We start from the raw sequence: 144,179 nt of genomic DNA, 5'->3' as shown, positions 1-144,179 counted from the left end.
ATCCCTCAAATTTGCATTCAGGCCCGTGGTGCTAATTGCCGCAACAAATCGATAGGTGAACCTAAAACTTAATCACCGCACGTTTAACAAAAAAACCCTGTCAATATGGAATTCGGCGATGGGCAATTGAGCGGTCTTTAAATGTAGAGAAGTGGGTGGGAGATGGGTGACTTGTGTAGCAAGCCGAAGGTGACACAGTGCAGACAGGCTGCTGGACTCTGGGTCTGCCATACAGACTTTGAGAAGATCTGCAAAGAGGAGTGGGACAAAATCCCTCCTGAGATGTGTGCAAACCTGGTGGCCAACTACAAGAAACGTCTGACCTCTGTGATTGCCAACAAGGGTTTTGCCACCAAGTACTAAGTCATGTTTTGCAGAGGGGTCAAATACGTATTTCCCTCATTAAAATGCAAATCAATTTATAACATTTTTGACATGCGTTTTTCTTGATTTTGTTGTTGTTAGTCTGTCTCTCACTGTTCAAATAAACCTACCATTAAAATTATAGACTGATCATTTCTTTCTCAGTGGGCAAACGTACAAAATCAGCAGAGGATCAAATACTTTTTTCCCTCACTGTACATTCACGATGCGAGCCCCACATCATCCAGATAGATACCTAGGTCACGTGTCCCCGCGCTGTCCGACAAGTTCGACGTGGGGACGTAGCCATCGAGTGTGCAGGCAGTGCAACTGCACCATGGAGCGAGAACTCAACAGGCCGAGGCTGAGTGTTGTTGGCGAGGGTGACCCAGAGGGGAATTCGACAGGGGGCCCCCATTACACTCCTTGAAGCCGGTGGCATATTGCATTTTTTTTCCCGTTAGGCAGTCCGTCATAACGAGTGGGACCGGTGGTGCCATCGACTGGGACTGAAGGTGGTGTTGGCCCTTAGGGGGGCGCTAATCGGACGTTAATGGGATTTGTGATAGTGGCAGCCATTGAAATGCTGCGCCTGTCACAATTCGACTTCATGGCAGGCCACTTTTTGTTGTTGTGCTGTTTATTTATGCGTTCGGTTCAGGAGGCAAACGAAAGACAATTTGTTATGCCCCCACGTGTAACCATTGTTCGTAACCGCACGCACCCTGCGTGTAAATAATTACACCCAATGTTCTGATTCAGACATCGCTGGGCGTTCTTAACACTCGCCACTCACGTTAGCCGTGCCTGGAGTGGAGAGGGGAGGGAAGGTGGGGGTGATCTCAACGCACACACGCCACGTGGCACAAAGCACACACGCCACGTGGCACAACGGAACGCACACCACGTGGCACAACGCACACACGCCACGTGGCACAACGCACACACGCCACGTGGCACAACGAACACACGCCACGTGGCACAACGCACACACGCCACGTGGCACAACGCAACGCACACCACGCGGGAGAGAGCTCTCGCTCGACTCGACGAGAGCCGCTTTTTTGGGGGGATGCTCCTGCGGGCTCACGGCTCACGGCCTCCGCGAGGCTCCGACTAGTAGGCCTCGGCAAGGTAAGGTAAAAGTGTAAAAAACAACGAGCCTACCTTTACCCTACCTTTTACCTTACCACAATACAATCACTCTAACCCAACCTTTTACCCTTTAGCAGGTAAGGTAAAAGGTAAAAAGCAACGAGCCTACCTTTTACCCTACCCTTTACCCTTTACCTTTACCCTTTTACCCTGTAAAAAAGGGTACAATTACCTTACCTTGCCGAGGCCTAGCTCCGTGCCCGGCGTGGGAGGAGGCCACCGGACCGCACTCCCGGGACGACCTTGGGATTGAGTCCCGACAGAACAGCCCCCGTGACGTCACCACGCCACGACAAATGGAGCGCACTCCGCCCGGGGGGGGGGGGGGGGGGTTCGCGCAATTGCCTTGGCGGACCCTTCGTCAGCGATGTGGCATTGCGACGGTGGAGGGCTTCCCCAAATGCGCTGGCTCTGTGTGCGGCGCGTACGGGTTTTTTTTTACGCTTTGTATTAACTCACTCTGTCTGTTGTTGTTGCCGTCGTTGTATCCTTAAATCTTGTAACTCAATTTTAACCCACTTCCCAATGTGGTATCGACTGAAAACTTGGTATACTTATGTAATACTGATGACAATGCTATATTCTATCATAAAAAATTAAAAAAATCTATATTTTTAAACATTATTTGTTCTATGTTATGTTTCGGCTTGGCTCTAATTGTCCACGGTCAACTGACGTTGGCTGTAAATCGCCCACGATCCCTTACGTTATGGCAAGCTTCGGGGCCACTTCCTGGAGTCGTGGAGTTCTTCCATTACTCGTACATTTAATAAAAGCGTGCTTTGTAATAAGTTTTTTACAATATTACTTATTTTGTTTAACTGGTGGAGCGGCGCACCGTGCTCCTACCCGGCGCCTTGGGTTTAAAATCCCGGTCGGGGCTGGCATCAGCAGCCAGGGTCATCAGAACCGGTTCCCGGACCACCCCTGCGTTGACTCCAGTGCCCTGTGTGATGTACGAGCACTAGAGAGACAAAGGCATTGTAACACAGCCCTCTCCTTTGTATAGGTGCTGCTTGATAGCACTTGCCTCAACAGTGTTAGTAGCTTATACAGGTGGTCTTTCTCGCTTGTACATTGAGGATGGGTGGTGCCGTGTTTAGCGCTTTGTGCTCTGAAGCTGGTGACCTGAAATTGAATCTCGGCTACGGCTGACATCAGTGGCAAGTAACGTCGAAACCGGTCCCAGATCACCCCTGTGTCACCTCAACCGTAAATTATGACCTGGTGCAGTGTGTGTGTGTATCTCCATATACAATATATAAAGGTAAAGTTGTGATTATGTGTGTCTGTTCAAAATGCTCAGCGTACTTCCCGACATGCAACAAACTTGAAATTTGCCATGTGAGTTCTTTCCACACTGTACACCATGCAAAAAAATGTAAAATACACTTTTGTGATTTTTTTGCGGGGGGGAGCTCAATAATGCATTTATCTTTTGCACGGCAAGTGAGCTGTGACGTCAAATCTGTCACGTGACCCGCGCACGTGGAAGCGTAACGCATTGTAGTGTAGCGGTTAGCTCGCTGCGCTACGAACCCGGCGACCCGAGTTCGATTCCCGCTCACGGCCACCACCAGTGACGATTATTTGAACCGCTCCTGGGCCTCCCCTAGGTCGACTCAGCCTCAAACGAGTAACTGGTGTGCTGCGTGAACATCACCACTGGGGAGACAAAGGCGGCCGGGCGTGGTGCTGGCTAGACCACCCGACCAGACACCCTGCCTAGAGGCTTCACGAATTGCTCGCTAGCGGCGCTTTTAAAATCTGGATTGGAAACTCATTTTCTTTGGAAATGTTTATTTGTGTTTCGCTTGCTGTCCTCCCCCCACACCTCCGAATTTGCACGGTTGGCTACGTACGGTGTGAAAGAAGTCGAACGTGTATAAGACAGCATACGTACATCAGCACATACAACGCACATACTTGCCCCGACAGTCTGTTACATCATCAACAACAACAAAGGAGCCTGTACTGGGGGGTGTCTGTCTGTGTGCATTATTAAGACTTATAGAGAGGGATGGGGGGGGGGGATTAGCGGGCACGCCGAGGCGGCCTGGGATGTCCCGAGCTGCATCCGCGCCTCCGCCGCCGCGATAATTGACGGCCGCAGGAGAAGCGAGGAGCGAGGCGATCGATGGCGGCAGCCGTGAGAGACGGCGAGACTCTCCACTCTCGCGGCATGAACCAAACAACAAAAAAAACACGCACAACATCGCTTTCGGGCATCTCCGTTACATAACGAGGGGCAATTACCGGCTCACACGCGCTAGCTCGCTGCAACCCACACGTGGCAAGCTTTGGTCGGGTTTTTGTTGTGCCTTTGCCTTCGAGCGAAGTCGGTCACCGCGTCCAGATGCGCTTCCGCGGCCGTCTGGAACGTTCTTCCTTTCCCAAGTTGGGAAGCATTTACTGGAGTTACGCACTTTTAAATTTAGTTTGGAAATTAATCCCTTGAGAACTGCTTTTTGTGTTTGGTTTATTGTCCTTCCCCCGCACCTCCGATGAGCACGATAGGCAATGTACGATGCGAAAGAAGTTCAACATATTTCATGCACGTGTCGAAGGCTCGTTGCTGACAGGATGTTATGGAACAGACCCAGAGGTATCATGGGTCGGTTGACTGATTGAGATGACTGGCAGATGCACCACCTGTGCTCCGCTAATGCAAACACGTGCACACACACACACGCGCGCGCACACAAACACACGTGCTCTCAAACACACAGAAGACATCCAGACAAATTAATAATCGAACACAACCGCAATCTCTCTCGCTCCCTCACCAGGGTCGGTCACAACACATCAAGAGGTGAGAACGTGTTGATGGAAAGCTCGCAACACGTTCAGTTACTGATGAAGCAGCAGCAGCCTGGATCCACACCTTGAAAGCATGGCCAGATGTGATTGTATCAGATGTTGTGTGCATGTATCAGAAGTGTATCCTTGCTTTATGTAAGCACGTGTTGCTGTAAATTAGACCTGTGCTTTCATAACCAACAACTGAACACATTAACGCTGTGTGTGTCATTAAAAGGAATAGTATGTAGAGCATAACAGGGGACGTTTCGGGCAACGGACCTTCTTCGCGAGGTGCGTTTCTAATCAGCTGCTTCTGCGTTATTTCCAAGACGATTATTATAGCCGTGAGGCCTGCTAATGATTCACCCTCACAACAGTTGAATGAATTGTCAAGAGCTAGGCTCGAGACTAAACCCAAGAATCAATGACTAATTTTCGTCTCATATTGACCATCTCGTTTGTATTATTCCTTATTTGTTTGTTTATATAATCTACACAGCTTTGTCTCATTAGCCCAGCGGTTCGTAACCTTTACTGCAGCCTTGCACCCCTTTCGTTCGCAACCGTAAACAACAATATATACTGTTAATAAATATGTTTGATGAAACAAAGTAGTTGTAGTCTTGGTTCTTTCGGTAAAGTCACGTAGAAGGGAAAAATATACAAACACAGAGACAATTTCAAACGAGAAGATGGATTCTGGCTTAGCAATCATGGGAAGGATTTGATAAATAATTTCGGGTCTTAATTGATTGTGTTCACGCTTACGGTGACTTTCAGACCGCATTCCATTATCTGCCCCCCCCCCCTCCTCTTTTCCGAAAATAGATGGACTCGTCCATCTGGCCAACTGCCAAGTCGCTGTCCGTGGTGCTGACGTTAAGAAAAAAACGCCACCTTTTTCAAATTTTCTTGCCGTGGATTTCACACCTGATGATGATTGCTTGTGTTGCAATCGAAACGTCGTGAGAATTGTATTGTTTTATTATTTTTATAATGTTATTGTTTCCCTTCTACGTAACTTTACCGAAAGAACCAAGAATATGAATCCCTGCAGTCACGAAAGCTTTAAATCAAAAAGTAGTTGTACTTACTGGCCCGTGCTTAATTTGTGTGGCCGCGTCTCGCAACCCCAGAAAGGGCATCTCGCACACACAGGGGGTACAGCGTGCACCCCGCGAGGCTTGAGCTGATTTAGATAGAGATATGTAATATATGCCCATGATCCTTCTGAGGGTGGAGTAGTTGGCGCAGTTATATTCACACACAAAGTGCTTGCCAAAAATGAGCCACCATACCTCGCTGAGCTCGTCAAGGAGCATAAATAATCGTCACATGGCCTCCGGTCATCCTCGCAACAGCGGCTTTTGGCTGATAGCCATCGAACAAAGACGGTTACCACATCGCTCACTTTCAGATTCGCTGCTTCGGCGGCCGTCTGGAACGCTCTTCTTTCCGATATTAGGAAGCCACTGGAGCTATGCACTTTTTAAATCATCATCTAGATGGAAAACTAATTTCTTTAGAATTGATTTTTGTTCTTAGTTTGTTGTCCTTCCCCCTCACCTCCGATTAGCACGGTTGGCTACGTATGGCGCGAAAGAAGTTCACAATTAATTTGATTCCCATCCACGGCTAACGTCAGTGCTGAGCGATATCTGAACCGGTCGCGGGTTCAGATACCCCCCCCCCCGTGCACACAGCACTCCCTATCACAAGAAGGCCCAGGAGATGCAGAGAGCGCTGGAGATGATGGAGGTGCAAGCCCTGGACGAGTGGGAGCCCCCGTCGCGAGCGTCCCATCCCCGCCTCGACGGAGATCACGATTGAGCCGGGCCGCTCGCTTTGCCAGCCGCTACGACGGAGGGCAAGCCTCGGCCTGCCACGGCAAGTCACGGCCAGCCACGGCAAGTCACGGCCAGCCCCGGCTCTCTTAAGCCAGGCAGGCGCACAGCATGAAAAAAAAATAATGAAGGGAGAAATTCACCTCTCTGTGGACGGCTCTCCGATGTGCTTTTCAGTTTATCAATCCACACTGGTCAGCGGGGTGACGTATGATCAAACAATCCCAAAGATCCTAGATTTGAAGTTTTCGTGACTGCAAGGATTCATACTCTTTGGTTTTTTCGGTAAAGTCACGTAGGTAAAAACATAAATGAATGAAATAAAATAGAATGAAAACAACTAAAATAAAATATAATCACGACGTGGAAGGTTAACGTCTCGATAAGCTTATCGAGACGTTAACCTTCCTCAAGAGATTATCATCCCTCGTCACAGCCATCTCTGAGTCACACTGAAGCGACTGTGTGTTCGCTACATTGTCCCCACCTGAAGAAGGGCGCTTGTGTCGCTCCCGAAACGTCGTGATTTAATTATAATTTAGTTGTTTTCATTATATTTTATTTCGTTTATTTATTTTCTTTACCGAAAAAACCAAAGAGTATGAATCCCAATGATCGACGCGGCATGGTGAGGCCTTCATCCAGCGGTGGATTAACAAAAGGTGCCCTTGAGGAATTGTGGGTGGCGTGGCAGATGGCTGCGATGATCCAGTGTGTGTATGGATCAACGCCAGGCTTCCTCACGTTAACGAACGCGTAAAGTCAAGCGTTCCTCAGTGGAATAGCCCAAACATCACAATGCCGGACCCCCCCCCCACTTAAAATAAGTGACGAGCCTCAATGGGGCTTTCCTGGACCAATACATTAACATCGTTATCGCGATAAATAAAGCATACGCGTACAACCATTTAAAACTTATAATGAATGACTTGACATTTTTTCCTTCATAGTTATTGAGGAATTGATTAATTGCCTGATTAATGGTCCAATTATGAATGCATGGTGTCATTAAACACAGCAGCGGAAAATATATGTGGCGCAGTATGCTGAACCCTATATAATACAGTGAATAAAATCTAATCTCGAGACGTTAATTAATAACATCCTGCGGGCTTGTGATAAAACCATCAAGTGGGCGCGCTGCTAATTGCCGTGGACGGGAGAGAGATTGTTCAAGTGCACAGGTCATCATGGGGGTGAACTCATCATAAACGAGCTCGATCGAATTAGCCGCAGTAAAAACGTCGCCGTGCCCTTTGCGAAACGCAACCGTCGCTGAGACCACACACTGGCAGAGGTCGCAATCGGGTACCCGATACCCGTACCCTACCCGATACCCGGCTACCCGTTTGCGACCCTGGTGCGGCCGGCTACGGGTAGGCCGTGAGTCACTGGTGAGTAACCGTTTGTCACTCATTTCGGGTAGGGTACGGGTACCCATTTGCGACCCTGGTGCGGCCAGGTACGGGTACGGGTAAGGAATCAAAACCCGTTAGCGACCTCTGCACACTGGAGTACAGGCCCCACGGCCCAAGACACAAGTGGGCCAGCAGCTAACAGCGCCGTTGAAGGTGACACAGATCGAGTCCGAGTGATCGTCTGCTCAAATGATAATTGATAGCCCTGTGTTCACTAGGGGAGTGCGGAGCGGCGGTTGCAGTGGTTAGCGCCAGAGGTCGCAAACGGGTTTTGATTCCTTACCCGTACCCGGTCGCACCAGGGTAGCAAATGGGTACCCGTACCCGGCCGGGTACGGGTACCCGTTCCCTACCCGTACCCTACCCGAAATGAGTGACAAACGGTTACTCACCAGTGACTCACGGCCTACCCGTACCCGGCCGCATCAGGGTCGCAAATGGCTACCCGTACCCGGTCGGGTACGGGTAGCCGGGTATCGGGTAGGGTACGGGTATCGGGTACCCGGTTGCGACCTCTGGTTAGCGCGCTGCGCTAAGAACCCGGCGACCCGAGTTCGATTTCCGCTCACGTCCATAGCAGGGACGATTATCTGCACCAGTCCTGGGCCTCACCTAGGTTGACTCTGCCTCAAATGACGTTGTGGTTACGATCGCAAACATCACTACTCGGGAGAAAATGAGGAGGCCAGGCGTGGTGCTGGCCACCCTCCCACCTTGTGTGCTTTGCCAAACTTCATCGGTGCTACTCGCTAACAGCATTGCCCCACCAGTCTGTTGGAGGCGACACGGGGATTCCTTGACGTTGTCTTTTCCTGCCTTTATCTACCAGCGCTGATCAGCTTGGTGAAGTATGGCAAAAATGAAAACCCACGACCTGCACAGCATGGCGAGGCACTCGTCCGCGATCGGTAGAGTGACAAAGACAAAGATCCCCCAGGTTAGCCTTCAGAGTGTTGGGGGCAAGTGCTGAAGGCCGGCACGGCACACGAGGGGGTGGGTGGCCAACACCTCGCCCGCGCCGCTTTTGTCTCCCTCGTGGCGATGTTTACACGCCGCACCAGGCAGTGGCGTCACGAGGGTTGGTGTCACCCGGTGCTGTAACTCGTATTGTCACCCCCATGGACCTCCTCCAGTACCAGACCATAAAGAATCCTTAGTCATGTTTTTGTACTAATGTTACTCGTGACTTTCGCCAACTCACTTTCAATTGATAATTTCGCAAGATCAGAAGGCCTTGACTGTCCCATGGTAGATCACAAATAGTTATTTATAAGTTTCAGCTTTAAAAAGCTCCTCTCACATGAAGCCACAGCCACATAGATCGTCAGAAATAATTTTAGGCTTAGTGAAAGGGTTGGGAGAGATTATACGAAGTCCCATTCAACTATGAATGCCAAAACATCTAATGTTGCCCGATCTTTGGCTTCATCCAGATCAATCACTTTCAGGTCACTTCTCAGCCTTGGCATTTCTAATAAAAGCTCACTCTCGGATACCTCATCATAGAAAGTGGTCAATTTTGGAATGGACACCTTGAACCCTTCTTCAGTGGCAGATATGAGACTCTTCGCTTGAACAGCCTCAAACACGGCTGCTACTTCCTTGATGGCTCTTGATCTGATCTGGAGTTCAGAATGAAAGCGATCAATGCACTCAAGCATCGCCCTCTTATTTTCTTCTTGCAGAGTGAGTCCAGCATCGCTTGCCTGCTCCCCTGCCATCCTCTTCTTGAACCTGGCTCTTCTCTCTACTGCAATTCCACATTCGTCTGATTTTAAAAGCGCCTGTTCAATTGCATGCTCCACTAGGTGACTGTGCTCCTTGTTCAGAAAAAAAGTCTTAGCGCCTCAAGCTTTGTCACCACCTTGTCGAGCGTTAAACCCTTAGTCTGCAGGTACTTCTGTGTAAGATTAACTTCCTGAAAATTAACCGGAAGTACAGGTAGCACAGAAAAGTGAAATCACAGACAGCAGGCAAAAGACATTGTCCTGCTCCTCTTGTGTCCAAATGTTCACGTGAATCACAAAGAGCTTCAATCGCCGCCACAAACTTATCGAACTTTTCTTTAACTGGCTTAACTGCAGCATGATGAGCACTCCAGCGTGTTGTTGATAGCCTTTTCCCTGACACTCCAGTAGGGTCAAACACAATCCTGCGGAGGGAGCTGGTAGGAACGTTGGGTTGATCGGTCAATGGCCAGGGTCAACGGTGGCGTGGTGTATTCCGCAAATATGGCCGACTATGAGGGCGGGCACAAGCCGGTGTGAGTAGGTTAAACGTTGAGTTTTATAAGGGAACCACGGGATGACCAGCGCCTCCCCACCCAGCCCCACCCCTCCCACCCCCCACCCAGCCCCACCCTCCCCACCCAGCCCCTCCCCAACCTTCCCTCCCCACTCAGCCCCTCTCCACCCAGCCCGACCCCTCCCAGTTTTGAATGCACGACGGAGGGACGGACACAATAATCCCCTGTGGGCTGGTGTAACCAGGTGGTTCCTACCAGTATTAACACATCCCATCAATGGGTGGAAGCAGCAAAAAAAGAAAACAGAGTCCAAAGAATTCCAAAAAATGTCACACGCGATGCATTTTCAGCAAAAGAGTGCCGACCGCACAAGTTAAGCAAATGGTCCAAACATCCATTTAAAATCGCTTTCTTATTCTTTCCCTTCAGAATGGCTTGTGGACCTCCATGGATTCCAGCTATAGTTGCAGCGTTATCGTAACCTTGAGCGCGGCACATCATTATGCCAAGTCCATCAATTTCCAGATTTTTAAGAATGTCAGAAGTGAGGTCAGCAGCTTTTTTCCCCATTAAATACTTCTTTCACTTCAACTTTCCTATTGTTGATTTTTACATATCTGATCACTTCGGACATCTGTTCAGTATGTGATGTCAGGTGTGCTGTCGAACATGGTCCCAAAGTACTTCGCAGACTTTATGTCCATGACAAGCTTACTCTTAGGTTTTTTCGGTAAAGTCACGTAGGTAAAAAATAAAAATAAATAATAAAAATAATAGAAATAATAATAGAAATAAAATATTTTTATTATTTCTTATTAAAACAATATAATTAATAATAGAAATAAAATATTAAAATTTTTATTATTTCTATAATTTTTATTATTTCTTTGTATTTTTTACCTACGTGACTTTACCAAAAAAACCTAAGAGTATGAATCCTTGAAGTCACGAAAGCTTCAAATCTAGAATAATGACAAGCTTCTCCTTCAAATGATTTGCCAGGATACTTATAAACGTATTCTGAATTTTTGGTGCAAGATAAGAGACTGACACTTTAAGTTTACATGTGCTCCGCTTGAATCTCATGAGGTGTTCTTTCAGCACTGGATCGTATTTTGAAAGCATCTCAACCATCTCAAGAAAGTTCCCTTCATTCAATGAAGATGCATCTTCCTTGTGTTCACGGAATTCCAGATTCTTCTTGGAAAGAAACAATGTGATATCAAGCAATCTGCGCAAAATGTCCCTCCACATTTTTTTTGCCATTTCCATCAAAGCAACAGTTTTTGCGTCAATGGTTTTGTGCAGCCTCAGTCCTGCTGCCAATGTTTCACACTTTTCAAGGCAACGTAGGTGCTCTTCGCATTTCTCATGGTTATGCATTTTCGGGGTATCAGTTTCCACCACTTGTGAAACCCAGTCACAAATTTGGATGTCGTATCTGGAGCACTAACGGCAAACACTCGGCATCAAAAACAGTATACATTCTCGCTGACGAGTGATTAAACCATCCATGAGCGCAGAATTTTCTCACCATTTGGCATCAAATTTTTCGATTTAAAGCTTTCGTGACTGCAGGGATTCATCTTCTTGGTTCTTTCGGTAAAGTCACGTAGAAGGGAAATAATAAAATAATAAAAATATAACATAATAAAATACAATTCTCACGACGTTTCGGCCACAACGCAAGCAGCCGTCCTCAGGTGAAGAACATGTCTGTCGGAAAGACAGCATCACCTTTTAAAACAACTCTTTTGAAAGCTGGTGCACATCTCCCTTTGCTTTTGCATCTTGCCTTGCCGCAACACTGCAAGGCCCCTCTTTGTTCTGCTGATTTAAACCCAAAAATTATCTGGAACTGGTATCTCCCAGAAAGAAACATCACATAAAATTAGCAAATATTTCTCCTTAACGTTACTCGTCTCATTTACAGTATCATGGCTAGAGTCACTTTCAGCACTCTCTTCTGCTTCAAATTCTTCCATTTCCACTCCTTGCTCTTCTGCAGAATGCATGCCAGCATTAGGAGAATGAGCTTCATCAATTGTAGACTGATGAGCAGTGTCTTTTGAGGAACCCTGGACATCATCCGGTCTTTTGACATATTAAAGCATGGATCCAGCAAGTATTTTTAATGATTTAATTATTGCCTCTTTTGCTATCCTTTGCTGGCATCCACTTGGCCTCTCTGATGTATGCACTACTCCATGTGGCATGATGGAATATCCCTGCTCAATAAAAAAAATACGAATAGCAATATTTGAAAGAAAAAAAAGAGAAAATGTAAAATGTAAATCTATTGGATATGTTAGTTCTATCAAATGTTAACTTTAATATGACTATTTTTAAAACCATAATTAAAACTTAAACCCTGAAAATTTCATTAAAATCTGTTATATATATTTGCAAGAGATTTAAAAGAAAAAAAAGAGATTACGTTTAAAAAAAGAACTCAATTTAATATTTAAGTTATATTTCTAAACATTTCCCACCACTTAATGTTTTAAACTGTCAATTTCTCTATTTAGTTATCAAAGAGTAATATAATCAATAATTGTTATACATGTAAGTTTATTATCAATTTTAATCATATAATAATATGTGATAAATATAGTTGTAAATTGCTTACATTTAATATTTATTAGATTACATGAATACTAACAACATTTATTGTAAAATCTTTCTACATTGAATTACAACATTATTAATTACAACATTATTAGTAACCGAGCAGAAGCCTTTTTTCATTTTCCTCCTTCTTTTCCTTTAATTATTACTTCATTCTAAAAAAAGTTATTGATATAGGTTCACAAATACTAATTGCCACAATATTGTAGCTAAAACACCAGAAAATTTGACAAAATCAGCGACGATAAAAACACGAGCAGCGGCGAACACAACAGCGCGTGCTTGTGGCGCGTGCAGACGAGACCACGTGACTCACAGCGTCACTGTAGTTGGGTAACAATGGCGGCTCTGACCGGAGCACATTAGAAGGTTCAAACATTTAATTAGCATATAATTTTTGCCTTGTAGGTATATTGATACAGTCCACGTAAGCTGGGCTTACGAACATTTTTGTTGTTGTTATAACTAACTAGAGAGATATTTTTTCTTTCAAAAAAATAATACATTTCTGTTGAAACACTGCACAACATTTTTTTCATAGAAAATCATTTCGGTGTCACCCCCTCTGATGGTGTCACCCAGTGCGGTCCGCACCCCCCCCCCCCCCTAGTGACACCACTGGCACCAGGCACTTATTTTTGGCTGAGTCGACTTAGGGGAGGCCCAGGACCAGTTCTGATAATCGCCACTGGTGTTGGCCATGAGAGGGAATCGATCTCGGGTCGCCGGGTTCGTAGCGCAGAATGACAAAAGGCTCAACATATGCATATAGTCACCGACTTACGAACACACACACAAGTAGGAACATCCACACGTAAGAACAAACTACAAGACCTTAATTTTTAACCATCCTACTTACGATCGTGATCTCGTTCTTGCGAACCGAATAACGGAACCGTTTGATTCGGGACAAGTACAGATGTATAACATTCATTCTTATGAGTTTAACAACGCTTCCGTTTTCTTTATTGAACCGTGCCATATTTTATAACACTGACCGTATGCGCATTTAAATACAGTGCATGGTTGTGTTCCGACCTACGAACCGTTTGACTTACGAACGGGAATGGAATCCGTTCGTAAGTCAGGGACTGCCCATATATGTGTTTAAAAAGCTTGATTAGAATATAAATGCCAATCCGATTAGACAATGTTCTTTGGAGCTGTGCTCATGCACCCACACCTGCCTGTGTGTCTTGTCTCTCTCTCTCTCTTTGCGAGTCACATCCCTTCACAAAGATATCAGCAACCATGGCCTTCCTTACATTTAAATGTATCCATGATCTTCTTGGTTATTTCGGTAAAGTCACGTAGAATGGAAAATAATAAAATAATAAACATAAAACATAATAAAATAATTCTCACGACGTTTCGGCCACAACGCAAGCAGCCGTCCTCACGTTTCGGCCACAACGCAAGCAGCTGTCCTCAGGTGCATATGCAAATTATTTTGTCAAGGCGCCCTTCCACCCTCCATCCCAGCTTAAATAGTCGCTCCAAGCCTGGAGTGTGTCATTCAGACTCTGTCTACTCGACAGACCTGCTCTCCACCAGAGGACGGCTGCTTGCGTTGTGGCCGATACGTCGTGAGAATTATTTTTTTTATGTTTGATTTTTTTAATCATTATTTTATTATTTCCATTCTACGTGACTTTACCGAAAGAACCAAGAAGATGAATCCCTGCAGTCACGAAAGCTTTAAATCGAAATTTATCCATGATATTGAGCTCAGCAACTTTGCATGAGATACTCCCATTGCTTATGCACTGAATTCGCTTTCTTTCTCGACTCATTCTTGTATTCCATAATAGAGTTTTTTGGGTTAGATCGCGTAAATATATAAATGTGTCGTTAAAACCCGCCACCACCCAACACAACCAACTAGTAAGGGTTGTCACGTAAACAGAACATGCCAAATCTGGCTGTCACCTGATGAAGCTAGTTGTAATTACTGGCGAAACGTCGTACTCAGATTGTAAATGTCGTGGCTTGGCTCTCCAACACACCGGTGTGCTGTACTAGTATACTACACTATACACTACACTTATACACTGCACTACACTATACACTACACTATACACTAGTGCTGTACTAGTGACGAATTGGCACGTTATGTTTACGTGACAACCCTTACTAGTTGGCTGTCGGATGGTGGCGGGTTTTAACGACACATTTATATATTTACGCGATCTAACCCAAAGACCTCTATTATGGATGACATTGCTCGCGAAAGCCTGCTACGTGTTAAACTCATTCTACTTATATTCGCAGTCAAAATACATTAATATTCCGCCTCTAGTTATCTCATTACATATCCTAAAAATGTAACTTTGCCCTTCTCTAATTCATCTCGTAAACATGCGTGTTGTGTACCCCACTGCTCTCGTAATACATTTGTTCCTCATCTAGTCTGTCATTAATTAATTATTCAACGACTTATTATGCATTAATTATTGCCTTAGCCCAGCAGCTGAACAACACGATAAAAGCAGCCTACGTAAATACCTTGGACGCCACGGTGCAGAGGAGATGTCATCTACCTCGCCTGGCACGCAGGAGGGCGTGGGTTCGATCCCGGACCCTGACGATGCTTGTTGTATCTTTGGAGTCCCCGTGATCTCTCTCTCCCCGTGGTGGCCACGCGGATTTTTCTCCGGGTTCTCTGGTTTTGCCCAAATCCTCATTTAGAAACAACATGCGTTTAGATTATTCAGCTGCTGCTATACATTCCCGCACGATGATACCTGCCACTGCGATGAGCTATCATGTGTGGGCAGATCGCCTCTTAAAACGAGCTAATAGCATAGTGTGCCTTACCTGGTCAACTTTTGTTCAAGATGTGTTCCAAACTTTTTGAAAAAATCTGTAAAAAAAATTGGTATCCCCCAAAAATCAGTCGTTTCGGATTCATCCAGAATTATGACATCACGCGGATCGACGTCAGACGTGACGTCATCACACGTGCCTTTCACCCGCTGAGAGCGGTTGCACCTGGCATGAGGTGACGTCACTTTTGTTCGTACGAAGACACGATTAATTATTACGTCACGGAAATCATCCGACAGTCCCGAACAACAAGATACTAAATTTCGATTTAAAGCTTTCGTGACCGCAGGGATTCATCTTCTTGGTTCTTTCGGTAAAGTCACGTAGAATGGAAATAATAAAATAATAAAAATAAAACATAATAAAATAATTCTCACGACGTTTCGGCCACAACGCAAGCAGCCGTCCTCAGGTGAAGACCAGGACGGCTGCTTGCGTTGTGGCCGAAACGTCGTGAGAATTATTTAATTATGTTTTATTTTTATTATTTTATTATTTCCATTCTACGTGACTTTACCGAAAGAACCAAGAAGAAGATACTAAATTATTGTCATTGAAAAAGTGACATCCGAAGTGTTATCATCCGCAACTCATCCCTCATAACCACCGCTAAAAACTTGAGTGCAAACCTATGAGGCAGGCATTGACTAGAGACTTACATTTTAACGAACTAGAATTTGGGACGCCCACAGCCGCCTTATTCGAGCTCCTGCGGAGCGCTTCTCGGTACTTTGCGCTTCGCCCATCGCCCCCACTGATGCCCCCCCCACCACCCTTCATGTGTACAGATACTACTGACTCTATTGTACTGACTCCATTGTATGTAGGGTGTAGGTATATATATACAGGTAGTCTCTGAATTACGATGGTCTTACGATATTCCGATCTTACGATGGCGATATCGATATGACAAAATTGTAAAATATTTTACATTTCGCGCGGCAAGCAAACGCAGCAGCGTACGAGGTACGATGCTGTACGTTGGGACGCTGCCGGGATGTACTGTGCGCATCTCCCGCCTTGTGTGGTGATGTCTCTCACTCTCACCAGCGGTCGGCGGAGTTTAAGTGGTCACGGTGTTAGCGCGTGTTGTTTTTTTCTGTGTTTTTGTGTTTCAGAATCTTGGTGAGTACAGTACAATATGACACGTTACGATACGTTCAATGCATGTATGATACGTAGCTTTAGCGATTTCATTTTAGGGTTACCACGATACGATACATACGTTCAATACATGTTAAAACATTTTTTTTTTTTTATAGCAGATAGGATTGTTTCCTGAAAAAAACTTTCTATGAAATTGAAGTTCATATAGGTAGGCTAAGAATTTACCTTATTTTTTACTTTAAATTTTACTGTGCAATACAGTATTGTAATTTATAAATACATACAGTATATAGTTTATACAGCACGGTACTGTAAATCGCTCTGTTTTGCTAAATTATCACCATTCTTTAAGACTCCTGGGTAGGCTAGGCCATCTTCGACTTACGATTTTTCAACTTACGATGGGGTCGTCATAACGCATCTCCATCGTAAGTCGGGGACTACCTGTATACCTGTTGGATCAGCTTTTTTCGCCCACATCTGAGTTGGAGGGGGGGGTCCACTTTCTAGAACTTTTTGATTCAGGCACAACCACAATCAACATCAAACACAACACAATAGCGCTGTGGCCTCAAAAGGAAAGAAAAGTAGAATAAATGAAGCGTGTATAATCGGCAACTCGGCGACGTTTGGCAATGGCCCTCTGAGGTGTGCCATGCAGAAGGCTAATTACCTGAATTGTCCACATTAAATATTCCGGTTTCTCTACTTCTCCTTGCTAAATCCGCAGTGTTATTGGCAGACGCGTTGAGTTTTGTTGCTGTACTCTAACAGCACCAAACCAATTCCCTTCCACGGATCGTAGCGTCTGTGCCACGCCGTCTGTGAGCCCTGCTGAACAGGCTCCGGACACAGGTCTCTGTGCAGCCCCCCTCCGCCGCTGTGGCCGCCGTGACAGCCCCAGACTGCGGCTATGACATTGTACAAGCAACGTCGCCTATCGTTGACGTCTCACTACTGAGGGAGTTCAGCGGAGGGCGATGAGAAGAACCCACACGTGGGCCACCGAGAAGGCTTATCGCGTGGGCTCGGCAGATTACGTACACTCGCTGAATGAACGGAAATTACTTTCAACTACTGTGCAAACAATAAAACTTAGTCTGACGGTAAGAACTGCAAAGACAACGGCAAGGATGAGGGAAGAAAATGCCCAAATGCATTTATCAACGAGAATCTTCGGTGGAAAAAAATATATATATTTGATTGCAAAGGAAACGAAAATTGCCGGTTGGAATTGAGCAGGGCACATTTCATAATGCGCCGTGAGGATGACACACATCATTGTACACACCTGATCCTCATCTCGTTGTTGGGAGTTGCTAAAGAGAAAGGGGTACTGGTGGGGTAGGTGGATTGACACAAGTTAAGATCACCGATTGGAGCTGGCAAATTCCAAGCAAATCTGTTAAGCAACCTTTAACTGGCGTGTAACTCCTTGAACTCCCTCGAGGGGAGTTCACATGATTCGCAGTCGATAGAGCAGGAAGGCTACCAGAGTTCGTGATGTACTTGATTTTGCCATGTTTATGTGGAATTGTCAACATTGGTTTAAGGCCTCGGGATGGTGATAAACACTGGCCAAAGATTACTTGAAAACGTAGACAATTTGAATTTGACTTTTAAAAATAATCATGTTGGCAGACATTATCTGCGAAAGAATTATGGCAGAAAGCCACTGGCATATTGTGTTTTGTCTGACGATATGAAAACATTGCAAGAGATTTAATTTCCTCCACCTTTGATAGTCTCCCTTGGGGAAGAGGAAAAAAAAACTGTTTAAGTGAAGAATACAAAAAATGTGAAGAAAGCTGGAGAAAAAATTGCAATAAAACTCCCGTGTGATCTCGCCGGGCTCATCTCTAGCACAGCTCAGGGCGACGAAGCGTGCGCGTTATTTAAAATGAAAGGCCGGCGACCCTACACACTTCCATCAGAAAATCCGGCGAGATGCGATGATGCGTCGGGGGAATAAGGAGGCGAGGCCCTAACGCAGCGGGCGCTGGAGCGTTGCAGCATTGGGGCGGAGAAATGTGAGGCAGAGCCGCGATCTCAATCTCGAACGGCCCTCGGCCCAAGATGAGGCCAAAAGTTGGTCAAATTACACGCCGCGGAAACTGTTAACCGACGAGTAACGGCACGGTACTCGTCGTACGCGTGCACGTCTGATTACACTTCACCACGATGGCCAGGGCGGATTGATGAACGGAGATGGCCCGGGATCGGTTCAGATATCGCTCGCCACTGATGTTAGCCGCGCACGGGAATCAAACTCGTTGCTCAGAGCGCAGTGCGTTAATTAACGTATGTTTGTTGAACTTCTTTCGCACGATACATAGCCAACCGTGCTAATTCGAGGTGCGGGGGCAGGTAGAAGGACAAACTAAACACAACAAAGTCACGTAGAAGGGAAACAATAAAATAATAAAAATATAAAACGATACAATTCTCACGACGTTTCGATTGTAACACAAGCAATCATCATCAGTATTATATTCTTGGTTCTTTCGGTAAAGTCACGTAGAAGGGAAACAATATAAAATAATACAAATATAAAACAAAGCTTTAAATCAAAAATCATCATCAGGTTTGAAAACCATAGCAAGAAAATTAGAAAAAGTGGCGTTTTTTTCTTAACGTCAGCACCACGGACAGCGACTTGGCAGTTGTTCAGATGGACGAGTCCATCTGAACTGTCACTTTTTTCAAAATTTCTTGCTGTGGTTTTCACACCTGATGATGATTGCTTGTGTTGCAATCGAGACGTCGTGATAATGTTATTGTTTTATATTTGTATTATTGTATTGTTTCCATTCGACGTGACTTCACCGAAAGAACCAATAATATGAATCCCTGCAGTCACGAAAGCTTTAAATCAAAATGTAAACACAACAACATAAAAGCATGCCGACGTTGGGCCAACGTTGGCACGTGACTGGAACTGTTGGGTCAGGGTCGGCCTAACGTCGGTTCAACGTTCCACGTTTACTGGGTACGCACGACGCTGTTGGCCAGGACGCCCTTGCACAAGGGGGGTAAAGGAATCTCCACGGGGGGCTCCCACTGCGAGGAGAACTCTCTTAGCTGTTGCGACGCGGAGATCTGTCGCCGATTGAATCATCCGCAAAATTCACTCCCCTCGTGGGGGCGCTGCGTGGCTAGGAGATGTGAACTACCTCGCCTGGTGTACAGGAGGTCGTGGGTTCGATCCTGACCCTGAAGAAGCCTGGATATTTGGAGTTTGCATGTCTCTCCCAATGGTTGCGTACATTCTTTTCTGGGTCCTCCGTGTTTTCCTCCAGATTCAGAATCAACGTCAGGCGTTTTAGAGTATTTGGCTGTTATACATTTCTACGTGATAAGCCACTTCGTTGTGCTATCATTTGTGGCCAGGTCGCTTCTGAAAAAGCGCTATATAGCTCAATAGGCCTTACCTGATAAAATAAAATAAAAGTTTAGTTAGTTTAACACGTAGGCTTTCGCGACCAATATTACTCATAATAAAGGGGTTTGGGTCAGATCGCGTTATTTATAAATGTGTCGCAACCCTCCACCACCAGACACGGCCAATCAGTAAAAAATGTGTCACGTTGACAAAAGACAAAATAGTTCACTACTTTAGCCCACCGGTGTGTTGAAGAGTGAATCCACAACATCTAAAATGTTTTGAGTACGACGTTTCGCTGGTAATTACATCCAGCATCATCGGGAAATTTGCCAGAATATTATAAAAGTTTAGTTAGTTTCGTTGAGTTCAATAAACATTGTAGATAATCGCGGATTTGTTGGAAGAACATTGCCGCTGATAATATAACTTTTACTGGAACTCACGGGTCATGCAAATAATAGGACTTTGTGGGTTTCAGGGTATTGTACAAGAGGAGTTTTGCAGTTATACAAAGGGCACCGACAAATCAGATTCTTTGCTGCGTACGGTGCAAAAGAAGTCGAACGTAATGTAGATGTAGATAAGTGACTTTCGCGTTGTTGACGTAATACAGATAAGTGACTTTCGCGTGTCACGTGCGCAGCTCGGATGCAATCATCTCTAATCCCGGTCCCATCCAACCTCTGGCAGCTGACGTGAGTTTAATGTAGAGGGCCGTGGATGCAGTGCCGGATGAAGCTAGTGCAGGGCCTGTAGCATATGTTATAAAGGGGCCCTAAATAAAACAAAGAAAAACGCTATTTTTTACTCGCATAGTAAATTATTTGTATTTTTTCATTTGCTATACACCTAACACGACAATTCGCGAACCTCAAACACCCAATCGTTAATAAAAGTTTAAGGCAGCGTGGTACTATAGTTATAGAGCAAGTGCAGAATCACTGGACCGGAATTTATAGCTTGAAAGCATTTAGCGCGGGTCCCTTGAAAGTGCGGGGCCCATAGCATATGCAGCTTCTTGTGCTACTAGCATAATCCAATAATGCGTGGACTCAAAGCGCCACCTTGCCCCCAACCTCACCCACCCCAGAGGCGATGATACCCCCGGGCGATTTTGGGTCAATCTTCAGCGGCAACCGTCACTGGGAACGCGTTGACCGCGAGACCTGAGCCTCACGAGCGTGATCCACCAACCCTGACCCCACGTCGCCGGACCACCACGCGTGAACCGCTGCGCTCCGCTTGTAGGCGCGCTCACCTCGCACAGGAAGCCATCGCTGAAGCAAAAAACAACAACAACAAAAACACACGGCACGGACCACGACGCGAGTCACGTGGCCAAGGCGCTTGCAGCAACGCCGCTCACCTGGCCCCACCCCTCTCACTCACCTGGCCCTCTCACTCACCTGGCCCTACCCCTCTCACTCACCTGGCCCTCTCACTCACCTGGCCCTACCCCTCTCACTCACCTGGCCCTCTCACTCACCTGGCCCCGCCCCTCTCACTCACCTGGCCCCGCCCCTCTCGCTCACCTGGCCCCACCCCTCTCACTCACCTGGCCCCGCCCCTCTCACTCACCTGGCCCCACCCCTCTCACTCACCTGGCCCCGCCCCTCTCGCTCACCTGGCCTCATCAATTGAGTGGGCTTTACCTGGCAAGATAAACATATGATAATTGTTTTTTTACCCTTCTATCTGGCAACCCATGTGAGACTAGGGCACTAGGCTCTAAGGAAAGCTGTCTCGGGTGTGGACCAATCAACTTCAAGGACAGTGCATACATTATCAGAGTTATGTTTTTTGTTTGCATTATGACTGCAGGTATTGTGGTCTATGCAAACATGACTCCTTGTAAAAAAGGTGTCAGTTTTGTTGCCAGATAGAAGGGTAAAAAACCAATTATCATATTTTTTACTGGCAAATGAGGTTCCAATAGAAGATAAACATAGTTTCAATTTCATTTGTACATTTTTTTAAAAGTGAGTTGTTTACATTCCCTATAATTTGCACTCCTGTTGTGTTTTTGCATTGTTTGTTGTTGTAACGTTCCGACCTGCCCCGAACTGGACATCTGTGAAAAAAGAGCTTAATAGCTCATCGGATTCATCCAGTATAAATACAAGATTCTGATTCTGACCTGGCCCCGCCCCCTCGCACACACCTGGCTCCGCCCACTCTCACCTGGCCCCGCTACCTCCACTCACACCAGGCACCTTCATAAAAAAAGAAGGCAAAATAAAAACCCACATGTGTTTGTGTCGCTGGAATAAACGGCATCCGCTCAGATATGTCCTCACGCGCCTATACGCAGTTCAGGTTAGTTTGTTGCCCTTCCCCTGCACCGCAGATTAGGCAGGGTTGGCTTAGGTACGGTGTGGAAGAAGTTCAACATAGACACAGTTCAACAGACACGTACATACGTAAAACGTCCTTCTGTAATGCGCCCACTACGTAACAACGGTCTCGCAGTGTCGAGTCGTCTCGTGAAAGTCATGTGTATATATTTAGATATTTAGGTGACCTCGTAGAGCAGAGGTCAGAGCGCAGGGCACCGCTGAGATCCTGGCTTTCAATCTGGGACTCAGCCGCCCCAACCAACCGTGCAAGTGCAGTCAGGTGATCACGGCTCTCAGCCGCGTCACCAATGCCTGCACACACAAACACACGATGTTAATAGGTTTTTGTTTATTACTTAGATTGGCTAAAGTCCAGCTCTGATTAGAGTGTGTGGGTTAGGGCGTGTTATCTAAAGGGTACAGACACCACTTCATTGCAGGGTTTTTCAGAAGTTCTGGAAAAAAAGGCCAAAACTAATATTTTCCAAATGATGGGCAACCTATAAATGAAAAGTCATGTTGGAAATGGATTTCACAAAGCAGGACAAGATGGTTAAAATGGTTTAAAAAGTTGTTTTGCTTGAGAAAAAACTAAGGTCATATTTTTTTTATCCAAACTGTTATTCATGCACAAATTTATATTCATGAGCAACATCTGCTGCCAGAAAGTCAGTGACACGCGGAACAGTGGCACGACAACATCTGGCAGACGTTATTAATATCACTGGCCTTTTGCCTGTCCAAGGACGGGTGTATTTCAGTAAATCTAAAACTTGCAAGCGAAATTATAGATTTGAAGCTTTCGTGACTGCAAGGATTCATATTCTTAGGTTTTTTTTCCGGTAAAGTCACGTAGGTAAAATAAATTAATAAAGTAAAATTAAATGTATTATTTGATTTTTATTTAATTTTACTCTTATTAATTTTAATTTAAATTTTTTTACCTACGTGACTTTACCGAAAAAAACCTACGAATATGAATTGCAAGCGAAAATCAGACCACGACGTGATATTCATCGCATCCATTCGTGTGCAATTTGTAATGCCGCGGTGACACAGACATATTTCTTGACTTAAAGCTTTCGTGACTGCAGGAATTCATATTCTTTGGGTCTTTCGGTAAAGTCACGTTCTAATTAATTAAAATAAATATGGTTACAGAGATCGCGTGATGTGAGGGGTTCTGCCTTTGTAGTGTGGGTTTTAAGTTGACCCTGAGGAGGGGGGAGGAGGCGCCTCGCCTCCGCCCCCATGTGGAGTGACGTCACCAGCTAATTAATATTAATGGTGGGGGGTGTCGATTTGGAGGACGTCACCTGTTCATGATTATTAGTGAGGGGGGCTGTTCGATGTGGAGTGACGTCACCTGCTCATGATTATTAATGATGGGGGGGGGGGGTTCTCAATGCGGAGTGACGTCACCCGTTCATGATTATTAATGCCGGGAGCTGGTCGACTCGGCGTGACGTCACGCGCGGGACACATAGACATCATTGGCTCATAGTCGTCAATTTTACCGTCATTTGCGGCATTGCGTCACATTTAGATCCTGCACGCAGAAATTAGCAGACACTGCAGAACGGCACGAAGTGGCGGTGACCGTCGACGCGGCACTTGTGCCAGGCTAGGTGCACTTGGAGGCTGTCACGTGAGGTGGTGCAAGGCTCGCTGCCAGGGGGTAAGGGGGCAGATTCGAGTGTTAGATGGGTCGACAGACTGTGGTGACTGCATGCACGCGCACACTAATAGACACAATGATGCACAGACAAGCAGCATAAGCCACCTTAGGTGTTTCACTTTTAGCTCCTGATGCACACTGAGGCAGCTAACTTTTGATTAAATACATTATTTGCCGTTGCTGCTGCTGCTGCTGCTTTGGCAGTGGTACACAGGCACAAGTAACAACAACAACAACATTAATTCAAACACTCATCAACAAGGACATGCAAGTTGATCATCGATTATCCAGTTGCTTTTAAAATTATCCAGCTGCGGTCCCGGGCCGATCCGGCGAAATCAGCAAAACCGCTACAAAGGCTGTAACCAGTCCGACGATCGGCAGCACGTGCGTAAGGAAAAATAAAAAGTAGTCATGCTTGATTTGAGTGTCTAATATAAAATACGGTACATTATACACTACCTACAACAACGTAAACGCTGAAAATACTGCACGTGTATACATTACCCCATACAGAACCTTCGAGATTGGAATGGTACGTACGGTACAGTAAATTCAGTAACTTTTTTAAAGCAGGATATTTAATTTTGTCTCTTTGTATGTTGATTTATGCCACTTTTACATAGTAAGCACATTTAAAACACAAAAAGGCAAAAACAACACCTAAAAAAACGTAACCTAATTCAAGAATGTGCAAAAATAAGATATTTTTAATCATGATGATGACGTAGTGATTATCCGACGTTTTTTTTTAAATCCGGCAACCCCCCTCCCCCGCAAAGCTACCGGATAATCGATGATCGACTACAATGCAATCATAATCATCGATTCAGGTGATATTTTGAAATGTACCTATTTTCAATGAGAAAACGTGTGCATTCGTGTCATTCCTTCACATGAAGTCCTGGTCACAAAAGTAAAGTTTGCGGGGAATCATAGAACATTTTCTATACTTTTAGGCATGAGCAATTAAAAAATGACACTTACTACCCGGGGACAAATGTCGTGTTACGTAGTTGTTCTTATTACGCTTATTGTGCCCAGGAAAGCATCACCGTGTTTCATGACTTAAAAAAAGTTTTTATTCAGACGCAAACATTTAGCAAAGTCGAATCAGATAAAACGTTTATACTGGTAGGAACCCACTGGTTCCACCAGCCCACAGGGGATTATTGTGTCCGTCCGTCGTGCAGGGAGGGGCTGGGTGGGGAGGGAGGGAGGGGCAGGGTGGGGAGGGAGGGGCTGGGTGGGGAGGAGCTGGGTGGGGAGGGTGGGGCTGGGTGGGGAGGGGAGGGTGGAGAGGGGCTGGGTGGGGAGGGTGGGGAGGGGCTGGGTGGGGGGTGGGAGGGGTGGGGCTGGGTGGGGAGGGGCTAGTTACCCCGTTGTGCCCTGATAAAACTCAACGTTTAACCTACTCACGCCGGCTTGTGCCCGCCCTCACAGTCGGCCATATTTGCAGAATACACCACGCCGCCGTTGACCCTGGCCATTGACCGAGCAACCCAACGTTCCTACCAGTACCCTCCGCAGGAATGTGTTCCGGTGATAATGATGATAATAAGGCATTTCATGGTCGTGGCGCGGTGGTTAGCAGTGGTTTGTACACAACTCACTGTGAACCCACTTACCCGAGTTGGATGACCGGTCGCCATCCAGCTGTGGATTCATTAAGGGTTGTGAATCATCGTTAAACGTAAAACTTATTTAATTCGGGAAGGTTGAACCGAGTTTCAAGTCTACGGGGGGGAAGGGAAGGTCTGGCATATTCGGCCAATTCCTTTGAACATTGCTTTAATGAGAAATGTGTAATAATACCGATCATATTTCAATATTAACACTGCCACTAACAGTGAACATTTTGACGATGAATGCATCTGACCTTTCCTTTTACCACTTGCTCCTGAGACCCTAAACCGTGTGCATAGTCCATCCCTTCTCCAGAAGCGCTCCCCTCTCATCTCACTCTACTCCCCTCTCATCTCACTCTTCTCCCCTCCACGCCTCTCCCCTCTCATCTCACTCTTCTCCCCTCTCATCTCACTCTACTCCCCTCTCATCTCACTCTACTCACCTCTCATCTCACTCTACTCCCCTCCACGCCTCTCCCCTCTCATCTCACTCTACTCACCTCCACGCCTCACCCTTCTCATCTCACTCTACTCACCTCTCATCTCACTATACTCCCCTCCACGCCTTTCCCCTCTCATATCACTCTACTCCCCTCCACGCCTCTCCCCTCTCATCTCACTCTACTCCCCTCCACGCCTCACCCTTCTCATCTCACTCTACTCACCTCTCATCTCACTCTACTCCCCTCCACGCCTCTCCCCTCTCATCTCACTCTACTCCCCTCCACGCCTCTCCCCTCTCATCTCACTCTACTCCCCTCCACACCTCTCCCCTCTCATCTCACTCTACTCCCCTCCACGCCTCTCCCCTCTCATCTCACTCTACTCCCACGCCTCACCCTTCTCATCTCACTCTACTCACCTCTCATCTCACTATACTCCCCTCCACGCCTTTCCCCTCTCATATTACTCTACTCCCCTCCACGCCTCTCCCCTCTCATCTCACTCTACTCCCCTCCACGCCTCTCCCCTCTCATCTCACTCTACTCCCCTCCACGCCTCACCCTTCTCATCTCACTCTACTCACCTCTCATCTCACTCTACTCTCCTCCACGCCTCTCCCCTCTCATCTCACTCTACTCCCCTCCACGCCTCTCCCCTCTCATCTCACTCTACTCCCCTCCACGCCTCACCCTTCTCATCTCACTCTACTCACCTCTCATCTCACTCTACTCCCCTCCACGCCTCTCCCCTCTCATCTCACTCTACTCCCCTCTCATCTCACTCTACTCCCCTCCACGCCTCTCCCCTCTCATCTCACTCTACTCCCCTCTCATCTCACTCTACTCCCCTCCACGCCTCTCCCCTCTCATCTCACTCTACTCCCCTCCACGCCTCTCCCCCCTCTCATCCCGCGAAACTTCAGTTCAGTTCATGTATTAGCAGAGGTGGGACAAAGTCATTGTTATGCAAGTCCAAGTCGAGTCGCAAGTCATCAAATTCATGACTCGAGTCTGACTCGAGTCCAAGTCACATGACTCGAGTCCACATCTCATAGGTGGGACAAAGTCATTGTTATGCAAGTCCAAGTCGAGTCGCAAGTCATCAAATTCATGACTCGAGTCTGACTCGAGTCCAAGTCACATGACTCGAGTCCACACCTCTGTGTATTAGGTATCGCCCTGTGAGCCATTCGGCTCTTGAATCGCGTGCAACCGCAACAAACAAAAACATGAATAAGAAAACATCTTAAAGTGATTACGCGCAACAGAAAAATCCAGGGAAAAAACAGCAAACTCACGGCCACCGAACGAGATGAGCACCACAGGGCCCTTAACGAAGCGTCACTCGCTGTTGCCACGGTCGCACAGGAGGCCGGAGTCGGTGGCACGTGAGCGGGTCACCCACCTGGATAAAACCGGCTTGAAACTAAAGCCCCTCCCCACTCCCCCCAGGTCCCCGTGTGTTTGTTGAGTGTAAGAGCCCGAGGAGTGAAAGTTTTCGATGCGTCCGTGCGCGCGCGCGCGTGCATACAGAAGAGAATGAAATGGGACACTTTTTGTTGTTGTTGCCAGTATCAACGTATGAAAAAATAAGAATGTTTTTACCAGAGTGTGTTTTTTGTTTGCATTCTGACCACAAGTATCGTGGTTAATGCAGACGTGATTCCTCGTAAAAAGGTTTCAGTTTTGTTGCCAGGAAAAAGGGGAACAAATATCTATTCTTATATTTTGGTACTGGCAAAGGAGGTCGCATGATTTAGATGCTCACCCCGAGCCCTCATTACTCTGATCGTGCATTGTCTTTGCGCTGTTCGCCTTTTGGCGTCCTCTGGTCTGACACTGGTGAGACTAGGCCCTAAAGAAGGCTGTCTCTGGTGTAGGCCAATCAGTTTCAAAGACAATGCACAAATATTACAGTGTAACAAAAACATATTTTTTTTGTTCCTGGGTAGTAAGTGTTATTTCCTAATTGCTAATGCCTCAAAAGTATAGAAAATGGCTATTATTCCCCACAAAATCTCGCTGAGGCTCTTGATTATTTGTTACGGATATTTGGTCAATACTTTGAATGCGTTGTATTAAAACAAAACAAAAATTCGCGTGAGTGTAAATCAGAGTGCCCGGAGAAAACCCACGCATGCAAGGAGGGTGACACGCAAACAGGTTCCCGAACTCTCTGGCTGGACTGCGGTCCTCTGGATTCCCTCTCTGTGTCTCTGTGTCTCTCGGTGTCTCTCTCTGTGTCTCCCTGTGTGTCTCCCTGTGTTTCTCTGTGTCTCCCTATGTCTCCCTGTGTGTCTCCCTGTGTTTCTCTGTGTCTCCCTGTGTTTCTCTGTGTCTCCCTGTGTGTCTCTGTGTCTCTCGGTGTCTCTCTCTGTGTGTCTCTCTCTGTGTGTCTCCCTGTGTGTCTCCATGTGTGTCTCCCTGTGTGTCTCCATGTGTGTCTCCCTGTGTGTCTCCCTGTGTCTCCCTGTGTCTCTCCCTGTGTCTCTCCCTGTGTCTTCCTGTGTCTCTCCCTGTCTCTCCCTGTGTTTCTCTGTGTCTCCCTGTGTCTCCCTGTGTCTCTCTGTGTCTCTCTGTGTCTCCCTGTGTCTCTCTCTCTGTGTCTTCCTGTGTCTTCCTGTGTCTCTCCCTGTGTCTCTCCGTGTTTCTCTGTGTCTCCCTGTGTCTCCCTGTGTCTCTCTGTGTCTCTCCCTGTGTCTTCCTGTGTCTTCCTGTGTCTCCCTGTGTTTCTCTGTGTCTCCCTGTGTCTCTCCCTGTGTCTTCCTGTGTCTTCCTGTGTCTCTCTGTGTCTCACTGTGTCTCTCTGTGTCTCCCTGTGTCTCTCCCTGTGTCTTCCTGTGTCTCCCTGTGTCTATCTGTGTCTCCCTGTGTCTCCCTGTGTCTTCCTGTGTCTTCCTGTGTCTCCCTGTGTCTCTCCCTGTGTCTTCCTGTGTCTTCCTGTCTCTCCCTGTGTCTCTCCCTGTGTTTCTCTGTATTCCTCTGTGTGTCTCCCTGTGTCTCTCTGTGTCTCTCTGTGTCTCTCTGTGTCTCTCTGTGTCTCTGCACGATCCACCAACCCTTGCCTTCAAAGCGCTCGATCGTAGGCGTGCACCAACCCACGCCCAGAAGGTTCAGAATCATAATATTTATTTATCGTGGAGCAATCCGATGAGCTATGACGCTCTTTTTTCACAGATTTCCAGTAGGGGCGGATAAGAACATCACAACAACAAACAGTACAACAACACGATAGTAATTTTTATTTAAAGCTTTCGTGACTGCAGGGATTCATATCCTTGGTTCTTTCGGTAAAGTCACGTAGAAGGGAAATAATAAAATAATGAAAACTTTAAACAATACAATTCTCACGACGTTTCGACTGCAACACAAGCAATCGTCATCAGGCGTGACATACACAGCAAGAAAATAAAAAAACGTCGTGAGAATTGTATGGTTTTAAATATTTATTATTTTATTATTTCCCTTCTACGTGACTTTACCGAAAAAAACAAGAATATGAACACGATAGTTGTAGTGCAAAATACAAGAAAGGTAAACAATTCACCCAGACACAAACAAATACAAACTAAACCATCCCCATCCTACCTGGCAAAGCCCACCGAGGTATTCACTTATTTTTCAAAATCGACCTGGCCACAAATGATAGCTCAACAAAGTGGCTCATCATTTGGGTACTTAATGCAGCAAAATAGTCTAAACACATGTTTCTACGTGTGGAAGGAAAACCCGGAGAAAACATATCCACGCGACCACGGGGAGAGAGACACGCAAACTCCAAATATATAACAGGCGTCAGGGTCGGGATCGAACTCCGGCCTGCATACCAGGCGAGGAAGACAATAGCATCACGCCACCGTGATGTTATTGTATACGAGTCCAAATTGCATCATCAATTCCTAAGCTTCGGAAAGGCAGCAAAACAACAGCAAAAACAGTCCCAGACCACACCAAGACAACAACAAAACACGGAATGGCAGTCCACGTGGCACGACTCCGATGTCGCGTCCTCGGCATGTCGCGCTCCACGCAATAGCCCGCTCCAGCCTGCTCCTGCGCATTCACGATCGGTGCGCCCCAAGGGCTGGTGGAAGGGGATATGATATCCGCAACTAGCATGTCGTCTACAGCCGATTTAACATGCTCCTTTTCGGCGGGACTTAACTGAAATGGATTTTGGCGGATTGGCGCACTGTCACCCGTGTCAATATGGTGTTTCAGCAATTTAGTACAGCCAATATCGTATTTATTTAGACTAAAAACGTCTGAAAATTCGCGAAGGAGGACTCGAAGCCTCTCACGCTGTGGACCGGACACGTCCACCGATCCCGCGCAAAGCGCATCGAGCCACCCCTCATCACGATCCGAATGTGGTAGCGAGGGCGAACCGGCGCTCACCTGAGCAACAACCGGTTCCTCCCGAGGCACCGGCGTCGCGTGCGCGAGCACGGTCCCCTGAGGAACCACGGCCGTTCGCGACCCCACATTGAGGACTGCGATGAAGGGGTCCTCGTCCCCTTTGACCAGGGTCTGGCCCGCTACCAAGTCGGGTCCGTTGACCCCGGCCCTCGATGGTCCCAACAGAACCCCCCGATCCCCGACGCCCTCCCCAAACGGTCGGCGCAGCCTAAGAGGTACGAGCATTTGAGCTCCCGGCGGTACGCGTACCGTCCTCGCGACCAGCGCCGGTACCGTCGCAAACGCCGTATGGACAGTGGTAGCGGGGGATGACAAAAAGGCCATACGTCACCCCGACGGAAGTTCAATGCATCCTTGGTCGATTAGTATACGAATGGGCATTTTGGCCAAGAAATCCGTCCCCAACAGGCACGGAACCGCCAGCGAGGAGGAGACCAATATCGGGCCGGATAATTTAATGTCCCCAATACAAATTTGCGCGCGGATCTGTCCGATAATGCCCAACGAACCCCCGTTAGCAGCGTAACATGGGACATCAACAGGGAGCAAGGGACGACTTTGAATGGGGAGAATGTTGTAAATCAAATCGGACACAATAGTCGCCGATGCTCCCGTATCAATCAAGACCCGTACCTCGACCCCATCAATATGTCCCACAACAACCGACGACCCCGACGACGCGGCAACAACACGATGAGCCAACTCGGACCACTGGGTCGGTTGGACCGCACACTCCACGGAGGTATGTTTTGGCGTGACAATGGATAATTTCTGACCCCCGTTCGTTGCGGTGTGTGAGTGAGTGGCAGGTGTGTGTGTGGGCCAACCATGTGGGGTGCCATGACTCGCCGAATTTTGCTGGGGAGACTTGGGTCGAGGCGCGACGTCCTGGCGAGGCGTCGCACCACGCTGCCGAGGAGCCCGGCATCCTGACGCCACATGGCCCTGAAGGCCACAGTTGTAGCAGCGCGTGAGTGTTGCTGATGGCTTGGGCTGATCCCGGCGGCTCGATCCGTCCCGAGCTGGCCGTACTACGGACCTCCACTCCGTCGGGCGATCCACAGCGCAGATGTCTTCCGCTGGGAGGGCGGATGCAGCCACGGTATGGCTGGCCGTCGCTTTGCTGGCCTTCCGACATTGGGCCAGCAGGTTGGCATGGATGTGCCGGGCGGCCATCAATGAACATATTTCCGCGTCGTCCTCAGCCAAGACGGCGACGTCCAAATCATCGGCCAGCAGCAGTAGCTTTTCCGTGACCATGGCGTCCACCCCATCCTCGTCCATCCGTGGAAAAGCCGTTTTCGCCAGGGCCAGGAGAGCCGTGCGGTACGCCAGGGCCGACTCCTTGGCGCCCCGCTGGCGATCGTAAAACAGCTGGCGACAGTCCGAGGGTGGTCCATAGACCGCGGCGAGGAGTTGCAGCGCCATTTGCAGCATGGCGCGCTTCGCCCTTGGTGCCGAGGTGAGAGTGGCGAGGGCATCGCTGTCAAGCATCGCCGGCAGCGCACGCAACGCCTCGTCGTCGGTCCATTTCGCCATCTCTTGATGGGCGAGGAAGCGCCTTTGGAAGCCACCCCAGTCGCCTTCTCCTCCCACGAATTCCTTGAGAGGTGGCAGTCGCTGTTGCAGCGCAGCGTCCGTAGGCGAAAAACGCTCTCCGTCACTCCGTGCAGCTTTGGCGGGCTGGGCGCGTGGCAACGGCGGTTGCTGTGGTGACGTTTCGTTGTCCGCCGCTGCCGACGTGGCTTGTGGTTGGTGAGTATCGGCCACGTGACGTAGCCCCGCCTCGCCGTCAGCCTGCACTGTACTTATGGCGGGAACTCCAAACTCAGCGTCCTTGGAAATGGCGGGAAACGGCATCGTATGTTGGCCGCCATCGCTCCGTGCAGCTCCTCCCGCCCCCAGTCGGGTAATCTGTTCCAGTGTGGCGGCTGCAGCATAGAGCAATTCTGCCAGTCGAGAGTGGGCCAGCCGCAGTCCTTCAGACGACGGTCCCCACTCGTCTTGACGTTGCGGTGTGGGTGGACTTGGCCCCTGCTGCTCGAGTCCGCCCTCAGCTATTTCTGGCTCAAAGTCAGCCGAGGTTTCCTCCGCCCCCGTCTCTCTGGTACGAGCTGTCCGTCGTGTCTCCATCCTTGTAGAACCACTTCCGACACCAGATGTAGTAAGGTTCCCGGAGACTTGACAATGTAGTTGGAGGCACACGCTTGTTTATTAACACCAGCGAGTAACAGGCAACTTACAGTACTTGAAGGGGTATTGGCCCCTTCACCCGTCTACGCTTCGGAACACAACAGCCTGACTCACAGCTAGCTTACAGCTAGGTTACGGCACCCGGAATACCCCGTCCGGCTCTTAGAAGAGCGTCGGTCCTGGGCTCTTAGGGCCACGCCGCTGGCTTGCCTGGTCGGCCCTGAAAAGGGCAGCGATCCCAGGGAGTTCCAGGGCCTGTCTAGCGAGTCTTCTTTCTTCACTGGTTACAGCTTAACACTAGACCCCGAGCCGTCCGGCTCGCCACCTTAAATAGCCATCCCCCCTTGAGGGGTGGGGCTGTGGGGGATCCCAGCTCCGCAATAGCCCCCCAGGATAACAACGCGGACGTCGCAGTAAACACCGTCTTCGCGTCCCGATGTAGCCACGCCCATTGTGTTTGTTTGCCATCCGCGGCAAGTCTAAATGCGGCCGTCTACAACGGCTACAACGGCTCTACAACGGCTCTACATATATTTAGCGATTTGCTTACTTTCATATACGTTGCACTCCTATCGTGCTGTTGTTATTGTGTTTGTTGTTGTAACTTTCTGACCCCGTGCCCCGACTGGACATCTGTGACAAAAGAGCTTTACAGCTCATCGGATTCCTCCTGCAGTCTAAATAAAGATTCTGATTATGAGGAGCAGAGTGGATGGTAATCAAGACCCCCCCCCCTTGCTGTTCTGTAGCCGTCAACACGACGACGCTGCGATGCACGGTCCGATTTTCTTTCTCCCTCCCTGTGTCTCTCGGTGAGTGTCAGTGAGGGCCTCTCCACGCTTCTTGGCGCAGCAATCAGCAGCAGCAATCAGCAATCAGTAGCAGCAATCAGCAATCAGCAGCAATCAGCAATCAGCAGCAGCAATCAGCAATCAGTAGCAGCAATCAGTAGCAGCAATCAGTAGCAACAATCAGCAGCAGCAATCAGCAATCAGTAGCAGCAATCAGCAATCAGTAGCAGCAATCAGCAATCAGTAGCAGCAAGCAGCAAGCAGCAATCAGTAGCAGCAATAAGTAGCAGCAATCAGCAACAGCAATCAGCAATCAGTAGCAGCAAGCAGCAGCAGTAGCAATCAGCAATCAGAAGCAGCAATCAGTAATCAGTAGCAGCAATCAGCAGCAGTAGCAATCAGCAATCAGAAGCAGCAATCAGTCATCAGTATTAGCAATCAGTAGCAGCAAGCAGCAATCAGTAGCAGCAATCAGTAGCAGCAAGCAGCAATCAGTAGCAGCAAGCAGCAATCAGTAGCAGCAATCAGCAATCAGTAGCAGCAGCAATCAGCAATCAGTAGCAGCAAGCAGCAATCAGCAGCAATCAGCAATCAGTAGCAGCAATCAGCAATCAGCGGCAGCAAGCAGCATTCAGCAGCAGCAATCAGCAGCAGCAATCAGTAGCAGCAAGCAGCAATCAGCAATCAGTAGCAGCAATCAGTAGCAGCAAACAGCAATCAGTAGCAGCAATCAGTAGCAGCAGCAATCAGCAATCAGTAGCAGCAAGCAGCAATCAGCAGCAGAAATCAGCAATCAGTAGCAGCAAGCAGCAATCAGCAGCAGCATTCAGTAGCAGCAAGCAGCAATCAGCAGCAGCAATCAGTAGCAGCAATCAGTAGCAGCAGCAATCAGCAATCAGCAGCAGCAATCAGCAGCAGCAATCAGCAGCAGCAAGCAGCAATCAGTAGCAGCAATCAGTAGCAGCAATCAGCAGCAATCAGTAGCAGCAATCAGTAGCAGCAATCAACAGCAGCAATCAGCAGCAGCAATCAGTAGCAGCAATCAGTAGCAGCAATCAGCAGCAGCAATCAGCAATCAGTAGCAGCAATCAGTAGCAGCAATCAGTAGCAGCAATCAGTAGCAGCAATCAGTAGCAGCAATCAGTAGCAGCAATCAGTAGCAGCAATCAGTAGCAGCAATCAGCAATCAGTAGCAGCAAGCAGCAATCAGTAGCAGCAATCAGCAGCAGTAGCAATCAGCAATCAGAAGCAGCAATCAGTAATCAGTAGCAGCAATCAGTAGCAGCAATCAGTAGCAGAAATCAGCAATCAGCGGCAGCAATCAGTAATCAGTAGCAGCAATCAGCAATCAGTAGCAGCAAGCAGCAATCAGTAGCAATAGCATTCAGTAGCAGCAATCAGCAGTAATCAGTAACAGCAATCAGCAGCAGCAGGTCAGGCCCGCCGACTGGCGTGCCGCTTTGCCAAATGCAATTGCGCCCAACGCGCTCCCGTCCCGCGCGTGTTCGGTCTTCACGTGCGGCGGTGACGTCACCCGCAACCCAGAGCATAGAAAGTGTAGTACAACGATGGATTTTGTTGGGGACGTTGCCGACGATGACGAACTTTTTTTTTGGGGGGGGGAAATGTCGCTTCATGTGTGTTCTATGTGCGTGGAACTTATTTCGCGCCGTACGTAGCCAACCGTGCTAACCGGAGGTGTCCATATTTTCGTTGTGTTCCACCCTCGGTAGATGGTCGCCACGCTCCGCTCTGTTTCCCAGCCGTGTCCCTCCTGACGAGGTATTTGTCGAGTCACGCAAACACATTCCTGCGGAGGGAGCTGGTAGAAACGTTGGGTTGCTCGGTCAATGGCCAGGGTCAACAGCGGCGTGGTGTATTCCGCAAATATGCCCGACTGTGAGGGCGGGCACACGCCGGCGTGAGTAGGTTAAACGTTTAGTTTTATAAGGGCACCACGGGGTGACAAGCCCCTCCCCACCCAGCCCCATCCCTCCCACCCCCCACCCAGCCGCACCCTCCCCACCCAGCCCCACCCTCCCCACCCAGCCCCTCCCCACCCTCACCACCCACCCAGCCCCTCCCTCCCCATCCTCCCCACCCAGCCCCTCCTCACGCTCCACACCCCACCCAGCCCCTCTCTCCCCCCACCCAGCCCCTCCCTCCCCACCCTCCCCACCCAGCCCCTCCTCACGCTCCACACCCCACCCAGCCCCTCCCTCCCCCCACCCAGCCCCTCCCTGCACAACGGAAGGAATGGACACAATCATCTCCTGTGGGCTGGTGTAACCAGGAGGTTCCTACCAGTAACATATCATCTCGGCATTGTATGATGTTAAATAGCGAGATTACGTGTACAAGATTGTGAAGAAGGTGGGAATAGCAGAGGAGGAATTGGTTTTCTTCTCGTATTGATAAACATTTTTGTTAAATAAAGTTTGTCTTTGTCTTGACTTAAAACTTTCGCGACTTCAGGAATTAATATCCTTTGGTTCTTTCTTTGGTTCTTTCGGTAAAGTCACCGTCTACATTATAGAATGCCAGTACACTCACTCCGATTAAGAACTAGGCTAAATTCTACATTCATGTTTTTTTGTTTTTCCTTATTTTTATTTTACTTTTTAAAAATAATTTTTATTAACTTCATTTTTATTATTTTTCTATCTACGTGACTTTACCGAAAGAACTAAATAATTTGTCTTTGTCATTGACAATCTCCCACCACCCCACCCGAGCCTCTGCAGTCACCCCTCCGAGCGTGGTGAAGTATGGTCAAGTAACCCTCTCGTTGGGCCAGCGGGTTGACCAAAGCGGAGCTGCGAGCGTGCGCGCCGTAGATTACCAACGAGGGCGGATGGCTCTGAGATCCGAGGAATAGCTAAACGTAGCCCCGGGGTGACCATAAAAATCTCATCACATTTGTCATTAACGCTGCCTCGTGACAGAACAAAAAAATAAAAAATATATATAATAAAACAGGCTCAACGTATGGTGCATCGTCCTGCTCATACGAGAGTCTCTTGCACAGCCACGCGAGGCATCTCCGGTACCCAGCGGCCCTCTCGTGCCACAGCTGCCTGCCCCGTGCCTACACACACGGGGCCCCAGACGTCCCAAACGCAGCGGGGGCCCTCCTACAGGACAAGCATTGACACTCGGCGAGGCTTCCCGAGGTGAATTGCGACTTTCATTCTTAAAAATGCTTTTCATTTTATACAGCAGCGTCATTCATGCCAACGGCATCCCACCAACCGCTGTACATTAGTTATATATACGGATCAAGTCCCATGTACACGGTTGGCTATGCACAGCGTGAAAGCAGCCCAACACACACACAAAGACAAAGATCCCCCGTATAGCCTTACCAGACTGTAGGGGCAAGTGCTGTTAACGAGCACCTATGAAGGCCGGAACGGTACACGAGGGGGTGGGTGGCCAGCACCACGCCCGACCGCCTTTCTCTCCCCAGTGGCGATGTTTACACACCGCACCAGGTACTCATTTCAGACTGAGTCGACCTAGGGGAGGACCAGGACCGGTTCAGATAATCGTCACTGGTGTTGGCCGTGAGCGGGAATCGAACCTGGGTTGCCGGGTTCGTAGCACAGCGCGCTAATCACTACACCACCACACACACGCACACACCGAGTAAAAGAAAACCTACTACAACTGATACCAAGCACAATCTAAAATGAATAAGCAAATTAAGTAATGGCACCAAAACAAAAAGCACCAACAGCAAAAACGTTATCACGACAACTGATTAAGCCCATTCGGTCTACACATCCCAATGTTGTTGTTATGACTACTACGACAACTACTACTACCCGGGTTTACGTGTGGGGTGGGGGTGCATTTCTGAAAGGTACGACGGCGGATATCAAGAACCACGTCGATGTGCCACGATAGAGGTTTGTTTGGGTTAGATCGCGTAAATATATAAATGTGTCGTTAAAGCCCGCCACCACCCGACACAGCCAACTAGTAAGGGTTGTCACGTAAACAGAACGTGGCCAATTCGTCACTAGTACAGCACGCCGGTGTGTTGGAGAGCCAAGCCACAACATTTACAATCTGATATTCTTTGGGTCTGTCGGTAAAGCCACGTAGATATAAAAATAAGAAAAAATATTGCAACGTTTCGATCGCAACACAAGCAATCGTCATCAGGCGAAACAAAAATATATAGCCATGTTTTTTTGCCACATTTTTTTTCACCTGATGACGATTGTGATCGAAACGTCGTGATATTTCTATTATTTTTCTATCTACGTGGCTTTAGCGAAAGACCCAAATAATATTAATTCCTGCTGTGACGAAAGCTTTAAGTCAAGATGTACAATCTGAGTACGACGTTTCGCCAGTAATTACAACTAGCTTCATCAGGCGACAGACAGATTTGCGGAGAAGTGCTGCGTGGAAGCGAATCACCAAAATTTGAATAAAACATTATTTAAATTCATGTCTATAAAGGACATCATACTTCAATAGGGATTAGCGTTGGTAGGGCTATTTTAATACGCAAAATGGACAGGAAGGACAAGATCAAAGGGCTCGCATAATGCGCATGAATAATGCACGTTGACTCATTAATCCCCCCCGCCCCCTCCACTTTGCGCAAGAGCGCAGAAGCGTGGTCAACACATCTACGCCTCTATATTAGGAAGGAAACAAGTGGACTTCTCCACAAATCTAGATGTCGCCTGATGAAACTGGTTGTAATTACTGGCGAAACGTCGTACTCAGATTGTAAATGTTGTGGCTTGGCTCTCCAACACACCGGTTAGTGCTGTACTAGTATACTACACTATACACTACACTATACACTACACTATACACTACACTATACACTACATTATACACTGGTGCTGTGCTAGTCACGAATTGGCCACGTTCTGTTTACGTGACAACCCTTACTCGTTGGCTGTGTCGGGTGGTGGCGGGTTTTAACGACACATTTATATATTTACACAATCTAACCCCAAACCCCCCCCCCTCTATTATGGATGATATTGGTCGCGAAAGCCTCCTCCTTACCACGTGTTAAACTGACGTCGGCGTGGAACAAAGCGAATGACGCAGCGGACGCTGCCAGAGCCGGAAGTGCCGCGGGTTGAGTCGACGCCGAGTCGATGTCGCGGTGGTGACGTCAACCACGAAGCTGGCGACGTAAAACGGGGGGGGGGGGTGGGAGACGTAAAGCGGGGTAGTGCAGTGCTGCTCTCTTCCGCAGAGACGTCGTGGCGAGCGTGGAATACGAGGCCAAGAATGCCGTCTCTCTCCAGTGGGGGGCCCCCTTCCGCCAACAAGGTCCCTGGCTCAGCAATTGCGGGGCCGCGCCTTCACCACACGACGATCGCTTTGAGAGTCGCGGTACATTCCGACTCAATTGTCATTTTTAAAGCAGATTGGCTGGCTGGCTGGCGGGTGGCCGGGCGGGCAGCCCGGTGACGTCACCGCGCACAAGCTGCGCGGTGACGTCACCCGGCATCGCAGAGCGTCGACTTGGGAACGTAGAAGGTGCAGTACAACGATGGATTTTGTTGGGTGACGTTGCCGATAAACGATGATGATGATGATGATAAATGTTTGGGGGGCAATGTCGCTTCATGTGCGTACGTGTGTTGAACTTCTTTCGCACCGCACGCGGCCAACCGTGCACAAATCAGAGGAGCGAAAAGCCTTCCGGCCTCCAACAAAGCGACGAAAAATCTCCAGTCCTGCAGCGAAGAGCGCCCGCGTGGGATGAGAGAGAGAGGGAGCCCTAATTTATGTTGTTTACCTCTGCTGTGAATGAGAAATTATTTTTTGCCAAGCTGCTGCGTGGGCTGCCAACCCGTTCTAAGCGACGCACGTAATTCTCTTCACCTGCGAGACGGTGTCATTCATCATCGACATCTCACGGGCTGCTGCGACCGAGCAGTCCGTTCATTTCTCCCCGTTAGGGCTGCGATCTTAAGGATGGCGCGGCGGCTTTAACGGAGACATTTTAGGCTTACGGGGGAGCGTTGTCAAAAGAGCGTGGGGTGAGAGCGCAAAAAACGGCACGAAAAAAGGTGATAAACGCCGATAATAATGCGTCCGACACAGTGGGGCGGGATAGTGTCCACACACCGACACTGTTCATGTGCTACACGCCTGAGGGTTTGTGCGTGTGTGTGTGTGTGCGACAGGCCCACTCTAATCGTCTACAGCATCCCACGTCAGAAAATGAGGAGGCTTACCGCAGCCTTCGCTCGGAGGTTTGGAGAGCCGTGAGGCGCTGCAAGGATGGGTGGTGGTCGCGGGTTGCTGAGGAGATGGAGTCTGCCTCAATGGCCCGCGATCACAAATCCCTTTTTAACTCCATCAAAAAAGTAACCTGCAGCGCCCACCTATTACCATCATCAGGGGAAAGAACGGTAATCCAATCTCCGACCCCCAAGTACAGGTTTGCAGATTTGCTGAGCATTTCTGTGAGGTCCTGGGGGAGGGGAAATCCCTCAGCCTGGAAAACATCATGGGACAAAGTGGGGATGACCCTGCGGAGGCTGCGATGCCTCAAATATTGGAGGAGGAAGTCACCCCCTGTGAGTGGCTGGCTAAGGTGCCATCTGTTGAGGAAGTACTGAAGGCGATCCAGAGTCTGAGACCAGGAAAGTCACCGGGCAGAGATGATCTCCCAAGCGTTATGCTGAGGAAGGGTGGCGTTTGTGCGCAGACTGCCCTACATGACATCATAACAACATTCTGGGCCATTGGATGGGTTCCGCAGGATTGGAAGGATGCCCTGGTGATCCCCCTCTTTAAGAAGGGGGACCGCACAGACTGTAACAACTACAGGGGCATCTCACTCCTCAGTGTGCCGAGAAAGGTCCTGGCAAGAATTATTCAACATCGCCTTGCTAGGCACGCTGAGGAGAGGCTTGCGGAGTCCCAATGCGGTTTCAGGAAAGGGCGGCCCTGGACAGATGCCATATTTTCTGTCCATCTGCTACAGCAGAGGTGTAGGGAATTCCAACAAGACCTACATCTCTGCTTTATTGACATGGTTAAGGACTATGATACAATCAGTCGGCCTGGGCTCTGGGTTGTTCTTCGTGCTTTCGGAGTCCCTGACCCTCTGTTCACGCTCATTAAGGACCTTCATGATGGTGAGCAGGCCCGGGTAAAACTATGTGGCCGGGTGTCAGAGCCATTTTCTGTACACCTTGGGGTGCGACAGGGATGTCCTCTGGCTCCCACATTATTAAACATCTATTTTGACCACGTAGTTCGTGAAGCCTTCAATAGCTGTATTGGAGGAATTTCCATTTGGTACAGATGTAATAATCCTTCAGGAGACGGCTTCGGAATCAGTCCTTTTATTTCCACTCCACAATACACTTTGCTCACTCACTCTCCGTTGCTGGCAGACAACGGAGAGAGGACAGACTACGCACTAAGTCCCCACCGCTCACGTGGCAACCCGAGCCCACGTCCGCGCGTGACCCTGCTCTTGTCAGTTCCAGTCTGCTCCCGATCGTTCTCTCTCACTCGCTCTTAATACCTTCGTCACTTGGTTCCCCCAGCCAATCGTTCATGGACAGCTTGGACCATTCTCGATGGTTCCCTGTCAATCCCGGGACCACGCCCCTCATCCGGCTCCCCATTAGCTGGGGCCCCGAATGGCTAGGCCAATCACTCCTGATGACCTGTCGTGATGACGCATGGGCCATGGTCCCTATCTCAACCCTTATTGGCTACAAGCAGGACCGGCAAGCCAATCCCCACGTGAACCCTCTATAGCTGTTATTACACAGATATAATGGGAGTCTGATCGATGCCCGGGTGCGGTCAAGGGATGACTCCCTATTGCTCAACCACGTTATGTATGCCGATGATCTGGTAATTGCTGCTCACTCAGAGGAGGAGTTGGAGGCACTGCTGCTGAACCTGGAGCTAGCCACCAAGAGGTGGGGCCTTACCATCAGCCCCACCAAAACTAAGCACCTGCTTGGGTATTTTTTACCATCGAACACTCCACCCCCATAACTCCCAATTGGTGATAGGGCAGTTGTGGAGAGAGTGGAGAGTTTCCCATACCTTGGCAGTGTGCTCATGACCGGCTCTGGTTTAGCAGCAGAGGTATCACTCCGGATCATCCGAGCAGCATTATCTTTTCATCGGTTGGGTAACGCTGTGTGGAAGCTACCTGGTCTATCACTCCGCACGACGCTTCAGGTCTTCTTCTTGGTTCTTTCGGTAAAGTCACGTAGAAGACAGAGTCTGAATGACTCTGTCGCCTCGACGGACCTGGTTTTCACCTGAGGACGGCTGCTTGCGTTGTGGCCGAAACGTCGTGAGAATAATTTTATTATGTTTTATTTTTATTATTTTATTACTTCCCTTCTACGTGACTTTACCGAAAGAACCAAGAAGATGAATCCCTGCAGTCACGAAAGCTTTAAATCGAAGCTTCAGGTCTTCTCGGCCACGGTCATTCCCTCCCTTCTCTACGCTTGCGAAACGTGGACACCCGTAATGGAACATCTTCGCCGGTTAGAAACATTTAGGCTGGCCTGCCTACGATCCATTCTGGGTTTAACCAGGTTGGATTGTGTGAGAAGCTCACAAATCCTTGAAAGATGTGGACAAAGTCCCATCGGTGAGCTCCTCTGGCAGGCAAGGCTGCGTTGGCTGGGTCATGTAGCCCGCATGCCCAGCCACCGCATGCCTAAACAGCTTTTGTTCGGCTGAATCGAGGGGGCTAAACGGGCGCGGCACAGGCTAGAGAAGAGATGGAGTGATGTGGTACAGGAGGACGTGGAGCTGAGTGGACTTGCCAATGACTGGTACCAGCGGTGTCAAGATCGGCCTCAGTGGAGGAGGCTCGTGAAGGACGCCACTGGGCAGTTGGAGGCAGTCGTCCTCCAACAAAAACGAAAGGCGGAGGAGCGACGGTCACAACAACGAACGGAGCGCCGGGTGGCTAAAGCACAGCAAGTTGGCACAGTAGGGGGCACAGGTGGTGCATCAGCCAGTCGTCTCAGTCAATCAACCCGTGGCACCTAGGTCTGCCCCGTGACCTCCTGCCAGCGGGCGTTCGACATTTCCCGTGGCCTCAAGGTGCACATAGCCTGGCACAAGCGTCATGGTGACATCACCGCCACTTAGTGGCGAATGGCGGTTGTTGTTGTTGTTGTGTGTGTGCTGGGGAGCGGTGGTGTAGTGGTTAGCGCGCTGCGCTACGAACCCGGCGACCCAAGTTCGATTCCCGCTCACGGCCAACAACACCACGTCACGATTATCTGAACCAGTCCCGGGCCTCCCCTAGTTAGACTCAGCCTCAAATGAGTACCTGGTGCGGTGTGTAATAATATCGCCACTGGGGAGGCAAAGGCGGCCACCCACCTCGTATTCCGTTCCGGTCTTCATAGGTGCTCGTTAACAGCACTTGTCCTTACAGTCTATTAGGTATATACGGGGATCTTTGTCTTTGTATGTGGAGAGCGGTAGTCCAACGATTAGCGCTCTGCGCTACGAACTCGGCGATTCGAGTTTGATTCTGGCTCACGACTAACACCAGTGACGATTATCTGAACCGGTATTGGGCCTCCTCTAGGTCAACTCAGCCTCAAATGAGTATCTGGCGCAGTGTGTAAACGTCGCGACTGGGAGACAAAGGCGGCCGGGAGTAGTGCCGGCCGCCCAACCCATCGTATGCCGCTCCGGCCTGCATAAGTTCTCGCTAACAGCACTTGCCCAAACAGTCTGGTAAGGCTCGTGTATTACAAGGGGGGTGGGACGGACAGCGGTTATGAGCACGCTGCTATACAAGCCCCGTGACGTCAATTACAGGGCTTGTAACCTACGTCACAATCTTGTGACGTATGAGATGGAGTCATCCGTTTGGATGTCTTCCAGAGTGTCGCATCCTTTGCTGGGAGACAGTGGCCCACAGAGCTACCTCCGGGACGCCTTCAGATGACCTCTGCCAGTGACCTAGGCTTCATTGGCTATGAGCATTATTTGTGTAGGGGGAGCGGTGGTGCAATGGCTAGCGCAGCACATTACAATTCTGGTGGACCCAGGTCAATTCCTAGTCGGTCGTGGCTAGTGTGAGTGTCAAGCGAAATTTAATATGGTTCAGGGTGCATCCATTCACCAAACTCTCAGTAACCATAATGGTGAAGTATAGCCTAACCATTCCTATGACAGGTATATTATGGGGAGGCATTCATCAAGCAGTGGAGTGAAACTAAGCACTAAACTTTAATTTTTTTTATTTTAGCAGGTAAGGCCCACTGAGCTATATAACTGGCCAAGTGGAAATTTATCGCAGCCAAATACTCTAAATGCGTGATGTTGATTCTACATGTGGAGGGGAAAGACCCGGAGGACCTGGAGAAAAATCAACGGGGTTCGAGAGAGACATGGAAACTCCAAATACATAGTGCATAAGTGTTAGGGTCGAACCCACGACCTCCGGCATACCAGGCGAGGGAGTTAACATCTCGTCACCGTGCTGGTGCGCCTAATATTCATGGATTTGGCCAAACATCTCGATGCAGGAACATTCTGCACACGTCTGAACAGAAGCGTGTTGGTTTTCTGCGATTGGGCTGTAAAGCTCACGGACGTGTTCCTGGATAATCGAGAGAGGAAGGAGCTGCTCAGCTCAGTCGCTGTAGAAGCTCTCCCACTACCTGGAGCGAAACGTTGGACATCGTGCCAAACAACACGTGGTACAAACAACACGTGATATAAACAACACGTGGTATAAAGATCACGTGGTACAAACAACACGTGGTACAAACAACACGCGGTATAAACAACACGTGGTATAAAGATCACGTGGTACAAACAGCACGCGGTCCAAACAACACGCGATACGGCCCAAAAAACATCGTGCATTTAGTCTCATTGCGGCCGTCATAGATACATAAAGAGCATTATTATTATTATTTACGTAATTCACTCTCCCAGAGTAACTATGATCCATTTGCGCTCGATTGTAAAATAAACAAGAGAGTCGCAATGGGCTCTCGTGCGGATAAATAAAATACATTAATTGATCGTACATAATTATAACGTGTAACATCACGTTTAATTACACACACACACCACACACACAGACGCTGGCAATGTACACAGCACAAAGGGGATGGCCCGGGTGGCTAAGGGGAATTATTTTGCTTCGGAAAATCGGAGCCAGTAGCGCTGAGAACCTGAGTTTTATACTGGTAGGAACCTCCTGGTTACACCAGCCCACAGGGGATTATTGTGTCCGTCGTGCAGGGAGGGGCTGGGTGGGGAGAGAGGGGCTGGGTGAGGAGGGGAGGGTGGGGAGGGGCTGGGTGGGGAGGGTGGGGAGGGGCTGGGTGGGGATGGGCTGGGTGGGGAGGGTGGGGCTGGGTGGGGAGGGGCTGGGTGGGGAGGGTGGGGCTGGGTGGGGCTGGGTGGGGGGTTGGAGGGGTGGGGCTGGGTGATGAGGGGTTGGTCACCCCGTGGTGCCCTTATAAAACTCAACGTTTAACCTACTCACGCCGGCTTGTGCCCGCCCTCACAGTCGGCCATATTTGCGGAATACACCACGCCGCTGTTGACCCTGGCCATTGACCGAGCAACCCAACGTTCCTACCAGCTCCCTCCGCAGGAATGTGTTTCCAGGTTTTAGCCGCACGCAGTTAAACCGGCTGCTCCGGTCGAGCGAGCTTGATGGTCCCAGTCCGGTCAACAAAATACATTTTCACGAGCAACAAGAAACATCACGGGAAAATGTGCGGTTTCCACTTCATTCGACGAGTTGCTTGCGGGAGGTTTAAAAATGAACCGCACGCAAGGAACGCACCTGGGCCTTGCACCTGCACCTTGCATCTGCACCTTGCATCAGCACCTTGCACCTGCGCCTTGCACCTGCGCCGCCTCACGCAGAAGAGCAGCTTCAACTCGAGGATAATCAGAGGATGGGGTGGTGGTGGTGAGGATGGGGTGGTGGAAAACAAAAATAAAAAAAGATTATTCTCAATTTATTTTTTATTTTATTTTACTCTTTTTTTTGCTTTTATTATTTTCTACTTTATTTTAGTTTTAATTATTTTTTTTTACATTTTATTCTTTTTCTTTTATATTTTTGGGTTTCTACCAACTTGACTTCACCGACAGAACCAAAAATATTAATTCCTGCAGTCACGAAAGTTTTAAGTCAAAATTTAGGGGTGGTGGTGTTGAGAGGTTGGGGTGGTGGTGAAGATGAGGTGGTGGTGAGGATGAGGCGGTGGTGGTGAGCGGCAAGAGTGGTTGGTTCAAGGGAGAGGGTGTTGTTACAACTTGGGGCAGGCTTAGGTTGAGTGAACTGCAGCTGAAGAACACTGAAGCCACCTTCTTACTGGACGTAGAGAAAAGGGACAACATAGATTTTAAACACAATTACAAAGTAATAGGAAAGTGATATTGCCATAATTGTCTTCTTGTGAAATTTATCATCGTATCGTGAGAATTATATAGATATCGCGGCTACCCATCACAGATGCGGAACACTTATTAATATATCGTGCAACCGATCCCTCTCAAACTGTATTTTTTAATCAAGCCGCGAAAAAATTCTGCGTAATATTTGTTATATTTTCTCATCTAAAATAAATCCGATTTTCTTGCTATATTTATAAATTTTCCCCAGCATACAAATCGCAACTCTAAACCGCCAAGACACGGCTTATACCGGTTGCCAGAATGGGAAAAGATTTACGGCGGCGTTTTATTGATGGGTTTATTTGACTATAATAAGAAACAATCAGATCACAAATTGAGTTTATGGATTTTTGGCACAGAGCGGTGGGGGAGAGGAATGGCAAAAATGGTATCACTTTGAAAATGGTATCACTTTGAAAATGATTTCACTTTGAAAATGGTATCACTTTGAAAATGGTATCACTTTGAAAATGATTTCACTTTGAAAATGGTATCACTTTGAAAATGGTATCACTTTGAAAATGATTTCACTTTGAAAATGGTATCACTTTGAAAATGGTATCACTTTGAAAATGATTTCACTTTGAAAATGGTATCACTTTGAAAATTGTATTACTTTGAAAATGATTTCACTTTGAAAATGATTTCACTTTGAAAATGGTATCACTTTGGAAATGGTATCACTTGGAAAATTATTTCACTTTGAAAATGATTTCACTTTGAAAATGGTATCATTTAAAAATGGTATCACTTTAAAATAGAATCGCTTTATAAAATTTGTATCACTTTCAAAATGGTATCACTTTGAAAATGATTTCACTTTGAAAATGGTATCACTTTGAAAATGGTATCACTTTGAAAATGATTTCACTTTGAAAATGGTATCACTTTGAAAATGATTTCACTTTGAAAATGGTATCACTTTGAAAATGGTATCACTTTGAAAATGATTTCACTTTGAAAATGGTATCACTTTGAAAATTGTATTACTTTGAAAATGATTTCACTTTGAAAATGATTTCACTTTGAAAATGGTATCACTTTGGAAATGGTATCACTTTGAAAATTATTTCACTTTGAAAATGATTTCACTTTGAAAATGGTATCATTTAAAAATGGTATCACTTTAAAATAGAATCGCTTTATAAAATTTGTATCACTTTCAAAATGGTATCGCTTTAAAAATTACATCGCTTTGAAAATGATTTCACTTTGAAAATGGTATCACTTTGAAAATGGTATCACTTTGAAAATGATTTCACTTTGAAAATGGTATCACTTTGAAAATGGTATCACTTTGAAAATGATTTCACTTTGAAAATGGTATCACTGAAAATTGTATTACTTTGAAAATGATTTCACTTTGAAAATGATTTCACTTTGAAAATGGTATCACTTTGGAAATGGTATCACTTTGAAAATTATTTCACTTTGAAAATGATTTCACTTTGAAAATGGTATCATTTAAAAATGGTATCACTTTAAAATAGAATCGCTTTATAAAATTTGTATCACTTTCAAAATGGTATCGCTTTAAAAATTACATCGCTTTGAAAATGGTATGACTTTTAAAATGGTATCACTTTAAAAATGGTAATACTTTAAACATTATATCACATTAAAAATAATATAACTTTCAAAATGATATGACTTGGAAAATGGCATCACTTTCAAAATGATATCACTATGAAAATGGTATCACTTTCAAACGCAGGTGTGAAGGTCCGGATCGAACCCACGACCTCCTCCATACCTCAAAGGTGATAACCTACCAACACGCACTGACCAGCGTGGTGAAGTATGGTCAAATAACCCCCCCCCCCTCCCCATGACTGCCACATCACAGGGAGGTATTTACCCGGCAGTGGATTAACAAAGGGATGGGAATTAGTCATTCATAGCAATGTGGATTCCAAGCAGGTTGTTAAGCAATGTGGGACTTTGTACTTATGGCATCCAAAATGTTTTTCTACGAAGTTTTACCAATAAATTCCGCGCTAAGGCATGTCTTATGCCAGCATTTGAAAAAAAACCCAGATATTATTTACGTAAGAACGTCCCGAAAGAAATATATGAAAACCTATTTTGCACGGTAGATTTAGTTCATAATTTTACTTGGATTTGACCTTTCAAGTTGTGCCAAGGACATTAATGTGAACAGTTCTGCTGTGAAATTAGTTTTTTTTTAAAACAGATTTCAGTGACGCCTCGCACCTGGTGCCATGTGTTTTTGTCCGTGTCTGTGTGTCCGTCGGCGTGTGTCCATGCGTGTGTCCGACCGTCTGAAGACACTTCAGTTATTTTTACGAAAGCTACAAACCCACAGGCACAATAATGTATGCACACGTACCAAACAGCTCGCCAATACCAATGGGCAGATATATCATATTGTTTCGGCAAGATTGGATTTTTATTGAAACCCAACGTTCAGGGAGGTTGCCGGGCGGCTCAGGGGGTAGAGCGGCGAGGTTTGGGTTTGAATTCAAGGAAGCCGCCTGAGATTAAACTGGGTTCTCGAGTGTAGGAAGGTGATGGACTCAATTGCTGCATGAAAAGCCACCTCATTCAATGTGGCTCTGCACTTAATTTTGATAAAATTCCAGCTCTGAGAAAAAACAACTAAACATACGGAGCAGACTGTCTTGAGATGAACATGATGTACGTGCGTTGAAATTGTTTCGCAGCGTACGTAGCCGACCACATTCATCGGAGGTACGGGGGAAGGACAACAAACTAAACACCAAACGCAGCTCAGTATATTTAAATATGCAGAGCGGGGATTTCAGAGGTAGCTCTGTGAAATCCACTTCTGCGGGGTGATCTTGTAATGGTTGCGCTGTTATTCGAGAGGTCTGAACGGTCACATGATGTCGTCACGTCCCTCCTCCTCGAGCACATGGTGGTGTAGCCATGAACAACATCAGGACATCAACAGGCCCGTGCTCCCATCTCCTTCATGAATGGAACAAACACTAAAGACGCATATTCTTGGTTCTTTCGGTAAAGTCAGGTAGAAGGGAAATAATAAAACAAATAATCAATTCTGTGATGATTTTTTATTGTTTTATATTTATATTATTTTATTATTTCCCTTCTACGTGACTTTACCGAAAGAACCAAGAATATGAATCCCTGCAGTCACGAAAGCTTTAAATAAAAACTATAGACACAAGCAAACGGTAGTGCGACTTGGCCACGCAACCCAAACTATGGACCACTTAGTAAACCTAGATTTGAAGCTTTCGTGACTGCAAGGATTCATATTCTTGGATTTTTTCGGTAAAGTCACGTAGGTAATTTTTTACCTACGTGACTTTACCGAAAACCCATTTTTTACCTACGTGACTTTACCGAAAAAAACCAAGAATATGAATCATTGCAGTCACGAAAGCTTCAAATCTAGAATTAATACCATCTACGGGGAGGAATTCCACCTATCTGTTAGAGTTTTTATCAGGCAACGTGACAAGAAGTAACAGCTTCTCGAGACGCTGGCCTTCCACCTGAAGACGGAGGCTTGTGTTGCCTCTGAAAGGTCGTGATTTTTTTTTATTTAAATTTTTTACCTACGTGACTTTACCGAAAAAAACCAAGAAAACTTAGTAAACCGCTGGAGTTTGCGTTCCCCCAACGGAGGGGGAACAGCAAAACGACGCGAACTCTCTCCCCTGAAGTCCTCTCTTGGTTGTCAGACCTCGACATTGCTCCTGAACATATTGCTGCCGACATACACAATTGTAGAATAGAGTAGAATCTCGGGACATGACAGCCACGATGATAATTATTCTTGGACCCATGCGATAAGAGGATAGTTAGATATACATTTTAACACCAAATCCAGGCAAGCAGCATTATGGATTAAAAAAACTACTTTTAGCTGTGAGTCCATAATCGACTGTAAGTCCATAATCCCCGTCCTTGTCATTGTGAATCTTTATTTAAATTAAATACACGTTTGGGATTAAAATCATTTCCAAGGGAGTTCTAGGAACCGAGCAGTCATTTATCAGTTCCACATTTAGTCGTGGTAGTTGTAATAATAATGATGATTTGTTTTTTGGCAGAGTGCCTGTTATGACTGGGAATCTCAGAGCGCTTTACACACAACATCGATGGTCCCCTATTAGGTCCTCCGGGGTAAATTAAATAAGCACCACTTTGTGGGAATTCAACAATTGGGTGGCTTGCGGAATCACTGGCCCTCAACATAGGAATGTGCAATTTCCACAAACGTCTCAAGGTCACTGGATGAGGAACACCCCATGCCTTGCGGTTAATGGAGATCAATTGCCCATAGTACACCACGTTCAAGTTCAAGTTCATTTATTAGGTATAGCCCTGTGAGCCATTCGGCTCTTGAATCGGGTGCAACCGCAACAAACAAAAAACAAAAACATGAACAAGAATACATCTTAAAGTGAATATGTGCAGACAAAAAATCCAAGAAAAGACAGCAAAATATTGCAGAAAAATCACCGTACACCAACACTGTGTGCAAAAATCCCAGTGGGATGCAAGTTAAACAACAACAACAATCACAAGACAACTTAGATTAAGGCCATCAGTCTAACTCTGTACTACAACAAACAAACATGGCCAAACTAAAAAACGTACGAGCACAGTGCAGCCATGGCAGCATAGAAGTACAGGACAACAATGGATATTGCTGCACCGCCCTCTACCGTCCACCAAGCAGACATGCAGCTGCTTGGGCCACAACCCGTGGCGCGCAGTGATCGCCCATTCAATCACGATTCAGGATCAACGCTTGCGTAGAATCCGAGATCTGCGGCGCATTACAGCCCATGTGGCCATGGACCAGCGCCAGGGAGTTCATTTCAGCAGGAGCTGTTTGGGGTCTGAATTCCAGAATGTATTTGTTTTTAGCCCTGGGCACTATTTTATTAACGCTGAAGTTTTGTCAACTATGGATGAGTTGTTGTTTTTTTGGTTTTACAGAGAGGATGGGTTGTCACATAAACGTGGCAAAATATTTGCCGGCAGGGAAAAAAACGAATTCACGAGACGAGTTTGACATCGAGCGGCATTATCGGGATTGCGCCCCAAACGCTGCATCACACCGCATTCGATGCGATCGCGTGCGTCACGAACGCACCTTTTAAAAAACGACAATTCCGAAGGTATCGATTTATGCCCCACCCCCCGCCACCCCTCCCTATAAATTTTATTTGCCAACCTAAATCGAACTACGCACGGCCAAAATACTTCTACCAGGCCAGGAGAAAGCTTTCCCTGCGATCTTAAAAAGGATTCATACTCTTAGTTCTTTCGGTAAAGTCACGTAGGTAAAAAATGAAATTAAAATTTATAAAAAATAAAACAATAAAAATCACGACGGAAGCTTGTGTTGCCTCCGAAACGTCGTGATTTTTATTGTTTTATTTTTATTAATTTTAATTTCATTTTTTACCTACGTGACTTTATCGAAAGAACTAAGAGTATGAATCCTTGCAGTCACGAAAGCTTCAAATCTAGACTTAAAAAGGATGCCGATGCCTCGGGACGTGAGCGTTGTCCAGATGCGCGCACTGACAGTGACGGAATGACGACGGCGCATGCCGCTTTGTGATGTCACAGCGTGGAGAGCCATCAACACACGACGCAAATCTGGATTTGTAAAGCGTCGAAATGTGGTGATTGCAAAAACCAGGATAGAAGTTGCCCCGACGACTCCTGCAGAGCTATGGAGGTGCTCAAGGAGAACAGTGTGGTTTGGTGTTATTAAAAAAAAAGAAACGTAACTACAGAACTTCCTCTTCTTGGTTCTTTCGGTAAAGTCACGTAGAATGGAAATAATAAAGTAATAAAAATAAAACATAATAAAATAAAATAATATAATTTTATTTTATTAAAAATAAAACAATAAAATAAAATTATATTATATTATTTTATTATATATAATATTATATAATAATTATATAATATATTATATAATAATATTATATTATATAATAATATAATAAAAATTATATTATTTTATTATGTTTTATTTTTATTATTTTATTATTTCCATTCTACGTGACTTTACCGAAAGAACCAAGAAGATGAATCCCTGCAGTCACGAAAGCTTTAAATCGATACAGAACTTCCCTTACACCCAATACACTGCCAGACTATTGTTTTGTCTCGTTGTGTGAAGGCATTGTGTGCCGATCTGAGCCTGGAGGAGGGGTGAGATGAAGGGCGCTGATTCGCGTGTCGAGGTGCCGTCTTCCATGCCAGGGTTTGGTAGTACATGTTGTTTATGTCGATTATTGTGAAATTTCGGTCGCAGTTCCTATGATCACTGTTACATTGCTTTTATGGCTTTCTTTTGGTGATTTCGAAAAGAATTTTGATTTGGCCATGTTTGTTTGTTGTAGTACGGAGTTAGACTGATGGTTTTAATCTAAGTTGTCTTGTGGTTGTTGTTGTAATTTTTGATTTAAAGCTTTCGTGACTGCAGGGATTCATATTCTTGGTTCTTTCGGTAAAGTCACATAGAAGGGAAATAATAAAATTATATTTTTTCTTGTTTTATATGCTTATTATTTTATTATTTCCCTTCTACGTGACTTTACCGAAAGAACCAATAATATGTTGTTGTTGTTTGACTAGCATCCCACTGGGTTTTTTGCACACAGCGATGGTGTACGGTGCTGTTTTTGGAAGATTTTGCTGTTTTTTTCTGGATGTTTCTGTTTGCGCATAGTTACTTTAAGATCTTTTCTTGTTCGTGTTTTTGTTTTTTGTTTGTTGCGGTTGCACCCGATTCAAGAGCCGAATGGCTCACATGGCTATGCCAAATAAATAAAACTGAAAAACTGAAACCGTTGTGCCTCAACCTGTAGCGGCACCTTCCTGAGTCTCGAGTCTCGGTATGAACACTCGTTAATTGACCGATAACACCTGCACATACAGAGGACCACAGAGCTTGGAGGAGAGGTGGGGGGAGGATTGTCACCTTTCCCGCTCGTCTGTGCTTCCTCCTCCTCACAACTTAAAGTCGTTCAGTCCCAAGTTAAACTGCATTATTATTGCATTATTAACATGATTATTACTTCATAGCGCACTTGACATATAAAGACAAGGTCATCTTTGATGCGTTTAAGAGTTATTATGCTCAGTTATCCGTCAATCTTGCAGACAGGCTGGCCCCAACGGTAGAGCGAGCGGCTTGAAATCAGAAGGTCAAATCCTGAAAGGGGGTTGACTCAGCGCATCATCCCTCAAGGGTCACTAAAATGAGTATCTGTTTGTGGGGGAAGTCAATGCCGGTTGTCCCGTGGATAGCCTCGCCACCACTTTCGCTGATGGATGAGTTGGGCCTGTGCAGAGGCGACGACTGCCGGCGCATTGCCCGCTCGAGCAAGAATTCACTTTGACTCTTCCTCGGTCTATGACTGGACTTGGGCCTGCTCACGCCATACCGGGCATGGGGATTGTTTCGCCATACCTCAACCACGCCGGTCAGTATTGCCGGGTGTGACAAGCCACACCCTGCTTATAGCGTACGAACCAAAAAATATATCGCAGCATCTGTGTCTCGTGTCGAATCGTGGTGTGAACGTGCGACACCGCCGCTGCAAGACTCGATGTAGACCTGCAGCTCTCCCCTGCGCTCCTCCTTGTCTCTGTCAGACGTTTAATCGTATTCATATTCTTAGGTTTTTTCGGTAAAGTCACGTAGGTAAAAAATTTAAATTAATAAAAGTAAAATAAACCGGTTCGACTTTTCATTCGCTGTGGCTGCCGCATAAATCAGCGGTGGCACACGCAGGGTTGAAACGGGTTTTTTAAAGCAATCTGAATCTATCAAAACGAAACCTGTTTTTTTTGTTTTTGTTTTTTGCGGCTCGCATTTATCACGACGAATTAAAAATGTATGAATGTTTGTTAATCGTATTATATTTGTCTTCTCCTCCACCTCCCCCTCCTCCACAACGCCTCACACGGCAGCGCCGCGTCTATCGCTCTGCAGAAACCACAGTGGCATGGCCTGAAACTTCCTGACATGACACACGCACAGTCGCTGATTTGTTGATGCGCGAATCGCGGGCAAGCGGTCGTTCAGGCCTCCTTCATCTGATCTGAATCCAATTATTCATCTCTCTTTCTCGCTCTTCTTTGTTTTGAGGTTTTAAACTCAAAGAGGTGAACGAACGAGACCAACGGGAAGTCCGTGGAAAGAGGTGGGAAGATGATTTTGTGGGAGGTCTTTGGGGAATACACAGCAGGCGAGGACTCCAGATGGGGGCAGAGAGCAGATGGGGAGAGAAAGATTCAGAGTACGTGATATTGATTTATCCTGTAGGAGGAATCCGAAGAGCTATGAAGCTCAAAAAAACGCCACTTAAAAAAACATATTCTTGTCGTGGTTTTCACACTTGATGATGATTGCGTGTGTTGCAATCGAAACGTCGTGAGAATTGTATTATTATTTATTTCATTTTATTATTTCCGTTCTATGTGACTTTACCGAAAGAACCAATAATAGTAATACTAAATCACGGTCAATAATAATATAAAAATAAATTATCATATAATAAATAAGAATATAATAATGAAAAATAACATAATATTGTAAATAGCAATAATTAAATTATAAAGAGTAATAATAAATCATGATAAATAATAATATATAAATAAATGATCCAGTAGGGGTGGGACAGCGAGTTACATCAATACACGAGATAAAATATACGATACAAGACCAAGATAGAGAAAAGGTGAGGAGCCGTCCATAAATGACGTCACGCGATTTTGGACGATTTTGACCCCCCCCCCTCGTCACAAAAAGTCAGACCCCCTCTCAAATTTGACGTCACAAAGCTCTGCCCCCCCCCCCAAAAAGAAAACATGCTTCAAATCGCTTTAAACTGTCGTCATTGTAGTGCGTATTTAATATGGCGGTGCACTCTGATGTTGTAGGAGAAAACATTTATTCAAAAGTCTATTTAATTAAGTAGAACGTGTTGTCTATATTAATTTAAAGTTGCGCATTTTCATGTGACGTCACATTTCTCAACCCCCCCCTCGTCACACATCGTCACAAATGTCTGACCCTCCCCCCCCCAGGTGCGTGACGTCATTTATGGACGGCCCCTAAGCAAGTCTCTATAAAATAAATTTATAGTAAATAAGTACAAATTGCACAGGTACATACATTCTTGCTGAGTTGTCAATTCCATACGCAAGCCTAGGGCATGGCAGCAACACAACAACAACAACCCCAGACGACACCAAGACACCACAGCCCCAGTGCCGGATAATACGACAAATCGCTAACCTGAAACGCCCAGTGGTTCATAAAAGTTGAAGGCGGTATAGTACTATAGTAATAGAGCAAGTGCAGAATCACTGAACCGGAATTGATAGCTTGAAAGCATTTAGCGCGGGGCCCTTGAAAGTGCGGGGCCCGTAGCTACTACTTGTGTAGCTACTACTTGTGTAGCTACTACTTGTGTAGCTACTACTTGTGTAGCTACTACTTGTGTAGCTACTACTTGTGTAGCTACTACTTGTGTAGCTACTACTTGTGTAGCTACTACTTGTGTAGCTACTACTTGTGTAGCTACTACTTGTGTAGCTACTACTTGTGTAGCTACTACTTGTGTAGCTACTACTTGTGTAGCTACGACGATCGTCCGGCCCTGCACAGCCCCTCAATGAAGGCGCACATTGTGATTGAAGCGAGGCGTGGAGTGATGGTGTTTCACAGGGATGGAAGATGCCTGCGCTGCTGCCTGGACGAATTGATGAATGTGGGTCATTCACTGCCACAATTCGAAATAATCCGATCTGTTGTTTCTTCATTGCGGTAGCGCCTCTAGTGACACTTACCCGTAAAGCAGAGCGAGTTTAGTTTAACACGTAGACTTTCGCGACCAACATTTATCCACAACTCTGGCCGTCCGCCTGATGGTGCTCTTCGTAATTTCTGGCGAAGCGTCGAATTGTCAATGTTGTGGGTTTTACTCTCCGACGCACAGCCGGTGGTGCTGAACTAGTAACTAATTGTCACGCTTTGTTCACGTGACAAAGCTTACTAATTGACCGTGTCACCTGGTGGCGGGTTTAACGACACATTTACATATTTACGCGATCTAACCCAAACAACTCTGTTATGGATAGTACGTACACAGCACTAGCCGTACACCTGCGGATGCGGGCCTCTCTCTCCTCTGCTGGTCGTGGGTTTGCTTTGTATCCACACTTCACCACGCTCGTGAAGCATACTCGCTGAGCTGTTACTCATCATGGGTAGGAATCACTGTCGGGTCCGTGGTGCTGCACGAGCGACTGTTAATTGGCAAACATCGATTCTTACACACACGATTCACTGCAAGACTCACAAGCTTTAAGAATCAATAGGAATCAATGAATCAATGCATCACTCCAGCCTCTGTGTTCTACCGTCCTTTCACACTGCGTGGAGATTGAAAGCAATGATGATGATGACGACGACGACGTGCTTGAGATGATTGATGATGGTCACGCCTTATGTTCTGCTTGCTTCACCTAATATGGACTCCCCCCCCCCCTCCTCCGACAGCTACCCATGCTGTTGACTCCTTGCCTCGAATCTGGACCCTTCCAATTATCTTCTGCTTTGACTGACTATCTCTTCTCTCGTGTGTATTCATATACTACAACTGTTAATTAGCAAACGTAATTTTTTTACGCACACGATTCAATGCAAGACTCACAAGCTTAACATCAATTCTTACACGCGATTATATAGATAGTTTTGTGTATATATTATTATTTATATGACACAAATATGACACGATTTGTTTCATCTTGAGATGCATTTGAATGTAGGTCCTCTGTAAATCTAAATCGTATTGTCTTGTTATGGTGAGTGGGTGCGTTTTGAATGATGATGATACCGCTTCAGATGATCGGAACTGAAAATGAATTCATTCAGAATAGATTTTTGTGTTTAGTTTGCTATCCTTCGCCGGCACCTCCGATTAGGACGGTTGGCTATGTACGGTGCGAAAGAAATTCAACATGCATACACGATGATGATGATGATGTGCAGGTAATGTTTTAAACCGTGATGATGATGACAACAATGACAAATTAAGGATGTATTTGGCCAAGGCCACGGCCAGCGTGCACGCGACACTCCCAGCAAAAATCGCAATCCCGGAACGAGGTCGCATGAAGAGAGAAACAAACAAACCGTGGCAAGAAAAAAAAACCCCACGAGCGGCATTTACCCCACGCCGAGCAGTGGCGCGGTCAGACGTGAGCAGCATGCAGTGCTCGAAGCAGCGGGGCAGTAGGGGGAGGGGTGAGAGGGTCTGGCTCAGGGCAGTGGTTCAGACCAGGCCAAGGGAATATCAGCCGCCAGAGGTCCCTTTCTCATCTCAATTATGAAGAGTGGCCAGACCCAATTTACAAAGGACTGGAAACGATCCACGCTGTGGCAGATGGTGGTGTCACGCTGTGAGCAGTTGGTGCTGTCACGCTGTGAGCAGTTGGTGGTGGCACGCTGTGGCAGTTGGTGGTGGCACGATGTGGCAGTTGGTGGTGGCACACTGTGGCAGTTGGTGGTGGCACACTGTGGCAGTTGGTGGTGGCACGCTGTGGCAGTTGGTGGTGTCACACTGTGGCAGTTGGTGGTGTCACGCTATGGCCGTTGGTGGTGGCACGCTGTGGCAGTTGGTGGTGTCACACTGGGGCAGTCGGTGGTGTCACGCTGTGGCAGTTGGTGGTGGCACGCTGTGGCAGTTGGTGGTGGCACACTATGGCAGTTAGTGGTGGCACGCTGTGGCAGTTGGTGGTGGCACGCTATGGCAGTTGGTGGTGTCACGTTGTGGCAGTTGGTGGTGTCAAACTGTGGCAGTTGGTGGTGGCACGCTGTGGCAGTTGGTGGTGTCACACTGTGGCAGTTGGTGGTGTCACGGTGGGCAGTTGGTGGTGACACGCTGTGGCAGTTGGTGGTGTTACGGTGTGAGCAGTTGGTGGTGTCACGGTGGCAGTTGGTGGCGTCAAGGTGGGCAGTTGGTGGTGTCACGGTGGGCACTTGGTGGTGTCACGGTGGGGTGCCTTAAGCACAGTCAGCTGAGGCAGCCTCACTCGATTTCAACGAGGTAATTACCTAGTGGTGCTCAAGGCAGTTTGAGAGAAACGTCGCCAGAGGTTGGTGTTGAATTCCATCGTGAACATTCTTGAGGATGAGGGGGGGCTTTGTTGGTATGAATTTGATCGGTATATCGATATGTATAAATCATATTAATAATTTATTTGTAAAGGTGATGAACTCATCGGGTGGTGGAGGGTTCATGACGATAATTTTGGAATAAAACCCCTGCCACGTGGGCCTAACCCCCAAAATAAACGTGGATCAAAACAGAGCTAGTCCTGGATTTCGCGCATGAGACTGTGAGACTGAATATGAATGCGGTTTTTGAGTGGAGAATTATGGGTGCAAGAAGCCGGGGATGATATTAATATTCAGTGACACCACAAACAATTCGGACAATCGGACGCAACTGGGAAGAGTATCTCATGCAACGTTCTTGAGTGAATGTGCCGTGTTATGGAAGGGAAGGCCATGATCGCTGACGAATTTGAGAAAGGACACGGCTCACGGAGAGAGAGAGAGAGTGATGGAGGGTCCTCGTATCCACGCTCGGGGCGATGCACTATCCCACAATGCCCTGCGCTGCTCCAAAGGCGTCCATTGCACACAAGTCAACTCAACATCTGCACCCCATTAATTTTCAGAGCTGCACATTTCAATAAATAAATGCACATGTCATCAAAATTTTCATAATCTGAATGGGAAATGTACCTTCCGTACTGCTCATGCAGATCGATGGCGTTCGAGTCTTGCTTTTACATTTATAAAAAATCTTTCCTCTTAGAATTCAGTTGGTGGTGAGGGTGTTTTAAATTAAACAATTATAGCGTGGCTGGGCACTAGGACATGAGGAACATTGATGAGCTTTCAAGTTTTAAGATATGTAATTTAAATTATTTATAATAGTAAATATGTTGTTTGTTTCTTAACTGTGAACGTCAAATTAATTATTGATAGTTGTAATGTAAGGTTATAAACACTGTGCTGCTCTTCCAGTTGCCTGCGTGAAAAGGAGTTGGCTGAATTATGCCCAATCCTAGCCAGCTGGCTAAATAAACTACATAAACTAAATTAACATAGAGACTCATAGATATAGAGACTCTTACATATACATATAGACTAATAGAGATACCTAGATACTCATATCGATAAATAGAGACTTCATGGAGATAAGTAGAGACTCATACATATAAGTAGAGACTTATAGAGATACATCGAGACTCAAAGAGATAAGTAAAAATTGGGTGAAAAGTGGGCTCAGTTTTCCCCAATCCTGGCCAGCTGGTAAAATTTTTTAAGAAGAAAATATTTGGTGATCGGGCTGCACCCATCAACCCGCTACCCTTCAACCCCAGATTTAAACTCAAAATCTCAGTGGTGGCAGCTCAATAATAATAATAATTTACAATTGTAAGGGGCATTTCATCCGTAGATCCCGACACGAGCTAAACGTCTCTGATCCTTGAGACCTATCCACCTCCAGTTCACTTTTAACTTAAAATAGAAATTGCCCCGCTGAGTAATTTCCTGCATTTTTCACCTCCTTCCAATTCTACAGGCTGGGGACAGAGAGAGATTATTTCTATTTAAATGTAATAATTACAATATTCGTCAGCAGACTACAAAACCAAAGTATGAATCTACACACGAACAAGCTATAATTACGCATTCGTTACTTGTGGTGGTTTATGAGGTGTAGTGGCGGTGCAGATGGTTAGCGTGGTGCGCCATGAACCCGAGTTCAATTCTAACATCAGTGGCTGAAGCGTGATACCCGAACCGTGTCTTGTGTCCCCACCCCCCTGCGTCACCAACCGGCAAAGCCATTGGTGGTGAAGTATGGCGAAACGACACTTGATTTATTTAAGGAAGGGCTGAAAGTAATCCATCACGAAACCATTGCATCTCAGGCCCCCGCATTTTAATTGTACGGCCAAAGTTTTCACGATGGAGTCATTCGCCCCCGCACCCCACAACTGTCTTCCGTGAATCCCGTTCGTCTCGAACCTCCGTGACAAGTCGGTGCCGTTGATCAATGGGCGGGGAGGGATCGCGCGTAAGTGCGCGGAGCATAGGGGGCCCCATCCATGAAAGATGGTCCCTTCCCCACCCTTTTATTGTGTTAAGTAAAAATCCGTCTATAGCCCCGGCTGCCGTCGTCCGAGTCGGTTTGACACCGCCCTGACAAATGGATGAGCGCCGCGTTTGACGCTCAACTCTGTCACCGTGCCTCTCCCCACAGCAGCGGCAGCACTGTCCCAAATTAAGACGGAATTAGATTAGACGCACGCGCGCACGCCACAAAGACAAAGATTCCCCGGATAGTCTTTAACAGAGTGTTGGGGCAAGTGCTGTTAGCGAGCAGCACCTATGATAGGCCGGCACGACACGCGAGGTGGTGGGCGGCCAGCACCACGCCCGGCCGCCTTTGTCTCCCCAAGGGCGATGTTTACTACACACCGCACCAGGTACTCATTCGATGCTGAGTCGACCTAGGAAAAGCCCAAGACCGGTTCAGATAATCGTCACTGGTGTTAGCCATGAGAGGCAATCGAACTCGGGTCGCAGGGTTCGTAGTGCAGCGCGCGAACCGCTACCCTACCGCTCCCCACTACGCACACACGTGTATATACGCGTATATACAAAGGCCAAGATCCCCCATATAGCCTTCAACAGACATTTGGGGCAAGTGCTGTTAGCGAACACCTATGTAGGCCGACAAGGTTCACACCACGCCTGGCCGCCTTTATCTCCCCAGAGCCGATGTTTAAATACTTCAAAAGGCACTAATTTAAAGCTGAGTCGACCTAGGGGAGGCCCAGCACTGGTTTAGATATCTATAGACGATGATGGTCGTGAGCGGGATTTGAACTCGAGTGGCCGGGTTTGTAGAGCAGTGCGCTAACCGCTGCGCCTCCACTCACCCAAATTTGATTAGAAGCACACGCACTCACTATTGTGTGCATGTACACACACCTCCCTATCTATGTGCGTGCGTACAGATGCATACAGATGCACATGCACACATGTACACATAACAAATCCATGCACATATAGTATATACAGTATATGACACACACAATGATAAAATGCACACAGACACACGTATGCACATTTATATGCGCACACTAATATGCAAATACACATAGACTCACATACACAAATGAACAAAGATAAAGACAAAGATCCCCCGAATAGCCTTAACAGACTGTAGGGGCAAGTGCTGTTAGCGAGCACCTATGAAGGCCGGAACGGTACACGAGGGGGTGTGTTGCCAGGACCACGCCCGAAGGCCTTTGTCTCCCCAGTGGTGATGTTTACACACCGCACCAGGTACTCATTTGAGGCTGAGTCGACCTAGATGAGGCCCGGGACCGGTTCAGATAGTCGTCACTGGTGTTGGCTGTGACCCGGGAATCGAAACCGTGTCGCCGGGTTCATAGCGCAGCGTGCTAACCGCGACACTACCACTCCCCCACAAATTAACACATATATACAAAAACAAAGATCCCCATATAGCCATGAACCGTTGGAGCAAGTGTTGTTAGCAAGCACCTATTAAGAACTGCAGGAGGTTAAATGTCCGTGTGTCTTCTTGCTTAATTAGCGTGGTTCTCAAATCAGCTCGCATCATTGAGCAATTGGTGAAAAATTCCACATTGTCATGGTTGGGGGCCAATGAGTCCACAGAACAGCCGCGGTGAACGTCACGGAGAGAAGCACTTAAATGGAAATCGAATCCCAACAAAAGGCGAGAGACGCTCTGCGTTTAAAAGGCAGCGAACAGAATTATGAATGTGAAACTCTGGCATGACGTGAACTTTAACGAGCGGCTGACACCCAAGGGACATTCAAGCTAATTCAGCGAGAAAAGAAGCGAAATAATGAAAAGGTCTCAAAAAATGTTCGCGTAAAAAAAAAGAAAACCCAGCCCAACCCCCTCTTTCCCTCTCCCTGCCCCGATCCAAAATCAGAATCTTTATTTATCCTGGAGAAATCCGATGAGCTATGAAGTTCTTCGTCATCACCATCATCAGCCAAGGTCAATCCACGCTCACCATCTCATTTTACATCAAAGACAAAGATCCCCTGTGTACAGCAAACAGCGCTTGCCCCATAATATAGGTTATGAATAATATTGGTCGCGAAAGCCTACGTGTTAAATTAGCGCTTGCCCCAACCGCCAGGGTTGGGCCAAGCGCTGTTGGTGAGTGGCATCTATGAAGGCCGGCATGGCACACGAGGGCGTGGGTGTCCGGCACCAGCTGTTTTGTGCCACTCCGTTGTCTGAGTTCCATTCCTTGGCTGCCACTCCGTAATTAGTCTCGACCCGTCCGCCATGGTCTCCTCGAAGCGATTTGTTCTTGTAAAATCCACTCGCTTTTCTCAACAATCTGAATGTTATTAACCTGTGTTCTGTTCTCTAACAATAAGTGTTCCTAAATATCTGCCTCTCAATATAATATCCCAGCATGTATCCCTCCATGTATTTTTGCATAGTTTTTTTATTCCATATTTTTTAAATGTGTATATATATTTTGCTAATGACCATGTTTCTCTCCAGACGCCAGGAGGGTTTACCAAGTGTCCTGGGCTTCCCATGAGTTCTATTTTTGCGGTAACAATCTTGGAAAATCTCTACATGTCCCCCGGGTTCATTTATATATTTAACAAATACCCCACCCCGGTTATTGTCAGTTGCATGATAATTATAATAATAACAACAATAATACGTAGGCCACTCAAGACGATGCATTGACACGTAGTTCTCTCTTCCGCGGGCTTGCTTTGGTCAGATCTTCTTCTTATTCTTCCCAGCAATTGTCCCTGGGGGTATTATTATGTTTTAGTCCGCCCCACTCCCCTCCACCACCCCGTGGCTCAGAGGTGGAATCCGAAGTCACATGACGAGTCACGAGCTTGCCCGGGCTGTTGATTACGCGAGGCCCCTTCGCACGCCGATTCGATTTCCCCAGCGAGCCACTCGACTCGGATTGGCCATGGGGGGGGGGGGGGTGGCTGGGGGGGGGTCAGTCGGGGCGACGGGCGACAAATCCGTGACTTAGCAACCGCTGTCAGTCCACTGCTGGATGGCGGTCTCATCCAGCAGTGGATTGGCACGAACAATATATATCCACAGCATGCCTCGTGGCTGTAAACGAATGCAGTACAATCCATGAATTAATTGCTGTACATCGGTGGAATACAAGTGCGGCATTCGGTGAAGGCCTCCGTAGGCAATGTGGGTCACATTGGGGTTGTTTTACCATACTTCACCATGCCGGTCTGTGTGGGCTTGTGAAGGCGGCGCGCAGATGTTTGACAGCACTGTACACAGCCACTGCCTCTGGCCCACAACGCAGCCCCGCAGCAGCCTATAGCACCTGTTATGCGCACGATGGGCGCCCATCCAATCACTGGCCAGGCTCTATCCGGATTAGCTTCCGAGACCGGGCGTGATCGGACGCCACTCACGTGATGTTTTCTCACAGGCAATAAAGACACACACGTGGGATGTCATTGTTTTTGGGGAGGAAATGATCATACTGCGCATGGAATAAGACGAGGCAAACATTTTAAATCCGCCCTTGCGATACCACAATCCATTGTAATGCAACGAATTCATAACTATATTCTGGTAGACGGCTTTGCACAGCGGCACCGCATTCTCCAGATTATAAAACACGGCGCCTTTTTCTTTAGCGTCACCAAGGTTTCGCGGTGCGTCTAACTTTCCGAAGCATCTCATGGTCGGGAGAATGTGGCAGGCGCGCGTTGAAACACGGCACGTCCAGCATTCGTGTCTTAGACTGCTTTTCGTGTTTAGTCTGTTGTCCATCCCCCGCGCATTTCGATTAGCACGGTTGGCTACGTAGGTGCGAAATAAGTTCAACGTTTTCTTGGTTCTTTCGGTAAAGTCACGTAGAAGGGAAGTAATCAAATCATAAAAATAAAACATAATAAAATAATTCTCACGACGTTTCGGCCACAACGCAAGCAGCCGTCCTCAGGTGAAGACCAGGTCTGTCGGGGAGACAGCGACAGACCTGGTCTTCACCTGAGGACGGCTGCTTGCGTTGTGGCCGAAACGTCGTGAGAATTATTTTATTATGTTTTATTATTGTATTACTTCCCTTCTACGTGACTTTACCGAAAGAACCAAGAAGATGAATCTCTGCAGTCACGAAAGCTTTAACTCGAAATTTTATTATGTTTTATTTTTATTATTTTATTATTTACATTCTACGTGACTTTACCGAAAGAACCAAGAAGATGAATCCCTGCAGTCACGAAAGCTTTACATCGAAGTTCAACGTTGCGTACGTGTCTCCTCCTCGTTGCCTCTCTGCGCATAAAAACGTCAATCGCCGTCACCGTCCGGGTGCTGATAAAACGGCAACGTCAGTTGCTTCGAGTACGTCCCAGAACATTGGTGATTTTCTTCACGAGCATTTAACCCTCATTACGTATCCGTCACAATAACAGTCGTAATTGGTTGGCGTAGCTTGGCCCAAACGAACAGCCAATTCATTCACACAACCAATGGTTACGCACATATTGAATGTGACGGGAATGTTCAGCCAATATTGTGGAAATTCCCGAATGCTGTTTAGTAACGAGTAATTTCTATCCGATTACCAATTACTCTTCGGAAGGGGTAATGGCTTACGTAATCTCTTACACCAATTTCCCAGAGTGCTGTTTGCGTTACGATATTTTAATGATTTTACATGTTAATGCTTTTGTTTCACTGTGCAGTGTTTAAAATCAAAAGTAATCATGCCATGCTTAAGCGAGTGCATTGAATATCATACTTACAGATGATGATGATGACTAAGCGAGCGACGATTGATGCATTTTTTGGGAGAACGAGAAAGTTACAATTTGGCACAACCTTAGTTGAGGCTATACTTATAATAAGAACAATAGAAGAGGCAAAATATAAGATTTTTAGCCCCACGAAAATGACATCCCAGAGGTTGATTGGCTTCACTCTGAAGGCAGAATCAGCATAAAGTTATACTGGTAGGAACCTCCTGGTTACACCAGCCCACAGGGGATTATTGTGTCCGTCCGTCGTGCAGGGAGGGGCTGGGTGGGGAGGGAGGGGCTGGGTGGGAAGGGGAGGGTGGGGAGGGGTTGGGTGGGGAAGGTGGGGCTGGGTGGGGAGGGGAGGGTGGGGAGGGGCTGGGTGGGGAGGGGCTGGGTGGGGAGGGTGGGGAGGGGCTGGGTGGGGAGGGTGGGGCTGGGTGGGGGGTCGCAGGGGTGGGGCTGGGTGGGGAGGGGTTGGTCACCCCGTGGTGCCCTTATAAAACTCAACGTTTAACCTACTCACGCCGGCTTGTGCCCGCCCTCACAGTCGGGCATATTTGCGGAATACACCACGCCGCCGTTGACCCTGGCCATTGGCCGAGCAACCCAACGTTCCTACCAGTTCCCTCCGCAGGAATGTGTTCCGGTGCTCTATGCCTCAATATACATGAACTCCGTGAGCAGTGAACCAAGTAACTTGCCTCGCGTGCCACGTGATTATCTATTTATTCTAGATTTGAAGCTTTCGTGACTGCAAGAATTCATACTCTTAGGTTTTTTCGGTAAAGTCACGTAGTTAAAAATATTTATAATAAAAATAAATAAATATTATTCTTTATTTTTATTATTTATTCTCCATGTATTATTTCTGTGCCAGCATCTTTGCAGTCGCATCATCATTGCCATAGGTTAATATCGATCCACTGCTGGATGAAAGCCTCCTCGCGCCAACGCATGTCCCGCAAGGGGCCGTCCTTAAATGACGTCACGCACCTGGGGGGGGGGGTCAGACATTTGTGACGATGTGTGACGAGGGGGGGGGGGGGTTGAGAAATATGACGTCACATCAAAATGCGCAACTTTAAATAAATATAGACAACACGTTCTACTTAATTTAATACGCACTACAATGCCAATAGTTTTAGTTTAAAGCGATTTGAAGCATTTTTATTTTCTAAATGGAAATATGGTTTTGGGGGGGGGGGGGCAGAGCTTTGTGACGTCATATTTGAGGGGGGGTCTGAATTTTTGCGACGCCGTGTGACGAGTGGGGGTGGTAAACAATTGTCCATAATCGCGTGACGTCATTTATGGACGGCCCCAAAGGCCCCGCGATGCTGCGAACCTTCTCGTTCCGTCACGCCGCAGGTGGGCGAGATGCGAACTACCTCGCCCGGTGCACAGGAGGTCGTGGGTTCGTTTCCGACCCCTGACGATGCCTGCCATGTTTGGAGTTTGCGTGCCTCGCTCTCCGCGGTGGCGTGGATCTACCCTCCGGGTTCCTCCGCTTTCTTTCTCCTCCACATTCGTAACGAACGTCACGCGTTCAGAGTGTCTGGCTGCTATAACTTGCCGCACGCGATGAGCAACTTCGTTGCGCTATCTATCATACGTGGCCGGGTCGCATCTGAAAAAGAGCTATTAACTGGGCCTTACCTGTTCAAATAAAATAAAAAAACATCGTCTAGTTTTAGTTTAGCTTTGCACGTGAGCCTCAATCATCGCTCTATCTCCACGGTGGCGAGCTTCTATGGTGCGATCCGTCCTTTGGCCGGCATTCCATCGCCCAGCTTGGCCATTCTGCTATCACCCCCTCCCAGAGATGCGTCCATCTCAACACGCCAACTCACGTCTACACAATGGGAACCTCATTTGCCAGTAACAATATGATAATTGGTTTTTTACCCTTCTATCTGGCAACAAAACTGACACCTTTTTACAAGAGCCTAGTCTCACATGGGTTGGACCAGATGACGCCAAAAGGCGCCTTTTGGCGTCATCTGAGGAAAGCTGTCTCGGGTGTGGACCAATCAACTTCAAGGACAGTGCACATTATCAGAGTTATGTTTTTTGTTTGCATTTTGACTGCAGGTATTGTGGTCTATGCAAACATGACTCCTTGTAAAAAGGTGTCAGTTTTGTTGCCAGATAAAAGGGTAAAAAAACAATTATCAACTCACGTCTCTTAACGCAGTGCGACGGGCCTCTGAGTTGGGTGTGGTTCTTGATCCACGTGGTTTTGTCTCTCTGCCTCTAAATGCGATTCCAAGCATGCAACCTATTCACGCTTCTCTGCGCACTTTGCAGCAATTCCAACGTCCCCATGTATGATCTGTGCGTCACGCTGGGCAATGCGCTGATTATATACCTTCCTTCGTCACACGGGGACGTTACTTTCATGATATCATTCCATTATATTTTTTTGTGAAAGGCACTCCAATCTGCTCTCGTTATATATTTGTTTATGCAAACAACACGAACAAGGAAAATGTAATTGCAAAAGGGTCAAGGCGCAGCCCTGCAATTGCTCGCTCACGCCACTGCCGGCGGAAGGTCCTCCGCGAGAGAGAACTCTCGAGATCCGAGGGTATTTTTTTTATTTCTGCTCTTCCAGGCTGGGCCAGACGTTTCGATAAAGGTGGCAGTAACCACACTTGACCCCACCACCGGTGAGCTGCCGATGGGCTCGCTGTGGTGTAACTCATTCACACCGCCGGGTGGAGAGGGGTGGTGGTGGTGGTGGTGGAGGGTCGTCGGGGATTTAAGAAACTGGGTGCCGTTGAATTTCGATTTAAAGCTTTCGTGACTGCAGGGATTCATCTTCTTGGTTCTTTCGGTAAAGTCACGTAGAAGGGAAATAATAAAATAATAAAAATAAAACATAATAAAATACAATTCTGTTCTTCACCTGAGGACGGCTGCTAGCGTTGTGGCCGAAACATCGTGAGGATTGTATTTTATTATGTTTTATTTATATTATTTTATTATTTCCCTTCTACGTGACTTTACCGAAGGAACCAAGAAGATGGGTGCCGTTGTTTCAACTTTCCACGCCGGGAGATCGAAGCGGCGAGCTCTGGATCACAAGTCCAGTATGCCAACCGTTTCAGCGTGACAACATCCTGGTTTTTAAAATAATGGTTCTAATAAAGTCTGGGGGAAAAAGCCACTAAAAAAACAACTAATCCATAAAGCAAGTTAAAGGTTGGCATTTTCTACTTTTAAAGTTCCCAAAGGTAATTCGTATCGATTTAAAAAAAAAAAACCTTGGCACGATGGCCGTGCAAGGGGTTGGTTTCTCACACAGATTTGGGAAAGCCACTGAACTACGGAGCTGCTCCAGCAAGTGGATTGTGACACCCATCTGTACGGATCTTTTCACTGCTAGTTCCTCGTCTGCACGGGGCTTCCTCCACGAACTCTTGGGATGAACCCACACGAAGCCAGAAACTCATTCATTGGATAAACATCTCAATGCAGGACTCTCATGAAAACGAATATTGAGACTCTGTGAGGCTTTCCTGGATAAATGAAAGACACGAGTAATATGAAAGTCACAAAAAAACCCACCAACGATTAGAACGGCTAAATACATGTTTGATGCTTTTAGACATTTATTTGTGTGTTGTCTAGCCGCTGATGCGTATGCAATTGAGAGTGTATGTGTGTATTTGCGAGTGCGTGTACATATGTGAGAATGAGTGCGTGTATGTGTGTGTGTGTGGGACGCGGTAGTCTAGTAGTTAGCATGCTGCGCTCCCCAATATCGATTCCCGCTCACAGCCACCAACACCGGTGACGATTATCTGAACTGGGTCTCCCCTAGGTCGACTCAGACTAAAATGAGTACCAAGTGCGGTGTGTATACATCGCCACTAGGGAGACAAAGGCGGCCAGGCGTGGATGTGCCGTGCCGGTCATCATAGGAGCTCGTGAACAGCACTTGCCTCAACAGTCCGTGCAAGGCTAGACGGGGGGACCTTTGCGTGCGGAAGATCGTGCATGTGCGTGCGAGAGTAGATGTGTAGGCGAGCGTGCATGCGCGTGCGACTGTGCACGCGTTCGTGTCAATTTGAGTGCGTGCGAGTACGTGCAAGGGCGTTCCTCTACGTGCGTGTGCGCGTGTGCGTGTGTGTGTGCGTGTGTGTGTGTGCGTGAGGATGGGCAGAAACCCAGCGGTTGCCATAGCTACAGGAGCTGGCAGCGAATGTGGGGGGGAGGGGGACGAGAGGATGGAAGGGAGAGATTTACAGAAAAGCCACATTGAGAGAGAGAGACGCGCTCACATTGAGAGAGAGAGAGAGACGCGCAGCCACAGAGACGCTGCTCACAGGGAGCAGGGGAGGCAGAGAGAGAGAGCTCGCCAGAGAGACGGGAGGAAGGGAGGGAGGGGAGAATCACCGGAGACGAGACAGAGGACATCGGAGGAGCCAGAGGGTAAACTGCAGGCAGGGAAGAGATCGCGAGGAGACGCGGGCGGGGCGAGCGAGCGAGCGAGGTGGCGGGCGGGCGGGCGCGGTTCTGTGAGCGAGGCCGATCGAAAGCAGCATGAACCTCGAATGCCCATGGACATGCGCACAGGTCGGTCCTGGCGTTGACTTCAGTTCCGCCGGCTTCGTGCGAACGCACGGCACGAGCGAGCGTGTGCACGAGTGAGTGAACGCGAGGGAGAAGACGAAGGAAGAAGAGGAGGAAGGAGGAGGAGGGGGAAGGAGGAGGTGGAGTACACGAAGAATATATTTGTAAGGGAAATTCGATTCGTGCAGTTTTGCTCGGTTTTTTTTGTCATTCCTCGGGAAGAATCCGCGATGCCGCGCGTGTCAAAGGAGAAGAGAGGGTTCGAGGTGTCGTCTGGCGCGGCTCCCCTGCCCGTGCGCTCGTGAAGAGGAGCGTCCTCGCCGGAGTTTGGGGGACCTGACGCCGGGCATCTCACGCGACAGGTAACACGCCTGACACAAAGACACAGATCCCCCGTGAAGCCTTCAACAGAGTGTTGGGGCAAGTGCAGTAACGATGGAGGCAGGCACGGCACGCGACGGGGTGGGTGGTCAGCACCACGCCCGGCCGCCTTTGTCTCCCCAGTGGCGATGTTCTTACGCACCGCAACAGGTACTCATTTGAGGCTGAGTCGACCTAGGGGAGGACCAGGAGCCGTTCAGATAATCGTTACTGGTGTTGGCCGTGAGCGAGAATCGAACTCGGGTCGCCAGGTTTGCAGCGCAGGCGCTAACCGCTTCGCCACCGCTCCCACACACACACACACGCAGGGACACACGCACTGACACACACACTGACACATGCACTCACGCGTACACGCACTGACGAATGCACACGCAAGCACACGTTTTCACACATACCCATGCAAACATGTGCACACACACACGTACATGTACTCAGGCCATGAACATATATGCACTCACAAGGTCACATAAATGCAATGGACAAACGTACACACTCACTCAGGCTGTTGGGGCAAGGGCTGTTAGCGAACACCTGTGATGGTCAGCACGCCACGCGTACATACACACACACACACAAACATGCAGACACATACAATAACGTGTATGCACACGAACGGGTACGTACAAATACATACGTATACATGCCCCTGTAAGAGGGACACATACATAGTACATATATACACACACACACAAAACACACGCACGCTTGTACACAGATGAACACAGCGTACAGCAAGCATGTACTCACGGATACTTGTTTGAACAATAAACTCACGCGCACACACGACCGCACGTACATGCACACGCGAACTCACGTATATACTTGCACGTACACAAATGCATTCGTACATTCACACGAACTAAGACAAAGATCCCCCTTTATAGCCTTCGACAACAGACTGTTGGGGCAAGTGCTGTTAGTGAGCACCTATTAAGGCCGGCACTGCGCACACATGGGTGGGTGGTCAGCACCATGCCCGGCCGCCTTTGTCTCTCCGGTGCTTATGTTTACACCAGGTACTAATTTAAGGCTAAGGCAACCTAGGGGAGGCGAAAGTCCGGTTCCAATATTCGCCACTGTTATTGGTCATGAACGCAGTGGACTAACCACTATCCTACCGCTCACCACATACTTCACACACACAAACATATATACAACAACAACAACACCTCTACATATTCATTAATAACACTGCCTTAAAATTAAAAAAAATAAATAGAAATAGGCTACGTTTCGGGAAATGACCCCTTTTCATCCATGGCCTGATACGCGAGTTTATTTATTTGAAGGCCACGGTGTTATTGACGAATGCCACCACTGTCAACAGAGCAGCATCACCAAATAGTGCGTTCACTCACACGTATACAAAGACAAAGAACCCCGTATATAGCCTCAACAGACTGTTGGGGCAAGTGCTGTAGCGAGCAGCGATGAAGGCCGGCACGGCACACGAAGGGCGTGTGGGTGGCCACCACCGTTCCCAACCTTGCTTATCTCCCCAATGCTGCACCGATGTTTAAAACCCGTACAGAGTACGCATTTAAGGCTGAGTCGACCTAGGGGAGGCCCGGTACCGGTTCAGATATTTGTCACCGACGTTGGCCAAGCGCAGTGCGCTAACCACTGCGCCACCGCTCCCCCCGCCCCACTACAGAAAGACAAAGATCCCCCGTGTAGCCTTAACATGCTGTTGGAGCAAGTGCTGTTAGCGAGCACCTATAAAGGCCGGCAACACGCCCGGCCGCCTTTGTCTTCCGATTGGCGATGTTTTAGCACCCCACCAGGTTCTCACTTGAGGCTGAGTCGACATAGGGGAGGCCCAGCACCCGTCTAAATAATTTACACACGCGTACAGAGCCACACACACGTGAACACGCGGGCCCTGCAGGTGTGTTAACGCTGAAGCGTAGAGACATGGCGATTACGCGGCGCAATTTTCTGTGCGTGTGTTTGATACGAGCAGCTGTTGCAGTGTGCAAGCATCAGCACTGGGGAGACAAAGGCGGTCGGGCGTGGTGCTAGCCACCCACCCCCCTCGTGTACCGTCCCGGCCTTTCAAAGCTGCTTCGCTAACAGCACTTGCCCCAACAGTCTGTTGAGGCTACACGGGTGGATCTTTGTCTTTGTTGTGCACATGCGTGCTCACTCACGGCAGACGCACTGCTCCCCCAATGGCACACGAACGAGACAATCACTATCACAGCCGCGCCGAGCCATCCATTCACGGGCGCTGGTAATGACTGCACACGCGGGCGCGCGCATGCACGCGCGCTCTTGGGAGATAAAAGCTGATAGGCCATTGTAAGTCGTATTAGCTCGTATCAATGCAGAATTGGCATTGACTTTGTGTGTGCTGTTGTGTTTGCGTACACGTGCATTCATGGTACGCGCGCGCATACCGTTGATGTCTGGCGTGGTTTTGTGCATTTATAGTCACGCCTAATGATACGTCGATGGAATTAAGATGATGATTATTAAGTTGATGTTAATGATGATGATTATTATAATATTAATTATGATAGCAATGATGGTGCCAAGATGATGCGGATAACGATGATGAGTATTATTCATGTGATCACGAATTCATAATAACGACGAAGATGACATCATGAAGACACCGATGACGATCAGGATTACGATGATGGCGGTGACGCGAACGACGATGACCGTGAACAATTTTATGCTGGTAACGAGACAGCGATGGTGATGAATGCGAGGATGCTCGTGGTGATGCCAATGACGATACATGCGACGATACAAATGATGGCAACGATGAAGGCAGCGACGATTTATAGCAACGATGACGAAGACGTTGATGCAGCGGCACCGATTTGCTGATAAGAGATACTCTTCAATCCAATGAACCATCATCTCAGTTTCAACCACGGGAGAAAAAAATACCACGAAGCAAATTGGGCTCCTCTTTATATCCATTCCCATTGTTAAAAGCAGCACAAATATGCGCGACTGTGGCGTTTCCCAGTAAATGGAGCAACTGCGCTCTTAATAATTCAAGACTCTAAATGCATTCATTTTTTCCTGACACGGGGGAGATTGATTTGGGATTGTGGTGGTGGTGGTGGTGGTGTGTGGCGGTGGTCGACTGCCTTTTGTAATTGGATTATCGAACACGGGGTTGGTGGCTGTGTTTTATTTCACGATGTATTGATGGACAGGGGCAAATAGAAGTAAGCGGTGGTGTTGGGTCTAGGGCTGGACACGGCGCCCTCATTGCAGAAGGGAACGACAGGGCGATGAAATTGGCTCGCGTTGCATGCGCCAGGCGGAACATTTGCATGGCAGGATCGTGAGAAATGATGGCAAAGGGCTTTCGGGTAGATGCTCACCCAGCAGTGGATTAATAATGGCTGATGAAATTACCCAAGCACGCATGAGTACGTGGCCTTGAATAAATGTCGTCTCGTTGTTACGTATCGACAGCTGTGCGATCCACTTCCCACACACCCCCCCTCCCCCCCCATCGGACTTGCCATTTGAAACTTTCGCAGAAAATCTTGCATCATTGTCAGCGTTGCCATCTCTTCGCCTCGTTCTGTAAGCGCAGAGATCGGTGTTTGGAATGAGCAATGCGAACTACCTTGCGAGGCACGTGTGTGTGCAGCACGATCGTAAATGCTGGCGAGCCACGGTCACGGTGTTCACGATTCGTAGCAGTGGCATTATTGTGTCCATGTGCATTGGCGGAACGGTGGTGCAGCGGTTAGCGCGCGACGCTATGAACCAGGCAAAAACCTCAGTTCGATTTACGACCAGGAATGATGACAGTGAGCCTAATCCTAACCCAACCTTCACCAACCAGCGAAGGCCAGCGTGGTGAAGTATGGTCAAACAATCCCTTGATCCGGCTGTGAATTGGCGAATGGGAGCTGTACATTACAAAGACAAAGACTCCCCGTGTAGCCTTTAAGAGGATGTTGAAGTGCGGTTAGCAAGCACATACAAAGGTCACGCGGGGCTAACGGCCGCCTTTGTCTCCCCAGTACCGATGTTTACACACTACACTAGGCACACATTTGAGGCTGAGTCGACCTAGGGGAGGACCAGCACCGATTACAATATGATTCTGTTAATGGCAGTGGGCGGGGATTGAACTGAGGTCGTCAGGTTTGTAGCACAGTGCGCTCGACACTGCACTACCACTCCCCACTACACAATACCATACATATTACATACAGCGCACACGTGTGCAGTATGAGTGTGTGTATTGTGTCGATAAGTACGTGAGTGTGTGTGTCTTGGTGCGCTACGGACCCGGCGACCCGAGTTCGATTCCCGCTCGCGGCCACCAACAGCAGTGACGATTATCTGAACCGGTCCCGGGCCTTCCCTAGGTTGACTCAGCCTCAAATGAGTACCTGGTGCGGTGTGTAACCGTCGCCACTAGGGAGACAAAGGCGGCCGGGCGTGGTGCTGACCACCCAACCCCTCGTGTGCCGTACCGACGTTCATAGTTGCTCGCTAACAGCACTTGCCCCCAAGTCCGTTAAGGCTATACGGGAGATCTTTGTCTGTTTTGTTTGTGTACACTGCACCACGACACCGGCGGGAGCGCTCGTGTAGTGGTTTAGCGCACTGCCGCCACGGACCCAGCCACCCGAATTCGTCTCCTGGTGCGTTGTGCAAACATCGCCACGAGGGAGGCAAAGGCGGCCGGGCGTGGTTCTGGCCGTACCACCCCCTCGTGTGCCGTAGGCACTTGCTCCAAACATCCTTAGGTATCACGACTCTTGTCTTTCTAGTGGTGCCCAGCGAACACTCTGCCAAGTTATATACTTTCTAAAAAAGCTCTACGCATATTTCTAATTTTTTTCATTATGAAGGGCACGTATTACTTTAGTGCATAATAATAGCGTTAATAATTGCTTACCTGACAGGAGAAAATGAAATGATTAGCTCAGATTTGAGGTGAGTGCTCACATCATCGTCAAAGAAGACTGCCGTAATCGCATTCTTATCATCATCGCATTAAAATATAATCATCATGGGTAGCAGTCGCCGTGATTATCCCAAGGCCGTAATTATAATATATATATTCAAATATGCTAAAAATATCCGCCCCCCCAAATATATTGCTATAAAATAGATTTCTGTTCATATGATTGTGATTTATGGTTGTACTTTATTAATCCCTAATCTTTGCCATTACATACAATGAAACAAGAAAAGGTAAAAAAGAAAAAAACAGAGCAATGTAATACAATACACTATTAGACATTATTGTTTAAAAAAAATAAAAAAATCCATTCCCATGTGTTAGTGAATTTGTAATATTTTAGGCAGGAAATGGCAGGAAATTCGTTTTCAAATTTAGATTTTTTTTCTGGCGGGGACGGACCCCCAGACCCCATGGAAGATTTGGTCCCCCCCAATCTTGACTCCATGGCTACGGCCTTGATCTCTCCACTGCTGGATGAATGCTTCAGAACGTCGTCTGTTTGTCGGGATTGCACCGTCCGTCTCACTCCTGCGGGCTGACTCGCCGATTCATTCACTCACCGATTCACTCCGCCTCCACGTGTTGCTCCCGTCGGGGGAAGTCTCCCTCGTGTGGCTCACATTCCGTCACCGGTCTCGTCCCTCCTCTACGATAGTCGCTGCCCAAACCCACGTCTCTTAAAATAACCCAGGAGGGTATTTAATTGAAATTGTATTGCAGATATGAGGGCGTACAAAAGATAAATTGAACCTTCTCGGATTGGCCGATGACAGTCATTGTAACAATCAGTGGTAATGGCCTATCGATTAAAACACGTCTGCGTAATATAATTATTCTCAACGCCATAATTTAAAACGTATCATCGTCTCAGACTAAAAAAATACCCTCGTAATATCGCTATAATATTGTGCACTTAAATAAAATGCATCATCCTCAACAACACATCGTCATCATCATAGTTCAAATCGCACCTCCACAATTTCATTATCATCTCAGTCTAAACCACATCGCTCCAATATCACCATAATAATCATGATCTGAAACACGCAGACGCATCGTCAATTATTTTAAACACATCATCATCTAAAAACACTACCATTTCAAAGCACAAAGCCACAATTTCATTATCACCACGAATCCCATATATACAGCACACATCCACACCGCTACTGCCCATTGAACAGCACATGCTGCACAGAGCAGGGGCAAAGATCCCCCCTATAGCCTTCAGGCTATACGGGGGAGGGGGGGGGCTGCTCAGAGGCCGATCTTTGGTCACCGCTGGCACCAGCCATCGGAAAGTCCACTCAGCCCCATTATCCTCCTGTGCCACGTCAGTCCCCTGAGTCGCTCGCATAGGGGAGTGGAGGGGGGTGGGTTTGGCGGGCTACGATGTTTCGGAGCAAACTGAGTGACCGTCGGTCAGCCCCGAGTCGGCAGAGTGAGCAGTGGCCGTGAGCGCGCGCGTGACGCCGTGTCCCAGACCCGTTGTTTGCTGGTTCTGTCCCCTCGCTCCTAATCCCCATGATGTGTTTCTATCTCTCCCTCCCTCTCTCTATCGCACCGTCAGCGAGGCCCTATGGGTTAAGCCATCGGAGGCGCATGGAGATTTCGGCTTGTTCATTCGCAGGTAAGGCTCGTCGCGATTGGGCTGGACGGCGCTCAGTGGCTGTGTGTGTGTCTCTCTGTGTGTCTGTCTGTGTGTCTCAGTGCGTGTCTCTGTGTGCGTGTGCGAATGGGGAGCGGTAGTGTAGCGGTCAGCGCGCCGCGCTACCAACACAGCCGCCCGAATTCGATTCCCGCTCACGGCCAACACCGGTGACGATAATCTGAACTGGTCCTGGGCCGCCCCTAGGTCGACTCAGTCTCAAATGAGTACCTGGTGCGGTGTGTAAACATCGCCACTAAAAAGACAAAGGCGGCCGGGCGTGATGTTGGCCACCCACCCCCTCGTCAGCTGTGCTGGCCTTCATTAGGTGCTCGCTAACAGCACTTGCCCCAACAGTCTGTTAAGGCTATACGGGGGATCTTTGTCTTTGCTTGTTGATATTCATGATGATGATGGCAACAGTGGCGGTGGAAGCACAGCGGTCACAGGGGGACACGTCATACTCGCTGACACCACTCACATCCTGAACGGCGCACACACACACCCACAGACATACACACAGACACACACACAGACAGACATACACACAGACATACACTCAGACATACAAACACACAGACATACACACACACAGACACACACACACACAGACACACACACACAGACACACACACAGACATACACACACACACAGAGACACACACACACACAGACACACAGACAGACACACACAGACATACACACAGACATACACACAGACATACACACAGAGACACACACACAGACATACACACACAGACACACACACAGAGACACACACACAGACACACACACACAGACACACACAGACACCTTGCTTTAGCACTCCCCTTGCGTTCCGCACGCACAGCAGACTGTGATTTACAGTGAGTGCCGCGCACAAAGACAAAGAACCCCCGTATAACCTTCAACAGGCCGTTGGAGCAAGTGCTGTTGGCTAGCACCAGTGAAGGCCGGCACGGCACACTACTACGACTAAAGTGAAGCATTTTTGCCAGACACTGGCAAATATATATTCCTGAGTCATATATTATTACAGTACCATATATGTGTTTTTTTAAAAATAATGATTATTATATGACAATGCTATATTGCAACACTTAATATGCATTATCGTTAAATCTTGTCTAGATTTGTAAAGCAAATATATATTCAGTGGTAGTCTAAATGCCATAATCGAGGTTTTTTCGGGGTTTGTGTGCGAGTTCGTCTAAATTACTTGATGGTATTCCCGTGTTACCCTCGTCAAATCGACAATGTGCCTTCTTGTGTCTCGATGTCTGACATGTTGGCTACTACTGCTCGTGACGTCCACGATAAAAGCTGTAACCATGATCGTCACAATTCGCGTTAGTGTCACCACAATATATGACGACGGCTGCTGGTACCACACCACTGCTGCCACCACCACCACCACCACCACAATCACTCGCGCAATGCTCGCGTTTGTCGTGACTACCAATAGCCTCGTAAACATGGGACGTTGGGCCAACATCTTCTTGGTTCTTTCGGTAAAGTCACATAGAAGGGACATAATAAAGTAATAAGCAAATTATTAAAATATTATTTAATTATTTCCCTTCTACGTGACTTTACCGAAAGAACCAAGAAGATGAATCCCTGCAGTCACGAAAGCTGTAAATCAAAAACAACAACAACCACAAGACAACTTAGATTAAAGCCATCAGTCTAACTCCGTACTAATAAAATACAATTCTCACGACGTTTCGGCCACAACGCAAGCAGCCGTCCTCAGGTGAAGAACAGGTCTGTCGGAATGTTGGGCCAACAGTTTCAACCAAATGCCAACGTCTGCCCAACGTTGCATGCTTCCTTGGAGCATACCACCAGTGTCATCCCTGCCATGATCACTACGACGATTACCACCATCAGCGCACCACCGCCATCACGAACACGATCACCTCCATTCTAGATTTAAAGTTTTCGCGACTGCAAGGGATCCATACTCTTTGGTTCTTTCGGTAAAGTCCACGTAGGCATAAAATATAAAAAAAATCAAATCACGACGTTTCGGGCGCAACACAAGCGTCCGTCATCAGGTGGGACAAACCACAGCGGCAATAAACAATTGTTTTCTTGAAACGTCGTGATTTCATTTATTTTATATTTCATGCCTACGTGGACTTTACCGAAAGAACCAAAGAGTACGATCACATCCAACAACGTTGTCAGATAAATACCATGCGTGTTGTTCATCATGAGTACCCCCCTGTAACAGGCTTCGGGCACATTTTATCGACGAGTATCTTTACACTGCATGGGTGTCAAACTTATTGGTTCACTGATGATGATGGAGGGGTCGTGCATTTGTAAGGGTTTGTCTTGAGAAGTCACGTGCCTTTGTTTTGACGGGATGAGATCCCAAGAAAACCCAACAGGGGGATTCTCATTTGCAACACTGAATAGAGGGTCACCAAAATGATAAAAGCAAAACAATGAAAGTCAGGCACTCGTGCAGTGACGAAGCAAATAGAATTAAAGCAATGTGGAACATTAGACTGGCCATAATATCCTGTGAAAAACATACATCGGCCTCTGGGCCATACTGTTTGGTGGCTCACACTAATAAAGTATGGTTTCAGATGTTGCTACTTATACCCAATACCCAGAGACTCGACTATACGCGTACCAACATGTCAATTCTATGAGCCCGTCCAGAACACCATTAATATCTACACCACTCCCTGCATCGGCAGTGTTCTATATGTACGCGATCCCATCTTGATGGCCACTGTAGCTATGGCAATATTAGCAATGACATATTGCTCCTGCTGCTGCCGGCTATTTAAAGATACTGAGGGCCGACTGCAGACGATACTGCAGAAGGTACAACAAATACCCAATCACCCAGCGTGTCCCCGATCTCTTCAAAAGTTGAACACAAATTGGGCCTGCATGCAGTTCTTGGATGGGCCAAAATGTATTGCGTAACAGGTGCTGTAGGCTGCCTTGCAGCCGCACACACACAGTGTGTGTGCAGGAGAGTGCAGTGCAGCGAACTCCACTGTTGCGGTGTACTATGATGCTCCCATCCCCTTGCTCGCTGCGTGCACCAACACGCAGTGGAGCAGCGTGTTGGTGCAGTTTGGTCAAACAAAACCTACCACCTGCCTGGCATGGAGGAGGCCTTCGTCCAGTAGGTACTTTTACAAGGGGCTGAACGTTACACACATTTACATAGATGTGATATTTAAGAACAAATATATTTGGTTGTGTAAAAACATATACCACGTGACGAACGAGCAGTTGCCGTGGGAGGATATATTCCTTTGTTCACATTTTTTTGGAGGTTGATGTGATTTTAAAATAAAAAACTAATAATACTTATTAATGATCGTCTACAACCCCTTGCCAATGCAATGTTGTATGAAGGCCTGCCCATGCATTTCAATCGCTTGCTCATACTTCACTAAGCTGGCCATAGTGGGTTGGTGAATGGAGTGACGCCCAGGACTGGTCAAATTATTACTCGCCTCTGATGCTAGCCGAGGCCCGGAATTGAACTTAGCTTTTACAGGTTTACAGCAATGCTCGCTAACCACTGCACCACCGCTCCACCACCTCACAAACCACTGTGCTTATTCATTTATAAGAGTAACGTGTTCACGTGTAGATTCATACTTTGGGTTTTGTAGTCTGCCGACGATGAATATAATGATCGCATTTAAATATGAATTCCCTCATATATATTGCTTTAATTCTGCAGAAGTGGAAGTTGAGAAATTTTCATCTTTATTTCAAAGTACAGAGGTGAACTGCGTTCAGATATGTGGCCTGGAACTAAACTTAGGTCATCCGGATCGTCGGGCAGGGCGCGAACTAGTGCTACCAATTCCCCACTTAATATTCGAATTTGTATGTTGATGATTGTTTACCCAGAGGAGTCCCAAGATTCTTCCTAAGGAGGGTCCTGCCAAGTTTTCGCTGTTCGCAGCCAGTGATGATGACGGTGATGCTGCATTGTGTAATCCCAACGGAGTAAAGTCTAGCTGATTTTCAGTATCGGGATGTGTTGTCCAACATCAATTGCATTGTGTGTGGAAGGAAAACGGAGAACCCGGAGACAATCCATGCCGAACAGGCATGGGCATAGAACACACAAACTCTACACACACACAATGCACCCAAGTCGAGAATCGAACTCGGAACTTTCTCTCCGTTGAGGCACGCGTGTCATCACCGCGTGACGCCTCCCAGCCACGTGGTTTGAGGCGGATGGGAACGAGGGACGTGTTTAGGACCTCGCGCGCGTTACCAATCCATTACGCTGCGCACTACCGATAAGTCGCTTAAATCAAATTTAAACAGACGTTACGATAATCTTCCTGCAACGTACACTTACCCCCCCCCCCAAAGAAACGTTTATTTCTCACGGTTGTAAATACGTCGGAAATAAAGAGGCAACACTAAAACGCGGTTCCTTTTCGTAAGAAAAATGAGTTTTTTTCTTATTTTTCTTCTTCCCCGCCGACAGGAGCATGTGATCAACTCACGTGATCAACTCACGATCGTTTGTTTGTTTAACACGTGATCATCGCACGATCTTTTGTTTGACACGTGATCCACTCACGATCGTTTGTTTAACACGTGATCAACTCACGATCGTTTGTTTAACACTCAATAGGAGGCTTTCTAGACGAATATTATCCATAATGCAGGTTTTTTTTTGGCTTAGATCGCGTAACTAGTGAGGTTTGTCACGTCAATAGAACACGCCAAGTCGTTACGAGGACAGCACACCGGTTGTGTGTTGGAGAGTAAACCCATAACAACAATAACAACCTCCATTATGGTTTATTATCGTTCACCGTCACTAATTGACATATTTGAGCAGCGTGCACGCGCGCGGGCGCGACTGTTGTGTGTGCGACTGGCTGTCACATTAATGCGCTCAGAGCGATTGAACGTGCCGAGCTGAACCCATGCGGACATAAATAAATATATATTTCAAGACACAAATCGCCCAGAGGCGGCTGACGATGAAAACTCCCCCCCCCCGCCCCCCGCCCCCCGCACCACAAATAACACAAGACGATACGATCAATACAGCCGCACGGAGTCGTCATCGGCGTCTTCGTAATCCCGGCACAAAATATTTGAGCGGTACAATTTTTTTTTTAATTCCCGCTCCAGTAAATGAGATGCGCGTTTCGTGTAAGTCGAGTCCGATGAATGTCGCGAATGAATCTTCCAAGGGAAAGGAGGCAGAGTTAAGAGGTTGTATATTTAGTGCGTGGGTCACTAATGTATCTGAGAAGGTCACGGAGGTCAACTTAGATGGTTTGGGCTTGTGGTCAGAAGAGACAAAGAGGAGGCAATTAGAAGGGCTGTGGAGATTAGAGACCCACAGACTCACACAGTGATCCATAGACTCACGTGGAGACCCACCGACTCACACAGTGATCCATAGACTCACGTGGAGACCCACAGACTCACACAGTGATCCATAGACTCACGTGGAGACCCACAGACTCACTCAGTGATCCATAGACTCACGTGGAGACCCACAGACTCACACAGTAATCCATAGACTCACGTGGAGACCCCCAGAGACTCACACAGTGATCCATAGACTCACGTGGAGACCCACAGACTCACACAGTGATCCATAGACTCACGTGGAGACCCACAGACTCACACAGTGATCCATAGACTCACGTGGAGACCCCCAGAAACTCACACAGTGATTCATAGACTTACGTGGAGATCCATAGACTCACATAGTGACCCACAGACTCACGTAGAGACCCATACTCACATCGAGACCCAGAGACCCACACAGAGACCCACAGACTCATGTAGAGACCCATAGACTCGCACAGTAATCCACTCACATAGTGACCCACAGACTCACGGACTCATACAGACCCAGAGATGAGAAGGGCTATGGAGGTGCTGTGCGTGCAGGGCAGATGGGGTAGAGGGAGACTGGGGTGGGGAGATGGGAGGATGCGCTGAGGTGAGTTATGAGGACAGCCAGTGGATGTGAGTAGAGAGCAGCTACGGAATAGAAGCACAAGCAGAGAGAGAATCAGAGCCACCAACCCCATGCCATCGTGGGAGTTGTGGCTGAGAATAAGATGCATTGGAGAATAGTAATTTCTTTAATGTGGTATTTTGTGTGTGTGCATAATGAATACTGCAGATATATAACACAATACAAAAAATAGAAACAATTGAGGTGGCAATCCACTTCTCCGTACTTCACCATACTCGTCAGCGCGGATGGGCGAAAGGGGTTTCCCCAAAACCGGTTCAGATTTCACTCGACACAGACGATTAGCCCTGGCCAGGAATGGCATTCGGGTAGCCAAGTCCACAGCGCAGAGCATTGAGCCTCTATGCTACGCCTCCCCTCTCCCGGAAGAGAAAGAGTAGACACACTGCGGTCAGATCTTGGACACCGAGCAGAGTTGAGCCTGGATGTTGCTTGCCTGGTTGGCCACCATACTTAACAGGTGTTATAGGCTGCGGGGTTACGTGGTGCGCAACAGAGGACAGCGCAGCGAAAGCCACTGTTGTACTGTACTCGCCTCCGACGTCTATGCTCCCCGCTGTTTTAGCCACCCACGCCGACCCAGCGTGGTGAAGTATGACCAAAGAAACCAACACGAGCTGCGAGCGCACGGGGAGGCCCTCATCCAGCAGTGGATTGACGAAGGGGGCTGCGCGTTCACTCGGAGAGCAATTTGTGAGCGGACATGTTTCCGAGTCGCCGGAAGCAGACTCGAGCAGGCACCTGACCGATGGCCACAGCCAAAAGGCGAAGGGGTATTCTGGACGTGGTGCGCCGGGGGTGGAAAAATGCGCTGTGGGTTGCCGACGGAAACGTCTGAACCTCCGCATTACGTGAGTTGCGATGCGGTAACGGCTACGTAAGTTCGTACCGCCGTCTCGGAATGCACACAGTGTTCTCAGGCCCCTAAGATGAATTTAGAAGTTGCGTAAGATGCTGTATATATTTTTATGTTGGCGTTGGGTGGGCGGCGGGGGGAGGAAGTCAATGACAAGAACAGTTTCGCGAACCCGATTGGGAATTCGCAAGGCTACTGCCGGGTCATTCAAAAATAATCTGAACGAACGGGAAACCTTTGCTCCCCCTTTTTCTGTTCCCCCCCCCCCGAGTCTCTCTCTCTCCGTTCACGACCGAGCGGTTTTCGGAGCCCGCCTACGAAGGCCGGGCAGTGAGGTGCCCTCGCTTGAGACGCACCGTGTCAATCACGATGCGAGCAGTGTGGGGGCAAGGTACGACTGGCCACTGCGACCGCTGCACTATCATCACCATTGTCGTCATCATCATCGTCGGCATCGTCACCACCTATCAATGTCCAGCAGGGCTACCGCTGCCGGCAGCTGTCGTGCACGCGACTTGCACGGACGCGCGAACGCGGCAAGAACCTGCAGCGGTACCGCGGTCGCCGCTTGTTGCAAGAGGTTCACGGTTCGAATCGAGAGGCCACCCTGGTTAATAGCGCGGTGTTGGTATTAAACGTACAAAAAAAATACCAATTCGCCGCCTGCAACCATGGTGGATGTTAGAGATCGCGTGGCGTCATTCGCAAGAGTGGACCATTGTCTAATTGGGGAGAACATCCAGATCGCAACATCGCCCCTGACTGTGAAACTGTTGCAGACGCCTAACACCCGTCTGTAAAATATGGTGACTGAGAATGGCACGAATATCAAATATACGTGCGATTTGTTTCCATGAGCGTAATACCACTAAAGCCCGACCATCAACACCGTTTTTTCCACCGTAAATGCCAACACCACCACCACCGATGTATACCATCACCACCACACTATCGCCACTACAGACCGTACCCTGCAAATTCCCCGCACGGATTTTGAACAACTATTTGGTTAAGACTTATTTTCTCCTCTAAATTGGGACTATTCAAAAATAACGTCCACGGACGAAAAGCCTCCGCCCTGTTCCCCGAGTCTCTCTCCCCTCCACCATGTGCCCCGAGTCTCCCACCGCCCTGTTCCCAGTCTCCCTCCGCCCTGTTCCCCGAGTTTCCATCACCCCTGTTCCCGAGTCTCTCTCTCCCCTGTTCCCCGAGACTCCCTCCACCACGTGCCCCGAATCTCCCCTCCGCCCTTTCCCCCCGAGAATTTTCCGCCCCGTTCCCCGAGTCTCTCTCTCTCTGCCCTGTTCCCCAGGTCTCTCTCTCTCTGTCTGTTCACGGCTGAGCGCTTGGCACAGAGAGCCCCGCAGCATCCCAGAAAACACTCCGGATGGCATATATAATCTCACTCGAGTTCACATCACAACGTGTGCCATTTTCACCTGTCTCGACCAACTTTGTACCCGAAAGCAGAGAGCCGGAAACTATTTTAAGGGCACCGATATTTTTTGTTTCCCTTATTTAACAAGCTTACCGGAGTATGAGAAACACGACGTGTTACGGGGCCAGTGGAAATGCATTTTAAGTTATTTTCAGCGCCGCTTGCCTCGACGCGTCGTGGAAACTAAATTTCGAACTCTGCGCCCTCGGAATTTGTGGAAAATGTAAATTGGCATCCGCGCACCAGCGCAAGGGCCATCGTCCCATAGGTCAAATCAGCAGCAAATTGAACAGCGGGAACTGCCGCGAGCTGGAGCGCCCGCGACGGCACAAGACCGCTGGGACATCGCTCAGCGCAGGCTCGGCCAGCTGGAAATGAAAGTACGTGCGTGTGTGTTAAACTTAGTTCTCACCGTACGCAGCCAACCGCGCTAATCGAAGGTGCGCGCGGTGTGGGGGTGGGGGACAGCAAACGAAGCGCAAAAGCGGTTCTGAAGAAACGAGTTTTCAATCTAGATGTAAAAGTGCATGGCTCCAGTGGCTTCCTATAATCACACACCCGGCACACCACACCCAGTATGCATCCCGCTATGGCTGTGGCTGTTAGTCAGGTGACCCACCTACCTTGGAACCTGGAGAATATGTAGGTAAGGAAATAAGGCCCCTTTCCGTGCAACAGCGCCACTGTTTTCAGAGACGGGTAAGCTCTGTATGTGGTGCCATGTTGAACTTCTTTCTCACCGTACATATCCAATCTCCAAGAGGAAACGTCACCAGGTGCATGGGAGGTGGGGGGGCCCTTAGAGGCATCGGGGTCCTGTCCTTTATCCTCTTTGTATAAAGCATTTTTGGCGTTTTATTTAATATATATCTTTATTCCATTGCTTACGATTTTTTTTATTCGGCGTAACCAGATTAATATCACTCTGGCTTACATCACTCCGGGCTTATTGCAACAAGGTAATGTGACATCGAGGGCAAGTGCTGCCACCAGCAATTTAAGGGGCCCGGTCTACTCGGCTCGCGGGGGCCTGCCGCTCCCAAGGGGGACGCTGCCAGGGGACAGGAGGCGGGACACATCGGGGCTTGGCGATTACAAGCTGGAGATTGACGCAGAGCAAACCAGAACGAAAAAGAATCTCCTCCTCCCCGCCTCCCCGCCGCCGCCACCACGCGCCTATTGAGATACACAGACTGATGGAGCATTAGTGCTGTCAATGATAATGAATACAGATTCGCAGCCATCTGCCAATCCGCTGCTCGATGTGAAGCCCGAGCCATCGCCGAACCCCATCCCGACCACCCGCAAAATGAATTATTTCCTCTCGATGACAGAACGCAACCCTGCTGTTTATAGATCTGTCAAAACGTCTGGTGGTGAAGAAATTTAGATTAAAAAACACTCAACCTTGAGTCAATAATTCGGGTTTTTTCCCATCAATCCGCTGCTGGACCATCGCCTGACTGTGCCATTTCGGTCACGGGGGTTTGCCTGGCCATACGTCACCACGCTGGTCAGCGCGGATTGCTGATATTACGTTTGCACCGATGTCGTTCGTAGCTGGGAATCGAACTCGGGTCCCCACGGGCTTTTAGCGCAGTGGGATAACCCCGCTCGCCACACACACACACACACACGTGTGTAGACACGTGACTTTATAACGCGTGTGCGCAGACACGTGACCTTATAACGCGTGTGCGTAGACACGTGACCTTATAACGCGTGTGCGTAGACACGTGACTTTATAACGCGTGTGCGCAGACACGTGACTTTATAACCCGTTGTGCGTAGACACGTGACTTTATAACGCGTGTGCGCAGACACGTGACTTCACGCGCGTGCGTCGCGTCACACGTGATGCGTCTGCAGACTCGCGCGTGCGACGCCTTCACGCGACATCCAATCGGCGTTCTCCTTGACACCCGGAGCGCTCCTCCATTTCCCTTTTCAATTTGTATCAGCAAAGCGACTCTCACTTCCGTGCCCGTGGCGTTCTCTGTAACAACAACAACAACAAAAACACACAACAGCAGCGAGCGCAACAACTCATCGGGATTCATCCAGTGTTTTGCAATGGCTTATGAACAAAAATAGATTCCCCCCGTATAGCCTGTAACAGACTGTTGGGGCAAGTGCTGATAGCGAGCACCTATTAAGGCCGGAACGGCACACGAGGGGGTTGTGGTTCGTGTCGCAGCGCGTTAACCGCTACACTGCCGATCCCCACACACACACACGCACGTGCAGCCTCGAATGAGTGTGTAAATATCGCCAATGGGGAGGCAAAGGTGGCCGGGCGTGGTGCTGGCACCCCCTCCCCCCCTCGTGTGACCTTCATCGGTGCTACTCGCGAACAGCACTTGCCCCAACAGCATGTCGAGGCTATATGTGGGATCTTTGTCTTTGTAGTGCAGTGGTTCGTGTACCGCTCTACAAAAACCCAGTGGCCACAGTTCTGTTCCCAACATCGGTGACGGATGTGTGAACCGGTCACGCGGCCTCCTCTAGGTCGACTCGGTATGAAACGCGAGCAGCTGGTGCGCCGTGTAAACATTGCCACCAGCGAGACAAGGGAGACGAACTGCCATGTCCCTGCACAATTGAAACCCTATCACACGCTGTCTGTTGTTGTTGTCGTTGTTGTATCCTCAAATCTTGTAACTCAAATTTAACACACTTCCCAATGTGGTATCGACTGCAAACTTGGTATACTTATGTCATACTGATGACAATACTATATTCTATCATAAAAAATAAACATATTTTGAAACATGTTTTTATATGTTATGTTTCGGCTTGACTCTAATTGGACACGGCCCCTTGCGTTAATGTCAAGCTTCGGGGCCACTTCCTTGAGTGGTGGAGTTCTTCCATTACTAGTACGGTACATTTCATTAAACCGTGTTTTTTTTTAAAGTTGTTTTAAATATTACTTATTTTATACCCACGTAACTTTACCGAAAGAACCAAAGAGTCTGGATTCCTGCAGTCACGAAAGGTTCAACTCAAAATGAAAGCCCTCTTCTTCTCCGTGAGCGAGAGTCCAGGACTGAACCCAGTGACCCGAGTTTGATTTTTAGCCATATTGTACCAGCGGATACCAATTGTACTCACGATATGATTCACACTATTTGCAAGGGTAATTATTCTTTATTAAAACACACACACACATAGCAAACACAAGCAATGACACGTGTACACACACACACACGCGCACACTTTACATCGATAACCTATACAGTGTGCATTTATGCGGCGAATTTTACACCCATTCAAATTACATGAATAAACAATAATTAAGCGCTGGACACCGCAGGTGCATGGGACGTTGGAACAAAGCGAGATAAATGTTGGGATAACGTTCGTAAAACATTGAGTTCAACGGTTCCAACCACATGCCAACGTTGGCCTAGCGTCGGCATGTTTACTGGAATGCAACCCGAAGCTGTGCACCAGAATATCACGCAAGCGAAGTGGGTCTCGGCTGAAGCTTCAACTATTTCAATAACACTGGTCAACAAAAAAAAACGTTTTTTTCTGCCCTGGACGTTTGCAGCTGTTTTAGACTAATTTCAGGGTGCTGATTTCAAATCTGATCTCAGATTTGCTCTATCACATCTCATTTTTATGCTATCGGCATACCCCATTTTCATTAATTTTACCCGAAATTAACTCTGTCACTTATGATTGGAAGTTGTTGCGAGTCAGTGACTGCTTTAGTGTTAACATATGGTGCTGTATTTTTAGGATAGTGTGTTTATAATATCATTTTATGTAGATATCCACATTTATTTAATATTTTTCTTCTGCAGTTTTTATTGAAAATGCAATATTTGATATCTCAATAACCTGATGTGATAGACAAAAACTGATACCAGATTTGGAATCAGCACCCCAAAATTACCTTAAAGCCGTTGGAGTACCTTATGCCAGAAAAAGTGTGTTGACCAGTGTAATAATAATACTACATCCTCGGAGACAACAAATTCCGCCCCCCCCAAAAATCGATAGAAAGGAACGCTCGCTTCACAAAAAGTCACTACTCGGGGTGACCCATAGCGGATACGACAACAAAAATGGACTGCACATGAACGTGATGATGATGAGGAGAAGGAGGAGGACCCTCCCCACCTGACCGGGCAAAGGGAATCATCACCACCGCCACCACCACTACTGCCGAGGTCCCAAGGGTGGCACAGTCGAGTTTTTTTACAATCGGGTTTAATTGTCTTTTAATATTAAACCCGATCATCTGAGATTGGGAGAAATCCGGTTTAATTGGTTCTAATTGCAGAACCGCACTTCGCCGACTTCTCAACGATGGGCTTCATTCCAAGCGAAGGAACTCACTGGCGCCCACGATTGTGGAGAAGCTCGTGTTCATCAAGACCAACCTGCCCACCGCATTCTACGACTACCCCGTGCCCGACGGCCCCCCCGAGTACGATAGCAGCACCGACGAGGAAGCAGCCTAAGCCTTGGATCAGAGTTCCGTATTCATTAAACCAGGTTTCAATTCCCCGAAATCGGGTTTAATTGTATTAAAGAAAAAAACCCGATGCCTGCCGCTGGAAAAAAATCGGGTTTTTTTCACCAATGCGAGGCCCACGTGGCTCGTACCGCCACCACCTCCTCGCCCCTCCCCCCTCCTCAGCCCCACCCCCCTCCTCCTCGCCCCTCCCACCTCTTCCTCGCCCTTCCCACCTCCTCCTCGCCCCTCCCACCTCCTCCTCGCCCCTCCCACCTCCTCCTCGCCCCTCCCACCTCCTCTTCAGTCCCCCGGCACCGCTGCCAGGCCCCGCGGGGTCTCCTGCAGAAGTCGCAATCGGGTACCCGATACCCGTACCCTACCCGATACCCGGCTACCCGTACCCGGCCGGGTACGGGTACCCGTTTGCGACCCTGGTGCGGCCGGGAACGGGTACTGGTAAGCCGTGAGTAACTGCTTGTCACGCATTTCCCAACGTCTTGTCTCTTCTCACAATTCAAGTTCCTAGAATCAACCCACCCGCGCCAGCAACATGTCTTCATCCCAGAGGTCGCAATCGGCTACCCGATACCCGGCCGGGTACGGGTAGCCGGGTATCGGGTAGGGTACGGGTACGGTACCCGGTTGCGACCCTGGTGCGGCCGCGTACGGGTACTGGTAAGGAATCAAAACCCGTTTGCGACCTCCGGTCTCCTGGCACTCCGCTAGGGGGAAGGGGGGAGGGGTCATCCTTCACAAAGGGGGGGGGGGGGGCCTGCAGAAATGATAATACAAAATATTATAATTTACATTTTGTAAAGTGGCGCATTTCACCCGTGGACCCAACCAATGCGCCACCACCGCTGTGTACGGAAGGCAGCGGGGAAATAAACAGAACCTGCGGGGGGTAAACGGCCGCTACTCACCAGGGGCGGGGGTAAAGGCCAATTTAAAGGAGGTGAGTTTCAAAGACGTCGTTTAAATAGGCAGCTAACGACCCCCCTGATCGTCGTATTAGTAAAGAATTCCAAGGCTTGTGAGCAGCAGCAGCAGTGGCACAATCCCGATGGCCCCCAGGTACGGGAGGAGCCTTGACTTCGGAGTAGTTAGACGGCCATCCGGAGACCTCGTTGGAGAGTCAACGCAGACGGATCGTGCTGATGGGGAAATGGCTTCGGGTCGACACGCACGCTCATCACACCGAGCGGGTGCTTGGGGTTGATAGATGGGGTCAAAGGTTCAATGGTACATATGTACGCATGTAGATATATAATGGAACATTTATAAGCGACAAAAAAATCCCGTTTCGCCTGTTTAGGCTGTTTGGGGCAAGTGATGCTATTGAGCACACGGGGTGGTCGGCACAGCGCGCCCGGCCGCCTTTGTCTCCACAGGGCTCGCTCTGACACCGTGCCACGTCCTCTTTCTTTTGAGGTCAAGTTGATCTCGGGAAAGCAGACATGAAGCAATGCGGTGGTTTGATGAGCAACGGGGGATCGGTTCGTGATAGCACTCGCCACTGATGTTAACCGTGCCTGGGAGTCGAACTCAGGTTGGCCGAGTTGAAAGTTGCAGTGCGCCAATCTCTGTTCCACCGCTCTTCCGTCGGCCCGACTCTATGTTGCAGAATACGACATTTAAAGTTAAATCAAATGACATCAGTGTGCGAGTATCGGTCTACGTTTGTCATTTTAGTTCCTGCACGCCGATTAGAGCAACGCCAATCTAGAACTAGGTTCTTACAATGCCTCACGTGAAAATACATATTCAACATTTCACACAACCGATATCATTCATTCGGCACTCAGGGATCAATTATTTTGTTCAACTTGCCAATAATTCACACGTGGCGTCAGTGTGGTCACCCAAATCACGCCCGTGCGTAGTGTGTCTCGTGAGAGTAATCGATATCAAAACGAGGCGATCTGAGGGTTGGTTTGTCTTTAATGTTGTCGACAAGCTCCCCCTGCCTGCCTTCACACCACCGCATAAATCTGCACAACAATGTGCGCTTACACTCTACCACAGGACGACCCCTGGTCCCCACACTCACACCTGAGCCTACGTGTTCCCGAACACACACGCGCACGCAAGCACGCACCACTTTAAAGGCACGTTCAGCCTCAGATGGCGTTTACCACCCACGTGTTGGGCCACATTCACAAGGAACCCGACTTCGAGGTGAAGTTGGCACCGCGTTCGTAAGCCACCACCTGCCCGACACCGTCGCCCGAGGAGATGCTGGCTCCTCTCCACGATGGAATGGCGTCAGAACGAAGCCCTCCCCGCGCTCCTCTGCCCGTCCCCGCTCCCCACCGGGTGTCCGAGCTGGAAGCGCGCATGGTTTTCTCGGAGCGCTCCCGTTCCCCGCTGGCTTGGAGCTCGAGGGCATAGATGGCTGGGGTCTTCCTACATTCGCTCTCCGCTCTACTCTGGTTGGGGGATGGGGGTGTGGTGGTTCTTATTTATTGGAAGTCAGCCACACTATTATGGTGAGTGCCATCTTGTTTGCTGCAGGTGTTTCTAATTTTCAATCACCCGCTGTCCCGATTACCTGTCGCCCCCACCCTCCGTCGTATTCTCCCTTGTCACTTAAATGTGACAGCCAGCGTTCGGAGCGAGCCCACGACTTCCTGCACACCAGGCGAGGAAGTTAACGCGCCGTGGCTTCGATGCCAACCCCGACGTCCCGTGCCACCATCGGCTACGCACCGTGCCAGGGCAGCCCCCTCCCCGCCACGTAGCCCCCCCCCCCCTATTTTTTTCACGAATCCACGTCTCAATTGTCTCAAGATATCGACTCGGGCGAGGCGGGGGCGCACACGGCCATGCCACCCCAACCCCGCGCCGACCGCTGGCTCAGGCAAACAAAATACCCCATAGCACGCCCACCGTCTGTGGTGTCCTCGCTGGCTGGAGGAGCACGCGATCCCCGGCTGATGGAAGCGAATTTGGCCGTGGCTTTGGCATGGGCGGCGCGCGCGATGGCGTGAGCCATCGGCGTGGGGAAATAACACCGAAGAACGTAGACACAGACGCAGTTCGCAAAGATCCCATGTCGGAGCCGAGCCATCGGATTACTTCATCAATTACTCTCCCGATTATCGGTCCGGTTACTCGACCCAATGGGACAACGCTAAAAATATTTGCGGGGGGAAAGAAAACCGCTTCAAAGCTCAGTTTCCACATGTGCCGCTGGACGGGAGGTCACGGACGGGGTTGGCGACGTCGTCGGCGGCATCATCAGCCGCGTCACGCTGGGAGTGGCCTGCAGGGAGGTTTCCTGCCATCGAGTAACAGGATGTGGGGGCACGATTAATCGACCACGATTCCCATTTAATCGTCGATTAATCGTCCGAGCTGTTGTGCGAAGATGTTGATGTTACATCGAGTCTGGCGGGCTTGTGCTGTTAAGTGATCACACCTATTAAGGCCTGCAAGCCGAGGTTGACCTGGTGACTCGGGAGTGGCAGCATAAAATCGGAACGATTGAGATCATGGGCTTGAATCGGGGTAGCCGTCTCCCTTATGACCGAACAAAACAAAGCCACGTGGCGTTAAATGTGGCCACGCGTCGGCTCTGATGCGACAAGCACTCCGCTGCGGCAGTGCGCGTGGCAATGTGCGGACATGAACAGCGCGTCACAAGGGGTAGTTATGGGTTCGCACCTCCGATGAGCACGGTGCAAAACAAATGCATTATCCTCTTTCATGGATCAACACTCTTCCACGCGGGGTTGATGCTTCATTGCAATCATTCCACATGGACACATTGCCTCGTAATGACACTTTTGCAGAGCAGAGCGACCCTCTCTGTGTGAGAGTGGCCACCGAAAGTTGATATCACAGAGCTACCTCTGAGGCCCCGTCAAGTGATCTCTGGTCTATAACAGTAGCAGGCAACAGTTTACCACCCACACTGCTGTGGCGAGTAATGTTCATCGCGTGGCAGTCAAACAGATCATTCATTTTCAGAGCTGGAATTTAGACAAATTAAGTAATAATATTTTCTGGAATTTTTTTTGTGGTGGTATTTATTGGTGACCGTGCTGGAACCATCAACTCATTACCATTGAGAACCTGGAATAATCACAACTCAGTCTGTGAGTCTGTACGGCCCTATGGAAGTATATGGGTCTCTATGAACTATGGTTAAGTAAGTCATTGGTGACCAGGCTCTCTACACTTGAGAACCCATTTCTTGAGGACCTAATTTCTTTCAAACTGCTTTTTTCTGTTTAGTTTGTTGTCCTTCCCCCGCACCTCCGATTAGCACGGGTGGCCACGTATAGTGATGTAGAGGAGTAGAAGAGAGTAGTGGCGTCATGTGCGCTGTCCGGTGCGATGGCGTCACGGGACGTGGGGTCACGCGCGCTGGACAGTGCACATGACGACACAGCTCCTCAAGGATAAATGGGGGACCCCGTGACGTAAGCGGGGTCGTAGTTGGAGTCAAGGGTCGAGAGAGGGTGAAACGGGGAGCCAGGGTCAAGAGGGTAGGGAGAGTGGAGATAGCACAGCGCCAGGTCTGGACGTGGCTGTGCTCCTCGGTCGGCCGTGTTGGATGACCCCACGGCCGGCGCAGAGGAGACGGCACAGGGCAGCCGGCTGTGTCGGGACCCTGTGGGACCCCTAACCCCTGGGAAGTGGTTCACCCCCCCCCCGTGTCTTGTGTAGCCCTTGATGAACGGCGAAAGACCTTGACCTCACCTCCGTCTCTGAGTGAGTCGTCGCCAGCTCCTCACCAGTGCAAAGGAATCTCCACTCGCATGCATGCAACTCGGTTTAATTACAGGCAGAGACTGAAACATGGATTCAAATACTCTTAAGTTTTTTTTCGGTAAAGTCTCGTAGGTAAAAAATTAAATTAAAAGTAATAAAATAATAAAAATTACGACGTTTCGGAGGCAACACAAGTCTCTTGTCATCAGGTGGGACCGTCACAGCCAGATTTGCTGTATCACCTGATGACGGAGACTTGTGTTGCTTCCGAAACGTCGTGATTTTTATTATTTTATTTCTATTAATTTTTATTTCATTTTTTACCTACGTGACTTCACCGAAAAAACCAAGAGCATGAATCCTTGCAGTCACGAAAGATTCAAATCTAGAATGGATTCAAATCCTGGATCTCACAAGTGCGTCTCAGCGTCCTGACCTCTGAGCCGCCACGGGCAGCTTCAGAAAATGTCCAATATATAATGTTTCTGAAGAAAACAAGTCGAGTGAAATCTCTGGGGATGCCCTTTGCTTGCTGTGAAAGAAGAAAAGTTAAAGGATTTTTGTTGTTATTCATTATCAAGGTCAGCGAGGCACATTGAAGGGTTGCAGCGAGATGCATTTCCAGAATCCTTTGCGTCCCCAGTGGCACACCGCGTTAGCTGCGTCGACCACAAAGTAGCGGCGACTCAATTTAGGCAGAGCTGACGCGGAGAGGGGAAGACCACGTTCTTGCGAAACATGCGCTTAGAGCATTTCAAGTTCAAGTTCATTTATTAGGTATAGCCCTGTGAGCCATTCGGCTCTTGAATCGGGTGCAATCGCAACAAACAAATAACTAAAACATGAACAAAAAACATCTTAAAGTGAATATGTGACTAAGTGCAAACAGAAAATCCAAGAAAAGACAGCAAAATATTGCAGAAAAAGCACCGTACACCAACGCTGTGTGCAAAAATCCCAGTGGGATGCAAGTCAAACAACAACAACAACAACAACAACCACAAGACAACTTAGATTAAGGCCATCAGTGTAATTCTGTACTACAACAAACAAACATGGCTAAACCAATACACTTTTCGAAATCACCAAAATCAGCCATGAAAGCAATGAAACAGTGATTTAGTTGCTATGTGTGTCCACGTGATGAGCCACTTCTTTGAGTTTTCACTTGTGGCCAGGTCGCTTCTTATAAAAGAGCTACGAGGCTACGTTGTGCCTTACCTGGTAAAATATAAATATAGTTTTAGTTGAATTCCCGAGTGAAACAAAATGCCACCGCTCCCTAACAATTTTTACACACCACACGGGTACTCATTTGAGGCTGAGTCGACCTAGGGGAGTCCCAGGACCTGTTCAGATAACCGTCACTGGGTGTTGGTCATGAGAGTGAATTGAACCCGGGTCGCCAGGTTTGTAGCGCAGTGCGCTAACCTCTGCGCCATCGCTCCCCGTATAGCTCCCCATCACACACACACACACGCATACAGGCATCATGCATATGCACGCACAAAGACGAATTAATAGGCTGGGTCACGAATGCATCACAAATAAAATGACAATGATGCATTATGCATGATCGGTGATGCTTTCGAATTGATTTAAAGACAAAGATCAAGGCAGAGCCCTCTGAAGCAAAGTGCTCTTAGCGAGCACCTATTAAAGCTGACGTGGCACAAAAGGGGAGATGGCACCACGCCCAGCCACCTTTGTCTCCCCAGTGGCTTTGTAAACACACCACCGGGTACTTATTTGAGGCTGAGTCGAGCTAGAGGAGACCCAGGCCTGGTTAAGATATCACTCGCCAGTTATGTTAGCCGTTGTCGGGAACTGAGCTCAGGTCTCAAGGTTCACAATTAATTCTAGATTTGAAGCTGTCGTGACTGCAAGGATCCATACTCTTAGTTTTTTCGGTAAAGTCACGTAGGTAAAAAAAATGAAATAAAAATTAATAAAAATAAATAAAAAAAATCACGACGTTGTATCAAGTCACTTGATACAGCAAATCTGGCTGTGACGGTCCCACCTGATGACGGAGACTTGTGTTGCCTCCGAAACGTCGTGATTTTTATTATTTTATTTTTATTAATTTTAATTTCATTTTTTTTACCTACGTGACTTTACTGAAAAAACTAAGAGTATGTTCACAATTAAGTGCGCTAATCGCTGCAGGGCCTCTCCCACATTATTAAAAACACACACAATCTTGAAGAAAAAAGTTAGGTTACATGGTTTAGCGACTTAGAAATTAACGTTGTTCTAAAGACAACGATCCCCCATATAAACGACTTAGTAATACTTGGGCAGGTGCTGTTAGTGAGCAATTACGAGGGTGTGTTGGGGCCAATACTGCTACTAGCCGCCTTTGTATCACCACTGCCAATGTTTACGCACCATAGCAGTCACTCATTCGTGGCTGAGTTAACCTAGGGGAGGCATAGGCCAGGTTCTGATGCAACTCAACGCTAATGCAGGCACAGTGTACGAGCCACTGCGCCACGCACACACGTGATGATGAAATGCATGCAAGACAAGGATCCCCCGTATAGCATCAGAGATAATTTTTGAGGCAAGTGCAATTAGCGAGCACCTATGAACGCCGGCACGCCACACGATGGGGATGGGCGGCCAGCACCACGCCCGGCCGCCTTTGTCTCCCCAGTGGCGATGTTCGCACATCGCACCAGGTACTCATTTGAGGCTGAGTTGGCATAGGGGAGGCCCAGGACCGGTTCAGATAATCGTCACGGGTGTTGGGTGCCGCGAGCGGGAATCGAACTCGGGTCGCCGGGTTCGTAGCACAAGTGCACTTAACCGCTACACAATCACTCCCACTTCGAACACAAAGACACACACACACACACTGGAGTATAGCAGCATGCTTCAATTGCTCACTCGGCACTCACGCCACCTAAAAACCAACCGAGCGAAGGACCGATATCAATCACACGGCACGGCCCAGCTCGGGGAATCAATCCATCGATCGGGTTGATTGATACCTACAAGAGAATCATGGGGAGTGCGGAAGAATGACGTAGGCAAGAGACGACGGTGATGGTGATGATGATGATGTCGAAGGCAGGCAGGAAAATTCCCTGGCACTCGTTTTGTGACGTGCACGTGGATAACACCGTGGATTCATTTCGATTATTTGGGTGCTCAAAATGTCCACGTGTTAAGCCATTTCGTTGGGCGATCCTTTGTGGCCGGGTCGCTTCTAAAAAAAAAGCTCATAGCTCAGTGCTCCTTACGTGATCAAATTACACTGGTCAACAACAACAAAACATTTCTGGCCTGGACTTTTGCAGCTGTTTTAGACTAATTTCAGGGTGCTGATTCCAAATCTGATCTAATATTTGCTCTATTACATCTAATTTTTATGCTATCGGCATACCCCATTTTCATTGATTTTACCCGAAATTAACTCTGTCACTTATGATTGCAAGTTGTTGCGAGTCAGTGACTGCTTTAGTGTTAAAATATGGTGCTGTATTTTTAGAATAGTGTGTTTATAATATCATTTTATGTAAATATCCACATTTATTTCATATTTTTCTGCTGCAGTTTTTATTGAAAATGCAATATTTGATATCTCAAAAACCTGATGTGGTAGACAAAAACTGCTGCCAGATTTGGAATCAGCACCCCAAAATTACCTTAAAACCGTTGGAATACCTTATGCCAGAAAAAGTGTGTTGACCAGTGTTATTTTAGATTAGTTGTATTTGCATTTTTTTGTAATGTGCTTACCTCTGCTATATTTTACACTCCCATTGTGTTTTTTTAATTGTTTATTGTTGGAACGTTCTGACCCCGTGCCCCGACTGGACAACTGCTTAGAAAGAGCTTCATAGCTCATCGGATTCCTCCAAGTAGAAATACTTTGACTTCTGATTCTCAAACTGTGGATGAAGACAAACAAACAGACAAAATCGCAATAGATGTGCCGTTCACACGTCTGCTCACCGATGTTTCGGTTTAATAGGATGAACGCGCAGGCTGAGTGAGTGTGCGAGTGCTCTGTCTTGTGCGGCGTTTGCTGGATTGACTTTGCAGGAGAAACCAAAGGGGTGAGATCTGAAAGTCTCTCCTGGAAAATGTGCAAAGTGACAGACGCACGCACGACCCTGGAAAAAAAGTCTCCATTGAGTTTCAGGGAGTGAATCTCGCAATTCAATTGGTGCTAAAATGGCAATGTTCTGCTTTAGGTGTGAATAATTTTTTGCTTTAATCAATGATTTTATGTTAAAAATAGACATTTGACAAGACGAAGATAGATGTTGCATAAGACGAAGATATATGTTGCAAACCACAGGTGTAAAGTGAATACAGAATTTAAATGAGCGGGATGGGGAAGATTCAAAACGTACTTAGAAATTCGAGTGTGGTTTTCGAAAGCTTTCAAATAATAAATAAGTACATTGCAACAAAAATGCTAATAAACTAAATTAATTGCCGAAAGCCCGTGCCACATTGTAGCGAAAATGAAATTTACGTATGTAGAGTACTTACTTTTTCACTCGGGTGCGAACATTTTCCCTTGGCTGGGCCTATTAGGCGTTTGAGAATAAATCTGTAAATTCAAAAAGGAAGACTGTGCACGTTGAGTCGGTATACGTTGAGTTGGTGAACGTTGAGTTGGTGAACGTTGAGTTGGTGAACGTTGAGTTGGTGAACGTTGAGTTGGTGAATGTTGAGTTGGTGCACGTTGAGTCGGTGAACGTTGAGTCGGTGTACGTTGAGTTGGTGAACGTTGAGTTGGTGAACGTTGAGTTGGTGAACGTTGAGTTGGTGAACGTTGAGTCGATGCACCTGCCCACCAATGGTCGAATCCAATCTCCATCCCACAGACTAAAGCCCACAATGCACTGCATGACTGACAAGCAATTTCTCTTGTGCAGCTGTATCTGTCACTGAAAGGCCATTTCGGTGAAGATCAATGGGACGGAAATATGTGGACAGGAACCCAGCGCTGCGTTACCGTGTTCTTCATATTATGAGACGCATTTCTTCCCTGGTTCTCTTTTGTAAGCGAACATTTTGGGTGCGTTCCATGACCCGGTAGGTGTGTGTCTTCATGTGCGTAACGGCAATTAAATATCGGGGGGGGGGTGGGGGGCACAGCTGGTGCATCTGCCAGTCATCTCAGTTGGTCAACCAATGGCACCTGGGTCTGTCCCATGGCCTCCTGCCAGCGGGCCTTCGGTACTTCACGTGGCTTCAAAGTGCACCTAGCCTGGCACAGGCGCCGCGGTAACGTCACCGCCACTTAGTGGTAGACGGCGGTTGTTGTTGTTGTTGCTGCTCTCGCCACTTAGTCAACTCAGCCTCAAATGAGTACCTGGTGCGGTATGTGAACATCGCCACAATGGAGACACAAGCGCTTGGGCTGAGTGTTGGCCATCCCCCACCCCCTCGTGTGCCGTGCCGGCCTTCATAGGTGCTCGTTAACAGCACTTGCCCCAACAGTCTGTTAAGGCTGTACAGGGAATATTTGTATTTGGTGATAAGCGGTAGAGTCGCGGTTTGCGCACTCAACTACGAACCCGGCGACCCGAGTTTGATTCCCGCTCAAGGCCGACACCAATCACGTTTATCTGAACCGGTCTTGGGCCTCCCCTAGGTCGACTCAGCCTCAATTTGGTGCTGCTAACAGCACTTGCCCCAACAGCCTGTTGAATGCTATATAGGGGGCTGTCACCAGATCGATATATCGTGACACGGGACACAAGCTAGGAGTGTGCGTCTTATTTTCAAGAGCCTCTTTTAATCCAGAGAATGCGGTAGATCAAGGACCATGAGGGCGCAGCTAAAATGAGAATTCCGTCCTGCAATAACAATTATGAGCGCACATGCCCTGCTAAGAGTTTGTACCATCGTCTGATTAAATCTGATTTAATTCACTTTTGTTTTATTACTCCATTACAATTTATCGCACACTTCTGCCGAGTAAAGCAGCCTAATTGGACATGCGCCCTCACCCACACATTTGTTTTCACTCTCACAGTGTTAAAATTACAAACAAGCCCATTATATTCTTGATTTTTTCGGTAAAGTCACGTAGAAGGGAAATAATAAAATAACATATTGTTTGATATCTATATTATTTTATATTTCCCTTCTATGTGACTTTACCGAACGAACCAAGAATATGAATCCCTGCAGTCACGAAAGTTTTAAATCAAAAGCCCATTATATTTACATTTCTAGTATCACGTATCTCTGTGCTGGTGGGGATGTTCCAAATCACTCGGGGACACGCCCGATTTCGAGTCAGGCTTTGTGATCTAAGCTAAGCAGTATCGAGCCTGGATAGTCTTTGGAGGGGCGATCACCATACCTGGGGCAATTTAGTTATCGGTTTTTGGTTAGAAGCGGTCAGAAAGGGTTTCGATATAACTCCCCACTTCAGTACGGAGTTTGAATATGGCGTCACAGTGGCGAGATGTTAACTACCTCGCCTGGTATACTGGAGGTTGCAGGTTCGATCCGTGACCCTGACACATGTATAGTTGGAGTTTGTATGTCTCTCTCCCCGTCGTGGTGTGGATTTTACTGAGGGTCCTCTGGGTTTCGCCCCCCCCCCCCCCACATTTAGAATCAACATCACGCGTTTAAAGCATTTGGCTGCAGTACAGTTACACGTGATAAGCCCACTTCGTTGAGCTCTCCTTTGTGGCCAGGTCGCTTCTGAAAAAGAATTACGTAGCTAAGTGAAAAATAACCAAAAATTGTTGAGTTCAGATTGGAATAAGTAACTGGCCACTGATGTTGCTTTGGGAGTTGAACCCAGACTTTTTCAGGTCACCGGATGTTGTAATGCAGTGCGCTAACCGCTGCGCCACCGCTCCTCCGCAGCGAAGCATGAAACGCGATGGTGAATGGGCCCGCATACCACATGGCCACACACACACACCCTTCACGCTACGAGAGACACATTATCATTTTTACAGCTATCTATGACACATTCGTTCGCTTTTGGGCCATGAAATATGCAAGTCGGGAAGATATCCGGCAAAGTAACAGATAGAGCTTTTATTTTTGATTGCGCGAGAAGCCAAAAGTGTTAATGCGTTCATGCACACACACACACACACTCATTCATGCACACACACACATTCATACACACACACACACACTCATTCATTCATGCACACACACACATTCATGCACACACACACACACACTCATTCATGCACACACACACATTCATTCATTCACACACACTCATTCATGCACACACACACACAGATCCCCCATTTAGCCTTAACAGACTGTAGGGGCAAGTGCTGATAGCGAGCACATATGAAGGCCGGCACGGCACACGAGGGGGTGGGTGGCCAACACCACGCCCAACCACCTTTGTCTCACCAGTGGTGATGTTTACACACCACACCAGGTACTCATTTGAGACTGAGTCGACCTAGGGGAGGCCCGGGACCGGTTCAGATGATCGTCACTGGTGTTGGCCGTGAGCGGGAATCGAACCCGGGCCGCTTGGTTCAAAGCGCAGCGCGCTAACCGCTACACTACCACTCCCCATTTACACATAAACACACACGTGCATTCACACACAGGCATGCATACAAGTTGAAAACAACACACACACATGATCATGGATACGCACACTCACACAACCTTCACATTTATATCGCGTTGCCTCCTTATCACTCTTGTCACCTTACTGCCATGGTTACAATAGCCATGGACGTTCCTTGTTAATCCCTCCATATCCATGTTGAGGCCTCAATCGACTGCACTGCTGTCATTGTGAGTGTGGTGTTGTGCAGATCACAACGCCACACTCACCACTCCTCACTCACCACACCACACCACTCACTCACCACTCACTCACTCACCACTCACTCACAACTCACTCACCACACTGCAGATCACAACACCACACTCACCACTCACTCACCACTCACTCACCACTCACTCACCACTCACTCACCACTCACTCACCACACTGCAGATCACAACACCACACTCACCACTCACTCACCACACTGCAGACCACAACACCACACTCACCACTCACTCACCACACTGCAGACTAAAACACCACACTCACCACACACTCACCACACTGCAGATCACAACACCACACTCACCACTCACTCACCACACTGCAGACTAAAACACCACACTCACCACTCACTCACCACACGGCAGATCACAACACCACACTCACCACTCACTCACCACTCACTCACTACACTGCAGATCACAACACCACACTCACCACTCACTCACCACACTGCAGACCACACCACCACACTCACCACTCACTCACCACACTCACCACTCACTCACCACACTGCAGACTACAACAACACACTCACCACTCACTCACCACACGGCAACCACAACACCACACTCACCACTCACTCACCACACTGCAGACTAAAACACCACACTCACCACTAACTCACCACTCACTCACCACACTCACCACTCACTCACCACACTGCAGACTAAAACACCACACTCACCACTCACCACTCACTCACCACACTCACCACTCACTCACCACACTGCAGACTAAAACACCACACTCACCACTCACTCACCACTCACTCACCACTCACTCACCACTCAGAACACCACACCCACCACTCACTCACCACACTGCAGATCACAACACCACACTCACCACTCACTCACCACTCACTCACCACTCAGAACACCACACTCAACACTCACTCACCACACTGCAGACTACAACACCACACTCACCACTCACTCACCACTCACTCACCACTCAGAACACCACACCCACCACTCACTCACCACACTGCAGATCACAACACCACACTCACCACTCACTCACCACTCACTCACCACACTCACCACTCACTCACCACACTGCAGACTACAACACCACACTCACCACTCACTCACCACTCACTCACCACACTCACCACTCACTCACCACACTGCAGACTACAACACCACACTCACCACTCACTCACCACACTGCAGACTAAAACTTAGAAATACTTAGAAATGTAATGTTATGTTATCCGACTCTCTGTTGTATTGCATTACATTTCTAAGTATACTAGATTTGTGTTTCTATTTCATTTATACCTGATGATGATTGCTTGTGTTGCAATCGAAACGTCGTATGCTAGTATTTAATTTATTATTTTCTCTTTATACGTGACTTTACCGAAAGAAACAAGGAGTAATTCCTGCAGTCACGAAAGCTCCAAATTAAGTTTGAAGTAAAGGATTTGTCAATGAATTTCAATCGGCATTTATCCCAGCAAAAAAGTGCTTAATTGATTACTCGCAGTGCCAGGTGACGCTCGGATTCGCTCACACGGCACGAGTTTCGCCCATCTCTGAAGTCGTTTATTCACCCCGTTAATTAATGATCACTTCAAATAATACCACGAGGATCATTGATACGAGTCTGGTCCTAAACAGTTGTTTAACGTGTGTAGAGTTTCCACTTGAGTGAGCTCATTCACTGAATACCACATTTAATTGAAAATAGTGAACAAGATATTTATTTTTACGTAACAAGTTGTGGTTTTTGTGCCAAGCTTTCGATATCGAGGGGTGCATTATCTCCACCGTACTTCTTTGCACACTTTTCAGCTTATCATCCATTGGAAATGCCATACAAACACAAGCCCTGCATCTTACACACACGCGGTCATTGCATCATTGCACCTCGAGTTAATACAAATATATCACCGACCATTGTTGAGTAAAAAAAAAATCTCGGTATTTGCCTAAAGGAGATCACCGCTTTTGAAAGAGTGAAAATGTCGGAGCGAATTAAGCGCCACGCCATCTATTGCGCGGTGGTTGAACTTACGATTCTCGGTCCGAACAGGCAACTGGACATACGGACAGGTTTGTTCGTATCTCTGAAAGTTCGTAAGTCGAGTGTTCGTATGTAGAGGAGTCTCTGTATTCCGAGTGTATGTAATGTGTGTTGAACTTCTTTCGCACCGTGCTAATCGGAGGTGCAGGGGATGGACAACATACTAAGCACAAAAAGCGGTTCTAAGGAAATTAGTTTACAATCGAGATTTAAAGGACGTGCACAGCTCCAGTGGCTTCCTAATATCGGAAGGAAGAGCGTTCCAGACGGCCGCAGAAGCGCATCTGAAAGCGCCACGCGATGCGGTGACCGCCGCCTTTGTTCGACGGCGAGCAGCCAAAAGCCGCTGCTGCTACTGCTGCGATGCTGACCGGGGTTTGCGTGATGGTGGTTTATGCTCCTTTACGATATCAGCAATGCATCGTGGTTCATTTGTGGCGAGCACTTTGTGTGTGCGTAACGAGTGCGACCTTCATAATGTGGCTCGGCGAGCACTGGACGGACACAGTCGCATCTTGCGGTAGCCGTCACGACACGTGGTGCCAGGGAATGTTGAACAACGCTGCCGTTTGGTCATCTGTTTTGCCAGACGTCTCGAAGAGCAGTGAGTTGCAGCGAGTTTTTTGAGCTGCAAAAACTCACTATCATTGCACCCCGTGATGTCACATTCTTAACGTGGGATGGAGGATGGGGTGGGGGGGCTTATCGCAGACCCCTACTTTTTACATCCTGTGTCACACATGCAGGCGCACGTGTCACGCGGTGGGGGGTGACACTTTGGCGTTTCAGATTCGCATCAGCTATGCGCGTTGCGCGCGAGGCTAATGCCCGCAGCCGTAGGCGAGCGCGGAGCGCCGTAAAATTGCCCGAAATTCATGAAGTCGAAGCCATCCCCAAAATTGGCATCCCAGGATTGAGCGTTTGCAGTAATGAAGTGCCGTTGAGTGTATGCACGGCTATCATGCGTGCGCATTGCGGATTGTGTTTAAAGCGAGAATATATATTGTTTTTCTCTTTAGCGTGAACAATGAGCACATGCAGACAAGGCTGCCATCCAGCGAAATCCACGCGAATCTTTATTCTGTTAATTGGCGTCGAACACGCTGCGGTAAATAAACATCTTCCCATTAAGATGCGGCGACACTGTGGCAAAATGCGATGTTTATTTCCGCTGCTCTCTGCTGTGAGTAATCACTAAGTGGCGGGTTGAGACCCAGCCCGGCGTGAATGGAGGGGGACAGGGTGACTCAAATAATTTGCGGAATACAAATGCACACGATACAGTTTTGGGGGTTTTCGGTGCTAAGCCTACATTAAAGTCATTATTTACACTGGACGAATCCAATGAGGTATCAAGCAATGTTTCACAGATCGCCAGTAGAGGCCGGGTCAGAACGTTACAACCACAAAACACGATGGGAGTGCAAAGTTTAAGAAAAGTTAACGAATAAAAATAAATAAAAAATAACTATTTTAATTTCACCAGCTAAAGCCCACTGAGCTATATTGCTTCTTTTTCATAAGAGACCTGGCCACAAATGATAGCTCACGCAAGTGGCTTATGAACGTGGACATTGATAGCAGCCGAATAGTCCGAACGCACGTTGATCCGAAGTGTGGTGGGGAAAAATCTGGACGACCCGGAGACAAATCCACGCAACCACGGTGGAGAACACGCAAACAGACAAGACAAACAGGCGTCAGGGTCGGGATCCAACCCCCGACCTCTTGCACACCAGGCGAGGAAGACATCATCACGGTGCTGTGGGGTCACTTAAACAAATACAAAAGAAAGTCTAAAAGTATGAAATAAAATCAGCAATTTAATTTCCTTCATAACTTTACTCAATAGCAGGCAATTTAAAGCAGCCAGGTCGACATTTATACGATACTCAAATATTTATTTAAGCAGGTAAAGGCCCACTGAGGTATTTAGCTATCTTGTCAGAGACAACCTGGCCACAGATGATAGCTCTTCAAAGCGTCTGATATCATCATCATCATCATCGCAATAACACGTGGGGATTCATAGTGGCAGTCAAATAATCTTAACGCATGTTGTTTCTAAATGTGGAGGGTTAAACGAAAGGTCCCGAAAAAAATCCACGCATGTGGAACTTCTTTCGCACCGTACGTATTCCGTAACATTACAAACACAAAAAGCAGTTCATGCAAAATCCAAATATACGGTACAGGCACCAGGGTTGGGATCGAACCCACGCCTTCCTGCCCACCGGGTGAGGGAGATAACATCCTTCAGCCTGCACTCATCGTTCTCTTGCGAGAGAGTTTCTCACCATTTACAGATTTGATTCAGGAGTCAGATGAATCGACGACCCGGTGCCGATTCACCTCAATGTGCCGTCTAGGCAGTGTTGTGCTGTCTTTGTGAACCATGGGTCATATAATAATAATCATGAATGTAATCTATTTTTATATTCGATACAGAGCTAAAACCTCTGACTAAATACCCTGATCTCATCAGATATTGGATGCTAAGCAGGCTTGGGACCGCAGAGTTGTTAAAGTTTTTTGGCGACTGCCCAGCATAAAGCAGATGCGATAGGCTGCTGCGGGTCTACATTGTCAGTGCATACAAATCCATAGTTGTGCTGTACTCATATGCTCCCTCGTGTATGCTCCCCTACTTTCGTCAACCGACCAGCGAGGTGAAGTATGGTCAAAGAACGCCCACGGCGATCTGCGGGGTCGTGGGGAGGCCCTCATCCAGCAGTATATTGAACAGCGGGGCTGTGCGTGTACATGAAGAGCAACACACGTGGCATAGCATTTCGGGCAACGGTTTGGTTAAAGCCCCGATCATCGTAGCAGAGGAGATGGGCCACCGGCCAAAACGTCACCGATTGTGGACGTCTTCCACTGCGGGGCGGTGTCCCAGACAATCGTGTTGGCAGCCTCTGTGATAAGGGCACCGCGGTTACGATATGCTAACTCTCTCGCCTGGTATGCAGGCGTACGTGTGTTCAATGACGAACCCGACACCTGTTGTATATTTTGAGTTTGCGTGTCTCTCTCTCCACGTGGTCGCGCGGATTTTTCTCCGGGTCCTCCGGTTTTCCCCTCCACATTTAGAATCAACATCACGCGTTTCGAGCATTTGGCTGCTTTAGATGTCCACACGAGATGACACGCCACTTCGTTGAGCTTTGATTTGTGGCCAGGTTGCTTCTCTAAAAGAAGCTATATAGCTCAGTGAGCCTTGCCCGGCAAAATAGAATAAGAATGTCATGGGACCTCCTTTTCCAGTACCAAAATATAAGAATAGGGTTTCCCCCTTTTTTCTGGCCACAAAACTGAAACCTTTTTACAAGGAATCGTGTCTGCATTAACCACAATACTTGTGGTCAGAATGCAAACAAAAAACATACTCTGATAATAGAGGCATTATATTATTGAACGCCTTTTGGCGTCCTCTGGTCTAACAGCGTATGAGACGAGGCTCAAAAGAAAGCTGTCTCTGGTGTGGACCAATCAGTTTCAAGGATAATGCATATATTATCAGAGTATGTTTTTGTTTGCATTCTGACCACAACTATTGTGGTTAACGCAGACACGATTCCTTGTAAAAAGGTTTCAGTTTTGTTGCCAGAAAAAAGGGGAAAAAGCCTATTCTCATAAAATAAAAATAGTTTAAAATAGTTTCGTTCATTCGTGATTGCGCACCACTGCCACCGACGCAGTGTCACCATTTCTTGGGACATGTCCCGTCCTCTCTCTGGATTCCAACACGTCTGTGTGTATGTCTGTGTGTGTGTCTGTGTGTTTCTTGCAGCCTTTCTGACATTCCTGTACCAAGAAGTTTACGTGGGATGGGCATCCGGCCTTAACCAAACCATCGGTGAGTCCAGTCTCTCGGTCTGGGGTTTCTTTCTTTAATCAAAGCTCTCATTATTATTGCACGGTAATGCGTGACACCGTGCTCGGCAGCGGTGCGAACACATTACGTCTTGTGATTGCATGCGGGCGCCGGTTAAAATGTTCTCCCATCTCCTCACTTCCACAGTCCTCGCATATCGCCCACCGCACCCTCCCGTACCCCCACCCCGGTCTGCCTCTACTCCTTCTGCACCCCTGGCATATCCGTAGCCCTTTTCAACTATGGGTCTGTGTGTCAATTGACCGGTCTCTCCCTCTCTCTCTCCGTGAGTCTACGAGTCTCTGTTTGAATCGATGCATTTCTGGGCCAATCTTCGGATCTCTGAGTCTACGGGTCTCTAATCTCCATAGCCCCCCTCACGATTTCCTCTTCATCTCTTCACACCACAGACCCATTTCTAAATTGAAAACTCATTTCTTGAGGGCTGATTTTTGGTGTTTAGGTTATTGTCCTTCCCCCGCATCTCCGATTAGTACGATTGGCCTTCCTGAGTTTCTCAAGTGCATTAGTGACCCCCGATACATTTCTAGCTTTTTGTTTTTCATTCTGCCTCCTTTCCCTTCGAGATATTCCCAGCATCCACCTCAGCATTCCCATCGCCGCCCCTTCAAGCGCCGTCTCTTCTCCTCTTCCCCCATCGCTCGCTCGCTCGCTCGCTTTCCGCGTACCGGCGAGTCCGGCCACGGGGAAACCAAAGCCCCCGTGGGAGGGGGAGGGGGCTACGCGCCGTTATAAGAAATTGGACAAGGCCCCCCACCATTAAATGTCTTGCGCCTGGGTCCATGCCAGCCACACTCCATCACGCTGGGAGGGATTAAAGGTTCTGTACCTTGGTAAAAAAAAAAGAAAATTGGCAGGCGTATGGAATGTGGATAAAGCTGCAGACGCCGGTGACGAAGACTCAAACATAAAAAAAACACATTTGACTCCATCGAAATGTTCGGCAATGTTGTAATAGGGCAGAGGGGCCTTGGAGCAACGTGCGTTGTTGGACACGCACTTTGCCTGCTTGCCTTCGTCAATCCACATTGACCATCGTCAAGCAAAGCGCAACAAAAATCGACACAAATAAAACGAAACAATTTCTTTTTTATTTTACCAGGTAAGGCCCACTGAGCTATCAGCTTCTTTTTCAGAAGCGACCTGGCCACAAAATGATAGCTCAACAAAGTGGCTTATCGCGTGGACATTTATAGCAGCGAAACACTCTCAACCGGTGTTCTTCATTGCAAGTCCCGCGGGACACTGCGTGGCCCCAGACGCACCCCACCATCGTGATGTCAACCCCCAATGGTTTCAAATGTGTGGAGGCCCTCACACCGATCATGTCTTATCGGCGAAAGTAGCGCCCCGCCCCCCCTGAAAATTAGTGAACAACACTGCTCCATCATGGGATCTCCTTTGCCAGTACCAAAATATACTAATAGGGTTTTCCCCTTTTTTCTGGCAACAAAACTGTCATCTGGTCGAACACCATATGAGACTAGGCTCTAAAGAAAGCTGTCTCTGGTGTGGACCAATCAGTTTCAAAGACAATGCATAAATTATCAGAGTATTGTATTTTGTTTGCATTTGACTGCAAGTATTATGGTTAATGTAAGCATGATTCCTTGCAAAAAGTGTCAGTTTTGTTGCCAGAAAAAAGGAGAAAAACCCTATTAGTAATAACACTGCTCTAAACTCATGTTTCTATCATCTCCACCCGCTCCCTGCAACGCCCGCTCCCTGCACCCCGCCCCCCACAACCCACGTGCACCCCTCCCCACCGTGTGAACGTCAGACTCGCGGGACGAGGAGGAGGAGGAGGCGTCGTGTGGCCGGGATGAGCTGCGCTGTCGCGACGGCCACTGCATCATCGAGGAGCTGCAGTGTCTGCTCGCGCGCGAGTGCGGCTGGGACCTGCCCCTCGTCTGCTCGCGTGAGTATGGATCACATCACAGATGTTAACTACCTCGCCTGGTATGCAGGAGGTCGTGGGTTCGAACCCGACCCTGACGCCTGATGTGTATTTGAAGTTTGCGGTGTCTCTCTCTTATCATCACGGTGGCTAGGAGATGTTAACTACCTCGCCTGGTATACAGGAGGTCGTGGGTTCGATCCCGACCCTGACGCCTGCTGTATATTTGGAGTTTGCGGTGTCTCTCTTTCATCATCATCACGGTGGCTAGGAGATGTTAACTACCTCGCCTGGTATACAGGAGGTCGTGGGTTCGATCCCGACCCTGACGCCTGCTGCGTATTTGAAGTTTGCGGTGTCTCTCTCTAATCATCATCACGGTGGCTAGGAGATGTTAACTACCTCGCCTGGTATACAGGAGATTGTGGGTTCGATCCCGACCCCGACGCCTGCTGTGTATATGGAGATTGCGGTGTCTCTCTCTTATCATCATCACGGTGGCTAGGAGATGTTAACTACCTCGCCAGGTATGCAGGAGGTCGTGGGTTCGAACCCGACTCTGACACCTGCTGTATATTTGGAGTTTGCGGTGTGTCTCTCTCATCATCATCACGGTGGCTAGGAGATGTTAACTACCTCGCCTGGTATACAGGAGGTTGTGGCTTCGATCCCAACCCTGACGCCTGCTGTGTATTTCCTTCCACATTTAGAAATATGCACTTAGATGATTTGGCTGCTTTAAATGTCGGCGTTATATTAATACTACCTCGCTTGGTATACAGGAGGTCGTGGGTTAGATCCAGACCCTGACCCCTGTATATTTCCCTCCACATTTAGAATCACGCATTTAGAGTATTTGGCTGCTATAAATGTCGGCGTGATATTAATTCTACCTCGCCTGGTATACAGGAGGGTCGTAGGTTCAATACAGACCCAGACGCCTGCTGCTGTATATTTGGAGTTTGCGTCCCTCTCTCTCCGTGGTCGCGTGGTTCCTCCGCATTTAGAATCAACATCACGCGTTTAGATTGTTCGGCTGCCATACGTTTCCACGCGATGAGCCCGCTTCGTCTGGCTATCATTTGTGACGGACAGGTCGCTTTTGAAAACGAGCTACGTAGCTCAGTGGGCCCCTCCCTACATTGTAAAACAAGTACAAAAATAGTTCAGTTTTAGTTTTGTCAAACTCCCTTCCAATGGCCGTACCCCGTGGCTCACAAGGAGAACGGCGACCCAGCGAAGCGAGGACTAATCTCCATCTGTTCCATCGGTAGGGGGAGAGTTGCTTCCTTGCACGCGTGCGTTTTTGCCCGGGTGCTGCGGTTTCCTCCCGCGCGCTTACGAACAGCCGTGAATTGACTGAAAGCTTTGCGACCTATACACGCGCCTCCGCGTGCAGGGACGCGTGCGGTGGTGTGAGATGCTGTCTGCGTGAATGACGGTGTATGATCAACGCATTGTTTGCCGATGCTGCCGCTGCTCCGTTGGCAATGTTGCACAATCAACACAAACAAACGCAACTCGTCTTCTTGGTTCTTTCGGTAAAGTCACGTAGAAGGGAAATAATAAAATAATAAAAATACAACGTAATAAAATTATTTTAAAATGATACAATTATTTTATTATGTTTTATAATGAAATAATAAAGTAATACAAAAAAAACATAATAAAATTATTTTAAAATGATAAAATTATTTTATTACGTTTTATTTTCATTATATTATTTCCCTTCTACGTGACTTTACCGAAAGAACCAAGAAGATGAATCCCTGCAGTCACGAAAGCTTTAAATCGAAATTTAAACGCAACTCGTTCGTTGATAAGAACACCGCGTGGCCTTACAAGTAAGAACATAACTTGAGGAACGTTTTGGGCATCACCATCAACACCATCATCATCACCACCATCCCCACCACCACCACCACCGCCGAACCCTTGCATAAGAACGCCGATGACCGCGCCTTGTCGGACGCTTGCGCAGAGGTGGTGGCGGCGTCCAACCACAGCGAGTCGACGGCGCCGGGGTTCAGCACCGCGGGGTTCGGCGCCGGGGGGATGAGTGCGGGCGGCGCTGCTGTGGCGGTGGACGGCATCGGGGTCGGGGGTGCGGGCGGCGCGGGCGAGAGCGCCAGCCTGCTCGTGTCCCCGCTCGTCGTGGCCGGCATGGTCATCGGCCTCGTGCTGCTGCTGTCGTGCGTCACCATCGTCGCCGGGAGCCTCAAGAAGGACAGCCGCTCCACGGCGCGGGGCTCGCAGCTCGGCTCGCTGCCCACCGCAGGTGCCCCACCACCCCCCCCATCCCCGCCCCCCCCATCCCCGCACTCCCCCTCTATCCCCACACCCCCATCCCCGCATCCTCCCCCATCCCCGCACCCCCCATCCCCCCATCACCCCCTCCCCATCCCTGCTACCTCGCCACTTTTGTCCACGCGTTGCGCTCCGGAGGATTTTAAATTTGTGCCGAAATGTCGGACCGCGTTCGACTCTCCGTGGCTAGAAGATGTTAACTACATCGCCTGGTACACAGGAGATTGTGGGTTCGATCCTGACCTTGACGTCTGCTGCTGTATATTTGGAGTGTGCGTGTACCTCTCTCTAAGGTCACGTGGATTTTTCTTCAGGTCCTCGGTGTTTTCCCTCCACATTTACAATCAACATCACGCGTTTGGAGTATTTGGGTGCCGTGCATTTCCACGTGATAATCCAGTTCTTTGAGCTGTCATATGTTACCAGGTCGCTTCTGAAAAAAAAACCACAGCTGTATAGCTCAGTGGGCCTTACCTGATAAAAGTAAATAAATAAATACATATCCCATAGTTTCGTATAGTTTCATCCCGATCCTGAAACGAGACTGCGCTAAAAATGTTTTTTTAACCGCTGGCGGTGTTTACCACACGCCGTGCCGGTTATAGTGGAGAGAACGCGACCCGTTCCAGACGCGAGCCGCGTGCAGCGCTCAGAGCAATGGGTGGGCGCGTTCTGGCTCAGGGATGGTGGTTCAGACCACAGGGGAATCTCAAACGCTCGAGATACATTATACAGGTCCCTCTGGGTTATATCGCGTAAAGCCGCAACATTTACAATCCACACAAATCTCCACAATTCTGGCTGTCGCCTGATGAAGCTGGTTGTGATTACTGGCGAAATGTCGCAATCAGATTTTAAATGTTGTGGCTTGGCTCTCCACCTGGCAGTACCGGATGAGCACACGCACGCAGAGAGAGCCGGGGTCGGCACGGCAAGCTGACGAATCCTCATCGCGGCCAATCGATCGATCAATCGGTGGTCCTTTACAATTTGAGTGTCAGCTTTGTCGGTGGCGTGATGATCCACCAAGCGAGACGATGCATGCAGGCAGTGCTGGATTATGCTCGTAGCACAAGTAGCTACCTATATAGTAGCTACATATGTAGTAGCTGCATATGTAGTACTACATATGTAGTAGCTACGGGCCCCGTACTTTCAAGGGCCCCGCGCTAAATGCGTTCAAGCTATCAATTCCGGTTCAGTGATTCTGCACTTGCTCTATTACTATAGTGCTATACCGCCTTCAACTTTTACGAACGACTGGGTGTTTAAGGTTAGCGATTTGTCGTATTATCTTGCCTGTGTAGCAACTGAAAAAAATACAATCACTTTACCGTGCAAGTTAAAAATGTGTGTTTTAATATTTACGTGTTTTTTTTTTATTTTATTTAAGGCCCCTTTATCTTCTTGTTCCCGTGGAATTTTGTGGATTTTTTTTTTTATCACACGAGAGATGACAGCCCGTGTCCAACAGTGAGTCGACTGACGCAAGTGGCTTCACACATTTATGTCTCGTGCAATTACTGTGAGCCATTCCTTAAGGGTGCCTTATACATCTAAATTAAAATTATCAATGCAACACCATCGCGGCGTCCCCTGCAATCCATGGCGGCTGTCTCCGGTCCGGCTTGCCCACCACGTGGATCATCGCAACGCAAGACTCCGAGAGACGGCATCGGCTTGCCGAAGCCTTCATCCAGCAGCGGATTGAACATGACCGCGGCCGGCGATTAAGCGGACGTCCGCGCGTGACCGAGTGACCGTGTGCGTGACCGCGCGTGCGTGACCTCGCGTGACCCAGTGACCGTGTGTGTGTGTGACCGCGAGTGACCGAGTGACCGTGTGCGTGACCGCGCGTGCGTGACCTCGCGTGACCCAGTGACCGTGTGTGTGTGTGACCGCGAGTGACCGAGTGACCTCGCGTGACCGCGCGCGGCCGCTGTCGCCGTGTGTGGCGGAGCAGGGCAGGACGGATTCTCGTACAGCGGCTCCCACGGCGACCTGAGTCTGTCGCGCATGGAGAGGTACTCGACGGCGATGGCGTACGAGATGTGCGACGAGACCGTGTCGCGCCTCAACCTCACCTTCCTGGACGCGCCGCCACGGTACGCGCACGCACAAAGACAAAGGTTCCACGCCCCCCTACCCCACCAACACGTCCACTGGATAGCCTTAACAGGCTGGTGGGGCAAGTGCCGCTAGCGAGCGTCACCGATGAAGCCCGTCGGAGGCCGTCGGACTGCGAGAAGGGCTGCGTGCAGAACGAGAGAGAGAGTGAGCGAGAGAGTGAGCGAGAGGTGGGGGTTTACATAAGGCAAAGTAAAAAAAAATACGAAATGATCAACGAGGCAAAGTGCCGACTACACCGAGCATCTTCTTGTTTCAACTGATCGTAAAAAACGAAATGAAAAAAATGAAGAGCGGCACGGCGCACGGATAATAGAGGCGTCATCGGCTTGGCGAGGGCGATCTCGCTATGATCTTTGCAAGCGCTGGTCGTGAACGAGCGCGGAGGGCGTGAGCTGGAAGTGGGACGATTACCCCGCATGCATTATGCACGGCCAAGGGAGGAGAGCGTCGATACAGCGACAGGAGTATGAGAAAAAAAACTAAACTGAGCGATTTGTAAAGCGGTGGAAAATCCGGTCATTTATTTACGGCTAAATTTAAATGAAGTGCTGGATGAAGGTCGCCCCGGCACTCTGTGTTGTCGGTCACGATGGAGCGTTGTTGTTGTTGCTGCCGTTTTTGGTTTTGTTGTTGTGAACATACTTAGCCGTGCTGGTCAACGCACGCTGGTCAAGGTGAAACACCTGGGTAGCGTCACATTGCTGACATGCGGGGGGGAGGGGGGGTTACATAACACCTCAGGGAGGAGGGGGGGGCACGGCACAGTCAATGCTTCGCTCACTCCATCCTTGATGAAAGTGACGGGGGGGGGGATGAGCCTGGAGCAGGCGGGGGGGGAGCTCAGCCTCCCCTCTCTCCACTCCCTCCCTCCCCCCACACCTCTCCCTCCATCCCTCCCTCCCCCACTCTCTCCCCCCACTCTCTCCCCCCACTCCCTCCCCCCACTCCCTCCCCCCACTCCCTCACCCCACTACCTCCATCCCTTCCTCCCCCACTCCCTCTCTTCCCCACTCCCTCCCTCCCCCACTCCCTCCCTCCCCCACTCCCTCTCTTCCCCACTCCCTCCCTCCCTCCCCCCACTCCCTCCCCCTCCCTCACCCCACTACCTCACCCCACTACCTCCATCCCTTCCTCCCCCACTCCCTCTCTTCCCCACTCCCTCCCTCCCCCACTCCCTCCCTCCCCCACTCCCTCCCTCCCGCCCACGCTCTAAGACGCCGCTGATTCCATGGGGCGTGACGGTCACAGCGAGCGCAGTCGACGCGCGAAAAAAAAAAAACTCCCAGATTTGAGACGTCCGAGGGTGGAGGTGGGTGGGAGGTGGGTGGAGGTGGGTGAGAGATGGGTGGGAGGTGGGTGAGAGGTGGGTGGGTGGGAGGGAGGTGGGTGGAGGTGGGTGAGAGATGGGTGGGAGGTGGGTGAGAGGTGGGTGGGTGGGAGGGATGTGAGAGGTGGGTGGGAGATGGGTGAGAGATGGGTGGGAGGTGGGTGGGAGGTGGGTGAGAGATGGGTGGGACGTGGGTGAGAGGTGGGTGGGAGGTGGGTGGGAGGGAGGGAGGTGAGAGTTGGGTAGGAGGTGGGTGAGAGGTGAGTGGGAGGTGGGTGAGAGATGGGTGAGAGGTGGGTTGGAGGTGGGTTGGAGATGGGTGAGAGGTGGGTGGGAGGTGGGTGAGAGGTGGGTGGGAGGTGGGTGAAAGGTGGGTGGGAGGTGGGTGGGAGGTGAGTGGAGGTGGATGGGAGATGGGTGGGACGTGGGTGAGAGGTGGGTGGGAGGTGGGTGGGAGGGAGGGAGGTGAGAGTTGGGTAGGAGGTGGGTGAGAGGTGAGTGGGAGGTGGGTGAGAGATGGGTGAGAGGTGGGTTGGAGGTGGGTTGGAGATGGGTGAGAGGTGGGTGGGAGGTGGGTGAGAGGTGGGAGGGAGGTGGGTGGGAGGTGGGTGAGAGATGGGTGAGCGGTGGGTGGGAGGTGGGTGGGAGGTGGGTGAGAGGAGGGTTGAGGTGGGTGGGAGGTAGTTGAGAGGTGGGTGGGAGATGGGTGGAGGTCGGAGGTGGGGGCCTGACATTACGACGAGGCAGAGAAAGGCGGCGGTGGTGGTGGTGTTGGAGGAGGTCACCAATCCGACAGCGTTCGTCTGCGGCGCTCTCTCGCCGTGGCTCAGCTGGCGGCGGCGTGCGAGCTGCATGCTAATGCGGCTCGCGCGCCTCCCACCGCCCACGAACCACGCCGCCGTGGCCCCTCGCCACCGCCGGCGTCGTCGCCGCATCTGCATGAAGGAGAAACGGCAGAGGAATGGTGGTGGGTGGGTGGTTGAGGGTGGGTGACTGTGATGGTGGGTGGGTGTGTGTGTGGGGGGAGTGAGCTTATTCGCAGGTCCAATTATCGCTGTTTTCGTTGAGAGCGACGTTCGTCCGAATTTCATTGGGGGGAGGGAGGTAATGAATTTGGAGAGTCTCGCCACGCAGCCCCGAGCGCGACAGATCCCAGAAGCTGCTCAGCTCCACGTCCTGAGCCTGCCCAGCGCTCGGACGGACAGGCGGGCGGTGACACGCAGCACGATCGGAGCAAAGAGCGGCAGCAGAGCCATCTGTTGTACAGTACTGCACCGCGCCGCTATGCTCCCACACTTGTTCAACGCTGAGCAGCGAGGCTTCGTGGGCTCGAGTCGCCCAGGCGCCGTGCGGTGCCTTTTAATGGTCACCGCAGATCGCTCACGCGGGAGACCTTGTTGTTGTTATTGTTGTTGTTGTTGATATTGTTAATAGTGTTATTGTTATTATTGTTGTTATTAGTGTTATCATTGTTGTTATTTGTGTTGTTATTGTTGTTGTAGTTATTGTTGTTGTTATTATTGTTGATATTGTTGATATAATTGTTATTGTTGTTGTTATTGTTGATGTTGTTGTTGTTATTGTTGATGTTGTTGTTATTGTTGTTATTAGTGTTATTGTTGCTGTTATTGTTATTGTTTTTATTGTTATTGTTGTTGTTATTATTTTTGGTAATGTCATTGTTGTTGTTATTGTTATTATTGTTATTGTTGTTAGTATTGTTGTTGTTATTATTGTTATTATTGTTGTTATTGTTATTTGTATTATTGTTATATATGTTGTTGTTATTTATTTTTTATTTTTTTGTTATCGTTGTTGTTATTGTTGCTATTATTGTTATTTTTATTATTTTTTTTGTTGTTATTGTTGATGTTATTTTTATTCTTGTTACTATTGTTATCGTCCTTGTTTCTCTTCCACCTGCGGTGAGTGTGACGCGGGATCTGCGCTAACCGTGACGGCGAGGACGCCGGATTGTCCCCGTCCGTTACCCCGCGTCTTGGGCCACCGGCCTGGGCAAGCGATGGTGGAGCGGTGGAGCCGTGGGTTTGGCGCATTGTTGCCACAAACCCGGCGCACCGAGTTCGATTCCCGGCCATGGCAAGCGCCCGTGGCAAGTGACATCTGAGACCTTTCCCTGGGGGCGCGAACCCCCTTCACAAACCTGCACTTGCGAATGTGGTGAAGTATGGTCAAACGATTTTCCAATGACCAAAAAGTGTAGTGAAGCCTTCACGCAGCGCTGTATCGATAAAGGGTTGTAGGGTTATTATTAATGTTACCATGACTATGAAAGGTTTCACGAAACAATTCCCAATTCACAATACTTAGGATGCATCATCATCCCCACATCACCATCACATCATCATCATCACCACATCATCATCACCACATCATCATCACCACATCATCATCACCACATCATCATCCCCACATCATCATCACCACATCATCATCACCACATCACCATCACATCATCATCATCACCACATCATCATCACCACATCATCATCACCACATCATCATCCCCACATCATCATCACCACATCATTATCACCACATCATTTTCCCCACATCACCATCACCACATCATCATCCCCACATCATCATCACCACACCATCATCACCACCTCATCATCACCACATCACCATCACATCATCATCATCACCACATCATCATCACCACATCATCATCACCACATCATCATCCCCACATCATCATCACCACATCATTATCACCACATCATTATCCCCACATCACCATCACCACATCATCATCACCACATCATCATCACCACATCATCATCACCACATCATCATCCCCACATCATCATCACCACATCATCATCACATCATCATCACCACATCATCATCACCACATCATCATCACCACATCATCATCCCCACATCATCACCACATCATCATCACCACATCATCATCACCACATCATCATCACCACATCATCTTCACCACATCATTATCCCCACATCACCATCACCACATCATCATCATCACCACATCATCATCTCCACATCATCATCACCACATCATCATCACCACATCATCATCACCACATCATCATCACCACATCATCATCACATCATCATCACATCATCATCACCACATCATCATCACCACATCATCATCACCACATCATCATCACCACATCATCATCCCCACATCATCACCACCACATCATCATCACCACATCATCATCACCACATCATCATAACCACATCACCATCATCACCACATCATCATCACCACCTCATCATCATCACAGCGATGCACCACGCCGCTACTCTAGACGCAATCATTTGGCAAAAACCAACTCAGTGTAGAACTACAGCTGTTGCTCCGTACATCAACATCAGCCGCACAATGAAGGAGACGAAGAAGAAGACGATGATTATTATTTTGTTTACACGAGACGCAGATCGCAGATGGGTGGATCGCCGCAACGCTGGGCGGCGAGAGATGCTGGAGGCGCGGAGAGACAACTTAGACAGCGGAGGACTGACAGAGGAGCTGTCGCGACGTGTCCACGCTTTGTGAACAATCAGGGCAACCGTGAGAGCTCATAGCAAGTAGAGGACACATTGTGGGGTGCCGCTAGTCCATGGTGGCACGGGGGGGGGGGGGGGCTACAGTGGGCGAGCAGCACCCAGCCGCATGAAAATCCAACAGGTCATTTGGTGGCGGTCAGAAAGCGACTTTGTGGAGCCCATCAGTGATGTGCATCAATTCCCTCCAGTCTATGAACTAACTAACTAACTTTGTATTTTACCAGGCAAGACTCACTGAGCAAAAGAGCTCTTTTTCAGAAAGCGACCTGGTCCACAAATCACAGCCGAACGAAGTGGATTATTATCATCATCACGTGGAAATGTATAGCGTATTCTTAGTTTTTTCGGTAAAGTCACGTAGGTAAAAAATTAAAATTAATACAACTAAAATAAAAATAAAATAAAAATCACGACGTTTCGGAGGCAACACAAGCTTCCGTCTTCAGGTGGAACCGTCACAGCACGATAGCTGTATCAAGGGAAAGAGATTCCAAGAAAACAGTCCTTGTATATATACTGGTTGAGGGTGGGAGGAGCCAAGGTAGGCCCTAAATATTCTTTTTGTGAGGTTCGGTGCGGCTGAAGCACGCTGTATAGCAGCCAAATGCTCTAAGACGCCCGTTGATTCTAAGTGTGGAGGGAAAAACCGGGAGGACCCGGACAAAAATCCTCGCGACCACGGGGAGAACATTTGGGGCAGAACCGAATTTGTGTGTGCGGTCATTGGGTGGTGTCTGGGCTGAGACGAGCAATCACACCACGTCTGAGATGCCACGTTCAGTAAAAGGCGGATGCCTGGATTTCATTTTGGGGCCCCGGGGATGCCTCCGCGGCACGCTACGACCTCTGAGCCACCCCTCCACCTCCCCGTGTCCCACCGCTCAACTCCCGAGTGATCACAAAGTGACGTCAAGGCATAAGAGTGTTGGGCACATCTGGAGGCGCGTTACTAAGCGTCGTATGCTCACAATGCACGCGTGGAATCGTGTGCGTGAGAATAATGATTGTTGAATGTATGCAAATTATATGCAAATTGAACTAATGCGTGTGTTCCTCTTTCTGTGTCTCTGTGCAATTCCAAGCATTGCATCTCTCCATGAAGCATGGCAGCATGGAGAGATGTCAAGCTTGGAATCGCGTTGTGAGAAAGAACGAGGAACACGTGGATAAGATAACGTACGTGGGTGTGTTCATGACCGATCCACCGTTTTACTTGCAGCTGAAGTTAGCCATGCGTGGGAATCGAACTCGAGTCGCTGCGTTCATAGAGCAGCACGCGAACCACTGCGTCGCTGCTCCAAATTTTCAAAATCACCAACACACAGAGGTGGGAAATTGTGAAACGTCACTAATTTTCATTCAACGTGGATAATCATTTTTTTCTTTTATTTTGGGGTAAAATTTCCGTTCAATTGCTTGCGCACACACGGGCGCGTTTTCAGTGCTTTGTTTGTTGGCCTGTTTGCTTCTTGAATGGAGGAAGCCTTTGAGCGTTTTCCGTGTCACAGCAGGTGAGAGATTAATATAATTTCCACTTTGGAATAGGGCAGCAAAGCAGTTTGCGTGGCCTCCCCTTGACGGGCATTCGTGCTCGGTGTTAATTCCGAATGTACCGTCAAAAAGTGCCGTTTAAAAACAAAATCAAATATATTCGCGTGCGACGGAGCGTTTGAAAATTGTGATAAAATTGCGTCAAAGCGTGCATCCTGCTAGTACTAATAGATGTTTATTGACTCAAAATTATTCATGCGTTTTTACTTAGTCAACAACAATTGAACAAATGTGGCTACAATCACTTCAATGCCCAGCCCGTCTGTGCAGCCAACATCGATAGCTGACTGGGGCAAGTGCAAATTAGCGAGCCTGAACAGGTGACAGAGAGAACCTGGACAGGTGAACGCCCGAACGGGTAAGAGCTTGAACAGGAGAACACCTGGACAGGTGAGAGCCTTGACCTTCTTGCTTTAAGGTGGAGGGTAATTGGCTGCTACTGCTGCTGCTTGTGTGCAGTGGGAGAGAGTTCCGGATGATCGGTGCAGCCACGGATAAGCTATAGCCCAGCCAAACGTCCCGGGTGTCTACCTAAAAACAGAACGGAGTGTTGTGGCTAGACAAAAACATTAATACAAATCTGTTTTCCCAAGCTTATTATTGCAGTTGTGCCATCGGCATCGTTGCCCAATGATGCAGTGCCCATTTGGGACTCTCGCGGGCCAATGCATCACCCCGTGACAGGGAAGGGCCTGTGGAAGGTGATATCAAAGAACTACTTCTGAGATCCCTGCTACTGAAAGTTTGTATCCGCAACGACGGAGACTGTACTTTTCTTACATGCCCTGGTATAGAGAAATGTTCATCACGTGGCAGTCAAACTCATATATTGAATTCTCAGCAGTGCTGAAATTTTGCCAAATCCAAGTGGACGGAAACACATTCGATGTGACGGGCTTCATTTTTGTCGTTGTAACGTGCTTTAGTGACCGGGCTGACACCGTCTACTCGCCACGCACGACAACCCGCTTTACTGACGGGCGGCTGAGTCCTGGCCTCAAAAAACCAAGAATTCTTAATTTAGCCAAGTAAAGTTGCCGAGCCGACTTTGAATTGTGTTTCGGTGCAGTCGGTGGTGACCGGGGCTGACATCCATCAACTCGCTGCACTTTGGCAAGCCACTATTACGCACGGTCGGCTGAATCCTGGACTCGAACCAGGCATCTCGGCGGTGCCGGCTCAACGCTCCGACCTCCATAAGCCTCCCGGTCACCTCCCAAAAATAGCGAGCTCGATTTTATTTTTTATTCACTTTATTTTGTGTGTGTTCCATCTCGTGTCTGCCGCCCGCATTCATGCATTCATAGCACCGCCGTCTTTTCCCTTACATAACCATCACACACAGGGAACGACCACCCCCCCCCTCCCCCGCCGTCTTAACTCCGCACGACATTTATAGGATAATCCATGACGCTGTCGACATGTGTTTAAATATCGCGCTCCCCAAGGCAACGCTGGGGGGGTGGGGAGAGGGGGGTGGGGGAGAGTGGGGGTGGGGTGGTGGGGAGAGGGGTGGGGAGAGGGGGTGGGGAGAAAGAGGTGGGGGGGGTGGAGAGAGGGGGGGGGAGAGGGGGGGGTGGGGAGAGAGGAGTGGGGAGAAGGGGTGGGGGAGAGTGGGGGTGGGGTGGTGGGGAGAGGGGTGGGGAGAGGGGGTGGGAGGAAATAGGTGGGTGGGGAGAGGGGTGGCGGAGAGTGGGGGTGAGGTGGGGAGAGAGGAGAGGGGTGGGAGGGGGGTGGGGAGAGGGGGGGGGTCTCGATTCCAGCAGCACTCCCGCACACAGTCGCCGGAAGTCACCGCATTACCTGATCGACGACCTCAGTTGACCCCCCGAAGGACGTGGCGATCAAAAAGTACCGACGAGGGATTATTAGAAGCGATCGATGAAGCCCTTCCCTCTGTCTCTCTGTCTGTGTGCGTCTCTCTGTCTCTGTGTGTGTCTCTCTCTGTCTCTGTGTGTGTCTCTCTGTCTCTGTGTGTCTCTCTGTGTCTCTCTCTCTGTCTCTGTGTCTCTGTGTCTCTGTGTGTGTCTCTCTCTGTCTCTGTGTGTCTCTCTCTGTCTCTGTGTGTGTCTCTCTGTCTCTGTGTGTGTCTCTCTCTGTCTCTCTGTGTCTCTCTGTCTCCCTCACTCTCGGTGTCTCTCTCTGTCTCCACTTTCTCTGTCTCTCTGTCTCTCTGTCTCTCTCTGTCTCCCTGTGTCTGTGTTCAAAATGAAACGTCACGTTCGGACAGATAGACAGACGTGCCTCTCAGTGCGCTGACCGCATCGCAGCCCACGCCGCGTGCTTTGCGAGCAGAATGCCGAACGGGATCTGTTGCCTAACCCACGGTGGTTCCCGCTGAGATGCTGGGTTCTAGTCCGGATTTAGGTCTCAGTGCGTGTCGGATTTTTGATGATTTCATGATGAAGCTGGTTGTAATTACCGGCGAAACGTCGTACTCAGTTTGTAAATGTTGTGGCTTGGCTCTCCAACACACCGGTTAGTGCTGTACTCGTGACGAATTGGCCACATTCTGTTTACGTGACAACCCTTACTAGTTGGCTGTGTCGGGTGGTGGCGGGTTTTAACGACACATTTATATATTTACGCGATCTAACCCCCCAAAAAACTCTATTATGGATCAATTTGAGTTTGTACTTAATTTGGAAATGAGAGATACAAATTCGATTTGGTTCCCATGTTACAAATAATTTTGCAGGATGCATATATATATACATTTCACGCGTACTCCAACGTGGAGAAATAGTTTGGGACGTCAAATTAAATCTGTTGCGTGAGCCCACACTATTGTACAGTGAACAGAGCCACTTACCGTGTGTCTGACAACAGCCCGGGAGGATGATGGCACGTGACAACGTCTCGACTCTTGGGTCGTCACGACATTTCATAAGCCCTGCCAACACAAGGTGGCAGGGCTTCCAATTGTTTTTTCTTCATTCTCTAAACCCTGAATTAAATGAATTCACAACATTCTTTAAAAATAAAACCAGCGTGGCAGGGATTCCAATTGTTTTCTTCATTCTCTAAACCCTGAATTAAATTAATTCAAAACATTATTTAAGAGCAAAACTAGCGTGGCAGGGATTCCAATAGTTTTTTCTTCATTCTCTAAACCCTGAATTAAATTAATTTACAACATTCTTATGAAGCAAAACCAGCGTGGCAGGGATTCCAATTGTTTTTCTTCATTCTCTAAACCCTGAATTAAATTAATTTACAACATTCTTATGAAGCAAAACCAGCGTGGCAGGGATTCCAATTGTTTTTCTTCATTCTCTAAACCCTGAATTAAATGAATTCACAACATTCTTTAAAAACAAAACCAGCGTGGCAGGGATTCCAATTGTTTTCTTCATTCTCTAAACCCTGAATTAAATTAATTCAAAACATTATTTAAGAGAAAAACTAGCGTGGCAGGGATTCCAATAGTTTTTTCTACATTCTCTAAACCTCGAATTAAATTAATTTACAACATTCTTATGAAGCAAAACCAGCGTGGCAGGGATTCCAATTGTTTTTCTTCATTCTCTAAATCCTGAATTAAATTAATTTACAACATTCTTATGAAGCAAAACCAGCGTGGCAGGGATTCCAATTGTTTTTCTTCATTCTCTAAACCCTGAATTAAATTAATTTACAACATTCTTTAAAAGCAAAACCAGCGTGGCAGGGATTCCAATTGTTTTTCTTCATTCTCTAAACCCTGAATTAAATGAATTCACAACATTCTTTAAAAACAAAACCAGCGTGGCAGGGATTCCAATTGTTTTCTTCATTCTCTAAACCCTGAATTAAATTAATTCAAAACATTATTTAAGAGAAAAACTAGCGTGGCAGGGATTCCAATAGTTTTTTCTACATTCTCTAAACCTCGAATTAAATTAATTTACAACATTCTTATGAAGCAAAACCAGCGTGGCAGGGATTCCAATTGTTTTTCTTCATTCTCTAAATCCTGAATTAAATTAATTTACAACATTCTTTAAAAGCAAAACTAGCGTGGCAGGGATTCTAATAGTTTTTTCTTCATTCTCTAAACCCTGAATTAAATGAATTTACAACATTCTTTAAAAGCAAAACTAGCGTGGCAGGAATTCCAATTGTTTTTTCTTCATTCTCTAAACCCTGAATTAAATTAATTATCAACATTCTTTAAAAGCAAAACTAGCGTGGCAGGGATTCCAATTGTTTTTTCTTCATTCTCTAAACCCTGAATTAAATTAATGCAGAACATTATTTTAAAGCAAAACCAGCGTGGCAGGGATTCCAATTGTTTTTTCTTCATTCTCTAAACCCTGAATTAAATGAATTCACAACATTCTTTAAAAGCAAAACTAGCGTGGCAGGGATTCCAATTGTTTTTTCTTCTTTCTCTAAACCCTGAATTAAATTAATGCACAACATTATTTTAAAGCAAAACTAGCGTGGCAGGGATTCCAATTGTTTATTCTTCATTTTCTAAACCCTGAATTAAATGAATTCACAACATTCTTTAAAAGCAAAACTAGTGTGGCAGGGATTCCAATTGTTTTTTCTTCATTCTCTAAACCCTGAATTAAATTAATTATCAACATTATTTAAAAGCAAAACCAGCGTGGGAGGGATTCCAATTGTTTTTTCTTCATTCTCTAAACCCTGAATTAAATGAATGCACAACATTCTATAAATGCTAACCAGCGTGGCAGGGATACCAATTGTTTTTTCTTCATTCTCTAAACCCTGAATTAAATGAATTTACAACATTCTTTAAAAGCAAAACTAGCGTGGCAGGGATTCCAATTGTTTTTTCTTCATTCTCTAAACCCTGAATTATATGAATGCACAACATTCTTTAAAAGCAAAACTAGCGTTATAGATGTGGTTTTCTTGGTGCAGTCATTGTTGACGATCCTGAGAAAATCGCTTAGATCTACAGCCCGTAAAGCAAGTTTAAGCACGAGGATGCCGCGTTGTACAATATCCCCCATTGCAGGTTGAACCATACAACATAGGTCCAATCATCCATGAATTCGCTCAATCATTCATTCAGTTTCCATTCACCCTGGTTTTTAAGAGATTGCCAATCGACGTTCAGTCAGCCAAGCAGGACTGACGTCAAACACGGAGCACAGGCATATCACACAGCCGTGAACAGAAATTTATAGAAGCACTATCTATCACGAATAAAACACAGGGCGCACGTAAACCACTTTGGAAGCAATGCGTCGAAGGGCTACATTTGTGATACCAGCGCAGAGGAGGAGGAGACTAAATACAAACATTTGCCAAGCTTCACACATATCGACAATTTGGTGGCAATTTCTCTTTACAAATCGGATTTTCGTAAAAATTTGAATAAAAGCCCCCCCCCCCCTCCCCGAACATTTTTCCATGTTTTTTTTACACCCACGGAATAGGGGGCAGCGGGCGGGGGGGGGGGGGGTGAGAGAGATTTGTCGACCGTTTTTCCTTTGCGATAAAGCAAAGTTCAACTCCGCAAGATAGTAGCAGTAGACCCATTAATCGGCTTCTCTCGCATGCCCCCCCCCCCCCCCCACCTCTCCGTCCCCCCCAAGCGAAGTCGGCTCGCGTCGACGCGGCCGCGCCGGAGATGCAGCGCAGTCGACCAGCAGCGCGACGAGCGCTCGCCGCTTGGACGCTCGAAGCCGATGGCACGGAGCGAGCCACCAGTCTCAGCCCCCCCCCCTTCCCCTACTCCTACTCCCGACCACCCCCGAGTAGCTCAAAGGGGTCCCGGAATTTGTGAATCTAACAAACTAAAAATGGCGGGGGGGGGGGGGGGGTTCGTCGAATGGCGTCTTCACGTGGTTTCGTTATAATAATAATAAACCAAGGAATAGGGGGCCGTCCGTAAATTACGTCACGTACGGGGGGGGGGGGGGTCAGACATTTGTGACGATGTGTGACGAGGGGTGGGGGGGTTGAGAAATGTGACGTCACGTAAAAATGCGCAACTTTAAATAAATATTGAATTGTTATAACAACACTAATTGTTATAACAACACTCCTACAACATCAGCAGCGCCACATTAAATACGCACTACAATGACAATAGTTTAATGCGATTTGAAGCATGTTTAATTTTCAAAATGGAAATATGGTTTTGGGGGGGGAGGCAGAGCTTTGTGACGTCATTTTTGAGGGAGGGTCTGACTTTTTGTGACGCCGTGTGACGAGGGGGGGGGGGGTCAAAAATCGCTTGACGTCATTTATGGACGGCCCCTAAAGCTCACCAGCTAATCTGATCTCATTTAGCTTGATATGGCGCCTTCATCCAAGGTGTTTGTGGTTTAGACAATGAAGAGAGGGCTGTTGTGAGAACCGGCGTAGAGGCTAACGAGGGGTATGGGTGGTGATATGGGTTGGGGTAGTGATAGGGGTTGGGGTGGTGATAGGGGTAGGGGTGGTGATAGGGGTTGGGGTAGTGATAGGGGTTGGGGTAGTGATAGGGGTTGGGGTAGTGATAGGGGTTGGGGTAGTGATAGTGGTTGGGGTAGTGATAGGGGTTGGGGTGGTGATAGGGGTTGGGGTGGTGATAGTGGTTGGGGTAGTGATAGGGGTTGCGGTGGTGATAGGGGTTGGGTAGCGATAGGGGTTGGGGTGGTTATAGGGGTTGGGGTAGTGATAGTGGTTGGGGTAGTGATAGGGGTTGGGGTGATGATAGGGGTTGGGGTGGTGATAGTGGTTGGGGTAGTGATAGGGGTTGGGGTGGTGATAGGGGTTGGGGTAGTGATAGGGGTTGGGGTGGTGATAGTGGTTGGGGTAGTGATAGGGGTTGGGGTAGTGATAGGGGTTGGGGTGGTGATAGGGGTTGGGGTAGTGATAGTAGTTGGGGTAGTGATAGGGGTTGGGGTAGTGATAGGGGTTGGGGTGGTGATAGGGGTTGGGGTGGTGATAGGGGTTGGGGTGGTGATATTGGTTGGGGTAGTGATAGGGGTTAGGGTGGTGATAGGGGTTGGGGTGGTGATAGGGGTTGGGGTGGTGATAGGGGTTGGGGTAGTGATAGGGGTTGGGGTGGTGATAGTGGTTGGGGTAGTGATAGAGGTTGGGGTAGTGATAGGGGTTGGGGTGGTGATAGGGGTTGGGGTAGTGATAGGGGTTACTCCCAGCCGTGATCAATCCGCCGTTGGATGAAGGCCTCCACCACACCGCTGCCATGCATCAACGATCTTGCCACGCATTCAAATGCCAGCGACCCAGTTCGTCCGTTGGCTTAGGGCTCGGAGCGATGAGCTGGCATGGCACCGATTGCCGGGTTTGAAACGGAATTTTATCCGCCCGTGATTAACACCAGGTTCACAATGGCAGGGAATTTACGGTCTCGGCCTGGTCACCAATTGACCGTACGAAGAAAACTCCTCAAAGAAAAACGCCCATACACTTCAAGTGGCTACGTTTCAGCTCTCAGAATTTCAAATATCGGTTTTGACGGTCCCGTGACGAATATTCTTACCCTCGTGGTCGAGTCGTGTGGATCAGGGGTCACGTGAAGGGATCTCACAGGTGGCTCTGTGAGATCCTCTTCAGCGGGCCATTCTCCAACAAGAAGGGTCGCGCTGCTCCGAGAGGGTTCCAAATGGATGCTTACTCTCACGACGCGACGCTGAGATATGTTGAATCGGGCTAACACTGGGCGGACATTGCTAACAAATGATGAGACCACTATGACCATCCTGTAATGTGCCAGATTCACATCAGACGTCGGATGTTTGTCTGTGTCCATATTAAGACATGTTAGTGGTTCCAATACACGGACAAACATTCATGCAGTACAAAGACAAAGATCCCCCGTATAGCCTGAGCAGCCTTAGCATACAGAAGTGCTGTTAGCGAGCACCTCGGAAGGCCGGCACGGCACACGAGGGGGTGGGTGACCAGCACCACGCCCGGGTGGCCACGTGTACGGACCGCACCGAGGTACCCACTAGAGGCTGAGTCGACCTTAGGGGGAGGCACAGGTACCGGTTGAGATAATCGTCACCGGCGTTTTTGGCCGCTCCCGAGAGCACACGCACGCAGCCCGACAGACAGACAGATGCGTCCTCCCAAGTGGAGTGCGGTGACATTACGCGTCCATCGAAACGCTCGGCGGCCAACGAAAATTAAAGCTGCGTCTCATTCCGCTAAGCCGCATCAACCCGTGGGATAATCAGAAGAGAATTGTCCACGATACTCTGCTGCAGTTCGCCGGTTCCGGGGTCATTACCTCGGCCTCCTTCCAAGACGCCAGGCCGCTCGGCGCCACGGCAAACCGCCTCCCACTGTATTCTTAGGTTTTTTCGGTAAAGTCACGTAGGTAAAAAAATAAAAATTAATAAAAGTAAAATTTAGATTTAAAGCTTTCGTGACTGCAGGGATTCATCTTTTTGGTTATTTCGGTAAAGTGACGTAGAATGGAAATAATAAAATAATAAAAATAAAACATAATAAAAGTAAGTAATATAATATAATATTTATAATGTTTTATTTTTATTATTTTATTATTTCCATTCTACGTGACTTTACCGAAAGAACCAATAAGATAATACAAATAAATAAAAATAAAATAAAAATCACGACGTTTCGGAGGCAACACAAGCTTCCGTCTTCAGGTGGAACCGTCACAGCACGACTGCTGTATTTTTACCTACGTGACTTTACCGAAAACACCTAAGAATACGCCTCCCACTGCTCTAAACGGGCGGCTTCAAGAAAGGTCGTCGGCGCGTGGCTCTCCAAGCAACGTGGCCCACTCGATGGGGACCTTCCGTTGGTACTCGGGGTCAGAGAAGACGCGGGCCAGACGAGCGTTGCCGGTTAGAATTTAGCGGATGAGCGTTTTTGCCATCTTCTATCTTTTGATTTTAATTTTAAATAGTTGCTTTTTGTGGGAACAAAAAAAAACCCACTAAAATTGATTAAATGTTTTTTGTTCCTTTGGTCGTGTGTCACGGTGTTTGATTTATTTATTTTAATGCTTTAATGCGGAGTTGGGGAGGAAGGTTCGTGTTTAAATTTTAATGAAGGCCGTCGGGGTTGTTCTGACCGAAGTTAACGATCAATTGCTCGGTCTAAAAGCCCAAAGTAGATTTGTTTATTCGCAAGCCTATGTTTTATGGTTATTCAGTATCACGATTTCAAATTATTCACCGGCTGGATGACGCACACAAGCTACCCACCATTATCGTTGCGAACTTTAATCTCATAATTTCAGCGATGACGTGTGGTCAAACAAGCCTCGGGATGGAGAGGCGTTCGGTCGTGGATTGAGAAAGAGCCATAAATTATGTCATTATAACATTTGAAAACATTGATTTGACTTTACATATGCAATGTGTACGTCGCAGGATACATTGCATTGAACGAGGTCCAGACAACGAGGTGGAGCGATGAGATCGGTTCGATGCGCAGGATCGCGAAAAATGTTAATGAGGCCATCATCCAGCAGTGGATAGACCATGGCTAATAATAATGATGACGGGGCCCATTCACTCCTTGGGCCACCGTGCTTTGCATAAGGAACGCTGCAAGGCACGAGAAACCGGAGTTACTCTATCGATCATTGTGTCCCGACTTCAAAGCGTCTCTCAGCTCCATTTAAATCTGAATTGTAAACAACAGCTCCGTCAAGGTCCAGCCAGCATTCGACGTGGGAGAATGTCGCGTTCAATGTCTCCACCATTGCACAGCTTGTTTGCACCACCACCACCACCATCATCATCATCGACAATCTTAACGGTGCTAACGTGAAACTGCGGAGGATCATGGTTCCACAATGGTGGAGCAAACACTCTCCCTTTGGTTTATTCGTCTCAGGTTACAAAGACAAAGACCCCCCGTATAGCCTTGACATACTTTTGGGGCAAGTGGTGTTATCGAGCACCTACGAAGGCCGGTACGGCACACGAAGGGGTGGGTGGCCAGCACCACGCCCGGCCCGTCCTTGTCTCCATACTGGCGATCATTACACAAACGCACTAGGTCCTCATTTGAGGCTGAGTCGACCTCGGGGAGGCCCGGAACCGGTTCTAATAATCGTCACCGGTGTTGGTGGCCGTGGGCGGGAATCAAACTCGGGTCGCCGGGTTCGTAGCGCAACGCGCTGATCGCTACACTACCACTCTTCCTCGGTTATCCTGGTCTCAAGTGACGAACCAAGACACGTGATGTCACTGAACAAGTTGAATGCGATGGCTGTGTCTGGTGCAAGGCTGCCTTGCACCAGACGGCCACTTGACATGCGGCTTACACAGCCCCCTCCTCCATGGAGAGACGCTGCTGGACCTGCGATCCAGAGGTCGTGCCGGCTCAATTCGATCTCCGGGCGCGGCAGTCGAAACGACGCTGCGGGTTTCTTAAATTCCACGCCCCACCACCATCACCACCACGACGTCCCATCCAGCACGACTGCAGAAAGTCGATCGGCAGTGGCGTAAGAAAGCCGTTGCAGGTCTGCACCTTCACCTTTTACACGAGCCCACCTTAGTCCCCACCCTCCCTGGGTCGTCTCCGCTAGTTCCGAAACGGGCGAATTTCTTTATCCGGGGTCGTCTGCACGCGGTAATTGAAACTTATAGAACGTCAACAATAGCGGCTGTCATCCCACCAAAACCAAATGGAGGAATGGTAGCCAACATTTATCATCAGAATCTTAATTTCGACTGGAGGAATCGGATGAGCTATGAAGCTCTTTTTGCACAGATGTCCAGGATACATTTGGTCCCTGGAGTGCAATCGGAGAATGTGCAGCAAAGTCGTAATTATAATATATATTGGGGGGGGGACACATCCCCCCCCCAATATTCAAATATGCTCACAATGCCCCCCCCCCCCAATATATTGCTATAAAATAGATTTCTGTTAATATGATTGTGGTTATGGTTGTATTTTATTAATCCCTAATCTCTGCCGTTACATACAATAATTGTAAAAAAGAAGAAAAAAACAGAGCAGTGTAATACAATACACTCTTAGACATTATTGTAAAAAAATAAGAAAAAAGTCCATCCTATGCGTTAGTGAATTTTTAAAATATTCTAGGCAGGAAATTCGTTTTCAAATTTAGATTTTTTTTTCTAGGGGGGGGGGGGGGACCACCAGACCCCCTGGAAGATTTGCTCCCCCCCAATGTCGACTCCATGGCTACGGCCTTGATGTGCAGTAAATTGTAGAAATATTTGGGTAGGGAGAAAAAAAAAGTAAGAAGAATCAACATGAGAGAAAAACAATCTTCCGGAGAGGAATTTTCCAGTGAAAGTGTGAACGTGTGATGATTATGGTTAAAAAGTACGACATTGACTTGTCATGAGAATGATGATGACGAAGTCGTGGTGCTGGTGGTAGATGGTGGCGGTGATGATGAACAGGTGAATTATTACAGGCAGTTACGATGATGAAGATTGATACCGATGACTCTAATTACTATCAAAAGAAACAACACCCCGCGACTAAAAATCCGATTAATAATTGATGGTGATATGACCCAAACATCAATAATGAATCGCTTATGTATTATTCTCGCCATTAATCAATCGATCGCTTGTGCCCACTTGCAATGTGACACCCCCGCCACGAAGCGAGAGAGATGTGAACTCCCTCACCTGGTTCGCAGGAGGTTCCATGGGTTCGATCCCGACTCCGATGTCTGTATATTTGCAGTTTGCGTGTCTCTCTCTCTACCTGTGGTCGCGTGGATTTTTCTCCGGGTCCTCCGGTTTTCCCTCCACATTTAGACTCAACGTCGCGCATTTTGAGTCTTTGACTGCTGTACATTTCCATGCGATAAGCCGCTCCGTTTGTGCTGCTATCATTTGTGGTCAAGGTCGCTTCTGGAAAAAGAGCTCCATAGCTCGCTGATCCTTGCCTGGTAAAACTAAAACGAGTTCGTAAGCTAGCCCTTTTCAACAACCTGAAACACCGCGACCCGAACAAAGTTCCAGGCGACTCGAGGGTTCGACCCCGGTACAAACAGCGTCGAACCAAAGCCGCCTCCAACCTGCAATCGTGCACCGTCAATCTCTCACCGCAGGTACGAGGACTGCATCAGACCCAGCGCGCTCATCCTGCCCATCCCCTCCGATGCGCCGCCCCCCTACTCGCTCACCGACCCCTGCTGGGACAGCGGCCTCGACGTGGGCCTCTACCCCGGCTCGGCGGGAGGACCCCGCGGCTCCGGCCACGACCTCTCCTCGGAACAATCGGCGGTGGCTTCGGGCGCGGCCGCCGCGGCCCAGCTCCCGATCCGCGTGTTCGCCGCCGCCGACGCCGGCGGCCCCTTCGGCGGCGAGGCCGTGCCCGTCTTCGTGTCGCGCTCGGGCGAGCGGCTGTGGCCCCTGCGCGTGGTGGATGAGCGCGGAGTCGTCCGCATGAGCGTCTCGTTCGTCGCCGCGCTGCCTCCGCCTCCCCCTGCTCCTCCCGCTCCTCTGGCCGCCGCCGCTGCTGCGTCCGCTCGACTCCCTCTTCTGCAGCCACCGCCCGCGTCGCCGACGGTGTCCTCGGTGGCGCTGTCGCTCGCGTCGGTGGAGCGGCGGCACGAGGAGGCCACGGTGGCCGGGACGAGTCCGAGCCAACAGCGCGGCGCTCTGCGCGACCACGACGACGGCGGTGGTGGTGGCGGTGGCGGTAGTGGTGGTGGTGGCGGCGGTGCTGGACAACAAGAACAGCCGCAGTCGACGTCCGATAGCCGCGCGGAACCGTCGCCGTCCCGCTCGCTGGCGCTGGAGCAGCTGGTGCCGCCCGCGTACGTGGACGCCCCGACTTACGCCAGCATGCCGCGGGGCACCTTCTGCATCCTCAAGGACACGGAGAACGAGTACGAGACCATCCCGCAGGTCATCAGCTGAGCCGACCTCTGTGCCCCCGGCCTTCCTCATGTGCCCACGAGACGCCTTTCTTCTCATCCGTTTCTTGGAGACGCGCAGCATCGAGCAAAGTGGAGCCGAATTGAGCGTCTCACGGTTTGCATCGTAACTCAATTGATCGATGAATGGCAGGCGGCTGCAGCCGCTTGCCCTGAGTGTAACGACGCCGCCTATTGTGGGAATGCGTTTTCAATGAACATCGTGCAATGGATCAGAAGATGCGTGGGCTCCACGCTCGATGGCTTTCAAGGTGACGCAAGGCCGAACTCCGTTCTGCTTATTGACCAGGCTGGAGGCAGGACAGCTTCGTGGAAAGGCGTGCTGCGATGCGCTCAATCGAACCGTGGCGAAGATCTTACAGGACACGTGACTTTGCGCGCGTGTGTGTGTGTGCGTAAAACCAACAATTGTTATCGCGACGCAGTTTTTGCCAGTCTTTTGTGGGGTTTAGCGAAGATTTTCGTTCGCTCACGCCAAGACCCAAGATGGAAGCCAACGCCAACGTGTTCACTGCTGCTGTCTATTTTCTGGACATACTCTGTGGGCGGTGAATTCATTTCCATTGGGCAAAATGTCCCCGGTAATTTCAGAGCTTACTGAAGTCGCTCGTGGCTTTTTGTTGGTGGGGTAAGTGGGGGAGGAATAAATTGTTGGCCGATGAACGCCGAACCGAGTCTGGCCAAGCGTGGCAGAATGGACCGTGCGGAATTCCGTTGCTTTATGTTTTTTTTTGTTTGTTGCAGAGAACGTTTCCGAGCACACGGGGAACAGGAGCCCCGACTGAACGTACGGTCTCATGAAAACATTCGCGCGTGCGTCCGTGTCGCGCGCATCAAACGACCCTTTTGTGGGATCTTCAGCGCGCAACCCCCTTGTCCACCCGCCGCTGTTTTGCGTTGTAATTGAAGCCTGTCGATTTTTGAAAGGCCCCGTACCAACCAATTATCATTTTTCGTTAGCTTTCCGAGCAAGAGAGATGCTATACGGATCCTTCTCACTGTGCAAATTCTTATCGGTTTATTTTTGTTAAGACAATATCGTATCGCTTCTTTTCAATGTACAGTTCGATGCAGTTGCTCATTAACGGAACTGTTTAGCATTTCGACGTACTCCGTGCGTGTCTTCCGTCCTGTTTGTCTTCGTCGTCATCGTCATATTTTGGCCATCGATATTGGTACCCTTACACTCACTCACGTCGTCGGGGCTTAATTTTTCAAGGAATATTTTTCGAGGTCACTCACAGCTCTCCCCCCCCCACTCCCAGCCAGGACCACTTCCCACAAACCCATCCGTGAAACGCAGCGGTCTCGCCTTCGGCTATACAAGTAGCGCGACCACCAAAATGCACACATCGTGTACGACTGAAATATGACGATTGGTAGAGAAAAAGCGACGAGTTATGCGGCTGACGGCTGGGGACACGTTGGTGAGTTGGGGTGGGGAGGGGACGGGAGAGTGCTTTCAATGAGCACAGCCGCGGACAGCTACGGCTGTGGTGGCGAGATGTTAACTACCTCGCCTGGTATACAGGAGGTCGTGGGTTCGACCCCGACCCTGACGCCTGCTGTATATTTAGAGTTTGCGTGTCTCTCTCCCCGTGGTCGTGTACATTTTTCTCCGGTTTATTCCCTCCACATGTAGAATAATCAACATCACGCGTTTAGAGTATTTGGATGCTATAAATTTCCACACGACATGATACGCCCACTTCGTTGAGCTATCATTTGTGGCCAGGTCGCTTCTGAAAAAGAAACAAAAAATAGTTTTAGAAATCAAGCCCCGAGTAAAATTCGAACGTGTTGAACGATCAGTGTCATGCCGAAAGAGAAGCACTGCCCGTCGATGTTCAAAGTCTTCTGCGGTCTTCTGGGACGAGGCTTAGTCGGCAGGTGTGAGTCTTTCTCAGGTTTAACCTCCAGCCTTTACCCAAGTCAACGCTTTGCCGGCAGATTTACCCCGGGGCTTGGGTTTCACCCGTGTCACCCGCTTCCTGTCGCATCGGTCTATCAGCAACATTCAGAGAGAGCACACGAATCGCGAAGCTTTCTCGCTGCGCAACCCAATGCCGTCGATTCTTGGGAACGTGCATTATTGGCTCAGCAAACGGAAGGTAGATTTTAAAGAAGAAAAAAGTGTCGTCGTTTTCTCGCCGCAACGGCGTATCGAGTGCAAGGTTGAAACTTCACACGTGGGCGAAACGAAACCCAGTTTGCTTAGATTTTTGTTGTTGTTGTAACTTATATATACGGAGGGCGGCGTGCAAGTGCGTACATCTAGGGTGGTACAGAGTCGTTTCGGAGCAAGAAAAACAACCAAGGCCCCGGGGTTTCATTCAGGACCTTAACTTCTCCACGACGGTGATCTCATCTCCACGCCCATCTCCGTTTGGCGACGACGATGAGCCAGTCCGGGGATAAAATCAATGAGAAATTCCACATTCCTATGGTCGAGACCAGCCTATCAGCAGCCCACCCCACTGTATCGCGGAGAGGTCCGTATTTTTGTCGCGTCACGTGAGCAACGTTTCGAGAGGCATGACAATGGCAGGTGTTTGTCAAATTCACAGGTAGCCACTGGCGTCCCTTAAAGCTTTGAGTTGTTGCACCACAACACGCACAGTCCCCGTCCTGTCGATCTCCTGCTGGGCATGAGGGCCTCGCCCACGCCGTGTGAGTTGCCGGTTGACCATTGACCCGTGAGCGGCGGAGACGGGGGCTGTAGTAGCCGACTCGGCTCAAAAGAGTTGAAGAAAAATAAAGTAATATTTACACATCTTTTTTTAAAACACGCTTTCATGAAATGTACCATACGAGTAATGGCAGAACTCCACGACTCCAGGAAGTGGCCCCGAAGCTTGCCATAACGTAAGGGGCAGTGGTCAATTACAGCCAACGTCAGTTGAGCGTGGACAATTAGACCCAAGCCGAAACATATCATATAAAAGATAATGTAATTTTTTTTATGATAGAATATAGTATTGTCATCAGTATGACATAAGTATACCAAGTTTGCAGTCCGTACCACATTGGGAAGTGGGTTAAAATTGAGTAACAAGATTTGAGGATACAACAACAGACAGAGTTAATAAAAAGCGTGTAAAAATAATAAAAAGGGGTTTAACAAAAAAGACAATATTGGCATCAACAGCGGCAGCAGCAGCGACACGAATCTTGCCCAGAGCCCCCCCCCCCCCCCCTGGCCGATGCTTCCACTCAAGGGCCGGGCATCTCATCCCACCGGCCCGCAGGGATCCATACTCTTTGGTTCTTTCGGTAAAGTCACGCGGATATAAAATTAAATAAATCACGACGTTTCGGGCGCAACAAAAGCGTCCGTCACCAGGTGGGAAAGCGGTTTAGCTGCTCCCCATGTTCGCGACGGACAGCCGAAGGGTAAAGTAGACGATGTATTTGCTCATACTTCACCACCGTGGTCAATACGGATTAGTGAAGGCGCGGAGCAAAATCCAACGATTTTGGATTTTTGCCGCACTGCCTTCTGCAGCCTCACAGCAGCCTATGGCAGCTGTCATGCACGACAGGCGCCCAAGCGAACGTGAGCCAGGACCAACCCCTGCTGAGCCTCCCGGGATGTGACGAGAGCGAGGGCATCGCACGTGGCTTTGGCGAGGCGGCGCCGTTTGTCACGTGACAGGAGGAGTGTGTGCGGAACCTCGTGAAATAAATCAATCCTATCCCACCTAGATCACTTATTTAACATTTTAAATTCCACGTGTGTGTGTGCAAAATTATACAGGTAATGTTTACGTGCATATATATCTTTGTAAAATCGATACGGCTCTCGCCAGCGTCAAGGGAAGGAGAGCTTTGCACGTTCAAAGCGGCAACGTCTGAGTTGGTGCCACGGTAGAGAGATGTTAACTCCATCGCCTGGTATGCAGGAGGTCGTGGGTACGATCCCGACCCAAACGCCTGCATATTTTTAAAGTTTGCAGTGTCTCCCCGTGGTGGCGTGGATTTTTCTCCGGGTCCGCCGGTTTCCCCCTCCACATTTAGGATCATCGCGTGTTATCAGTATTTGGCTGCTGTAAATGTCCACACGACGACGAGCCGCTTCGGTGAGCTGTCATTTGTGGCCAGGTCATTTCTGAAAAAGAGCTACATAGCTCAGGAGGTACAATAATAATAGTTGATTTAATTGTCACGTATTTAAAGCGGCCACATCCGACATTATTTTCGTATTTCTCTGATTAGCACAGTTGGCTACGTTAGGTGCGAAACAAGTTCAACATACACATGGGCATTATTATCACAAATCAAAGATTCAGTGCTGACAACATTCAGATTCTAAATGGTGATCAGCACCTGTAATTGCGGAATTTGCTGTTGAGTCAGCATTTCCTGGGTCAAGGGGCTCGGAGCAGGTCCTGATTGGCCAGGACCGTGTATAAATTAAGGCTGGCGAAACAGGAAGCGGTTTGGGTCTGAGAAGAGTTCTACACGAGAAGAGGTGAAAGCGCCTGCTCATGGTTCCAAACCTTGCTGGGATGACGCCCGGACCCCCTCCCACCACCACCACCTCCACCCCCTTCTAGAACACGAATGCACAAAGATCCCGTGCCCACGTCTATAGCCAACATCGTGTTAGCAAGGCGTTTGTTAGTATGGCATTTGCTAGAGCGTCGTTTGTTCGTGAGTCATTTGTTATTAAGGCGTCGTGTATTGGTGTGTTGTGTTGCCGCATTGAGACGCTGAATTTCCCCCTCCGCACACATTCGGAATTCCCACTGCACGGAGTCCATGCCGCAGCATGTATCCCCCCCTCTCCCCCCGGGAGAGGGTTGCTCATCATTGCTTTATACCTGGATCTCAATACATACCGACCTGGATCTCAATACATACCGACCTGGATCTCAATACATATCGACCGTGTGTACACACACGTACACAAAGATCCCCCGTGTCACCTTAATTGACTGTTGGGGCAAGTGCTGTTAGCGAGCACCTATGAAGGCTGGCACGGCACACGCGGGGGTGGGTGGCCAGCACCACGCACGGTCGCCTTTGTCTCCCCAGTGGCGATGTTTACACACCGCACCAGGTACTCATTTGAGGTCACTGGTGTTTGCGGTGAACGGGAATCGATCTCGGGTCGCCGGGTTCATAGCGCAGCGCGCTAACCCCTACGCTACCGCTCCACACACGCACACACGTAAACAGACGTGCATACACACACGTACACACGAAGGGGTGATCAAAATGTTTCGGGTGACAAGCACACCGTTGGGTACTTTTTTTCTTTCAACTTGGTCAACGCAGACATCAAATCAACTTCTCTGAAAAGAACTCACGAGACCTCGGGGGCCTTTCAAGAGCATTCGGGGAGTGAAAGTGTCAAGGTTGCTGCTTCAGGAAATTCGCGATATTCACGCCCGAGACGCTCGGTTCAAATCTGGGCAGCGACCGCGATCAAACGCGGGGGGTTTGGGTTACCGCTGCTGCTTCTGCTGCTGTTTGCGTGCCCTGTGTGCTGCCGAACACAACGGAAGCACATCGGGGGGTAGGGGGGTGGGTCTCAGTTGTGGTGAGAGAGTCAATATTCTCGGCTCGTTCACCGATGACTTACATTGGCTTCTTTCAATTGTTCGTCATAACATGAAAAAAACGTGCTTCGGTTTGCCTCGTGACGAAGGCCTCAACTGCAGGTCACGCGGGAAGTTGCGAGCTCTACCTAGTGGTGGATGAGAGGCAATCGAGTGTAAGGGGCCTCAGAAGTAGTTCTGCGATGACATCTTCCCCGGGCTGTTATTTCACACGGGCTGGTGGTCGTGGTGGTTGTGGTGGTGGTGATGTTTCGCTGCTGTCTGCGATAATTTCCGAAAGTAAAAGTAAAGTGTTTTCGCTCATGACGTCGTGATGCCGATGGCGAGAGTGGTGACGGATGCCGAGCGGCAGCGCGTTCGCCGTTCGTTGCAGAAGTTAGCGGTTGGTGCCCGGCGGCTGCCCTGGTTAATACTGTGCGAATTTTAAATATGTAAAAAAACAAGATGCATCATCTGCGTTACAGCGGACGTTACAAAAATCCGTGACATGGGTGTAAGATAAATAAAAACTAGTAGGCCGTGTCTGCTGGTGGTGTCATGGTCCACATTTGACATATTAGCCATAACATACCAAATTTGATTTAAAAAAAAAACTACAAAGCAACGCCGCCCCCTTCTGGCATACTATACCCGCCTGTGAAAGGTAGCGTTTTTCGCGATAGCCGTGCGCTACGAGCATGTCGCGAATACAAAATGTGTCAATGGCACATAACTGGAATGCAATTAGCAGAACGGGCAAAGGACGGACGTCGTTCCGTGGCTGGAAACTCCGAGCCCCTCCCCTCCCCTCCTCCTCTTAGCTCTGCATTTCTTTGAGCACCCCTGCTCCGCAGTGCGGGCACACGCGAGGCGGTGGCGTGTGCGCGCGCGCGTGCACAGGCGCGCGTGACACCCACGCTGCGTGCGAATGTTGCCATCCGATGGACAATCCGGCATGCGACCGTCACAGCTGTTCCCCTCCGGGGGGACATTACGGATTCATGAGCTGCTGCTGCTGCTGCTGCAGTGAGCGTCGAGCTCGCTTGCAATGCCACGACCCCAGCCATTTTTTTTTGGAACGTGCACTTTATCTAGAAATGTTTGACTGGCTCACTTTGGGCGATTCGGGTTAAATTGTTTATATTCTCATCGGATTTGTCTGCACACTCCCCCCACCCCGTTTGAGATGCGTCGAGAAACGGTAAAATTCGTATGCATGTGTACAGAACAATAATAATAATATATACGAAAAGACGGACAGAGGTCCCGTCCCCGACACAACAATCTGTGCAGCAGCTCCCTCTGGGCACGAGTGCTGTTAGCAAGCACTCATTAAACGTCTGGCACGGCACGATAGGATTGTATCGGCCGGCATAGCACCGTACTCAGAGCTCTGGCCAACTCCCCCCCCCCCCCCACGATTGATAATGACGCAGCTCACCAATACTTCTTAAGGCTGAGTTAACCTAGAGGAGACCCCGTCGAGGTTACTTACCAGTTGCCAAATGACGCCGCAGGCGATGTCAAACCATGGAAACCGGCTTCCTTGCGAGATGACAATGCCGTGCGGCTCGTATGAAATGTTGCATCGATGTAACGATTATTCGTTAAACAAAAAATCGCGAAGAAACGAGATACGATTTCCATTTTAAATGATCGGGGAAGGCGGTCAGAAGCGCACGCCGTTGCGCTGTAGACACGGGGAAATGCATTTACGTCCAATGGGCCGTGATATCGCATCAGCACCTCCGATTATCACGGCTGGCTACGTACGGTGCGAAGGAAGTTCATCGTACATGCATACAGCAGCAGCTTTTGTTTGGGTGGAGGGAGAATGAAAAAAAAACAACAACAACAACAACAACACAAGCAAAATGCAAGGATCTTGAAATGTTGCAGAAATGTATTGGTGGAGCCGTTCCAGTGTTGGAGGTCGTGAGGTCGTGGTGTGTGCGCGTCCGTGTTTAGTCCGCGTGCTCGTTTTTAATCGGATACGGCCGCTGCCTCGTGATGTTCATAGTCGTAGAAGAATGATCGTTTGGATGTCCCGTGCTCGTCGTTTTATCCTCCCTACCGTCCACATCCTCCACCCCCCGCGCGCCCTCAAACCCCCTTCCATCACCCACCATCACCCCCCCCCCCCTGTTCCACACTCCTCCTACCCAGCCGCTACGAACCACAAAGCCCGCTCCCCTACCTCGCCCTACCCCGCCACCCTCCCATCTCATCTCCCCCCCCCCCCCCAATCTCCGGAGAGAAACACAAATTCAAACGATGGTTCTCATTCCTTCTCCCCACTGTTTGGATATTAAAAAGACCACTGTGATGACCCTTGTGCCACGCGTCTGCTGCTATAAGTAGCCTCGGTTAATGTTAACGATCCCCGCGCGCGGTGGTAATGGTCCATACGCCTCGACCCTATTTGACTTTGAGCGCAATTACCACACCCCCCACCCCCCACCCCCCCCGGCTCCCACCTACCGGTTTCGTAGATGTTGTGTGTAATGGATTCACGCGACCCTTGCAGCCACCGAAGGCCGCTACACTCACCGCTCTCTATCGAAACGATGGCAATTGAACGGTTGAAACGAATTGCCAACGCGAATCGCGACGATTCCTCCAAGCGTCACCGCCAACGTCGAGCTTGGAGCAGACGAATGTGAATGGTAAGCGGGTCGGTGAAAGTTAAAGGCGCGGCCCTGCAACTGCTCAGGCTGCTGCTGGCGGGATGGCCTCCACATCAGACTGCCCCCCCTCGACAAGGAATGTTTGGCACTTCGCGTTCCACGCCGGCCAGACTGTCTCGACAGAGGCGAAAGTAACCCGCGCCTCCGATAAGCACGCTTGGTTACGTACGGTGCAAGAGAAGTTTAACACACATGCATGCCCACAATTTATTCCGCGACTATTTTAAATCTCGATTGAAGACTCATTTCTCTCGAACTGCCCTTTGCGTTTCGTTTGTTGTCCTTCCCCCCCCCCCGCACCTCCGACGAGCACAGCTGCCTACGTGCGGTGCGAAAGAAGTTCAACATGGATACAACTGAGATGGTGTGCCATCATCTATACCGCTCGGGTGGACAGATGCGGCGGTCGGGGTTGTGGGGGCGCGGGGTGATTTAACGAACCTGCCCCATTGTTTCAGCTGCTGTGCCGCGAGCTCGAATCGATCCGGCGATCTTTGGGTCGCAATTTGCAACGCGCTAAACCAATTGCACCAATTGCAGCGTTCCTCGACGAGATAAAAGATGGGAAACGACACGCAAATATCCACACGTTAACAACAAGAAAAACAAGACGAAAATCCCCCGTGTAGCCTTAACAGACTGTTGGGGCAAGTGCTGTTTGCGAGTAGCACCTATGAAGGTGGGCACAGCACACGAGGGGGTTAGGTGGCCACCATCACGCCTGACCGCCTTTGCCTCCCTAGTGGCGATGTTTACACACGGCACCAGGTACTCATTTGAGGCCGAGCCGACCTAGGGGAGGTCCAGGACCGGTTCAGATAATCGCCACTGGATTTGGTTGGCCGTGAGCGGGAATCGAACTCGGGTGGCTGGCCTCGTAAGCGCAGCGCGCTAACCGCTACACCACCGCTTCCCCGACACACACACAGACGCACACACACACACAGACGCACACACAGACGCACACACAGACAATAGTAATCGCAACCCAATGGCACCACGCGGTGTTGACTGTGAATCCGCAACGCTCGATGGAGAGAGAGAGAGAAGGTCGCGCGGCGCGCACCAACATTCGCCTAAGCCGTGCGGCGCATTCTAATGATCACTCACGCCCCACCGTGGGCCACAACGAGATGTATTGTTATATTATTATTATTAATTATCTTCCGGTCACGGATTGTGGCGACATGGGGACGAGGAAGGGTGTGGGGGGGAGATGAAACGCGCAGAATTTGCTTTTGCTGCTTTATCGAGTTTATGGAACAAACCGACTGGGTCGGGAGAGCAAACTGATCGATTCATTCGTGGATTGATTGCTTTTAATTGAACGCAGTTGTTGGCGCACTGCGCCATGAACCCTGGCGAGTGAAACCCGCACCGCTCCTGAGCCTCAAAGTCCCCACGCCCCCATCCACCAATTTTCTGAGCAACCAGCGCGAACCGGGGCGGTGAAGTATGGTCAAACAACTGCCCATGACCGACGCGACATTGGTAGAGGCCTTAAATCCAGCAGCAGATTGACAAAGGACGCCTAAACAACAGCCGGCACACAACGGGTAACTTCCACCACGACGAGAGAGTGAGAATCGATAGCGACACGAGTGAGGCCTTCATCCAGCAGTGGAGAGGTAATGGCTGATGATGATGATGATGATGCAAGTGATACGCTCGTTACATTGCTACACTTGTTTGCCTACGACTGATTTTCAAGAGGGCCCTACCGAATGTGTGTTCGCTGTCGGGGGCAATGTTTGCTGCTGCCGTGGTTTGCAATCCCAAGTTTTAAATATAACAAAGTTAATTACTAAATTGTTTTTTTTTTCAATTTGTAAATTACTAAATTTACTTTCTAATATTTCGAATTTTGCAAATTAGAACCATGTACACCTGGCACACGATGCCAATGGCGTCTCTAAGCAGAGGGGGCACGTAGGCTATTTATTTGCGGTCAATAAAACCCGCAGCATTAACCAGCGCGGCTGCAGGAGTCCAACCGTGGACTTCTACAACGAGCAACGACCGCGCTACGGCTGGGACGTGACGTGGCATCACCAGTTGGGTGAAATCTAAACACAGACATGGAGAGAAAATAAACGCAGGTTCATACACGGCCAAAAACACACACATTCGCAGGAATTAACCGGATAACAGGTGCAACGTTTGACAGCAGAAACCAGATTTATATTTTTTAGATAATTTGAAGATGAGACGATGCAGAGCACAACGTGCATTCCCAAGTCAAGCGGAGAACTCCACAACTGGCTGCGACAAGGAACGTCGGCGGTGGCGCGCGCCGCGTCTCCGTTGCGAAGCGGTGACAGGGAAATAAACAACGCGACATTTGGTCTCCACCGCCCCCCAGACTCCCCCCCCCACCCCCTGCGGAGTGAAAACGCTTAACTCGCGATGTCTCATCTCGGCGAAGGAGGGGCTCGGACCCAGTGGAGCGATTTGATTTGGAGGGAGTGGGGGGAGCGATAGCGCTACGCTGCGCTACGAAACTTGCCGCCCGGGTTCGATTCCCGCTGACGGCCACCACCAACAACAACAGCAGCAGTGACGATGATCCGAACCGTTGCTCAGCCTCAAATGCTTTACCTGGTGCGGTGTTTTAAACATCGCCACTCGCCGCGTGTGTGGGGTGCTGGCCACCCACTCCCTGGTGTGCCCTGCCGGCCTTAAATCGGTCCTCGCTAACGGCACTTGCCCCAATAGTCTGTTAAAGCTATACGGGGGGTATTTGTCTTTGGTGGTGGTGGTGTTGGATGGCGAAAGGGCGCGTCACTTAAGCCGCGTTCCCTCCCACGCGTTCGTCTCGTCGCCTCCTCCACAGCCCGCGGACCGGCCACACCACCCCGACTATGACGAAGTCGAAGAGGGGGGGGGGGGTGGTGGTGGTAATGGGGGTGGTGGTGGTGGGGGT

The 144,179-nt window shown here is 48.6% G+C and overlaps 1 protein-coding gene across 1 annotated transcript; it reads left to right on the top strand.

Moving 5' to 3' along the window:
- The first annotated feature begins 68,838 nt into the window (after positions 1–68,838).
- On the top strand, positions 68,839–139,190 carry BEAN1 (brain expressed associated with NEDD4 1). The gene is made up of 7 exons (XM_078875759.1): positions 68,839–69,543; positions 76,093–76,152; positions 107,305–107,370; positions 109,190–109,327; positions 111,288–111,584; positions 113,577–113,718; positions 132,196–139,190. Exons 2-7 carry the CDS (start codon positions 76,125–76,127, stop codon positions 133,007–133,009), a joined length of 1,485 nt encoding a protein of 494 aa, XP_078731885.1. The 5' UTR covers positions 68,839–69,543; positions 76,093–76,124; the 3' UTR covers positions 133,010–139,190.
- Positions 139,191–144,179: the final 4,989 nt, after the last annotated feature.

This window comes from Lampetra fluviatilis, chromosome 42 (assembly GCF_964198595.1).
Source record: "Lampetra fluviatilis chromosome 42, kcLamFluv1.1, whole genome shotgun sequence".
Classification (NCBI taxonomy): Eukaryota; Metazoa; Chordata; class Hyperoartia; order Petromyzontiformes; family Petromyzontidae; genus Lampetra; species Lampetra fluviatilis.
This window is presented reverse-complemented; position numbering and strand designations above follow the sequence as displayed.

What these genes read in the sequence shown, in the direction of transcription:
- BEAN1 (XM_078875759.1), top strand. Translation starts at nt 76,125, where the DNA reads ATGGAGATTTCGGCTTGTTCATTCGCAG. An exon ending in CGGCTCGCTGCCCACCGCAG is followed by an intron (nt 111,585 to 113,576) that starts GTGCCCCACCAC and finishes GTGGCGGAGCAG; the next exon opens with GGCAGGACGGATTCTCGTAC. An exon ending in TTCCTGGACGCGCCGCCACG is followed by an intron (nt 113,719 to 132,195) that starts GTACGCGCACGC and finishes CTCTCACCGCAG; the next exon opens with GTACGAGGACTGCATCAGAC.